Below are 144,179 nucleotides of genomic sequence, written 5' to 3' on the forward strand. Positions count from 1 at the left end.
GGAAGTAATCATCTTAAGAGCTGAACATGATTGTATAGCAGCAGTTGTCTAGAGCTCCTCAATTTGTTGACTATACGAATTAATCGCACAAACAATAATTAATATGAAGGCTCTCAACACAACCATTCTTACATCAGAGTCTCTAAACAGGTTTGATAAAGTCTTTCATGACAGTTTCTCACAGTTACTTGCAAGCTCCCTGTGGTCCTAATTAATTGGCTATAGAACAAAGAATACTGTATTTGATGCTCTGTCTCTTTCGCACACACTACCCGGCTGGTCAAGCTCAGTTTTGTCACTCCCTTCTTTAGTTCCTGTTCCATCAGAGAGAAGGAAGTTATGGCACCAGAGGCTGTCTCACAGCATGAAATTTGCACATTAGCAAAGAATAAAGGGCTAAAAAGCAGGAGGGATATTCAGCGAAGCTTTTTTATTCTTCTGCCGGGCATCTATTTTTAAAGGCGTTCATTGGAGTCCCTTGGGTCGTCTGCAAGTGGACTGCAGATGCTTTGGCATTAATGAGGCCAGAAAGTAGGATGGATCCTTCATGCAGTAGAGATCATGTTCCCACAGTTTATTTTGCCATGCAACCTAAGGCCGGGGTGCATTTTTGGACATTATTTGGGCTTCTGAAACAGTTTCTTGTCTTGTCTTGAGCACTAGTCGGACAGGATTAGTTTTCAAAACAACATTTGAGTAACAAATATTAAAAAAATTGTTCACATGAAAGTGGATATTCTGTAATTTTTTACTCACCCTAATGTCACGCTTAACCCATATGTCTTCTGTGGAATACAAATGGAAAAATTGTAGAAAAAAAATATATTTTTGCAATAAATAGTGAATAGTATCTCTGGGCTGTGAAGCTCCATAAAGTTCATTATTTAATTAATAGAGTCTGTGTATATATATATGTACCGGGTTGGGAGGGTTAATTTTTAAATGTATTCACCTACAGAAGGTTAGTAACGTAATCTAAATACTTTGGATTACTTTTTAGGCACTGGTAGATTATTTCACTTGGTTTGACTATTAAAAACTCTGCCAGTACAGTGAGACAAAATACACATGTTAAAAATACATTCTCTGAAAAACCTAAATATCTAATGCAATGTTGTTTCTAAAACAAAATAATTAAAATTCATCTTGTTTTAAGGATTTTTAGATATATTTACAAGAAAACAATACAAAAATTATTATCAAGAATACAATTTTTGCCCTAATATCAAAGGTTGTACTAGAAAAAAGAAATTATGATCCAACTTGAATTTTCTTGATAAAAAATATGATCCTGCCTGGTAACGTGCATGTAAAATATCTAGAAATAGCATTTTAGCTTAGCGTAAAGCTGACAATTTACACAAGGTTTATTTCTATTTCTTCTGCTCCAATGAATGTAAACACATCATAAAAAAGTTTCACGGCTGTTCAAGTGCACTTTGGATCACATCATTAAATTAAACAAATGACAATAAAATGCAAAGTAACCTCTTCAGTAATCAAAATACATTTTGAATGTAATTTTAATTACCAGTTATTTAAACTGTAATAGTAATGGAATACTCTTACTTATATTTTGTATTTTAAATACATAATCCTGTTACATGTATTCTGTTACTCCCCAACCCTGTATATATATAAATGGACTGCACTTATATAGTGGATTTTTAACCTTTAATGCTGTGTCTCATTCACCCATTCACACACACATTGACACACCAATGACAGCAGAGCTGCCATGTAAGGCGCTAGCTTGCCATTGGGAGCAACTTGGAGTTCAGTGTCTTGCCAAGGACACTTTGGCATGTGGAGTCGTGTGGGCCGGGAATTGAACTACTAACCCTGCGATTAGTGGACAACCCGCTCTACCACCTGAGCCACAGCCGCCCGTGTGTGTGTGTGTGTGTGTGTGTGTGTGTGTGTGTGTGTGTGTGTGTGTGTGTGTGTGTGTGTGTGTGTGTGTGTGTGTGTGTGTGTGTGTGTGTGTGTGTGTGTGTGTGTGTGTGTGTGTGTGTGTGTGTGTGTGTGTGTGTGTGTGTGTGTGTGTGTGTGTGTTTTTTTACTTTTATACATACATTATATATGGTGTATATTGGGTTTGATTCAGTTTGTACACTATCTTGTCAATTGTGCATGTCAATGAGAATGTTGGCTTAAAATACCCAGTAAATACTGTCTATTATAACTGAAGTGTTAGCTAAAATATACAGTATATCATACAGTCTGACATATTAGACAGTTGATGTTGCACAATATTTTACCCAACATCTCATTGGGGTAATTTGGAAAATCTGACAAGTAAAAACCATAAATGACAGAAAAAGATGCAGTCAATTTATAATTTTCATGAATAAAAGGACAAATTAATATATTTTTTTAAGTGCTGGCGTGTTTTCATGCATATAGAAATGCCACAATCTATCTATAAACATAATAAAAGATTGATAGTGCCTTCTTCTGATAAGTACCTTTGGTCAATGTCAAGCAAAATTTCCTGGATGATTCAATATTTGGCCTGAAGTCTATGTTGTGATTGTAAAAAGGCTTGTAATTCATGTTACACTAAATAAGCTCATTCTGTCTTGGCACTTAATGGTTAGAACTAATGAGGTCATCATAAGCCACGCCTTCCTCCTCGTCACACTCCTCCCCTGCCCAATTCAGGCCGGTGCGACACTGATTTTCAATTGGCGTAGAACTCAGCATTTGATATCTTGTCTGAGTGTCTTGTCTTGTTATTCCAAGCATAATTCTGTAACAGCAGGTGGCATAGCTATTCAGACTTGCTCCTAGCCATTTGATGAAGATCCAGCTCTCGCTGCCTAGAATATGTTTTAAGTAGATTGAGATTGTTCTTGAGCAAAAAATTTCCTTAATTTTCTAGAAGGCGACCCATGGTTGGCCCTTTCGTACTCTGATGTCGGAATTGAAGCGACCATTGATCCTAAATACTTAAAGTTGTTGACCCAGGTGATTTGTTCTCCATCTAGGTCAATATACTCAGGCTAACATGTTCCTGGTTGGTGTAGGCTTCGGTCTTCTTGATGTTGATTATGAGTTCGACTTCTCTTGCTAGTTTCGCAATAGTTTCGAGATTCAATGCTGCCTGGGCTCTTTCAAGAATGCCTTCTATGAAAGCAATGTCATCTGCCAAATTAAGGTCAAAAATAGATGTGACTGGATTCCTGTACGATTGTCTGGGTTTGGTGATAAAGCCGCAGATGTAATTAGTTGTGTGCTGTTATTCAGCTCTTTTGAGTATGAGTACATCACGATGATAAATAGGAAGGGAGCAAAATAACCTTGTTGAACCCCAGTTGTTATGTCAAATTCCTCTGCTAATTCCTTCCTAATTTCTTACCTTCAACCCTTTGTAGAGGGTTTGTATTGACTTTGTTGTACACTTTGGCTGCCATCAATGTGAGACTTATATACCGGTAGTTAGTCATTTGGGATAAGACACCTTTTTTTGGTAGTGGGACAATCAAGGCTGTTGTGAATTGTCTCGGGGCCATGTCCGCTTCATATACGAAATTACAAATACTTGTGAGCGTTCAGTGTTACAGCAGTGAGGCAGTGGTGGCTCAGTGGTTGAGGCTCAGGGTTACTGACCAGAAGGTTGGGGGTTCAAGCCCCAGCACCATTCTAATTAAGAGGACTTTGTTGTACACTTTGGCTGCCATAAATGTGAGACTTATATACTGTTGGGCCCTTGAGCAAGGCACTTAACTCTAGGTTGCTCAGGGGATTGTCCCTGTAATAAGTGCACTGTAAGTTGCTTTGGATAAAAACGTCTGCCAAATGCATAAATGTAAAATGTACAGCATAGTCACATCCTGATGAGTTCATTGATTGTGAAAGGACTGGAGTTGATATTGAGATCCTTTCCATTGGGTTGAATTGTTATGTCCTGTTCCTTGCATGGTGAGCTGGCTTTGACATTTAGGAGAGTGTCAAGTATTTATGCCACTCGCTGAGCAGCTCATTGAGTGAGTTGATGGTAGTTCCATCCATTTTTTCATCTTATCTTTCACTGTTTCTTATCAACTATTTTGGTTGCTGCTTCTTTGAATGTTGTCTTTGGTGAGTTCTAGATCGAACCAGTTTCTTATTACGATATGGGACTTGTCTTGGAGTTCCTTGTTATGCTGGAGTCGACTCCATTCATATATGTTTCGCTTGTCCTTGGGTTTTTGTACGGCTCTTAGTTTTATCTTGATTTTCACAAAGTTGGCTCTGTTTATGTTGTCTTTGTTTCTGTTGCTGGAATACTGTCATGTCCAGATTCTAGATTTATGATGTGGGAATCTAGCCTGGCAAGGCCACATATCTGCTGCTTTGCATAGTTCAAATAGCCGTTTGCAGTTTTCTATGCTTTTGGCATGAAAGGTGTGCTTACCGACTACTTTTGGGTTTGCTCGGCTACTATCCTCCCTTTTCAGTTCTTGCTTTGAAGTCGCCTGCTGCGATCAAAAGGTTATGTGGTGGTACGTCATTGATACACTTAAAAAAATTGGTGTAGAATACGTTCACCTCATTTGTCAGCATACGTGTTTGCTTTGGTCTTACAAGTTCAAAGTCCAATGCTCTATAAGGTGATTTACCACAGAAGCCAAACACATTGGAGTAAGTGTGTAAATGTAAGTAGGTCTTGAATATAAGGGTTCAGAATTATTATTTTTAAATTATGTATTCCAGAAAGTGTTTCTATATCATGACATTATAGTGTGTGTGTGTAATAGAGCAAAATATAAAGTTTATAGTCCTAATCACTCAACTTACTAGTGATTTGTGTGAAAGTGAATAAAACACACAGTTGTTGTAGGACCTATAGTGTTAAACCTGTGTGAGACGTAGAAGTTGGCACTTTTTGAGTTATAGTAGCATTAATTCTATTAGATTAGATTGCATAAATCCATCTTGACTGAGAAATAAGCAATTTAGTCATTAAATATTAACTTGGTTATCTCTGAAGCTGTTTTTGCTGTAAATCACTAAACTGGTTTAGCCTCATGTCCCAGGTTTTACATTGGACATCAAGTGTAGTGTTTTAGTCATAAAGTGTTTAAATAACATCTCACAAATAACTTTGTCACAAAAAATGGTGTGGCTGCCCTTTCATTATTCACGAAAGAACTCATGTGGAGAAAAAAATAAACAATCATTTGGATGCTTTGACAAACTTTTAATGCACCAAGAAGCTATTGTATGAATTACAGAAAAATGAATGTCACACTGAATGTGAGATAGGAGACAAAGTCATTATTCAGACATTCTGACAGCAGGAAACAGGGCTCCCTACAGGACCAGTGAGCTTTGAAAGCCACAACGAGCTCAGCAGAGCAAGTAATAGTTGGACATTTCAGTTTTGGTCCCTTAAGCACCTTGCTAGCCTTTCAGATTGGGAGTGCAACTAAAAAAATCAAGTGTGTCAATGGGGAGACAGGGAAATTGTGTGTAGAAATGGGCTTGATATGCAATTGCAGCTTATGTTTAACCTCACCTCACAGTCCTGTCGTGTCTCATTGTGAAAAGCATCTTCTGTAATGTTCCGGCTGTCTTAGTACAGGATTTTACCCTCTGACAATTTTTTTTTTCAATCTAAACACCGTTACGAAAGCCATCCTGACATTTCCAGCTGCAGATGCTCATCTTTTGTTTTATTGCTCTCGGTCCGTCTAATTTTCTATAGCTTGTGTGTGTCAAGTGTTCATTTAGTAAACACAGGTTGCCACTCCTGCTTTTAGGCAATTCTGAGGCACACCTGAGCTCTTTTGTGCAAGTAACTCGACTCAGTATCCAGTGTTTTGTGAATGTCAGTTTAAAGGAAATGGGTTCCTTACATTGTCCAGTGAACTTGAAGATCTTTTGATCTTTTAGATATATATCACACTAATACAACTACACATTCAATGAATTTTTGAGGACAAGAATTGGCTACAGCATTTTTACATCAATGGGATGCAGTGTTTTGGATAAAACCTACTTTGTGGGAGCTTCCTGTCAATATTAGCACAGTGGGGCAGCTAACACATGCTACAGTCACTCCCTACAGTTACTGTGTTGGGTCACAACATGATCAGGGATAATCTCATCAGCATAATCATTGACGAAATTATCACTGTTTAAATAATTGTAAGTAGTTTATACATAATTATAATTTTTTTTTTAATAAAAAACAAATTACATTTGGCACATGTTTGGTATGTTATAGCTTGATATATTGTTTTGTCAATATACACATTATCGTCAACAAGTTTATTTATTTATTTATTTTTGCAGAATTTATCATTTTTACATTTACTCTTTTGATTTATATTACATTTATCGTTTACATTATTAAAATGAATTAATTTGACATGATGAAATATTTACAAAGTTTAAAAGACATTCATCAAAAGCCAAATCAATGTAGGTTCTCAGAGCAAGTGTCAAAATGTTTCCTAACAAGTACAGAAAGAGGTACTGTAGCAAAAACAGATTCTGAGGCCTGAAACTGCAAGTGTGTGAATGCAATCTTTTCTGAATATGCAAGCTCGATTTTTCACATTATATCATACTGAACTGTGTCAGACCACAACTGATATCTATAGTAGACACACATTGATATTGGCTTGACAAAGCCTGGCCTCACTATTTAAAGTTTAATTAGTTCTAATATATATTATTATTATTATTATTATTATTATTCAAAAGCACGATAATTAGATTTGAACCTCTTTGAACATTCTACCAATGTAAGTTTAAGGGATTTCTAGCCACTTTAAACATCCATTTCGTAAAGGTCACAAGTCCAAACAGTTAGAAAAGACATAGCACACTAAGTCAGAACAGACTGAAGGTCTGTGCCAATTTTGATACAGCTTGAAAGCTCTATGGGGGCTTAGAGTTAGAAATGTAAGTCTTGGTTTGGGGATTTTGGAAAAACCCAAAACCAGCTTTGTGGAATATCAGTATATTGCATTTGTCAAACATAATGGAACATAAGAATGCATGAATACTAAAACTGAAGCAGACATTATCATTATCTTCTTCTATACTCAGTTTTCTTTTTTCAACTTTTTTCAAGTCAACTGCTGGTATTGCGGAGCATCAATGTTGAAGAGAATAGTGCTGAGAGAGATGCTTATAGTCAACTTCTATTTAGCTTGGCAGGTGGCACAAGAAAGTTCACAGTCCCAAGCCGTCACTATGAATTTTCTGATGTCAAAGGCAGCAGACCTGTAAAAAATCAATTCAACCATCCAAAAAATCAGCACTGATAAAAGAGCTATATAATATTATGAAATGTGCGATTAAATGTTGCTTGTGAATAGCATTGATTCAATGGCTATTTTTGAATGGCCATCAATGAAGAAAGATGCTTTTTGTCTGCATAATAGTGTAGTTACAGCTACCAGCAGGGGCTAACTGGGATAAACTAACCAGTCAAACTTTGACCTCTAGGTCAAACTTTGACCTTGATTTCTAGCTTACGGCACTAGCCATCTTGCCAGTCAAAATGCATTATTCATTAATGTTCTTACAAATGTGTTACATCCAATCTCCAATTATGGCATCATGTGGGCCTTTATGGGAGGATTAATAAGTATTGACATTGTGTAGTAGATGAGTTCCAGTGATGTTTGGGGATCTGACGCTATGGCCTTTATTGGAGACCTGAAAGAAAGCAATAAAGCAATCCACATGTTACAAAGAAAAAAAGCAATAGAGGATGGAGACACAGCAATAATGTATTGTCCCTCTAGCAAGTTCATTTCTAAAATCTATCAGAAGTGTAATAATTAAAGAAGCCTCTGTCCCTTACACACAAGCAATCATAGCTGAAGCAAAATGTCTGTCAAAGTGAGCAATTAACTTACAGTGATGTATTGCTGAAGAGATAGAGGGAAAAAGATTTGTTTATTCAGCACCAGACCCAGCTTTCATTCTAAAATGGCTGGTCTCCCAAGCTGGTGTTTAACTGGTTAAACTAGTCTGCCAGTTGGTCTTCCCGCTAGAAAGTCTGCCAAATCTATCAAAACCAGCTAAACAAACTAGCCTAACATGTTGTCTAGGCTGAAAGACACTAGCTAAGCAACTTAGGTAGTTTGAGCTTGTAAAGTGGGTTAAGGGAAAGGAGGCGAGAACCGGCTTGACAATATAAATTATAGTTTTAATAATAAACCGAACAAAAAACACACAAACAAAAACACAGAGCAGCTTTATGTCATTCTCTCTCTCTCTCAAACCATCGCCACTGCCCGCCCTTATCCCTCACGTGCCCCCATCAGGCTGATTGGGGGACCGGGCATGCGTTGTTCCAGCCCGGACCCACCCTTCTCTGCTCTATAATCCTCCCGGCATTGCCTCAGGCCAAACAATAATAAAAGTGAAGGTAAGATAAATAAACAAAGGGTAATTCTTCCAGGCGAGATCTCATGTAAATAATGGAGAATATATAATTATTTCTCAGATTTATTATTTTTATGGACAAAAAGTGCTATTGGATGTTATACAATGAACCCTTGTCATGGACAATTGACCCAAGTGTGGTGAATTGAATTCATCTGGCGATCGCGATTTCATAATAAAGGTACAAAGTCCCGTTTGATATTGCATGTTTTAATTTCTACTCCTGGGACAAATAAACAAATTGCTGTTTCTGGAGGATTGCTATCATGCAACAGAGATCAGATACCAATGTTGAACCCTTAGACCTTTGAAAAGATGTATAATTTATTAACATTAATTACATTTATAGATGGTAAATTTTAGATATTAAATGTAAGCAGAGTGGCGGCACTCCCGAGTGTGAACAAATGCGTATCAACAGGTTACTATATCCTTCACCAAAGCCTTATGAAAGGGTCCTTGGTGAAATGAATAACTTATTTTGTTTGGTAAAACATTTCGAGTGATGTTCCCTGAGCACCTCCAAGGGCGCATTAATGCCGATCCATAAAACGCAGCGTTATCTTACGCCCGTTTCACACATACTCCGTGTGCAGTGCGTATGCGGTACGTATGCAGTGCGTATACGGCACGGGCTATAGTGCTTTCACATATGTTGCGTTTGCAGTGCGCTACTGATCCGCAGTTTCTGTGTGCCACAAAATCAAAAATGTGTAAGGAATTTTGATTTTAAACCCAAACGTTAAATTTGAGATTGTTTAAGACGTTGAAACCGTATGAAAATTCATTTTAATCATTGTGATTCTTTGTTTTACATGTAGTACGAGTTGAAGAAAAGCTATCGCGCTATATCTGTTGCTAAGAAGGAGAAGAATGAGACGCATTTGCGTTCACTCTGTCTTTTTTTAGGGTAAAAAATCATATAGGATGGCATTTTGCAACTTTTGGGACTATAATCATTCTTTTTTGTTTTTCTTGACCCTGTAATTTAGTAACTGTAGAACGCATTAACTGAAATTATGCGTATATGATGAAATGATTACAGTTTCTTGTCAATCTATGTCTATTTTAATGTGAACAATGCGCTGCCACTTTAATTCAGTGCGGTGCAGCACAGCAAAAATAGACTCGGTGCGTAAATGATCGCTGCACTGCTGTATACGCACCGCAACTGCATCCGCGTGCAGTGTAAAAGCTCTAACCTGTTAACATGGGTACGGAAAAAAAATACGCACCGCATACACGCCGCATACGCACTGCAAACGGAGTATGTGTGAAACGGGCGTTACTCTATACGTACTTCCAGAGTTCTCATCACTCTGGTGGCGCGCCTCTGACACCTAGCGGTTGAATTGCCAGCGTAAAGGTGCGTACACACTGCCAGCGACTTTATCGCTGCAGGTCGCCAGTGGCTGGCGGTGAAGTCGCTAGTGGGTGTTCCCACTACTGGTTGCCTAGTAACGTTTATAAATGACATTCACGGATGTCATTCCATTGCTGTTGACAGCGAATCTCTTATCTTGCCACTAAAAACAAACATTTTGGAGGGAAAAGACTAAATATAAATGGAATCAGTACATAAAATGCTTTAAATCAAAGATGAATGAGAAACCAGGCGTGCTGTTTGCCAGAGCGGCTGTTTATCTGCGGCGAAAATGCAAATGCCGTTCTGTCTGGGTCCATAAAATCCCCGCGATCTCAGATACACATTTCCACGCAGTATTTTTCTTAAAAATGTCCTTGTACGTGGGAAGAGACATATCATAGAGCACTGGAAAATTTCTAACAGCAAGAATTAGCCTTTCATCCCTCTTTCCATTACTGCAGGAGCTGAGAGAGATAGAGAGAGAAGGATCACGTGAGCTCTCCCGTCGTCTCTCCTATTGGCTGTCGCTTCCGTTAGTCGCTCCAAAGTTGAACTTTTCTCAACTTTGTCGCGTCGCTGGACACGCCCACATCTAGCGCCAACGGTCGCGACAGCTCGTGTCGCCGGAAGTCGCTGTGCTCGCATTGAAAATGAATGATATTGAGTCGCTGTCAGTGTGTACGCACCTTAAGGCATATCGCGGAATGATCAAGTCATACAGCGAGTAATTCCTATCTCACAGCATATTTACATTTTATTATTCAGGCATCATTAAAGTGCATAAATCATTCACTCATCGTTGTTCAGACCACGTTTCAATCTATGGGAATCTTCAAGCACTTGGGGCTTTATCCATGATCCAAATTTCAGAGTCTCAGAGTCTAACAGTCATGTCAGCCCAACTACATTACTTTTAAGTATCAAAGCATTTCGATATGAGCTGTTCCCTTTTAATGCGCATGGTCAGGGACGTTACATTTTAGTAGCAGGTAAGTAGGTCTGTCAATCACTGGATAAAACCTGTGCCGAGTCAAGCTCATTAATATAATCTTGTTACTGTTCAAGGAGACCTATTATGCCCATTTTTACAAAATGTAATAAGTCCCTGGTGTCTCCAGAATTGTCTGTGAAGTTTCAACTAAAATTACCCCATGGATCATTTACTATACCATGTTATAAATATCTCTTTAGGGTGAAAAAATAAATAAAAAATTGCATTTCTCTTTAAATGCATTGTCTTTCCGGAAGGGGGCTGTGCCTTTACAGCTCCCGCTTCAGACACTACAGCAGCAACAAATCAGAACCAATATGATTGACAGCATAAATACTGGAGTTCAGCCATATATGTATGAATATATATGTATATCCGGTCTCCTTGAATGCAGTCAGAGACAAGGGTAACTTAAGCGCATTAGCCTTAGAATCAGCTATCAAGCACATTCAGAAAGGAGATTTGCAAATATTCACAAAATATAAAGTGCGATACTTGCATCTTCAGGACGTACAGCTGGGACACGACTGTTGGTACTGATCCATGCTTGAGAATTAAATTTTTTGAAGATCCCGATTTGTATTGACACACATTCACAAAGCAGTCCAGTGTAAAATGATTCGCACAAACATACACACATTTTTGTATGTTTTGGGGCACATTTCCTTCAAAAACAAAACTGTCCACTGCGTCTTCAGCTGTTCTGATGCCGGGAGTACATAAAGACTCTTATGTTCAATTTAACAGCCAACAACAAAACTCTTATGAAGCTGAGACATTATTCTTCTCACCGTATTTGCTCCAGCTCCAGGATGAAGAGAGAGGAAGAAAAAAAAAAAAAAACTGGCCACGTCTCTCGAATTTCTAGGCATCACGCTCTATTCTCTAAACACGCAAGCTTCCCTGCCTAAAGAAACACGACAGGATCAGGTCTATTTGCATGTTGTTCTCTGGTCAGTTTGGGTCTCATAACGCAATCTCCAATCCCTATCAGGCTACCTCAATTTTGCCACGCTTATCATTCCTCAAGGCCACTCCTTCGTTTCCCGCCTCCTCACACTAGCTCATTCCGCAGACAACCTCACCTACCTATCAATTGATCATGGCTGCCGCGAATCTCCGGATTACATGTCCCTATTCACGGACGTGGCTCCCTCCATAGGATTCAGGGGTTACTTTCTAGGATCATGGTTCACAGGGAAATGGCCAGAATTATACTTTTTTCAATATAGCTTCCTACGCTCCATCCGCTCTCTTTAAAATTAATCCCATTGATGGATAATTTTGTCATTTAATGTATTTAATAATTTTTTCTTGATCTGCAATCCCCATCTCGATGCGGCTCAGCTGAGGGAAGAAAGAAATGACACAGAGACCCAAGCAATCAAATCCTTCCACGTTTATTCGTACAGCACTTCATTATATGGTCCAGCAAAACAACATTCCACTATACCCACATTAACTATATGTATAGTGGATAACATATCCACTATACATTTTTGAGTACAGAAATAGGAATTACATTCCCAGAACAGCTGCAGCTGCGTTTTGTGATGACACAGCAAGCTACATCAACAACAGAAGCTTAAAAGAGGCCTTTATTATTCCACACCCATCGTCACGGCCAGCATCATATGGGTTCCCTTCAGACACGTAAACACATTGTAGTTATGCGACAATTCCGCAGTCGTCACTATAATCAATAAAGGCTAGTCAACCTCGAACCATCATGTCCCTTATGAGACGCCTGACATGGCAGAGCATTTCCTGCAACTTCATTATCCCAGCCAGACACATTCCTGGGTTTTTCAATGTAATCTCTGTCTCCCTCCCTTGTTTTGCAGGAGTTCCACAGACCAGCTTCTACTGGCACCCTTCGAGGTATACTATATAATGGTAATTCCCAGCCAATCACATGTAAGCCATTGCTTTATAAGTCTGCTCACAATCTATCACATTGCTGTTTCAGTGTGCTAACGCAGCAACCTCCACCACCCCACCACCACCAGTTGAGACCCATCCTGCATGGGGGAAGGTTCCTCACACCTGCCTCCTATCTCCGACAGGATATGACGGTTCCGAGTACTACAACTTCGGACCGCCAGATGGGGCCTACACCAAAGAGAGACATTACTTTTCTGTTTTATATTCATCAAATAAATGTCATCTTCAATTTCACTCAAGTCTGCGAGTCTTCCTGATTGAAATATTCAGCAAAGCGGAAGCTGACCTATTCGCCTCCATCGGCCTGTGACTCATGAATATATCTATTTAGTGTCATATAACTCTGGGAGTGTAATGTCACATAGTGTGGCATGATGGGATATTGTTCCCCATAGTGCTTACAGCAATGTCGAGAGAACTGAATAGAAAGGGAACGTTTACGGTTACACATGTTAACTTGGTTCCCTGAGATAAAGGGAATGAGAAATTGTAAAAGCTGGCTGCACAACTACTTCAGAGTCTTTTAATACGAGTGACTCACTGTTGTCCCTCAGTCAGAAAATTCTGAAGAAATGGTGACTGAGCACGCGGTTATATAGGCTTACTGTGCACCTAAAAGGCCAGGGCTCAGACACTATTGCCAATCAAAAGATTGGTCTGATTGTATAAGGGTTTCAACAAGGTCATGTAAGGACACTTCCCCTTAGTGTGTATAGCAATGCCTCGTTCCATTAATCTCAGGTAACTGAGGTTACATGTGTAACAGGAGACATTTTAAAGCACTTTACCATTGCCTCCGAAAACAAGTGAAAACAGGAGTGCTTTTTAGTTTTGAGGATAAAGCATCTGTGGTCTTTTATAATGGCAATGAGAGGTGAAAAGCGCTATGTGTTGGTGAGGGATCAAAGGCTAGGCTGGGCTTTGTGGTGGTTTGGAGTGGATGCACTATTGGTTCATGACTGCAGGAGCTGCACTTTGGAGTATGCATACTTCAGTCAATAGCACTTTACGAGTGAAAGCAAATCGATGAGCCAGAGAGGTAATGTAATACGTGGTCCTTTCCTGAGAAGATGGACATACGCCTAAAAGGGGGAAAGAGGGCTGTCTGTATACAGGATGATATGTATGTGTATGGGGGAGGAGGTGGAGGTACATTTACTGGAATGGCGTATATGGATTATATTCAAGGTTTGAATTTGAGAGCACTGCATTCAATACCAAAGTATAAGATTATCAAAAATAATTTGGGGATGTACACAAATATGCTGTATGTAGAAGCCCAAAGAGCAAGAGTCTTTTTTCAATCAAAGTTGCTAAAAGCTTCAAAGTCAACATGAATGGGCAATCGCAATACATTGGATATATTGGATTGTCTGGAAGTGGTCTCTATATGGCAGGTGGCTTGAGGCGATGGGTTTGAAAACTAAAAAGACTTTGTGACATCAGCGAAAAAGGTAAAGCAGTTTTAAAGATGGAGCAAGTCATTTTATATATTATAGGGTGCCAAAAAGTAATAATTATAAAAAATCTGAATATGTAGTTATAAATCTAGATATTTCATTTTTAATCCAAATATACAATTATAAATACTGAATGCATATTTGTAAATCTGAATATGTAATTGTAAATAATAATGTGCAGGAATAACAAATGTATATCCAATTATTATTCTGTATATGTGTCCTATGGCAGCCCATATAACCATGTGGGAAAGTTATACATTTTGCACACAGGGAGGACAGTCTGAAGTGATACCATAGCAAATTTCAAACCCTCTAGTGCCACCATCAGTTCAAACTCTCACTCATGTTTATGCTAACAACTTTTGAACCATAAGTCCTAGAGACAAAATACTTTTTCCTCTGATTCCTCCATACAATGGTTTCAATTTCCACCTGACTAGATTTTCCGCCATTTAGAATTGTCAGAAAAAAATATTTTTTAGAACTCTTCCTAGGCGTGAAAATTGCATGAATTGCATGAAAATTGGCATGGGCCATCTTGAGACACTCAGGATCCAAAGTTATTAAAATAATTTTGATAGACCAAAGCATTATTGAATGGCACTTCAACAAATTCTGTGTTGGTATGTGTCATAGCCATCATGCCCTGAGGTAACCTGCAGCATTTCAGCACAGTGCCCCCATGGGTCAGGAGATATAAAAAAGAATATATATATTTTTTTTTTTTGCTTATAACGTTTGTCCTAAAATACCAAAACTGGACTCTTTGGATTCTGTGGGGCATACCGTGTCGAATGATACCAATTTTGCCTATTTTCGGCAATTTTGAATTTTGTTGTAAAATGCTGTATTTTAAAAACGCATTGGCATATCATTACGAAACTCTGTATGTGTCATCTGCATGATGCCCTGAAGGTGCTCAACAAGTTTCAGGACAGCACCAGCTATTGGTAAAAAAATATAAAAATATATAAAAATTCTAATAACTAATAACATTTCTCATGGTCAGCCATTATTAATTTAATTGAAAATCTACTACCTACGCTCCTTTTTTTTTGTTTTTGTGAGCTTGCAGTCTAAACTAAATATACCAACACCAAAAAAATATATATTAATTTACCACCAAATAATACCAAAAAACACTTCTTTCTTGTTGTCATTTTCACTCATTCTACTAAATTTCCCCAAATTAAAAAAATTACTCTATAGCATCTTACAGGTTGATTCACTCTGATAAATCATTCAACTGAATTAATGGAATCACTCTGGGCTGTGTTAACCAAAAGCATTGTTAGCCCAAGTTGCACTAATCTATGATCAACTTACACTAACAATGCTTTTGGGAAACACAGCCCAGAACACTTAAAAAATTAACATCTGACTCACAGAGCTCCATTTCTTTACTCTCAGTCATCTCTGACTTAAAAATAATAAATGTTCAGTATACTATCCCATTAACCTCTGGGGTCTGAGGGTGTTTTGGGCCCTGGAGAAGTTCTGACATGCCTTGACATTTGTTCTTTTTCAGTTGCTTAAAAAAATATTAATGGCTAATGTCTGATAACACTGTATTCAGCACAAACTGTGCTACAATAATATGTGAGCAACATGTATGTACATGTTTGTATTTCTGAGAAAATAGCGTTTATGCTTCCTTAAACTTAACAGTGATAAATCTGAATTCCTCCTCGTAGCCACCAAATCCACCATTTCCAAAATCAATAGTTTCACACTACCCATTGATAATTCCTTGGTCTACCCCTCCCCTCAGGTCAAGAGTCTGGGCGTAATCCTCGATTCATCCCTATCATTTCAGTCACACATAAATAATGTTAGCCGGTCTGCATACTTCCACCTACGTAACATTAACCGCCTCCGACCCTCACTTACCACTCACACTGCCTCCATCCTTATCCACAGCCTCATCACCTCCCGCCTTGATTACTGCAACTCCCTTCTTTTTGGTCTCCCCCAAAAATCTCTTCATAAACTTCAACTTCTCCAGAACTCAGCAGCTCGTGTCATCACCAGAACCCCCTCTTTTCATCATATAACCCCTGTCCTTCAGCAGCTCCATTGGCTCCCGGTTCAATTCAGAATACAATTTAAAATCCTTCTGCATACTTTCAAAGCTATCCATAACCTTGCTCCTCCGTATCTATCTGCTCTCCTTCACATCGCCACCTCCTCCCGCTCCCTCAGATCTTCCTCCTCTATTCACCTCACTGTACCCCCTGCTCGACTTGTCACTATGGGGAGCAGAGCCTTTAGCTGCTCTGCTCCCCAGCTCTGGAACTCACTACCACCTGACCTCCGCAGTATCGACTCTCTCCCCCTGTTCAAAACCAGACTCAAAACCCACCTGTTCCAGCTTGCTTATTTGTAAATGCACTGTTCTTGTCCTTTTTTTTATAATTTAATCATTGTTTGTTTATACTTTTATGTTCCTTGTTCCTGTTTTATTATCTGTAAAGCGACCTTGAGTGTTTAGAAAGGCGCTGTTAAATAAAATGTATTATTATTATTATTATTATTATGCGTGGTATCTTAAAAAATATAATATAGCAATTTAACTTTTGTAAGACACTTTTAGTGTTAGAAAGGTCATATGCGAGGAGGCATGTATTATCATGAATATTGATTTGATTCACACCTGAGGAGAGAAAAACCCCTCCCTGGGGCCTATGATTCCTCATATCAATGAGGAATGTGACAGAAAGTGAAGACATGTGAGGAGACTTAATGATCAAAATCAAGTTTTAAGTTAAAAGAAGTAATCTGACTATACATTTTCTTTGCATAAAGACTTAACTTAAATTTTAGACCTACACAACCATTTAAAAGTTTTAGAAGAAGTCTCTTCTGCTCACCATGGCTGAATTTATTTGATCTAAAATACAGTAAAAACAGTGATATTGTGAACTCTTTTTATGATTTAAAGAACATTTTCTATTTTTATATATTGTCAAATGTAATTTGTGATCAAAGCTGAATTTTCAGCATCATTACTTCAGTCTTCAGTGTCACGTGATCCTTCAGAAATCATTATAATATGCTGATTTTCTAATATGGGCACGTTTAAAGTGCATTTTACTCATTTACACCTGAACAGATATTTGCAAGTACATGCTTTGTTGATGATAATGAGGCAGCATAAACACTAGTTAAAATATAATCTTAACATTCATATTATTTTAATAACAAATTACATATAATATTTATATCATACAGCATACAATTTAAATGCCTACTTCAGCCGAAACAACATTTAAATGTAACTAAAACTTGCTTATTAGGAGTCATATTTCAAATGTCAATACTCTGAATCCTGACTGGCAAGTCTGGAAACAGTGCCACTAATACAATATGTACATGTTTATATAAATTAGTATGTCAACTAATGTAAGTAAAACTAAATGACGAAATTGTATCCTCGGCTGGATCAAGTCACTCTTCAAAATGCAAACGTTCATCAGAGTTCCGCTCTTCTTCTGAGGAAAATGTTAACTCTTCGTCACTATCCAGGAGTTTCCTCACCTGTGTATCGTGCCATCTTCCAAACGTGCAGAGAAGTGGATGTACTTGATGCTTTTTAAGGCACAATCAGGGGCGTTTAACATTTGCATTGATCGCCTCAGCACATAACCGTATGAATAGCAGATAATTAGCAATACAATATGGATAATTAGCTGAGCCAGGAGAAATTGTACATAGCTTTGTTTCATACTATAATTAATTGCTGAGAATTGATTAATAATATATTTTATACTTATTACTGTTTAGCCCCCTATACTATTTAAAATGACTTGCTCCATCATAAAAACAGCTTTACCTTTCTGCTTAATACATTATATATATATATATATATATATATATATATATATATAAAAAATAATAAATACAAATAATAATAATAAAATATATATATATATATATATTTATTTTTATTATTATTTTTCCCTAATTTCTAAATGCATATTCTGATTTATTCTCTATATGCTCTTTTACAATTATATGTCAACATTTATAAAAATATACAGTGAGGAAAATAAGTATTTGAACACCCTGCTATTTTGCAAGTTCTCCCACTTAGAAATCATGGAGGGGTCTGAAATTGTCATCGTAGGTGCATGTCCACTGTGAGAGACATAATCTAAAAAAAAAAATCCAGAAATCACAATGTATGATTTTTTAACTATTTATTTGTATGATACAGCTGCAAATAAGTATTTGAACACCTGAGAAAATCAATGTTAATATTTGGTACAGTAGCCTTTGTTTGCAATTACAGAGGTCAAACGTTTCCTGTAGTTTTTCACCAGGTTTGCACACACTGCAGGAGGGATTTTGGCCCACTCCTCCACACAGATCTTCTCTAGATCAGTCAGGTTTCTGGGCTGTCGCTGAGAAACACGGAGTTTGAGCTCCCTCCAAAGATTCTCTATTGGGTTTAGGTCTGGAGACTGGCTAGGCCACGCCAGAACCTTGATATGCTTCTTACAGAGCCACTCCTTGGTTATCCTGGCTGTGTGCTTCGGGTCATTGTCATGTTGGAAGACCCCTCCTCGACCCATCTTCAATGCTCTAACTGAGGGAAGGAGGTTGTTCCCCAAAATCTCGCAATACATGGCCCCGGTCATCCTCTCCTTAATACAGTGCAGTCACCCTGTCCCATGTGCAGAAAAACACCCCCAAAGCATGATGCTACCACCCCCATGCTTCACAGTAGGGATGGTGTTCTTGGGATGGTACTCATCATTCTTCTTCCTCCAAACACGGTTAGTGGAATTATGACCAAAAAGTTCTATTTTGGTCTCATCTGACCACATGACTTTCTCCCATGACTCCTCTGGATCATCCAAATGGTCATTGGCAAAATTAAGACGGGCCTTGACATGTGCTGGTTTAAGCAGGGGAACCTTCCGTGCCATGCATGATTTCAAACCATGACGTCTTGGTGTATTACCAACAGTAACCTTGGAAACGGTGGTCCCAGCTCTTTTCAGGTCATTGACCAGCTCCTCCCGTGTAGTTCTGGGCTGATTTCTCACCTTTCTTAGGATCATTGAGACCCCACGAGGTGAGATCTTGCATGGAGCCCCAGTCCGAGGGAGATTGACAGTCATGTTTAGCTTCTTCCATTTTCTAATGATTGCTCCAACAGTGGACCTTTTTTCACCAAGCTGCTTGGCAATTTCCCCATAGCCCTTTCCAGCCTTGTGGAGGTGTACAATTTTGTCTCCAGTGTCTTTGGACAGCTCTTTGGTCTTGGCCATGTTAGTAGTTGGATTCTTACTGATTGTATGGGGTGGACAGGTGTCTTTATGCAGCTAACAACCTCAAACAGGTGCATCTAATTTAGGATAATAAATGGAGTGGAGGTGGACATTTTAAAGGCAGACTAACAGGTCTTTGAGGGTCAGAATTCTAGCTGATAGACAGGTGTTCAAATACTTATTTGCAGCTGTATCATACAAATAAATAGTTAAAAAATCATACATTGTGATTTCTGGATTTTTTTTTTAGATTATGTCTCTCACAGTGGACATGCACCTACGATGACAATTTCAGACCCCTCCATGATTTCTAAGTGGGAGAACTTGCAAAATAGCAGGGTGTTCAAATACTTATTTTCCTCACTGTATATGTTATATGTTATAATTTTATATAATTATATGCTGTTTGGCCCTCCACAATACATATGTATCAGTCGCAATAAGGCCCGAAACATGCTCTAAACAAGCTTGATTTTGTGCAACATTGCATTCTAAAATGTGTTTGACTGCAGTTCATGCATTGTATATTACTTTAAATGTATATTTATTTCAATATACAATTAAAGCACTGTAATATACAGTGGGAGCTGCGTTCTTGCAATGTACTGGCCAAGCTTTCACATCTGCATTTACTTACATGTAAAATATGTCTTTGGCTTAAGACCAGAAAAGTGTAAAAAGTAAATGGTCAATTTTTATTAATTTTGACTGTAAAGTTCTCTCAAATATGTGTGACTGTCAAAATGCGCTCAGATAAAAGCCGGGTACCATCCCATTACTGTCTATTACTCAATATTACATCATTAATGTACTGCTGTGAGCATTTCGCATCACTGAATCAGAACCCATAACAGTTTGGCACGTACCACCTCGACTAACTGAAGGTGATTAATGAACGTTTTAATTTACATTGTTCCTGTCAGCCCTAACAAAACATTTGCACTACATGCACTGAAAATGGCAGCAGTGACCCTTTACTAAAAAGCTCTATGTATATTACAGAAGGACACTCAAAGGTCGGCCTGAAAGAAATTGATTTCATCCCTGAGAAGCACTGGAATGGAAAGGACCTAGTGGAGAAAGAAGGGCCCTTCAGAAGCAACATCACAGAAAGTCTGCACAGCAAAAGTGCCAGACTGCTTGTAGATTCAATTAACTGCACTGAATTAAAGTTTGCCTTTTTGTTACTACCGAAGCTACTTGTATTGCCCCTGGAACCTTGGTAGTTTTTAATTAGATTTTTTTCCCTTCTTAAGGCCTCTTATTGCGAACCGCATTCTGATGGATTTTGGACAGAAGAGGCTGATGGGTGTTTCATCAAGAGCACTCAAAACACCAAACTGTCTATCAAAACCAAAGACTGCCAGGCCATTCAGAAATATGATGTATCAAAAACCTGGAGAAGACCATCCAATACTGAACACTTTCATGTATTTTAAACTAGATTTTTAAATTTTTTGAAGAAAATGTGAGTGGTGCTTGCCTGTACAAGACAGATGTTTTGTATGATTGCTAAGGCATAGTTAGGTGGTTGCTAAGGTGTTCTGGGTAGTTACTTTAAAGGAATATTTCGACCAAAAATGATAGTTCTCTTATCATTTACTTAGTCTTATGCCGATTCATCATACATTTTGGTGGAGATATGAGTTTGTTTGTTTTTTTGTCAATACAATGCAAGTCAGTGGTGTCTTTTCAAGCTCTAAAAATGAAATAAAGGCTGCATGAAAGTAATCTATACAACTCGAGTGGTTTAATCCATGTCTTCTGCAGCCATCTGATCAGTTTTGCCTCACAGCAAAAATGTCCCGTATTCGAGTCCCGGCTCAAATGTGCCTTTCTGTGTGGAGTTTGCATGTTTTCTCTGTGTTTGTGTGGGTTTCCACCCCAACAAGTCCAAAAAACATGCAGGTTAACTGCATTAAGACTCTAAATAGCCCCATAGGTGTGAGTGAGACTCCTTCAGCCACTGGGGGTTGCGTCAGGAAGGACAACTGGTGTAAAACCTGTGCCAAATTGAATATGCATATCACGGATGGTCCACTGTAGTGAAAGCCAAAAGAAGAAGCAGATTGTGAGCTCTAGTCAAAAGATACCAGAAGTTCTATGGTCTATTTTGATAGTAAACTCCCTGGTGTACCCACCATCTGAAGACCTTTGGTGCTCTGATGGCTCTTCAGTACGATAAGAAGGAACAAAGCTGTATGTGTTAAGTTGTTGGAAAAAGCGATATGCCAAGCGATAATCCTACGAGAGTGTGTGGAACATCGGAACCCCACCACCAAATATACTGAATTTTGTTGATGGGTGACTGTCAATCCAAAGAACACAGATATAGTTGTCTTTGCTCCAAAATGCATATAGACTGTGTATAATATAGTTGTCCCATTAGCTACATATCCACAAATGTGACACACTCAATCATTTTAACTGGAAGAAGTGTTTTGGAGAAACTCGACTTTGGTCTCAGCCTTGAAATTATGTCAATTTTATCGTGAAATAGATTGCGGCAGCTGCACATTCAAACGGAGCGGCACAATGCTCGCTCTACAACATAGCATGAAAAAACATGGATAAATATCAGAGGTTGATATTCTCGTGCTTTTCCGTAAGCCCTGGAGCACTCAATCGTGTGCCCAGTCTGTTCATTCATGTTTCATTTGCTAGTCTTTCACCCCAAATCATATGCTCAATTCACACTTTGTCCATTGCCTCAACGAAACCAAATTCAATATATATATAAATCATAATAAATACAAACAAATAAATAAAACTAAATAAATCCTTGTTTTCTTTTTACCACTTATGGTTTTCTCTTCTCCCTGACACTTTGCCATAGTCGTTGCTTTTGTTTGGCTAGCTAGCCTGTTGTTCTGATCGTTGCTCAATGCTGTACATAGAACAAGCAATTTTGCCACATCTTTGAAAAAACCCTGCATCCTTACCTACTCCAGTGAGATGTGCACCTTAAAAAACAGAGTATACCTTGTCTTTTGCTGGATGACAATCAGTCAGGTTTCAAAAGTGGACACTCCACTGAGACTGCCCTGCTATGTGTCACTGAGTCTCTAAGACAGGCGAAAGCTGAATCCAGATCATCCGTTCTGATTCTGCTGGACCTTTCTGTAGCCTTTGACACAGTCAACCATCAGATTCTGCTCTCCACTCTCTCCTCACTGGGTATTACTGGAACTGTGCTTGACTGGTTTAATTCCTATCTCACATGTAGATGCTTCAAGGTAGCCTGGAGAGGTGAGGTATCAAGCCACATCAACTAATTACTGGGGTAACTCAGGGATCAGTGCTTGGGCCACTTCTCTTCTCTATATACACAACATCACTGGGACCCATCATTTAGGTACATGGTTTCTCATACCACTGTTCTCACACACAACTCTACTTGTCTTTCCAGCCCAAGGACACAACCGTGACTGCTCGAATCTCTGCCTGGCTGTCAGACATCTCGGCCTGGATGAAGGAACACCACCTGCAACTCAATCCAGCCAAAACTGAACTACTGGTCTTTCCAGCCAACCCTGCTTTTGAACACAACATCACCATGCAGCTGGGTTCGACTTCAAAAACGATCAGAAATCTAGGGGTAACCATTAATAACAAACTATATTTCATGGACCACATCTCAAAGACTGCAAGATCATGTAGATTTACACGCTATAACATCAGGAAGATAAGACCCTTCTTATCGGAACATGCCACACAACTGCTTGTTCAATCACTTGTCATAACTAGACTGGACTACTGTAACGCTCTCATTGCAGGCCTTCCTGCATGTGCTATTAGACCTCTCCAAATGATCCAGAATGCAGCAGCACGTCTGGTCTTTAATGAACCAATGAGAGCACATGTTACACCACTCCTTGTCTCTCTCCACTGGCTACCGGTTCATGCACGTTTTAAATTTAAGGCTCTGATGCTGGCACTGGGTCTGCTCCAGCATACCTCAAATAATTTCTGCAGAGCCCACTAGAAGCCTGCATTTGGCTAAGGAACATCTCCTTGTTGTGCCAACACAAAGAGGCACCAAAACATTTTCTCTGACTTTCAGCTTCATCATACCAAGTTGGTGGAATGACCTTCCCAACTCCATCCGTGAAGCAGATTCACTCTCTGTCTTCAAAAAACGACTTAAAACGCATCTTTTCCAAGAGCACTTAACAAGTCACTAACAAAAACAAAAAATTTGCACAAAATTTGTATATGTTTTGAATACTATTCTGATGCTAATGAATCTTTGTAATATGGCACTTTTGTACCACTGACTCCTTAAGATGATTCACTTACATTTTCCTCTTTTGTAAGACGCTTTGGATAAAAGCATCTGCCAAATGAATAAATGTAAATGTAAAATGTCTTTCATACGTCTCATAAAGAATTACATATTGTTAAAATACAAAAAAATGGCCCTATTTGACAGTGCTTTATTACTAAAATAATTGTAAATTTTTCACACATACAATTATTTTCTTGATGTAACCCTCAAAATAGAGAGAGCTTGGCAACCCCCCATGAAGCTTTGGTGACCCCTATTGGGGATTGCAACCCCCAGGTTGGGGACCTCTGGTCTGGGCAATGGCTGAAACATTTAATTAAGAGGATAAGAAAAATGCAGCTGGAATCCAATTAAAAAGTTTCACACATTCAGACAGTAGCTGTTCGCTGATGCAACAGCAATTTTCTAGAGTTGTGTATGCTTTCAGCTGACAAAATAATTATTAAAATAACACCAATACTGTTGACTGCAAGGTAGAATTAATTCCTTGCTGTGAGGGCAACTCAATTGATCAGCATTAGGAAATACATCGAGATGAGTTGTGTCATGTCTACAGAATGGTTGGACTCATTCTGTTTTCCTATGTAAGTGGTAGAAGTTTCACTTAAAAAGATCTGCACTACACAGAAAGAAAGGTATTAAAGACAAACTGATTACAAGTTTATCAGCTAATCTATGAAAGATAAATGCACTTTATAAATAACCACCAAGAGATGATCAATGATGTGCTCTTCAAAGAACGTATTAAAACACAGCGGAAATGCTAGGTTTTATCACTGTTCTTCAAGGTAGAAAGATTGTATGTTGGCCAAACCAATTTGAGAACAAATCATATCGACTAGCTTAAGACAATCCGGTGGAAACTTTTTTTAATGAGCAGAACACATTAAACGTTTGCTTTATGTGAAGGTGCTTTCAAAACTGAAAATAGCATAGATGCAATGTCAAAGGATAATTGAATTTAACGTGAAGGAAGAAAGAAAACCATTTAAAACGGTAGCAACTTGTTTAAGATTATGTCTCGCTCAATCTATTTTAAATTCTAGTGTTTCTTTCAAACCGGTTCGCTTTCATCAAAACAAGCTCATTTCAAGTTTCTCTTGAAATGTTCAGTCGCCGTTGGTCTTTTTTAGTGCAAACACAAAATTTGCGCAAGTTCTGTATATGTAGGAGTGGTGGGGCTGAAAAGAGGGAGAGATCAAATGGAATTAGGTTTTGATGCTCTCTGGTGGTTGAACTTAAATATTCCAGGGTCTTGTTAGAAGCAATGCGGAATGATCTGTATTCTAGAAAAAGATACAAAGTCAGAGTGCAAACACTGCAGCTCAGAGTTAAATGGAGATTATATGCACTGTTGGGGTTCAAATTATACGTGTTGTCTACTCTAGGCCTCATTCGTGATTTTGTGCCAGATGATTTAGACACTTAAATTAAAATGAACACTTAAAGGAATATTCTGGGTAAAGAATACAAGGTAGGATCAATCCACAGCATTTGTGACATATTATTGATTACCATAAAGGTGTACATCGACTTGCCCTTACTTTTCTTTAAAAAAAAAAATATTAATTTTTAAATCTGGGTTGCAGTAAGGGACATAAAATGGAAGTGAATGGGGACAATCCGTTATTGTTAATATACTAACGGTTTCAAAAGAATAGCCACAATACATAATAATTTGCATGTTAACATGAGTTTAGTTAGATGACATCGCTTACTAACCTTTTCTGTGTAGTTATATCCAATTTTACAACTTTGTTGCCATGACGAGGTAATGCTGTAAACCCTAAAACGACCATAACACTGTGATTTAAACAACTTTACAGTTCAAATAATAAACAAGGTTTCACGAAAGATTAATATAATTGCTTTTATGAAATTGCAAGCTTCATATAAGCTTCTGCCTTTGCTTTTTTTTTTCAGGAAAGACAGAAAAATGTAAATACATTTCTGTGGTAATCAGCATTATGATACAAATGCTGTCGATTGAGCTTAACTTGTATTAAACCTGGAATATTCTTTTAAATGTATAATATACTGTATATTGGACAGTCAATACTTCATCTCCTACAATAATTCTCATTGACTTGTATGAAGCAAATAGAGAAACATTTCCTTTTTGTGTCTCTTTAATTGCATCCGCTGAGTGCACACCTGAGTACTTCTGGCAGAAACATTCACTACATTTGAGTTCTAATGTGGGATTTTGACAACACTGGACCGTGTAGTTTTTAGATGAATGTTGTATTAGCATGTACTGCGTTACGCTAGAATGCAAATATGATTGTATAACGCACTGTGTATCCGTTTGTCTGTGGTTCACAGTTTTCCTTAGTCATATTTCATCCCCTCAAAACAAAAAGATAAAGTAAAAAAGCAGAATCCTCTCTTGGCCAGATCAGCGGGGAGCTCCGTCTGTGCAAAGACAAATATCAAAAGCCAAACAAAACTCGTTTATTTGCAAAAGCCTCTGTATTATTTTAGCTTTACCCCTAGAGTGAAACGATAGAAGGAAAACAGAGAGTAAGTGAGATTTGTAGCTTATCAATGCTTTGTGTTGAACGGTGCTATCACCTGCATCTTTTGGATTCAGACAAGGCCTTAAAATTCAATGGAAATTTCACTCAGTTTTCCCCAAGCTCAGCAATGTGTTAAGATCAGCTGCCCTGCTGGGAAAAATAGATGTATTTGTCTCATGAAGGTTACAGTAGGAAGTGACTCGAGTTGTGTCAAAGTGATTACTTCCAGCCAAATTACAGCCGTGCTGATATTCAGAACAACAGCACATTTGCTTGAGTGATAATGCTTAATTTGTTGTCTGATTTTCCTGATATCACAGTCAGTCTGATATGTCATCTTCTGACTCAACCGATGGCATGAGTTGGTGGCGGGATTATCTCTTTAACCAGTGTTTGGGTAAATTGGGTATAAAAGCTTACACAGAAATTATACCTTTAAAAATAAGGTTTCTATTATGTACATTTAGTGAAAAACAGTGTAAACAGTGTAAACATGCCTTGAATATTTTAATAATAGTTCTACTGTATAATTTTTAAACATTACTTACATTACACATTTGAATAACTGGCTACAATTGGACAATTGTTTGGTTAAAATGCTGGTTACTCTGATTGAAAGAAATAAAAAAAAATAAGCCATTTTTAGAGAAATATGCCCGTAGCGGGCTAAAGCACATAACTGGTAATCAGAAGGTTGCTGGTTTGATCCCCACAGCCACCACCATTGTGTCCTTGAGCAAGGCACTTAACTCCAGGTTGCTCCTGTAAGTCACTTTGGATAAAATACATATATAAATATCTTATTTAGTTCATTTGTAGGCACTAGCCTACAGTCTATGCCCAGGGAATCTGCAGGTTCAAAGAATGAAATTTAAGACTTTTAAAGGCCAAAAAAATGTAAGACTACTTTCACAATAAAAAAGAAAACCCACTGTGGCAGTCGGCCTTTATCTATCTTTGAGGCTTGATTAGCCTGATAAGGGACCGGGTGTGGATAATCATGACCCGGCCCCGCCCTCCACCCTGCCACACCCACATTAATTCATTAGCTACTTGACTGTCTCAGGACATGTTTATATATATATATATATATATGTATTATTTTTTTTCAATGTTTAGTACACAGAACGTTCCAAAAACATTTTAAACTGCAGTGCAGCCCTTTGAAGAGACTGTACGTCTATCCCGCACAGCCTTGTTGTCATTGTCATTAAAAAGTGACAAATCATGTGCTGAATAACATTTAGATTTTTTTGTCTTGGCAGATATATTTAACAAATACATTAACAGGTTGTTAAAGGGCAGTTCATTTAAAAATGTTATTTCTGTCATCACTGCTCACTCTTAACTCTGAATGAGTTTTTATCTGCCATGGAACAAAAGAGGAGATGCTAAGTAAAACATTTAGTCTCAGTCACCATTCACTGTCACTGTTTTTCATTCAATGTAAGTGAATGGTGACTGAAACTCCCTAATATCTCCTTTATATCCTTTGATATCCACTTAAATAAGAAAGTCATACAGGTTTGCAACAGCATGAAGGTAAGTAAGTGATGACAATTTTCCTTTTTGAGTGAAATATCTCAAATAAAACTCATCGGTTACCTTAAACATATCCGTTTAAAGTTGACAAGATGTATTGACATTTTTAACAGATTAAATTATGAAAGAGAAGGAGAGGGAGAGACGCTGTGCTGCTGCTGCTTCCCCCTGAATTGGTCTGAATAACTCGCAGCATCATGCAGGCTGCTCTGTCTTGTCTGTCCGTGCGCTGTCAGTGTCCTCTTTGCTCCGCAACGTTTTTACTGTGTGAGAAAAGGGACATGTGGCATGAGAGCGTGAGAACAATATCAATTCCGTTGGCAGCCCTAGATCTAGAGAGATGGAGATGAGAGATACAGTGGATACGGAAAGTATTCAGACCCCCTTAAATTTTTCACTCTGTTATATTGCAGCCATTTGCTCAAATCATTTAATTTCATTTTTTTTCCTCATTATTGTACATACAGCACCCCATATTGACAGAAAAACACAGAATTGTTGACATTTTTGCACAAGTATTAAAAAAGAAAAACTGAAATATCACATGGTCCTAAGTATTCAGACCCTTTGCTGTGACACTCATATATTTAACTCAGGTGCTGTCCATTTCTTCTGATCATCCTTGAGATGGTTCTACACCTTCAGTTGAGAATCAACAGCTGTGTTTGATTATACTGATTGGACTTGATTAGGAAAGCCACACACCTGTCTATATAAGACCTTACAGCTCACAGTGCAAATGAGAATCATGAGGTCAAAGGAACTGCCTGAAGAGCTCAGAGACAGAATTGTGGCAAGGCACAGATCTGGCCAAGGTTACAAAAAAAGAATTCTGCTGCCCTTAAGGTTCAAAAGAGCACAGTGGCCTCCATAATCCTTAAATGGAAGATGTTTGGGACGACCAGAACCCTTCCTAGAGCTGGCCGTCCGGCCAAACTGAGCTATCGGGGGAGAAGAGCCTTGGTGAAAGAGGAAAAGAAGAACCCAAAGATCACTGTGGCTGAGCTCCAGAGATGCAGTCGGGAGATGGGAGAAAGTTGTAGTATCAACCATCACTGCAGCCATCCACCAGTCAGGGCTTTATGGCAGAGTGGCCCGACGGAAGCCTCTCCTCAGTGCAAGACACATGAAAGCCCACCTGAAGGACTCCAAGATGGTGATAAATAAGATTCTCTGGTCTGATGAGACCAAGATAGAACTTTTTGGCCTTAATTCTAAGCGGTATGTGTGGAGAAAACCAGGCACTGCTCATCACCTGTCCAATACAGTCTCAACAGTGAAGCATGGTGGTGGCAGCATCATGCTGTGGGGGTGTTTTTCAGCTGCAGGGACAGGACGACTGGTTGCAATCGAGGGAAAGATGAATGCGGCCAAGAACAGGGATATCCTGGATGAAAACCTTCTCCAGAGTGCTCTGGACCTCAGACTGGGCCGAAGGTTCACCTTCCAACAAGACAATGACCCCAAGCACACCGCTAAAATAACGAAGGAGTGGCTTCACAACAACTCCGTGACTGTTCTTGAATGGCCCAGCCAGAGCCCTGACTTAAACCATTTTGAGCATCTCTGGAGAGACCTGAAAATGGCTGTCCACCAACGTTTACCATCCAACCTGACAGAACTGGAGAGGATCTGTAAGGAGGAATGGCAGAGGATCCCCAAATCCAGATGTGAAAAACTTATTGCATCTTTCCCAAAAAGAAAGTATTAGACTGTATTAGATCAAAAGGGTGCTTCTACTAAATACTGAACAAAGGGTCTGAATACTTAGGACCATGTGATATTTCAGTTTTTCTTTTTTAATAAATGTGCAAAAATGTCAACAATTCTGTGTTTTTCTGTCAATATGGGGTGCTGTGTGTACAATAATGAGGAAAAAAAATGAAATTAAATGATTATAGCAAATGGCTGCAATATAACAAAGAGTGAAAAATTTAAGGGGGTCTGAATACTTTCCGTACCCACTGTATATGTATACAGAAGCTTTTAGATTAGCAATCTAGAGTTTCAAAGTGGCTTCCTCAACATTGGATAAGCGTGGGCGAATTTGATAGCTAATTTGATTAGACATGTTTAAAGCATCAACTGGGCTGTTGAGAAGGTTAAAAGACCAACAATGTGTTTGATCCACATAATTATCCGGGAAGATAAAAAAGATTCATCCTGGATGGATTGATGGTCATCAATCACATGTTTCAGTCTCTCCAAATTCAATAACTCGCCTCATCATGTCATGAAAATCTCATTATCTGCCACTAAACAATATCTCTAAATATCGATTTCTTTGATTGCTGTCTTCTGTCTTTCTCTCACCTCCTGTCTTGCTTTCTCATTTGTTCTCTGGTTCTTTGTGAGCTGTTGGGTCACAACATAACATAACATGTTAATGTTGATGAAGGAGGAACAGGCAAAGCACTTCACCTCAAGGTTCACATCGACAGAATAAGATGGAGACTCATTCTTCAATGCTGATAGAAACAAAGTGAAGTCATTTGTATTATGTGCGGGCCCAGGGTGTCAAAGTGTAGCTGGTTAGCTTTAGCAGTTAGCCTGAGCTAGTAGATGCCGTGATTACACTATTATGTGGGCAAAGAGCATGTTTCTTCATAGCTCTGTTTCTCTCTTAGTAGATCAAATGTTCCCAGCTGTTATTGCGGTCGTGCTTTGATCCGTATATTTTATTAAGGATGGATAATATCTTTGGAGAGAGACTATATTCCCCGGATCACTGCTGTCATGGTTTGACCTCTTTGGACCAAAGCAGGAATAAGAAAATTCCAGATAAAAGAATGAAGAAGCACTGTTGTCAAAATCTGTTGTAGAACAAAAAATTAACTTCCTTACAATTGACATTGTAAAAACAATTATAATAATAAAAACACGGCAACTACGCCAAACATAATTAATTTTATTTCTTTAAGAAAAGTTTTGAAATGTATTTTTTTAAACCTGTGTAGTTGCCCTCAGTCCAGCAAGTTGAGTGAGACAACACCAGTCAGGGCCTGCAGGAAGTTCTCATTTATTGCCATGAAGCTGTTGTGATTGTCGTCATTGAGTCTCTTGGGACTGTCATTTCTAGAGCATGGCTGCTAATTAGCGACTTCACAAACTCTGAATGTCTGTACACAGGGTCTCCGCGGGTCTTTAAAAAGTCTTAAATTTACTTTTTAAAATTTAAGGCCATAAAAAGTCTTAAGTATCTTAAATAAATTACAAGAAGTCTTAAATTTCGTTTGCTGAGGTCTTACATTTTGGTGCATGAATAGAGAAGATGCTCAAAATCATCTCTCTCTCTCTCTCGTGCATCCGTCATTTAGTAGCTGACACTTGAGTTTAGTGTGAGCGCATGCATGGAAGTGCATTTTTATTGAACTTACAAAGTTACACATGTATAAACCTTCATAAACCCGTTAATCCGAAATGCAAATCATGTTATTTTGCGTCTCTAACACTGTCGCTCCTGCTTATAATCGACAAAGTGGTCAACGTTACAATTTGCAAGCATGCAAGGTTGGAGCGCTCTTTTTGACGCCTTCCTTATTTTACACTACCTTTGACAATAATTGTAAAGCTAACAGAACTACTCAGCTGCAGAGTTACACCTGTTATACTGTATGTATATATATATATAGAACTGATCATTTTTCATGTGATTTAAGTTTAGTGAACTTTGATGCAAATTCAAAACTTTACTCTTCCAGATTATAGAGTGCAGCTTAAAAAAGAGGCTGCTTGACAAGTAGTATTTTGCGGGTTTCACTCTCACTTAACATCCACTCATGCCTGCTTCATCTGTGAAATTTCACTGTGCAAAGATAAATGTGGCCCTGCCCTTTAGTTATTTACTCCCCAACACCACGCACATTGCTCATGCCTGCACTCCTCTTTCCAATTGGCCACGGGGAGATGCCCTGTTTGGTCCAGGAGGCCTGGCTGGTAAAGAAGAAGGTGTAGCAGCAATCGATCTTGATTATGTATTGTAGATGGAGGCTGTTTCTACACATGAGAATCTCAAGAATGAGAGATTGAAAGGGGTTTATTGTCAATTACTGAGAGTGCTGAAAAAGGAAGGAATTCTGTGGTCCTTTGAGGTTTATTAGGGCATTCTGAAGATCCTAAAAAAAGAAAAGAAAATCTAATCCATCTAAATTCTTACCTTTAACACAGACTGACATAATCTTCTTAATCACAAGATAATAATTTATTCTATAGATGTACCTGCAGTCAGAAAGAAAGAAAGAAAGAATGAAGCCTGTGCTGGCCAACCACCTGTTGGGCCATTCAAGTCCCACAGCAGGATAAAGTACATTGATTCCTACTAAATGCAGCATTTTAACTCACTTAATCTCAAAGGCTTGGTGACTAGTGAGGGTACAGAGGTTAAAGCGCACACTTGACAATCCATGAGCTCAAATTGACTGCAAGGTGACTTGTTCATGCATTCCATTCTTTAAACATTTCTTAGAGTCATTACCCTACACTTACCCCACAATAGAGATAGAGATCTTTATAGTGTCCATTCAGGACAAAATTAGAGCTGTTAGAACATTAAGAAGCCTGCTTTATTGAAGCTTGTGTGCCCCGTTTCCCACCGAGAGAACCATTTTGATTCAAATCTGTTCTGAGTAACACCACAGCACATGGATTAAAGACCTTGGTGACCCTCTGCGGCTTCCACATCCCTTTGAGACAAATCAATACATCACTAAAATTGATTCCGCCACTAATGTGTTTAACCAGCACAACCCCTCCCATCTGCATTGGCACAGTCCAAGTTACTGTGTTGGCAGCAGTCAAGTGAGGGATTTGGGGAATAGAGGGTTAATGAGATGCAATTTACTTGGCAAAAGATACATCAATCTTACTAATTAAGGTCAGGTCAGGTAATATTAGGCTTTTTATTTAGCAGGTATGTGTGTTGATGTTTAAGCAAAGTGCATTTTCATATACTTATATTTCTTTGTGTACATAAATAGATTGTTTCATGCTTTAAACAGTCAATGGCTAATTGTTTTCCCACATTCCAACAACTTTTGACCAATGAACTTCCAAGTGTTTTCAGTCATTTGTGACACATTATGTTATAGAAATTGCTGACAAAGAGCAATTTCTTGCCAATTAAATATTTCAGAGCAGAGAATAGAGAACAACTAGGGGCAGCTGGTGGTAGAGTGGTAGAGCAGGTTGTCCATTAATCGCAGGGTTGGTGGTTCGATAGCCGGCCCACATGACTCCACATGCCGGAGTGTCCTTGGGCAAGACACTGAACCCCAAGTTGCTCCCAATGGCAGGCTAGCACCTTGCATGGCAGCTCGGCTGTCATTGGTGTGTGAATGTGTGTGTGAATGGGTGACTGAGATGCAGTGTAAAGCGCTTTGAATACTGTTAAGGTTAAAAAGGCGCTATATAAGTGCAGACCATTTACCATTCTATAACTAGAAAATGAATATTCGCTAAAGAAATTTCCATGAGTTTTTACATACTGTATTACTTTCCATGATATTTAAAACATTTTTATTGAATTGTATTTCAAAGTGGATTCCCCCAGTTGAAGAGGCAGTAGTGGCCCATCTGAGCCCAATGGGTAGCCTGGTGTCCGCTGAGCGCCATCTCAAGCTTAATTTGTCAGAGATGCGGGACAAGGACAAAGCCATGCTGTTAGATGCCGCGGTCTCTCAATAGGGCCTGTTCGGTGATGACACTAGCGCTTTCGCCGAAAGGTTTCAGGTGGTGCAGAAGCAATCGCAGGCCTATAAGCACCTCCTGCCAAGGGGGGTTGGGGATCCATAGCACCTCCGATTTGCTCATGCTGCTCCTCGGGTCAACGCTGTTTGTCAACCCTGAAAATTCAGTGCACCCACTGCACCGCCACCATGGAAATGGCCCTGAGACAGAGCCCCCATTTTAGGTCCCATCACCCCTGGCATAAGTGCAAGATCGTGTTCCTGAGACACACTCCAGCCTAACATGAGCAGCGTTCCTGATGTTTCTGGCATGAAGAGCCCACAGACGTATTCTTTCCAGCCGCCAAGAGGACCCAGAATGTCCAGCCGAGTCCCCTCAAAGCTTCAGTCTTTCTTCGGGGCGGTTCCTGGGACCGACAACATAAATAATACATTTATGCAAGCCTGATGCAATTGCTCGGGGCACAAACATATTCATACATTTTCACAAACATATTCATACACAAAAAACTTTTCCAATTGATGCATCAGTACAATACACACTTTGCGACCGCTCCCCGAGGGCAAGCGGCACGCAACCAAACACAGAGAGGCTCTTGTGCAATCTAGCCCGTTACACGGAAGCTTATACACGGTCATCCCAAAATAACCTGCAGTTAGTGGTAATTTTCACTACCCATTTGGTTTGTCACTTATTTATACTTATTCACACATGGTAGTAATTTAATTCATCTCGCGATGACTGCTCTACCTGATCCGGTTAGCATCATTGTCATGTATATCCATCCATTCAGCATTCTACTTCTTTCTTATTGTGATGCAAAGAGGAGACTCTGTTGGTGCTTTTTGCTACCCTATTGGCTAGTAGGCATCGTTACGTGTGTGAATCAGTAGCACAGCGTGATGGTATACATTCCCCATAGCGTCAGCTATGATGCAGAATTCATGACTGAATTAATATGAAATGATAAGGTTACGACTGTAACCATGGTTACCTGAAATTAGGGAATCAATGCTGCATAAGTTGGCCACGCTACTGAATCTTTGATACAAGGCTCGAGTATTGCTTGCACTCTTTAGTCGAATATTCTGAAGATATAGCGCTATGCACTGCCTCTATATACCCCCGCTACGCGCACAAGAGAGGCAGAGCAAAGAACTGTCTGTCAATTAAAATTGGCAAGATTTTAAAGAGTTTCAGAGATTGGCTACACCTGTGGGGATAACCCATCAGCGTCAGCTATGATGCAGCATTCATTCCCTCATCTCAGAGAACCATGGTTACAGTCGTAATCTTATTGTTTTTACAGCATAAATAGATTCCTCAGTAACATCCCCACTGTTCTAATTTAATCAGAGTTTGCTGAAGGCAAACGAGGTGAAAGTATAAGAAATTTGGTGGCTTATTCAGGCAAAAACAAACAATTTTACCTATTTACTTGTGCATTGCTCCTAGTCAAGATACGAGATTCAGTGTACATAAATAACATGTTTAATCTGGTTGTAACTTCTCCAAAGTTCCTCTTAAAATTATGTTCATTTCTCTTGCTAGCCCTTTTGAAGGACACCAATGCATGTTTTGTCCCCTTCTTGCTATTTCCTTATGCTTATTTCTCTGCTTTTAAAAGTGGGTTGTTTTTCACTACTGCTTATAGTAGTTAATCTGTAATTATACAGATCTGATTAGCTTTAACAAGCACAGCCTAAATAATTAAGAATAAAATGACCCTGTTCTGGCTGTAGCTGGTTGAGTTTTGGTGGATGTTTTAGTGTGAATGAGACCACTTAGTTTATGTCAAATACAATTTTTGTCAGGTTCTATCAACTTCCAAAATCATCAATAATGTCCGTATGTCTTTGTAATGTGTCGTCATCAATCTTTTTTTTTCATAATTCATCTGATGAACGGATGAACTGAACGATCAACATGCAGCTCCTCACATTCAGCCTAACAGCAGATCATTATTAACGAACGAGATGACTGATTCAATCAATTAATTCGCAAAAGAGATGTATCGTCCTGACTCAAATGACCAACTCGACTGGTTCAGTGGGTCAAACAATGATATGCTCCTTTACAGCACACACTTGAATGCTATTGGCTCACGCTAAAGTAAGTCTTTAAGAGGAGGAGTGGTGGTGGTGTATTGGGCTAAAGCACAGAACTGGTAATCAGAGGGTTGCTGGTTCGATCCCCACGGCAAAGACCATTGTGTCCTTGAGCAAGGCACTTAACTCCAGGTTGCTCCGGGGGGATTGTCCCTGTAATAAATGCGCTGTAAGTCGCTTTGGATAAAAGCGTCTGCCAAATGCATAAATGTAAATGTAAATGTAGGACAAAGCAACACAAATGGAATATGCATGTCTACAAATGTGCAAAGACACTTTATAAATAGAGTTTAAAAACCATACATGTTTTCACCACAAATGGCAGGTCTTATGTTTCCTATAGTTTGTCAAATTCTGAGTTTGACTTTTATCAATGCATAGAAAAAGTTCAAGAAAAGCCTAATGATATCTTACACTGTGAACCAAAGCACAACATTTCCATTCGTAATTCATGTCATTTTAATTGTATAGTCCTCCTTTACGAACGAGATTTCATTTTGTTTGCGAACGAGTGTACCAGTTCATTCAGTTCGTTCATTAACAAAACGTCTTATCTCATTTAGACTCAAACAACAGTGAAGGCCGTATTCATTCAGCTTGTGAAACCATTGATATGCTCCTTCACAGACCGTACTCAAATGTTATTGGTTCTCGCTATAATCAGTCTTTACAGGCATGAAAAGCCACCAAAGGAGTCTCGTACTTCAAACGAGAGCTCATTGTTTTGAAAGGGAGAAACGTCACTGTAACGAGAAATATGAGTCAATTTATGGAGGTGAATGAGAATGATTTGTTCACTTAAAAGAGATTTTTTTTTTTTTGGCATATTGTGACCCAGAAAGGGAACAAAGACCCTTTCAATTGTTCCAGATGCTGGCACCCAGTAAATTGCATTATTTAATTTATTAAAATCAATTAGTTATTAATTTTATATGGTTAGTTGTATATTTAAAATATTTGGAGATATATATATATTTACATTTGCATTTATTCATTTAGCGGATCCTTTTATCCAAAACAAATTTCAAATACAATCATAACAAGCAATTTGTCTAACAAATGTCAACAAGAAGGTATTTTAGTATTGGAGCTAGCTAGTTTATTATTATTCCTATAATTAGGTTAAATGGTAAGTGCCATTAGTGTGGATTGCTTAAGTGCTCATGGAAGAGATATTAAATACATAGAAGGATATGAAGGATACATTTATTTTAAAGATATTATATTTTAAAGGCAACTGTATACCATGCTTGTTGTGATTGCTATGCTGATTGTATTAAGACTTATAAATGCTTCCTTTGCATCTTTGTTTGTGACGATAACAGAAAAGGATTTAAAAGATTAAAGTCTAAGCTTTCTATTTACATAATTATTATGATTCTACTCCAAACCATTATCCAGATCTAATAATATTTTGAAATTTTTTTTGTGCATAAAACTTTAAATGTGTCTCTGAGACAGAGTGACTCAAAATGATGGAGCAGGTCACATATTTTAACTTTTTGAGTAATTGTCTTATTGTTCTACATCTAGATAGGTCATGTGGTGTACTCTTTCTAAAATACTCTTGGTGTGTGTTTGCCCTGGGTCAAAGCTTATATGAGTGTTAAAACCTTGAACGTTATTTCCCGCAATACAATGGGGTGTAAAGTAAGACTGCAGTAAAAAAAGAGAAAACAGAGGTGTTTTAAAAATGTAATAGCATCTATCCCTCAAAACAGGCACTTTCCTAACAGAGACGGGCTTGTAGAGGCAGAGTTTGAATCAATGGACTGGGTCATGGACATCTCTTATGTCTGCTCTGAGAAAACAGAGCCGGTGAACAGTGAGAACTATAAAAGGCATTTTTTTTCTGAGAACTCAAAACCACGGTTGCAAGAACTAGCTGTCCAGGGAGCACAATGACCAACTTAATTCTCACTTTGACCAGTTATGATGGCAGTTGCTTGAAAGACAGTCAACTTTGATCACTCCAAACTACCAAATATGTTATTATTGTGACTGTCATCTTTTTTATGGTACTTTTATATTTTCTAAAGTGCCCCAGAGATACAGCACAATAGGGTTCCAGAAGTAAAAATTGCATTTAATTGCCATTCTAAAAACTGATATTTTTTGTTATAATGAACAAGACAGACCTACTGTAATTCTCCCAGGTAAATGTTTGTATTGTTTTTGAATAAAAAATATTGTCAAGGTTACTGTCATAACCTTCGTTCCATGATGGAGGGAACGAGACATTGTGATTTTAATTTTGCTTAGCAAGTAAATTGATCTTGTTTTAAGAATGTTTAGTTCCCCTTCTGTCACTCACTTGACGTTGTGTCGATGTAGTGACACTAGGGGTCCCTCTTGAAAGCCCCAAACACCTCACATTCTTTGAGAAAAGGCCAATGAGAATTGCTGAGTGGAATTTGCATGCCACTCCTCCGGACATACAGGTATAAAAGGAGCTGGAATGCCTACTCCATTCAGTTTTTGTGCTGAGGAGCCGAGACAAGGTCTGGCCATTTCAGCGGCTAGTACATTGTTGTGGCAAGAGGGACACAATGTCTCATTCCCTCTACAAACACAGCAACCGGGGCAGAGAGAGCTCTGACCAAGGGAGATGCAGGTACGCCAACAGAGAGACCATACCGCAGAATATACATCACAGGGGATACCGGAGTAATCAGCACCTGTGGAGCACTTATCCTACTACAGGGCATATTAGACCCCAAAGTGGGGCTGGCTGCGAACTCCGCCAAGATCGTGAACCATAGAGCTAGGGAGGAAGGACATCCAGGTTCCACAACTTCGTGAATTCTACTGGGGGTAAAAGCACTTGTTTTCGCCTAAGGGGAGGGAAAAGAGATATACGCAAGTGATACACCTGGCCAGCTGTTCCGTATTACCAAACTTAACCTGTTCGTACCTGAAAGAACATGGGATGAAACCGGCTCAACCCGGACATTGTAAAATCTCACCAAGGTATTGCGTGTTGCCCAGCCCGCTGCCCTGCAGATGTCTGCTACAGAGGTGCCATTGGCCAGTGCCCATGAGGATGTCACACTCCTTGTAGAGTGTGCTTAAACCCACAACGGGGCCTCTGTTTAGAGACAGTGTACCCTTTCCGCTGTCCACCAAAGCAGACAAAGTGCTGCTCAGAGTGTCAAAAGCTCTGCGTGTGATCCAAGTAGGTGCACAAAGCACGCACCAGACACAGCAACGACAGGGCTGGGTCTGCCTCTTCCCGGGATGAGGGGCACTAAGGGGATGATCGTGTCTGACGTGCCTGGGGGTGGGGCCTCACGGCGGGGTGGGGGTGGGTTTGGCGACATAACGTCGAGGAACATTGCTTTGACCCGAGGCGGCTGTGCTGAGGGGGAGCGCAAAGCACTTACCTTGCTCTGCGAAACCAGCACAGGGCGGGTTAGCGACTGAGGAGGAGGGCCTCTTGGGGCATACTCGAGTCTCGTCACAACCGGCGGGCCGTAGGTGTGGTCCAGCCAGTCGCACGAAGGCGAGAACGCCGCGTTTGCAGGGCCCTGGCTGCGGCTGCTCGGTGGACACCGTGGACACCGATTACGTGCCCCAAGGAGTGAGGAAATTGCTCTTTTTTTGACAATTTGGGTACCGCAGCCCATTCGGCAAACTAAAAGGAAAAGGAAACAAAAGATTTACCTCCTGGAATGGAGTGGTCTGGATTCCAGCTCCTTAGCAGACATATCGCTCCATGGGTCATCCGTCTCAGCCTTCCGGGTCCTCGTGCCTGCCCAGGAGATGGGGGTCAGCTTCCTGCGGGGGGCTTTACACTGAGGCCATGAACTGGTCCTGAGCTTTCACTGCCGCAGGGGGATACCCTCGGTGATCAGACGGGGTGTGGGATCTTGAGCCACGCAAAAATAGATGTTTTGAAGAATATTTATGCTGCTTTTTTTGCACACAATGCGGTGATTCTTCTAATTTTCAGAACTTTCTGAATTGCCCATGGAGAAAATAAATGAGAGGCATAGAGGAGACCGGGGCTAGTTGTCACACAGGTTTATTTTTGAAAGTCAATTTCTGTTCAGACACATGCTTGAATAAATAGAGAAAAAAAGATTGAACACTTTCACCATTGTTGGAAAAAAGATACAGCTCTTTTGACCTATGACCTTTTGTGAAAAACTTAGCATGTTTACACACTATATGGGGTACGTTATCACAGTGGAACCTGCCAAATCTACACCTTCTTTTAACAGGCTTTTTAGCTACATGTAAAAATTAAAATAATTATGAGACACAAAGTGATTCATGAGACAACAACAACAAAAAAAGAACATTTTATGTTGTCCAAATAACATTGTAATTTGTTGTAATTGTAATAATTATTGTACATTTTACAAATTGATGAGATTTAAAACATGTGACAACATGCCCGACCTGATTTTCATAAACCTTTGTTAAAAAACTGCCTTCATAATATAGTAGACCACTGCCTCAATGAATGCTAGTTAGGTTTGACCAAGAGATATAACAGAAATATGATATACTTTGCATAACATTTACTTTTGAGAGTATACTTGACCAAAAATGATTCCAATTTAAGATTTTAAACTAGGTGTTTGAAACCAACATACAAAACCTCAGCTAATGAAAACAAACATTGGACTTTTGACTATAAATCTCATTGTTACAGATATAAAGCCCTTATGACAACCAGCCCAGGTCTGCTTTAAAGTGGGCTTCTGCTGTTTATACCCCACAGAATATGATTAAACTGAACTGAAACAAATAAGAGAGTACTGGCTCTCTTCTTCTAGCCTAATGCCCCTCTAAATTAGGCTTCCTCTTTCTCTGTTTCTTGCTCCAGAGGGACCACTTATGTTGGTGCTAATAGCTGTCTGTCTACACTTCATGGTCCTGACTTCACTCCCTCCTGAAAGGGAAATCCCTCTGCTTTCCAAACCTTCATTTGCCTCTTGCACCCTGTGGCGTAGTGAAGTCCACAACTCTTTCATCTTCTGTCATCCTTCAGAACTCCCACCAACCCTGTCATGCCATAAGCAGCTAATTAAAAGTGTTAAAACAGTACTTGGATACTAGTCATTTAGCAGAGACTGTTCTCAAGTGGCTGAAGTGACTTGAAGTACACTTACCTCAGGGATAGTTCCCCTTGAACAGCTAGGGATAAAGTGTCCGTCTCTGGGTCACAGTGATAATTACAGGACTTCTTTAGTATATGGCCTGCACGTTCATTTGTGTTACGAGTTCAGATCTTTATTTCACAGTCTGTTTATATCTGAAAACGGTAAACTAGACTGGATTTTTACATTTGTATTTTTAGCATTAGTAGTAGTGATGCTTGTGTTAGCAACCACAACTAATGAAAAGCTTCACCAAAATGAGGTTCTATGAAAAAAACGGACACAAACAGTCTCTAGTGAGTCTCTTTGCAATTAGAACTCAGAAACTAAAAGAAGAGTACAACACAAGTGATACATCTTAAGGAGACATTCACACATTCAGGTAAATTACAGTAAAATTGTTGGATTGTCTTACTGGTCAATGTACCACATTTGCTTTTCACTTACGCAATGGTTTCTATTCTGTTATTTTTGTTCATTTCTTTGGCATTTTTTACCAGAGTCCCTGTTCATTTCCGGCACTATTGGCATTGTATCTTTCTAAGGTATTTAAAAGTTTGTTTTAGACATTTAATAGTAAACAAGATATCTCCACATATACCTTTTGTCAATCTACATTGTTTTCATGTTTGAAAGTTAAAACATAAACCCTCATACCTGAATGAACAGCTCCTTACAGAATAAAATGAAATATGCAGAAATAACAGTATTACCGTTCTTGAATAGTGACAGGGCAGAAAGTCTTGAAGTATCTAGGGAAGGAGGATACTGGCGGCAGTTTATGCAAGCTGCTGTGCTCATTATGCTGTGCCCTGCAGGCTTCCGTCGTGCCGCGCACAGCACTTTTTAGTTTATAAACAGAATTTCTTCCCCAAAATTCTGAAATATTATGTAATTTTTTGGTACTTTGTAATTGTGGTGAAAAAGTACTGTAGCCAAGTTGAATATTTTGTTTTTAATTAACTCAAGTATAAGAACAATTATTTATTTATACTTAAAAAGTAGAGACATTTGAAAAATGTGCTCAGGTACTGTAATGAGAGTAGTTGTAATTTGTTAATTTCCACCTCTGTCTATTGCTATTTGCACTGTAGTCTCTATAGTTTTTTTTTTCGGGGGAAATATGTCCCAGGCATTTCTTAATTTTTTGAGATTCATCCACACACACACACACACACACGCTTGTTCTTGGTTGTACTGACATGAAATCAGCATGAGCTGCAGAGTGACGTTTCTAAAGAATCTTTGCATTTGAGATATATCGGCAAAAAAGTGTTTAGTGTGTCAGCATTTACAGTATAGACCGATCTGAAAGTGTTGATGGAAGAGACATTTTATGCTCCTGTACATACAGACATTTCCTCCATATTCTGCAGCCGTCATAATCATGTTACAGCACCACACAGCACACAACGCTACAAAAGCAAAGCAACATTCATCCTCCAGCAGAGAATTGTCTGTCTAATCATGCTCACACACACACACACACACACACACACACACAGAGAGAGAGAGAGAGAGAGAGAGTATATATATATATATATATATATATATATATATATATATATATATATATATATATACACATACATACATACATACATACACACAGGTCTGGAAAAAAGAGACCACTGCAAAATTATCTTCATGAAACATAAACATTATATAAAAACAGCAGATGCTCCTGACTGAATCGAATGTAATACGATGCAAAACTCTTTATATAATCTTAGAGGAAATGCAATACTATCTTAGATATCTTTTTCGTCATCTTGTTTTATGGTCTCTGTTTACAAAGCAGACCAACAGCTGTTGTGGAGTCTCTGGACCTGAAACTTAGTTACATTTTTGGAGAAGTGAACATCAGGCTGCGGATTATGTTCAACCCAGAATATAAATGGACCTTTAGCTCACTAGGTATTCAAATGTAGCTACAGTAGAAAGAAAGAGAGAGAGAGACAGATGTGAGGCGAAGGAGATGTGTAAGGTTTCCTGCTCTCTCTATCTCGTTACTAAATTGCTGAATATCTTTTAAAAACTAAAAACCATAATGCACAGACGGGGGGGGGGGGGGCACTGTTGTATGTTCTGTCAGTGTTGGGCCAGCATGTGTGTAAGTGTGTATGGGGCGAGAGGTGGGCCGGCCACGAAACTGGGATGAACAGGCTGCAAAATGGAGCCACAATATGCCGAAGGGGGCCACGAGATGCACCTTCCGCCGGCCACATGCCCTTCAAGTCAAACAGATGGGGACACTCAGGAGCAAAGGTATGTGCTATCTTCTATCTACTTGAATGGGGAAAGACTGAAATCTGAAAATGGTTGGTCAAGATTATGATTAATGACCATATTTCAAATCTGCATTAAAGGGATAGTTCACCCAAAAAATGAAAATTATCTAATTATTTACTCACTCTCATGATATCCCAGGTCTGTATGACTTTCTTTCTTCAGCAGAACACATTTGAAGAAAAATAGGAAAATATCTCAGCTCAGTCGGTCCTTAAAATGCAAGTGGATGGTGATCAGATTTTTGAAGCTCCAAATATCAATATCGGCCATTAAAAACCCATATCGGTCCACCACTAGCAAAAACGTCATCACTACGACTCTAGCGGTTAAACGAATGTCTTCTAAAGCAAAACTATCACTTTTAGTGTGAAAAAGATAAATATTTAAATATTTTTAAACTATAATCCAACGTTTCTGAGAGGGTTGAGTTCAAGCAGTCTCTCGTGTGACGTATCCGCACTGCCATGATACAGAGGTAATCTCACATTTCCACTTGGTTGAGACATACAATGTACCATTCTGAGTTAAGAAACAGATAAATAAAGATTCAAACCCAACCAAGCTACTGTACAGCATTCCTCCTCCTCACTTGTAAACAGTGCTGCTCTTTTGGCTGTGACGCACATGCCTCAGTTCTTACATGTTTCAAAGGTCAATGCGATTATGTCACATGCACATATCGCTGCAGAATGGAAGCATGATTTAGAGTTAAAAACTGTACTTAAACATTTATCTTTTTTTACAGCAAAAGCAATCGTATCACTTTAGAAGACATTCATTTAACTGCTGGAGTCTTATCGATTATGTTTATGCTGTCTGTCTGTGAATTTTGTAGCTTCAAAAATCTGATCACAATTGACTTGCATTTTAAGGACCTTCTGAGCTGAGATATTTTTCTCTTTTTCTTCAAATGTGTTCTGCTGAAGAAAGAAAGTCATACAGACCTGGGATCTCATGAGGGTGAGTAAATAATGAGAGAATTTTTATTTTTGGGTGAACTGTCCCTTTAAAATCTGACAACACCGCTATCATAAATTGTGCGTCTTTAGCTCAAATCACTCTAAAAGATGTATATATTTTAGGCTGGTTCAGCTAATGTGCATGCACATTCTCAAGTTAATTGACATGTTTGTATCTAAAAGGTGATCTTTTACCCATAAGGCGGGACTACTTTTTCTACACATGTCATATTGGGAGTTACAGGGCGACTGTGGCTCAGGTGGTAGAGCGGGTCGGCTGCTAATCGCAGCGTTGGCGGTTCGATTCCTGGCCTACATGACTCCACATGCCGAAGAGTCCTTGGGCAAGACACTGAACCCCAAGTTGCTCCCAATGGCTGGCTAGCGCCTTGCTTTGCAGCTCTGCCACCATTGGTGTATGAGTGTGAGTGTGAATGGGAGATTGGGACACAGTGTAAAGTGCTTTTATAACCTCTAAAGTTAAAAAAAGCACTATATAAGTGCAGACCATTTACAATTTATCCCATTTATTTTAAATATACAGTAAGTGCTCAATCTTGGGGCTAAACAGTCTCTGTCAATGTTTTTCTTTCAAGTATTATACAGTATGATGCAATTTTATGGATTCGAGAACAAATATTTGGTTATTACTCAACAACAGCGAGCAATTGTTTTATAAATTCATGGTTTTATATAAGTATACATATTTTTTTTTTGCATGAGGCATTAATAAACCTTGAAAATTAGTGACACATTTGAGTATAATGCATAGACAAAAATGAAAGAAAAATGTATTGTTTAAAAAATAAATCTTGAAAAAAATGATATGCTCTGAGATATTATTGAAAGATATTCCTGCACCAGTAAAGGCTGTTAATGTATATAAATGGATTGCAGTTGTTTTAAAGTCCTTCTTAGCATCTAGATCTCCAAAGTTATTAAATAAATATTCCGGGTTCAATAAAAGTTAACCTCAGAGTTAAACTCAATCGACAGCATTTGTGTACATAATGTTGATTATCACAAAAATGTAATTCAACTTTTGATTTCTTTTAAAAAAGCAAAAATTTGGCTTCCAGTGAAGCACTTACAATGGAAGTGTTTGAGGCCAATTTGCAAACAAATACTGTTTCAAAAGTATAGCCACAAGTAGTAAACAATAGGCATGTTAAAATCTATTTTAGTGTGATAAAATCACTAACTTTTTCTGTGTAAAGTCATTTCCAATTTTACAACATTATTGCCATAAAAACAAAACACTGTAAACCCTAAACCGGCAATTTAAACCACTTTACAGCTCTAAAAATGTAATTTATGTAAGTGCTTTTACAAAAAATTAAAAGCTTTACATTTATGCCTTTAAATTTCCATTTTAAGTGCCTGACTGTAACTCGATTTTTGCTTTTTTTTTAAAGAAAAGGAGGGTCGAGTCGAAATAATTTTCTGTGGTAATCAACATTATGCCACAAATGCTGTCAACTGAGCTAAACCCCAATATTCCTTTAATTTAATCTTAAACTATCTTAAACTATGTGGACTATATATTTTTAATCAAAATAACTGATGCCATTGCAGTGCAGATTAGTCCTTCTGGCTCTTGTGTCAGTCCTCACCCTGGTCAAACGGTGTAATACTCATATTTCTGAACTCTTCCTCCAGGCACGCCAGAGCCAGACAATCCTCCTCATGCTCATCAATGTTCACAGGTTCAGGCTGCTCCACCGTCTGGATCTCACTGATCTCCTGGGCAGCATAAGATAGTGGCCGGCAAAACGACCTAGGACGATGACTACCGGCACTCAGAATGCGAGAGGGGCTCGGGGAACTTCTGCTTAAAGTGCCTAGAAAAGAATGATAAAAGGATGAGAGATGGGCAAGAATACAAGCTGATGTGTCTAAGAGAAAGACGATATTTTTGCATGTTGCTATGCAGTTGCTAAGGTGTTCTGAGTGGTTGTTAGCAAGTTACCATATGATTGCTAGAACGTTTTGACTTTTTGCCAGCATGTTGCTCTGTGGTTACCAAGGTGTTTTTAGTATGTTGTTATGTGGTTGCTATATTGTTCTGCGTGGTTGCAAGCATTGCAATAAGGTTGCTAAGGTTTTCTGAGTGGTTGTTAGCACGTTGCTATGTGGTTGTTATGCTGTTCTAAGTGGTTGTTAATATGTTGATATGTGGTTTCTATGTTGCTCAGGATTGTTGCAAGGGCAAATGGTAAAACCAAATTTTAACACTATGGCACTTTGTAAAACTTTGTGATAGCAATAGTGATGTTTGCTTAGCACTAATAACTGTGACTACTGAGAAAAAACAGAGCTGGAGGGGGAGAGAAAGAGAGAGATGTTGAAACAATTGACAGTAAAGCAAACACCGAAATACAGCACTGGGATGGGGCAGCTTAAGTTAGCAGGGTCAGAATTATTTGCTGTCACACGCTGGCCTAGTCAACTTCAATCAAACTGAGCTCTAAAAGCCCCTGATCCTGAACACACCACCACATAACAATAATACACTCACACACTTCTTTCTCTTCACAATCTTTTGTTTGTTTTGTTCTTTCCTATATTATTACCTCGCAACTTTGTGTTTTTTTGCACATTGATCTGATTGATATGCAACGGATGCTAGCGGTTATAATGTACTGAACTCTAACAGGAATGTTACACGTTTAGCAAGTGTTTAGTAACTTAACTGTTGTTAGTTGCTTTTGTTAGGAGCTTGTGGTGTAGCTAACTACCTTTTGTAAAGTAGCAGCACTATTTCAGTGCATGTAGTATCTGGTTAGGCCATAGATTTGGGAGTGGCTCACAACCGAAACACCACAAGTGTTTAGCAGAGGTGAAATAGCAGCAGCGCTCACATATTAGCTTATATCACTTCTCAAGGTTTGGGCTCAGGAGCCAACGGCTTTCCGTATCCCCCCGAGACACACTGTTCAATCTAGCATGTCTAACATGAAACAACTCCATGAGATATAGAGAGAAGGAATGGGAGAGAAAGAAGAGGAGGAAAGAGAGGATGGAGGGATATCTGACGATTTAAATTGCACCAATTGAAATCAGGACTGTCATGCTGTTAAACAGATTATTTTTCCTTCATCTGCAGACCTGCAAGTGATGACCGGAGAGACGTGAATAAGAGATGTTGAGAGGTAGAGAAAGAGAGTGAGACCGATAAAGCAAGCGAGCTAGCTGAGCTGATCCGAGCTGAGCTGAGAGATTGAGAAGCGTGCTGTTGGCCGCACTCCTGCACGCAGCAACACACAGTAATCTCTTTATGAAACCTCTACTGGTGCAGAACACTCGGGAATCAATTTGGCTTTAATTACGGGCCCAAGCCAGTAAATCACACCACTGCCCAAAGTTAGCATGACTGTGCTACGTGTTGTTGATGTTTTCTTGGACGTAACACAGTGACCAGTGGTTGGTGGAGACTCTTTTAAATGTAAATAATTGTTTAGTCATTCCAAAGATATGATATCGGAAGGTTAGCAGGGACAATTTAGACACAGACTCATCCTTATAAATATGGATTAAGGAATAGTTTCTTTGAAATGTACACAGTAGGAAAGGTAGGAGGACAGTGTACGATTTTATTTTATTGAAATAAAGCCGGGAATCGAACCAAAAAATGAAAATTCTCTCATCATTTTCTCACCCTCATGCCATCCCAGATGTGTTCTTTCTTCAGCAGAACACAAACAAAGATTTTAGAAGAATATTTCTGCTCTGTTGATCCATACAACACAAGTGAATGCGAATGGTGATCAGAACTCATGGGGACTGCCATTTTAGAATCACATGACCAGCTGAATACTACTCACTTAATCTCAGTTACCGTCTTGTTATTGGACACCTCTTGGATTAAATTAATCGTGGTTGATTGATTTAGAATGATGCTGCATCCACACCACTAGGTGTCAGTGTTGGTCCAAGATGACACAAACAAAAAGTTACTCCATGCACCTTTACGTAAACATTATTTCAGGTTCTTATGTAGCCTAATTATTCAAGGAAACAGTCCAAAATAAATTTAAGAACAAAGAAACTAATTACAAGCATGAGAGCAAATAAAAACATTTGATCAATATACAAATGAAGGAAACAGTGCTTTAAGTTTTTAAAAGCAGTATGAAGTGGGCATTCAGAAATTGAAAAAAAGGAATGAAATGAACTTAATTTTCTGGTCTATACTGTATGATTATAATACATTACAACTTTTTAAAGCTACTAAAGTTATCCAGCACTCTATACTCCTTTCCTTCTGGCCTCTTAACAAGATCAACTAGTGTTTGTCTTGCGAACTGGCATAGAGTAACAGATCGATCTTTGTTCAAATGAAAATTATGATTAATTGAATAATAATTTTTTTTTTTTTTTACAGAGCCCTAAACTCTCTCAGCATTTTTTTAAAATTTGTAATTAAAGAATGTCTACTGTTGTACAAAGCATACAAATTATATTGATTACTTGATAAGCACAGCCTCTGTGATGACACTGTACCATAGCATGCTGTGACCGCAGGAGGGGTGCTACTACTAATTGGTTGACTGTGCACCACCGCGGTGACCAGCTCTTCATCTGCATGATGGTAAAGACTGCTGCTCGGTCTCCAGAATTGCTCACCTACAGCTACAAAGACAATAAAACAAAAGCAAAGAGAGATGTACAGTGAGCACTCCACACAATGGAAAAGCACTATCAGAGCTAACAACTGTTTACAAGAAGGACCATGAGTTATTCTACTTTACATTTCCAAACATTCAGACAGAAAGAGTAAAACCTCTAACAACTTCCCAGTAGGCTAATAATAACAGACTTTAGATCACAGCTACTTAACTTCATAAGAAAAGAGGGCCACATTCAAGCTGCAACAGATGTTAAATTCTAAATATATCTGGAGTTATATATCAAATATATATGAGCACATTTAGGTCCAGTTTCATTTCATTTCTCTAGGTCCATAGCATGCAAGTGAATGGGTGCTAAAAGTTTGACACAAATACAGTATAAAAGGAATCCATATGACTCCAGTGTTTTAATCCATGTCTTCAGAAGTGATATTATAGGTGTTGGTGAGAAACAGATCAATATTTAAGTAATTTTGCCAGAAAATCACCAAAAACACAAGAAGAAGAATGTGAAAGTGAAAAGCAGGGAAGATAATTTATAGTAACAAAGGACTTACACAATTATATTGTGTTATACTCATTCTCACCCACACCTATTATATTGCTTCTGAATATATGGATTTAATCACTGGATTCATGTGGATTACTTTGTGATTTTTGGAGCTTCAATATCTTGGCACACATTCACTTGCATTGTGTGGACCAAAAGAGCTGAAGAAATTCTTCTAAAAAATCTTCATCTGCGTTCAGCTGATGAAAGAAAGTCATACACATCTGGCATGCATGAGGGTGAGTAAATGATGAGAGAATTAACATTTTTGGTTGAACTAATCCTTTAAACAGTAACATTTCTTAACGAAAATAATGAACTAAACTCAAAACTGTTTTGGCAACATTATGAAAGCTGAAATAATGTGTGACTTCAGATTGTAAGTAACTATGCATGTATCTCTGAGCCACCAAACACCCTGCGCTCAACATGCAGTGACTTTCCATTTCTTAAGCTGTCAATCATGAACGTCACAATTACAAATTGTGCACTCAACCAATCACCATATAGAGAAGCTGGACTTTCAAGGAGGGACAAAAATACATACAGCAGGCTGAAAGCCCAACACGAATAGCCCTCATAAGCACGGCGTCCGGCGGGATTCTAAATTCTATGTTCAGTGCCTCGTGTCCAACAAACATATTTTTCCACCATTGGAAACTATTGGTACATGTATCTGCCATAGACTCAAATCTGCTCTATTGGCCTTGCGTTTACAGATTTCTATTGACATATTAGAGGGAAAAAAGTAACACTTTACAATAAGGTTCCATTTGTTAACATTAGTTAATACATTAGGTATCATGTAATAACAATTAACAATAGATTTGTTACACAATTTATTCATCTTCATTAATGTTAGTTAATAAAAATACAATTGTTCATTGTTAGTTCATGTTAGTTCATAGTGCAGTAACTAATGTTAACTAATACATTTGCATATACTAATATAAAAATGTATTAGTATATGTTGGAATTAACATTAAGATTAATAAATGCTTAATAATTATTGTTAAGTGTTAGTTTATGTTAACTAGTGTTGTTCCTATATTGATAGTGCTAAAATAATGCATTATTCTTAATTTTACCTTAAATACACTCATTTCAAAAGTTGGCACAGTCAAGCGTTTACTGTTGTATAGCCTCACCTTTTCTTCTAATTACAATTAAGCGTTTGTGCACTGAAAACACATAATAGCAGAATTCACCCCATTCATCCATTATGCAGGTTTCAGCTATGCAGTTGTACTTCATTGCCGGAATGTGCGCTTCATAATGCACCACAAATTCTCAATTGGAGAAAGATTAGGACTGCAGGCAGGCCAATCTAGCACCCACACTCTCTGCTTACACAGCCATGCACTAATCCGGGCACTATGTGGTTTGGCAATGGACAAACAAAGGTAATAAGCATGAATCAGGTAAAGATACTCCCAATAGTAAAAAGTCATTCAAGCAGATGCTTTTCTAGAAAGACTTACACTTATTACAGGTAACCCCACCCCCCAGAGCAACCAGCTGGCTCTTGGGGTTCAAACAAGCAACCTATTGGTTTCCAGGCCTGAGCTTCTGCCAGAACACCACACTGGCCCAACACACACCCAATAGCCTGAAATCAAGGCATGCAAGCAGTCTCACATGCAGACAGTGACTGTTTGAAGGTTAAACGTGTGGCTTCCATCTGCATCTTCACCGCCCGCTGTAATTAAGCCTTTTTCTGGTTGAATAGCTGCTGTCAGTGCACGTCAGAGATTACAGATACAGAGACAGGCCTATAAAAAACAAATCAACTGTGATGTGCAGATGAAAAAAAAGTGGAAAAAGGAAGAACTTTCCAGGAAATTGATTGAGAGACGTGGCAGCTAATAAAACAGAGGCGTCATCAAGGCATCAGTTTTCATTAACCTTGACACCCGATGTACCAAACAGACCCTTGATGTTTTATGGTATATTATTTAACAAGCATCTTTCCTGTATTTAGAATCCACATATTCAAATAAAGGCTTTAAACAGCACTGTTTAAAGAGAAATATTGGTGTTTACTCTCAGGTTAATGGCCTCTCCAAGGTAGCACATTAAAACTGAAGAGCTATAGGATCATGCCAGAAAATAAATGAATGTATAAGGGACATTATTTGCACTCATCCGTGAGCTAGTAGCTCTCTTCAATGGCAAATCCATCAAAGCATGGAATAATTTGTTATTTAAATAGCATGCGCTGCACAAATGCTCTGTTAAAAGAGCTGTCTGTAGTTTTCATTAATGCGTGATTATATATTTGTGTTGGAAGAGCTTAAGGACGGCATTCAACATGTCTTGCCTGAAAAACTCAAGCATAATGGATGTGTTATTGCATACAATGGATGTTATAACTGACGGTAGGTATGAATCGTATTGCTTCAGAAGACATGGATTAAACTACTTGAGTAGTATGGTGCCTTTATGCTGCCTCGATGTCCTTTTTGAGGCTAGAATGTTTGGACCCCACTGACTTGCATCGTATGGATATTTTCATATCATATCTCCATCAAAATATATTGTTTGTGTTCCGCAGAGGAAAGAAAATCATACGACTATGAAACGGCATAAAGGTAATGTTAAGAGAATTACCATTTTTGGGTGAACTATTCCTTGAAGCTGTTTTGTGAGGAGCAACAATTTTACCAGGCACTTACAATAGAGTATAACTTGTGGCAAACCTATAGGCCACCCAATCTAATCTTTCACCCTAATCCTCAGCAATCAGAGATACATTAGACAGTATGGCTTTGTTTTGCAAGAACAGGATCCTCATTTTGTTCATGTACAGACCTAGAGAAAACTCTGTGTGGTTTTGTCCTTCTCTAGGTGTCTGAGCTAGAGTTAAGCTGGACTTCAGGGGTTCAGGCTTCAGTCCTAGAGTGAGGAACCCCTCCAGACCCTGGTCATGACCCAGATGGATGTGCTGTCGCTGGGCTACAGAACAGAGGACCTGCAGGGGGGGAAGAAAAACAGTAAGAAAGACCATCACTCGAGTCTTTGCATGAATTCATAAAACAAATACTGGGGAAAAAAAAGGAATTTATACAGACAATGACCCGAATATGCCTCTTTTGTGATGAACATGTTTTCAATTTCCATATTAAAAAAAATATATATTATTAATATTTTTTGTGGAGCTCAGGTAAAATAAAATGTCAAGGTGGATGAACCATTCTAAGATTATAATAAGGAATAAAACTCTAACTAAAAGGCTCAAATTCTTGAAAAGAAGTGTGTCATTTTTTATTTTAAAAAATATTTTATAAACTGGGATACGATATTGTCATATCCCAGTTTAATATGCAGTCAGATAAAAGTAACCCATTCATTGGTAGAGTACACCGAAAAGTGGAACAATTTTGTTTTAAAATATTATTCATGTTTTTTAGTTTTTTTTCTCCCCAATTTGGAATGCCCAATTTCCAATGCACTCTAGTCCTCGTGGTGGCGTAGTGATGCAATCCGGGTGGCATAGGACGAATCTCAGCTGCCTTTGTGTCCGAGACAGTCAATCCGCACATCTTATCATGTGGCTTGTTGAGCATGTTACCGCGGAGACCTAGTGTGTGTGGAGGCTTCATGCTATTCTGTGTGGCATCCACGCGCCCCACCGAGAGTGGCAACAACATTATAGCGAACACGAGGAGGTTAACCCAACGTGACTTCACCCACCCTAGCAACCGGGCCAATTGGTTGCTTAGGAAGCCTGACTGGAAAAAAATATTATTAACTCTTTCCCCGCCAAACACGGAATTTTCCGGGTATCCGTGTTTTAGGTGGTATACGGTAAGGAAGACCCGCACGCATGTTTTGAAAGAGTACGCAACTCTTTGATCAAAGAAACAGACTGTGATCGTCTCAAACGTGAAGTGGAACACCATACTAATACTAAAGCACTTGTTTGATAAAAATGCCTTTTTCTCAGCTTTTTGTCCGAAATGTTGTTTTTGACAAGACCTACCTCTGTTCAAGTGGCAATAAAAAAAGAACAAATGAAGATAAAATAAAATCGTTTGTTTTGCCTAAAAGCAGAGGCTCAGATCTTTATTTTTATATATAGCATCTTCATATATTCATGGAAGAAAATATTCTGCGGGCCATTAAAGTTTAGGGAAAATCGTCAAAAACCCTGGCGGTGGCTGGCAACTTTTTTTAAAAACGCTGGCGGGGAAAGAGTTAAATGTTTAAAAAAAAAAAAATATTAATAAATATGCAGAAAGCCATTCTGTTGTTGAAAACCATAAAACAGGAAATTACGCCACAGAAAGGACCCCTGCAGATTATCAATATTTCATTTCTTAGAACTTTACATATGCATTTTTAAATATTTTACATTTTCTTTAAATTACCTCGGACAGTATTGATTACAAGTACTGATGAGCACTGGTGCCGTTTCTCTTATGCATGTTAAATTATTGAGGCCAAATGTAAAACGTCATATTTGTACGTGGCATATGCTTTTTTTTTTTTTAAGAAATTACATATTTTTAACCCTGAGAGCAAATGAGAAACAATTATGGTTTGATTATCTCCCGGCTGGTTTGGAAATGGACAATGAGGCAAGGAATGAGAAAAAAAATGAAAAAATCTGCAAGTAGTAATAAATGACACAATTTTCTGAAAGCCAGACAAAAGAGTTGAGATAAGGCTCATCTCTGATAAAACATTTAATTTCAGGTATTTAAGATAGTTAATTTTCTTCTTTCTGTAACACCATTAAACTCTGATAGTCCATTTGTGACTGACCGAAAGCTCGGTTTCCACCTGCCCCTCATGAGCTGTGTGCTGAGGGCAGTCTGTGCTTTTTTCTTGCTATTAGCACACAGCGTGATATCTGCAGTTAAATTAGATACGAGTAATATCTAATTGATCAGGTCTTTAGTGTCCAAGAGTTTCCCACAAGGCTATTCAATTTGAACCCCAGAATTAGCTTTTTTCTAGTTCTCTCACTCAGTTCTATTCGTCTACGGAGAGGTCGGGAATTCATTAATTTCTCTCAACATAACAATGGTTGCATTTCCTGCTGGCAACAAACGTGCTAAAATGGCCACCAAAGCAACTATAATGACTCAAAATGACAATGTCTAAACTGTGTTGGGGTAATATGAACTGTAATCAGATTACTTTTTGGAAGTAAAGCCGAATGCACACTGAACGATTTTTATGGTCCTTTATGATTGTTGATTGTCAGACTGTATGATATGATCCCAATGAGATCTTGGATTAAAGCCATTGCACACTATGCAACATTTTATCAGACTGTATGATACTCATCATACATGTTTCTTATCTGGCGTTCGTAGCAGCTGTCACTGGCAGAACTTCATCAGAGGCAAAGATTAATCGCAAAGGCAATTAATCCACCATCAGTGAACAGACCGCATTATGCGTTCCAAGACTGTTAATTTTCCCCATATCAAGATTTTTAATGATCCACAACATTTTTCTGAGATGGCAAAATCGTGGCCTAAATCATCAAGTATGAACCAGGCTTAACTAAATTATTGCTTTAAACTTTGAATTTACACTCGACTGTGTGAATCTCACAAAACCTGTGAAGAACATGTCCATATCCATTTTTAATCCAAACTTAAAAGACAAGAATTTTGGATATATATTTCTTAAAGAAGTTTTAAGGAGAAATATTTTTAGAATCACTTTTTTTTTTTCAATTTTGAAAATGTTAATGTGCAAATAAGAGCTATAGCTATTGGTAGTCTCTAAGACTATGAGTGAAGATCTACTTATTTTGGATTATCCCTAACACAAAAATAGCACGACTTCAAAAGGATCGGAATATGGCGCACAAATTGTTTGGACTACTTTGATGGTACTTTTTGTTTTGGTTATTTTTGAATGTTGACAGTCTCTGGTAACTATATACTTTCCTTTTATGGAAACAAACAGCTCAGAAATTCTTCAAAACATCTTATTTGTGATCCATCGAGTATGTGGGTGATTCTCATGAAGCCGGTCAAAAATACTCATGTCATACTCATCTTTAACCCCAAATCAATAAAAACAAAAATTATATTTTCATAAAGAAAATGAAGCCTTTAATTAGAACCATTAAGATGTTTGTATGACATCAAAATACTTGGGATATGGTGCATCTTACAGCTTCATTCTCAAAATGTAAGATCTAAATTCCTATTTGTATCTAAATTCTTATGATTTTGGAGTAAAATAGGACCAGGGCATTTTCTTGACAGGTTTCGTGAGAATCACCCATATATATATGTACTGTATATACACTGAATAAATACATTGCTTGTACACTTTTACTGCATGCAGACAATGTACTACATATACACAGTATATAGTATATTATATATAGGATTTCTGGGGCCGAATGTACAAAAATCTTTTTAAGAAAATTATTAAGAAAGTTTTTAGGATAAGTTTTAAGAAGTTCATAAGAAGGTATCTAGCTATAAATGTTGAAGGTGTAACAAAAAAGATTAGAACATTCTGTCATTTCTGTCTTTTCAGAAATGCATTTTGAAGTATAGTATATTTTCTGAAGTATATTTTTCTTAAGAATGTATAGTGACTTCAGTCCATGCACTCCACGGGTCTCTGATCACCTGAGAAGCTTCTGTAAACAGGCCCAGTTCTGTGTGCTCGTGTTCTGATTTTGAGCAGCTTGGGAAAGTGAAGTGAAGTTCTGCAGAAGGGGTCATGGTGGGACAGGGAGAGGAAGATGTGCTCTTCTTTTCTTCTGAATCTGTGATATATCTCAGTTCTTCATCAGAGGAGTCTTCCTCACTGGGCAGCAGGCAGAAAATATCTTCACCTGCCATCTCCTCTTCTGAATCTGAGTGGTGACAAACACAGAGAGAGCAAAAGAGAAGAGAACATGAGGACAGGAGAGAAAACTTTGAGGCAGAGAGGAGACGGAGTCTACCAGCAGAGGTTTGGCTGTGAGGATGCAAACATGCGCCTCATCTAACAGCTCACAGCGAGCCGCTTGGACATGTCTAGCAGCGCTGCTCTGTTCCCCCGTCACTCCCCTGCTTCCTCTCTGCTGCCTGTTGCATTAATAATGCTTATACTACACGGCTTGAAGTTTCCATCATTCTACTAGTCAGCAAATACTGCAGAAACAACCGCTGAGTGAATGAAGGGTCCACACTTGGGTTTTCTTATATATTCTTACAAGTGTTTGAGAGGCATGCATCTGAGTGCATGTAAATTTCATCAGTACTACTATTTGATGTAGATGTGCAGGATCCCAAGGGATGACTGATATTGGGTTCTTATCATTTTTAGGGTGTTTCTCAATTTATAATGACATCCTAGTCTGTTCAAATCCAATTATAAAACAAATCATTCTAAAATCTGATTGGATAAACACACACACACCTGTATGTGCACATCAAATTATCCTATATATGTTGCAGTGCACAAAAACTAAAATAAAAAATCCTTAAATACACCTAATAAGATAAACAAGTTTTCAGTAACTGATTTCGACAGTAGAAATGAGTAGTTTGGTGTGATCTTTTATTATTATTTCTTTATTTCTAAAAAAAAAAAAAAGAAACATTGAAAAAATTTTGTCTTAGATTATTATTATTATTTGAAATTTTGTCCACCAAATAAAAGTCAGGTGGTGTATCCAGCATGTAGTCATTCTTTTGTCATGTGAAGAAAATCAAAATCGACATTTTTATGAAAAGGCATATTTTGTTAAGGTCAAATGAAGAAACCATAGGAAAAAAATTTTTATTAAAAAATGTACGATATATGTATTTTTTATTATTATTTTACTTATGTTTAAATATGATTGAAAACCTTTTTGAAATGACTGAATACGTTGCTTAAACTCATGTTTTCAAGGCGCAAGAAAAGCATTTTACTACCTTACTTCATTCGACATTTGTAAGTCATTCAGTCTAATTGTCATTCTTGACCAATTCGATTTTCAAAGAGCTATAAAATATGTAATTAACCTCACAGTGCAAGTTGCGAAATAACTATCTGAAAAATGTATGTAGCAGAAAAATATCTGCTTCAAATGCTTTTAAATATTTGCTTAAATTGCCAACCAATACATACAGAAAACTGATTTCATATCTTGCAAACTATCTTTTACAGGGTAGTTGAGAATTGAGAAAATTTCATGGAAACTTGCTATTAGATCTCTCTATCAATACTCACACAACTTAGTCAGATTGTCAAATTTTCAGATGAAACACTAACCTGACATGCTCAGCTGTAGAGAAAGGGTTGTCGTTTTGGGTGACCTCCGTGAGCCCTTTAACCATTTGGAGGATGGTGCTGAATTGTATCCATCATTATGAAATGATTTAATTCCCTGGGCCATAGGGGACCTTATGGAGTCATGAACAGGCCTGGTAAGTAAACTTCTATCTGAGCTTGATCCAGACAGTGATGGTTCTCTAGGTGATGATCTTGATGATGGAACTGCGGTCCATGGTTGAGGTAATTTCAGTTCCAATTGAGGTTTTAGATTACCATGTCTACTGTTCACTGGGGAGGAGGACAACTGAGACCTTGGGGATGGAGAACATGGAGGTTTTGGACTTTGTTTAGGGACAAGTAATGTTGGAGATTGACATTGTGAAGACCTGGGAGATGGTAGACTGCAAGGAGAGAGGACAAAAGAGGAATCAAAGTCTTGGAGGACTGGATTCAACTTGGCTGTAGGAGATGTTGTTGGCAGAAGGTTCTTTGAGGATTTGTCCTGATGTGCTGCAGAAGATCTTGTCCTTGGTTTTGGAGATTCACAGAGAGGGGTGGACAGCATTATCTTAGAGGAATATTCCACTTTCTGTTCTCCCCTTGGTGAATTTAATAGAAATGTTTCTGAGCTCGCTGATGTAGCTGACAGGTTCTGTGAAATCTGAAGCCTCGTTTGAAGTGGAGAAGTTTCTGGTCTTGGCAAAGGTGATGAAAATTGGTCAGTCTCTTGTGAAGGTGGCCAGATCTCAGTGACAGAATTATGTTCACAGCATGATCCTCTGGTCAGCTCAGACAAGGATGGTGCGGAAGTAACATCTCGACATCCAAATTTTCCATCTCCATTTTCCTTCTCTGTCCTTTTTGGATGAAATAAATCATGCATATCTAACACACCAACTATATTAATACTGCTCCTGTTAACAGCCTTATAATGAGTCTTGTTGTGGCTGATAAAAATTGTAATTTCAACATAACACTATATTGATTTGAGAGAAAAAAAAGCCACTTCAATTTGAATAGATTTTAAGATGGCATTCCTACTGTGAACTTTGTGTTGCTTCTTGTGTCTTACGTTTTGTTTTCATTTTCTGGCTCAGCTGCGAAGGATCTGTGCATTGCAACTTCTCCAACCATCTTGAAAAATTACAGTCACAAAAAAGTATCACAAGACCCAAAACTAAAAACCAACAACATAAAAATTTGGCACAGGAGAAATGAAGGATAACATAGAATTCTAAAACCGTAAGCAAACACAGGATTTAGGAGTCCTTCACTGGCCGCAGTCCAGAAGTACATTACAAAGACTGGGGTAATGGGCTTCACAATTACCTCATCTAACTCAACGATGCTTAGATATGATTCTGCTGGGCTGTCCACTCTCCCAGCATCCTCAGCGGGAGTGATTGTGAAGAGTGAAGTGAAGTACTTGCGAAACTCCATCTGCTCAGCTGCAAATCAGAGACACCGATGAATGAGTCACATTATCTGAGAGGCAGCAAAACAGATTTATGTTCTGAGTGAAATACTGAAACATATCAGCCCAATGATCAGCACTGCCTTACTGATGTGAATGTGTCTCTTTACTCATCTACATGTTTGAAGATAAGGCAGTGCAGAAATTCAAACAATTATGGTTAAATTATTTAAAATCAAAACAGTGACAGATCTCCAACAAATAACACATGGTTGTTCATGAAGTTTCATATAATAATTTAAGATGAATATATAGTAAGCATATACAGTTGAAGTCAGAAGTTTACATACACTTCGGATGAAGTCATTCAAACTCATTTTTTAACACAGATTTAATATTAGCAAACTGTAGTTTTGGCAAGTCATTTAGGACATCTACTTTGTGCATTACACTAGTCATTTTCCAACAATTGTTTACAGACAGATTGTTTTGCTTTTAATTGACTAAATCACAATTCCAGTGGGTCAGAAGTTTACATACCATAAGTTAACTGTGCCTTTAAGCATCTTGGAAAATTCCAGAAATTTGTGTCAAGCTTTTAGACAATTAGCTTCTGATAGGAGGTGTACTGAATTGGAGGTGTACCTGTGGATGTATTTTAAGGCTACCTTCAAACTCAGTGCATCATTGCTTGACATCATGGGAAAGTCAAAAGAAATCAGCCAAAAAGTGTGGACCTCCACAAGTCATGTTCATTCTTGGGACCAATTTCCAAATGCCTAAAGGTACCACATTCATCTGTACACACAATAGTATGCAAGTATGAACACTATGGGACCACACAGCCATCATACAGCTCAGGAAGGAGACATATTCTTTCTCCTAGAGATGAACGTAGTTTGGTGCGAAAAGTGCAAATCAATCACAGAACAACAGCAAAGGACCTTGTGCTGGAGGAAACAGGTAGACAAGTATCTATATCCACAGTAAAAAAAAGTCCTATATTTACATAACCTGCACCAAAACAGCCATAAAATGCCAGACTACAGTTTGCAAGTGCACATGGGACAAAGATCTTACTCTTTGGAAAAATATCCTCTGGTCTGATGAAAAAATTGCCATAATGACCATTGTTGTGTTTGGAGGAAAAAGGGTGAGGCTTGCAAGCCGAAGAACACAATCCCAACTGTGAAGCATAGGGGTGACAGCATCATGTTGTGGGGGTGCTTTGCAGAAGGACTGGTACACTTCACAAAATAGATGATATCATGAGGAAGGAACATTATGTGGATATACTGAAGCAACATCTCAAGACATCAGCCAGGAAGTTAAAGCTCAGACGCAAATGGGTCTTCCAAATGGACAATGACCCCAAGCATACCTCCAAAGTTGTGGCAAAATGGCTTAAGGACAACAGAGTCAAGGTACTAGAGTGGCCATCACAAAGCCCTGACCTCAATCTGATAGAAGATTTGTGGGCAGAACTGAAAAAGCATGTGCGAGAAAAGAGGCCTACAAACCTGTCTCAGTTACACCAGTTCTGTCTGGAGGAATGAGCCAAAATTCCAGCAACTTATTGTGAGAAGCTTGTGGAAGGCTACCCAAAATGTTTTACCCAAGTTAACAACAAAGTACTAACCATACTAACAAAGTGTATGTAAACTTCTGACCCACTGGGAATGTGATGAAAGAAATAAAAGCTGAAAGAAATAATTCTACTATTATTTTACATTTTACATTCATAAAATAAAGTTTTGATCCTAACTGACCAAAGACAGGGAATGTTTTCTATGATTCAATCTCAGGAGTTTAAATGTATTTTGCTAAGGTGTATGTAAACTTCTGACTTCAAATGTACATCTTACCTGCAAAATATACCATAAGGAAATTAGAAATTTAGAAAATACAGTGACCCCAAAAATTATTTGGATACTTAAGTCACTTAGAAATGAATGAATGTCATAGCAGTAAATAACAAAATATTAAAACAATTGGCCCCTTCAACCAAAAGATGTTAGACCTTTCTCAAAAATGTATTCACTTGTCAAAATCATCTTATTGTTTACTTGTATTTTTAAGTGTGGCTGAAGTTTCCAAATACATTTTGGAGTCATTTTAACTTTGACATATTTTAATTTTCACCCTGTGAATTTTTTTTTTAAAGAAAAATCACAATCAAACCCTTGACTTTCTTAAAAAATATCCCTGGTCTTTTTGTGCACGATTCATTAGTGCATGATATACTAAAGAATAAATATGATGCCTCAATTATATAATATAATAATACCAAGGTCTAATTTTTCATGATCCAATAAAATTCCAATAGATGAAATAAATGGTAACACTTTACAGTACAATTAGGTTCTATCATGAACTAACAATGAACAATTATTTTTTAAATCTTGGTTAATGTTCATTTATAAAAATACAATTGCGCATTGTGGTTCATAATGCAATAACTGACGTAACATATACTAACATGTGATTTAACTGGTCCCACTTTATATTAGGCGTCCTTAGCTACTATGTACTTAAGCATATGATAGATTGTACCTATATGAACAAAGGAGTTGTCACATAACAGAAGTTAATTGCATCAAGAATGCCAAGACAAAATGTTAACTTTGAGAAAAACACAGAACAACTAAGTTGTAGAACCCAAATCAGATGAACACTCAAAAAGACGACTTTCAATTTGTCAATTTCAAAGTAGACAGAGTCAGAGTTCAGGTGCTGATAGTCTGGGTAACACAAGTTTGGGTGGGGACAGATGAAGAGAGACAGGCTGTTCCAGAATGTCTAAAGGTGGTCAGTACTTCGAAAGCTGTGCTCAACAGCTCTTCTCTCAATCAGCTGTCAGGGGGGCTCCGTTAGGCGATCATCCCCCCAGCTCAGTGAGAGCTGTGTGATTACCCGTCAGGGACGCAGTGATGAATCAGAGCCGCCGGCTGGGAGACAAGAGCTGCTCTCAGTTCTGACTCACATAACTCATTCCTACAACTTTTTGAGGTGAGTGCACATGTGTGAGTCTTTGTGAGTCACACCAGCTGGCATGTACAGTCAATGGAATTCAAAAGTCTTTTTCAGTCCATATTGAAAATGTGGGATATAAAATCTTCAAAATTCAAACCTGGAATTAGACAGCTTTAGGGATTTGAAAAATCCATATTTACCCTATTGATTTTGTTTCTTAAATAATTAGATACATCCACCTATGTGCTTTTAATGAACTGTGATACTGTGTTTGGGAGTTTCTTCAACTTTGGGGACTTTTAAACTACCGGTCAAAACTTCTGAAACACTTGACTTAAATGTTTCTTACAATCTTAAAAATCTTTTTGATCTGAAGGCGTATGTTAAATGTTTGAAATTAGTTTTGTAGACAAAAATACAATTGTGCCACCATATTCATTTATTTCATTATATTGATTAATTTAATAATTTTATCAGTTCGTTTTTGAAATTGATGACTTGGACCAAATAATAAAGTGCCCAATATAGATGGGAACTCCTTCAATGCTATTTAAAAAGCATCTCAGGGTGATTCCTCAAGAAGTTGGTTGAGAAAATGTCAAGAGTTCTGCAAATTCTAGACAAAGGCGGACTACTTTAAAGATGCTAAAATATAACATAGTATTGATTTATTTTGGATTTTGTTTAGTCAGAACATAATTCCCATAGTTCCATTTATGTTATTCCATAGTTTTGATGACTTTACTATAATTCTAAAATGTGAAAAAAAAAAAAATTATAATAAAGAATGAGTGTTTCAAAACATCTGACCGGTAATGTGTGTGTCATGTGGGTTGATTTTGTATTGATCTTTAATTTTAGCCTTGTCCCAGACCCAGAATTTGACTATTAAACTATGAAAATACATCATAAAAAAGTTTTCAACAATGATAATCTAAACAAAGAGAGAAATTAACATACATGAATTAAATGTTTATCGTGTGAAAATAATTTTTATTATTTTTTTAATGTTGTTTTTAAATTGTTGCATCATTTTTTACACCACGCCAAACAATGTTGCCCCAATAAAGTTTTTTTTTATTTTTTATAAGTCAACAATGGTGTCATTAAGAGATGAAATATGAGACAAGTGATGTTTAAAGAGGACAATGGAAATTCAAGGTGAATATCAACCTTTTTGTTTGTCTTGTCCAATTAAGCTGTAATTTTGCCAAATTACAAAACAAAAGTGTGAACATATGTTCAAATGTATAATATTTAGGATACATAAAATGTTAGCAATGAAATCAGGGCTCACTTGTCAGTTTTTGGCTCAGTTCGTCCATCTCTGTGGGTGGAGATGTGGATGGCTCTAGTCGGCGGTAGACAAAAGACTGAGACAGAAATTCTTCAATTTGGCCTCTGATGGAAAGAAAAAAAAAAAGAGGTTGTTTCCTGTAAATCACACACAGAAACAGCTTTCCTGCTCAAATGACAAATGTACAATTTGTCTCCATTCTGATATGTAATACCAAATGTTTACAAATCAGTCAATTCCAAATGAGTAAAACCAAGTCCCTACATTGCTTCCCTGTTTCTTCCACATTTATCTATTTTTTATTTATTTATTTTTCAAATATCCTGTTTAACCTACATAGGCAGCAACTCCACACACCAAAACAAATGGCGCTCCTCATGCAAAATGCAAGAATTTTTAATTACTTTCCACTCTTAAGTAATCTACAAACAGAGAAAAATGAAACGTTTATCCAGTCAGAATTTTTTCCTTGATGCTTACAAGCAAAGTGTGACAACTGTTTCACAAATCGCCTGCCCGAATCCGAAGCAGTGCGTGAGTTTGAGCTCCACCCATCAGGCCTTCAGAATATCTTCTGAATCCCTCAACAGTGCAAATGAATGAGCAACTAAAGTCAGATTGTCAGATTCATTAGCCAATTAGATTGATTTATTTGTTCTTGGTGGGAGTGATCTTTAGGATATGTCCCGGTCGAGGCCTTCTAGCTGGCCTTGAGTGACACAATCATGCTTTAAGTGATGTACGCAATTGAAAGCGAGTTGGCTGTCGGCAGCATAGGGTGTCTTATTCATTGTGAAACTGTGTTTTCTTAATGGCATGAATAATACTGAAAGCCTAGACTTATAATGCACGGCCCACCACTGCATTTGTCAATATATGAAGAGAAAGTAACATCATTTCAAGTCAATACAAAACAAAAGAGGGTGAATAGACTGTATGGCCCAGACCACTTCCTGTGTGAAAGGAAATCCCAGCTCAGCCAGATTCCCCTGACCCACAGGTTTAGTCCTCTAAACCGTTTCCCTCTCTTTACCAATGAATTACCATGCAAGCGCATTAGCAGAAAAGCTGTCTGTCCTCTGCACTCTCTACCCAAAAACAAACCCTTTTTCATAATACTCGTTTCCCTCCCTGAAGCCAACACTTGCTGCCTCAGCAGGCAAACCCTTTTCATCATTGTGTGTTTGTGTTTGTGAGCATATGAAAGGATTAGACACCCCATAACACACTCCATTCCTCCCGAGTATGAGCTGAAGCCCTGGGCCTCACGTCTACCCTCCTCCCACAAACACACACGCGCACTCTCTAAAATCCAGCTTCCTGTTCTGTGATTTTCCACACACCCATTTCAAAAGAAGGCAATTTGAAGGAATCACAATTAGACCATTTCTGAATAGCCGACCTAAATACCATCGCTGTCATGGATACCATAACATTCATAAAGCCTGAGATGCTGTTCAAAGCACTTTACAGTTTTTTCACAGCTTTTGTCAAGGCTTTTTCATTTCCTAGGCGAGCAGTGCAATTTTACCAAGCTGAACAACTGTATCAGTGTCTCGGTTCCGAAATCAAATGAGCTGCCTTGTTGTCTGCTACCTACATAGACAGTTTGCCTTCTTAGGCAGCATCCTAAGTGAAAGTAAACCTCATAAGTTTGGAATGCTTTACATAGGCAGCAACTCCACACACCAATGTAAACAGCACTCCAAAAGCAAAAGGCAAGGGAGACATGATTCACAATTGATTTCAATAGAGTTTAGCATTAGCATGTTGCTAAGATAAGAATGTGCTACTCTAATAATCATAACAAATACATAACGTCCAAATATTGGGTAAAATATTCTATTTTCAATTAGATTGTGTTATATTTAGAAATACTTTTCTGTACTAAATGAGTTACATTTATTAAATCAACTTTCTTGTGGTTTAGTCCAAAATATCTAAAAAGGAAGAAGCAGCCTTTATTTTGGTCTTTACATCAGGAGAGCACCTATGATGTTTTATAGAGCCAGAATGTCTTTAAAGGGATAGTTCACCCAAAAATGTAAATGCTCTCATCATTTACTCACCCTCAAGAAATCCCTGATATGTATAACTTTCTTTGTAGTGCTTAACACAAACTAAGATTTTTAGAAGAATATCTCAGCTCTGTAGACCAAAATATAACTCGTTCTTCCATGTACATCCTGCCATTACAGTCTCAAGGCACAAAGTTCTGGCCACCATTCACTTGCATTGTATGGACCTACAGAGCTGAGATATTCTTCTAAAAAGCTTCAATTGTGTTCTGCAGGAGAAATAAAGTCATATAATACCCTATCTTAGATGGCAAGAGGGTGAGTAAATGAGAGATTTGTCATTTTTGGGTGAATTAACCCTTTAAGGAACATTTTTCATAGTTAAAAACAATGACTTGGAACTGATTAGCTAAATAAGATTCCAGCTAATCTGCTGAGGCACAATTTAAAGGTGAGGCTTTTGTAATTAGCAACCATAAGTCATTAATTGCTCTTTGTTGGTCTTTAATTGTGGCCTGGGAAGGTAAACAACACTCTAAAATGCTCTAATTCAATGTGTCTTTGGTTATAAAGTGTGAAGTGTCAAGTGTTAACCTGCGGTGTTTTTTCAAAAGGAGTTTCTCCATGTAGCTTAGCATGTCCTCCTTGAACTCCACATGAATGTGATGCTGGGATCTTCTCTCTGTCTGAGTACCCATTACAGATGCTAAAAAAAAAAGATAGAAAAACTGAATCTTGTAGATGTTTATATATATATATATATATATATATATATATATATATATATATATATATATATAATATAAAAAGCAGGAATGGATTATAACTTTTTGCTGAACTTTACCAGACATTTACATTTTTTTTCCTTCTTTCAAATATGCACAGTATAATTTTGTTTACAAAAGCAACTTGGAGCATTAATAATGTGCAGTCAAAGATGTGCATCTATTGGCAATTTTACAATTGCTTTGAATGGCTATTCCAGTCATATTTTCGAGTCTGAGATATCCATTTTATAATAATGAACATTGTGCCATGGTGAGCAAGAGACAGACACAGTGGGTGTGCCATCAAGCCTCGGAGAGGCATTTATTAAACATAATAATAAACATAAAATGTCCAAAAATGAGGAAAATAGTGTCCAAGGGGGAAAATGTCCAAAATAAAGGGGAATCTGGCATCCTCACGGTGAAAGGGGCGTGTGTATGAAGGGGTGGTGTCCACAGGAATTGTCCAGGACATGGGAGGGGTCCGACAGCCACTCGCGCTCCCCTCCGTGGCTTCTATGGGGGCCTGTCTTCCCAAGGGCCTCGGCGAGTGTAAGGTGAAGGTGGCCCAGCGTCTGTGCCCATCGTTCACGATGCAAGTGGTGCTCTCCGGCGACTCATCTAATCCACGGCGAAGTTTCCAAGGGAGCGTGTCCAGCACGCATCTAACTCAGCCATACCCTCCCCGCTCTGGTCCTGGAACCTGCAAATACGCCAGTGTGCACACATGGAGAATAGAAGATGGCTCCCTGAGAAGAACTCTAACCGCAATACTCTTACTCGCAATACTGGGAGTACTGTGGCTCAGGTGGTAGAGTGGGTAGAGCGGGTTGTCCACTAATTGCAGGGCTGGTGGTTCGATTCCCGGCCCACATGACTCCACATGCAAGACACCAAGAACCCCAAGTTGCTCCCAATGGCAGGCTAGTGCCTTGCATGGCAGCTCTGCTGTCATTGGTTTGTGAATGGCTGAATGAGACGCAGTGTAAATGCTTTAAACACCGCTAAGGTTAAAAAGGCACTATATAAGTGCAGACCATTTACCATTTTTAATACTCTTCAGAATCAAGCAGATTTAAACAAACTACTACAGAATTCAAATTTAACACAGAAGCTTAAGACTAAATGAAAAAAATAAAGCTGTTTCAGAATTCAAGCACTCCTATTGACGTAATTCGATATTTGTTGTGAGTGTTCTTTCTGTGTATTGTGAGAGTGTAATAGACTTCAGCACGTTTGAAACTCCCTTAACACAGCAGTCATTATCACAGTACATGCACAAGCCATGTAGCACCACAGTTGATAAAACTCCTGCAAGCCATGTCCAATTACAGACAGAAAGAGAGAGACAAAGACCCTGTCTCAGATGTTTCAGAAGAAAGAAATGTTTCATACAGGTTTGAAACAACATGAGGGTGAGTAAATGATGACAGAATTTGTATGAATGAATTAATGAATGAACGTTCCATTTATATAGCTTTTTCTGACACTCAAAGCGCTTTACACAGTGAACAGGGGACTCTTCTAAGGTGACCTTTACATTTAATTAAAGTACAAAAAGGTCTAGTCTTCAATTTTCTGCCCCAGTAAAGGTTTGAACAATCGTAACTTACACTATTTGCATAATACCTACTATATCATTTAGCATACTATGGGCAACAAAGCAACAGACTTCTTTCATGAGACTGGAGAGCGAGTTGCGTGTAAATTTCACGTCAGCTCAATTACCAACAAAGCCTTACTTTGAATCCATACATTATGTGCTTTATTAATTTCCCTAATAGATTGAATTCCTGTTTCTGCAAATCATTTCTCAAACTCATAGCGTCGTATGTTGTCAAATCACTTTTTATGCGAATAGCACCTGGAAACACACACGCAGTCACTGAGCACATGTTTTTCATGCATGTATGTAGTTACCTGGCAACCAATCATCGAGTCTGTCATGCTCGCAGTGTGTGTTTTGTCAGTCAACGCTACATGTGAGTATACATTTATTGCATGCCTGTGTGTGTGAAAATAAGAGCGAAAGCTATAATGAAACTGACAGTCTGTAACTCAGTAACCTTACTTTAACACATCCACACACACTCTGCAAACGTGTGTGTTATGGGTTTGGAACAACATGACGGGGAGTAAATAATGACCCAATTTTTATTTGCACGTTTGTAGGATTACTTTTAGTTACTTCCTATCACTGGTTACCTGGTCGAGCTGTTATTGGTCTTCTGTCTCTCCACTCTTGCAACGCCTCTTGAAATGACCTAGCTGACTCTTCTTCATCATAAAATCCTCTCAGCAGAGAGCTCTCCTCTTTCTCGGCACCCTCCTCAACACCGTCATTCACAAACAACACCTGAGGCGATGACACAGAGAACAGAATGAGGGTGACAGAAAGAGTGAGAGAAAGAGACTAAATTAAGTGTAGCACATGGCCAAGTTTCAAGATTCCAGTTGAGTGAAGGTTCATGCAATCTTAAGTTTTCTATACTTCCTTCCTCCCAGAAAAACTCAAAACAAAACTGTATCTACCTCAGAGACAGTATAAGGAAGAGACCGGACACTTGTTGAATAATGAATGGAGAGAGAAAAATCGCTCAACATAGCAACCGATAGGAAAAGAAATGTACTCTCCTTCATGTGAACACAAAATAAATGATACTGTAAAATATCCAAGCCAATCTTTTCCCTTATGGGGACTAAGGCTGCTATACTCCATAACTGACAAAAATATCACCATAAAAGCACTGTACACTGCACAAAATAACTAATAATACAATAAACAAACAATAATAATAATGTTCATAATTTATTTTTCTTGTTTTCTAGTCAAATATCATCTTTAAAACAATTTTACTTATGCTTTAGGGAAAAAAGGAGGGAAACTATGTTATATTTCAGCATTTTCAAAGTAGTCACCCTTTGCCTAGAAAATGTACTCTTGACATTTTCTCAACCAACTTCTTGAGATTTCACCCTGGATGAAACCTCAAGAAGGTTTATATGTATATATATATATATATGTATATATATATATATATATATATATATATATATGTATATGTATATGTATATGTATATGTATATGTGTGTATATATATATATATATATATATATTTATAGAATATATGTATAGTGTATAAATATGTTTTTGCATTTTATGACTCTTGCGCTATATTCTGAAGTCTTCTGAAGCCGTATGATTGTTTTGTGTGAGGGCAGTCTGAAATTTAAGCCATTATTTCCTGGAAATCTCTCTCAAATCTCATCCAGAACAAATATAGTGTGTCAACACTGCAAGTTTTATGTCAATGACAAGACACACGAGCACAAGCACATAAACAAATGAGATTTGAAAACTATGACAAAGAGGAAAATGATCAACTCTCTCTCTGTTCCTCACACAAAGCTATCATATGGCTTCAGAAGACTTCAAAAATAGTGCACAAGTCATATGGACTACTTTTATGGTACTTTATAATTATACTTAATAATGACAGATATTTTGGATGAACTAAAGAAAATGCCTTACACCCTGTTTACACCGGGCGTGTCCGTTGACGCAACACAACACAACAGCTTGAGGCTGTCTACACTGGACACTTTGACACGAATGTTCTAAACCGTTTCAATTTGTGTGGTTGCGCCAGCGTGTGCAGTGCAAAATGGAACGCCACACCCGTTTATTGTCAGCACAACGGACGCTTGCAGTGTAGAGAGCATCACTGATTATAATTGCTTTTGACGTAACGTGATGCTCGCGTCAGGTGTAGACAGGGTGTTGGCTGAAACAACCTGCAAATTACACACTTTTATCTGGGCCTGAGCTAAAGAAGCAATAGTAACACTTTATTATAGGGATCGGAAATTAGACAGTAAATGATGACTAATAACTGCTCTTGTACATGACTAATTATGGACTTGCATTAATTAGGCCATTTTTGGCTGAATTCTTATTCTTGCCTCACAGCCCCTTTAGTTTATTATTTTCCTATCAATAAAATTATTAGGTAAAAACAGAAGATACCAACAGCTAGTATTGTGCATATTACATCCTTTGTAGGTTCTAAGTAAACTGTGAGTGCCCAGCTTATATGTGTAAAATAAATATGAAAAACATAGAGACAGTAGTTATTCTAGATGTTTATTCTTTATATATGGATCAGTAATAGGAACAAATGATTCATTCGAACAGGTGTCACGAACCCCGCTCCCTCGCTCCGCCCCCTTGAGCTTGTACGCTCTTTTTCCTCCCTCGGGCTTCCACGCCCGTTTTGCTCGTTCGAGCTTGCACGCTCGTTTTTGCTCCTACGAGCTCACATGCTCGTAGACTATCTCCCCGGGCACACATGCACTCCGCGAGTGTACTCGCTCGCTTCCCGCTCTCATCCAGAACATTATGACCACCTGCACTCGTCCCAATCACCACGTCATTGTTTACACCTGCACTCGCGTCATCTGCACTCCTGTTCATTGTTTACACCTGCACTCGTCACTATATATTCCACACGCATTCGTTTCTCCAGTGTTGGTTATTGTATTTAGTTTCCCGTGTCTTTGCCCCCCGCTAGTCTCGTCTAGTTTTGACCTCCTCTCGTTTACCCCTTAGCTTGCCAGCTCCCCTTGTTCCCCTGTCTTTTGCTCCCTCTAGTCCCGTCTCGCTGATTCTGATTACCCCGGCTTTGACCCTACGCTTTCCACGACCTCTCTCTTTGGATTTGCCCCTTTGATATTCTCCGATTCCCCGGCTTCGACCTCACACCCCCTTGACTACTCTTCACTGGATTTGCCCTTGTTTTGTACTTTTGCCTGCTTTTTATTTAATAAAGCAGTTTTTCCCCGACATTGTGACTGTCTCAACTTGTGTTCGCTACAGAATAACCAACCCCACCGAAGACAGTCACAATGTATCCCGCGGATGTACGCAGCTCACTAGAGCGGATTTTTTCTGCACGCTCTGCTGAAGGATCTACTGTTGGGAGACATCACCGAGCGCTCACGGCGCAGGGGCCACAGGTACGTGCGATTTCTGACTTATTTCACCCTGTTTCACCTGTGTCTGCCCCTGAGCCCGTTGATGCTCCCAACGCATCCCTGAGCGCCGTAAGCCTTCAATCCCCTGAGAGGTTTGACGGCTCTTCGGGCGCTTGCCAAGGGTTGTTTATGCAGGGCAGCGGTTGTGGAACTCATAACCTTGCCCTTAACATTGTGGAGCCAGCGGCCCGACTCTTGGCTTTGCGCCAGGGGAGCCAAACCTTAGAAGCTTATGTTGTGGATTTTTGTGCCCTGGCTAACCAGGTGAATTTTGATGAGGTGGCTCTAAAAGACATTTTTCAACATGGACTGAATGAGCCAGCCTCATCATTCATGCCTGGTGATCGCTGCTCCCTTAACCTGGCTCAGTTTATTGACCTTGCCCTACTGTACGCTGGTTCCTCGTTTACTGTGGGGGAGGCAGAAACTGAACCAGCGTTCCATACCACGGCCCCCGTCTGGAAGCCTACCACGGCCCCCGTCTTGAAGCCTACCACGGCCCCCGTCTTGAAGCCTGTCACGGCCCCCGTCTTGAAGCCTGTCACGGCCCCCGTCCCGAGGCCTGTCACGGCCCCAGCCTCGAAGCCTGGCACGGCCAGCGAGTCAACGCCCATGCCTGCCATGGCCAACAAGCCAGCGCCCACGACCCACGAGCCAGCGCCCATGCCCGCCACGGCCAGAGAGCCAGCGCCCATGCCCGCCACAGCCAACGAGCCAGCGCCCATGCCCGCCACGGCCGGCGAGCCAGCGCCCATGCCCGCCACGGTCGGCGAGCCAGCGCCTGTAGCCTTGACCGTCCCCATGGCCACGTCCCCTGTTGGCCGAGGACGCAAGAGAAGGAAGAGGGCCCCTTCTCCCCAGTCTCGTCTTGTGCTCAAGACCGCAGAGGTTCCCTCAGAGTCTTCCACAGCTCTGCTGGGTTCTGCTCCGCCCCCAGGGTCTTCCACGGCTCTGCCGGGTTCTGCTCCGCCCCAGGGTCTTCCACGGCTCTGCCGGGTTCTGCTCCGCCCCCAGGGTCTTCCACGGCTCTGCCGGGTTCTGCTCCGCCCCCAAGGTCTTCCACGGCTCTGCCGGGTTCTGCTCCGCCCCCAGAGTCTTCCACGGCTCTGCCGGGTTCTGCTCCGCCCCCAGAGTCTTCCACGGCTCTGCCAGCCTCTGCTCGCCCCTCAGAGCCCTCGCGGCCTCCGCCTCACGAGCCTCCCAAGGCTCCTCCTCTCAAGCCTCCTAGGGCTTCTCCTCACAAGTCTTTCATGGCTCCACCCCTCAAGCCTCTCACGGCTTCGCCTCTCGAGGCTCTCAGGGCTCCTCCCCCTCTCAAGCCTCTCAGGGCTTCCCCTCTCGAGTCTCTCAAGGCTCCTCCTCCCCTCAAGCCTCCCAGGGCTTCTCCTCATGAGACTTTCATGGCTCCACCCCTCAAGCCTCTCACGGCTTTGCCTCTCGAGTCTCTCAGGGCTCCTCCCCCTCTCAAGCCTCTCAGGCTTCCCTCTCAGGGCTCCTCCCCCTCTCAAGCCTCTCAGGGCTCCGTCCCTCGAGTCTTTCATGGCTCCACCCCTCAAGCCTCTCACGGCTTCGCCTCTCGAGTCTCTCAGGGCTCCTCCCCCTCTCAAGCCTCTCAGGGCTTCCCCTCTCGAGTCTCTCAGGGCTTCTCCTCTCGAGTCTTTCAGGGCTCCACCCCCTTCCAAGCCTCTCAGGGCTTCGTCTCTCGAGTCTTCCATGGCTCCCCCCCTCGAGCCTCTCGAGCCTTCCAGGGCCCCACCTCTAGAGCCTCTCGAGTCTTCCACAACCTTTTTCCCCGAGCCTCTCACGGCTCTACTCCCAGAGACTCCAGAGCTTCCTACGGCTCCGCCACCCGAGCTTCCTAGAGCTCCGCCCCTCGAGCCTGCTACGGCTCTACCCCCCGAGACTACATAGCCTGCCAGGTCGTCGCCTCGGGGACCTCCCATGGTGCCACCTCCCTTGGCTCCACCTCCAGAGCCTTCCAGGCCTACCTCGCTAGAGCCTCCCACGGCGCCACCGTCATCGGCTCCACCTCCTGAGCCTTCCAGGCCTTCGCCCCTAAAGCCTCCTTCGGCTCCACCTCCAGAGCCTTCCAGGCCTACCTCGCTGGAGCCGCCCACGGCGCCACCGTCATTGGCTCCGCCTCCTGAGCCTTCCAGGCCTTCGCCCCTAAAGCCTCCTTCGGCTCCACCTCCAGAGCCTTCCAGGCCTCCGCCTCTAGAGCCTCCTGCGGCACCACCTCCCTCTGCCCTGTCTCTTGGGCTCCCCATGGCACCGCCTCCTCAGCCTCTCAGTACCCCGCCTGCCGAGTCTCTCACGGCTCCGTCTTCCAAGGCTCCGTCTCCCAAGTCCTCCACGGCTCCGCCTTTCACGGCTCCTCCCTGGCCCCCTGACCCTGTCCGGTGGCCCCCTGACACTCTCCCTGTCCTGTGGCCTCTTCCCTGGCCTCCTGACCCTGTTCCTGTCCGGTGGTCACCTTCCAGACCCCGGACCCAGTCCCTGTCCTCCAGTCGCCTTCCAGACCCCTGACCCAGTCTCTGCCCTATGGCTGCCCCCTAGATCTCCCGACTACCCGCCTGTCCACTATGTTCCCCCTGACCTTACCTTGAACTGCCCATGGACTGTCTCACTTCCCTTTGTCTGTCCCCCGATCATCCTGCACCGCCTCCCGCGGCCGTCAGGAGCCGTCCTATTCAGAGGGGGGAGTACTGTCACGAACCCCGCTCCCTCGCTCCGCCCCCTTGAGCTCGTACGCTCTTTTTCCTCCCTCGGGCTTCCACGCCCGTTTTGCTCGTTCGAGCTTGCTTTTGCTCCCTCTAGTCCCGTCTCGCTGATTCTGATTACCCCGGCTTTGACCCTACGCTTTCCACGACCTCTCTCTTTGGATTTGCCCCTTTGATATTCTCCGATTCCCCAGCTTCGACCTCACGCCCCCCTTGACTACTCTTCACTGGATTTGCCCTTGTTTTGTACTTTTGCCTGCTTTTTATTTAATAAAGCAGTTTTTCCCCGACATTGTGACTGTCTCAACTTGTGTTCGCTACAACAGGTTGCATTTTAAATAATCTTTTACTATATTGCTTAATCATTTATAAAAATTAAACCTCTAGAATAGCAAGCTCATTTGAATACCTATGTTGAAATAACACATTCTACATGTCATGTCTTGTCCTGTCATATCGTATGTTTTGCTCTTGTTCTTTCCTTCTACTCTCATGCCATCTATTGGCCCTCTTTTGTTACTTCTCTCCTTTTCCCTCGCTCCCCAGCTGTCTCTCGTCTCCCCCTAATTCTTCGTCTAATTCTTCCCCACCTGATTCCGTTTTCCCCGCTGATTAGCGCTCTACTTCTTTCCCTGCTTTCTCTGCCTTCATTGTCTGAGTCTCACTAGAGAACGCTACACGCTGTTTCTGTCTACCGTCAGAATTGTCGCTGTCCAGTCCTGTCCTGTATTTGTTCCCGCTCCTCTGCACCCCTCTCTCCGTTAACCACCTGGATTTGTGTTCTATTCAGTTCAGCCCTCGCTGCTAGAGGTCTGGTGCCTACGCTCTCCCTCTATCCCTGCCAACCCCAGGGGAATCCACAGCCTGTCGGCGTCACACTGCAAGCCCCGGCAGCCGCCTAGGGAGGCCCGCTAAGGAGCGCTGAGGACTGCTCCCTTCATTCTTCGTCAGCGCTGTGGATTGTTTATGTTAACCTTTTCAGCCTCTCAAGGAGAAGACTTTGTGTTTTGTAGTGATCTAATTTTGAACTTCATTAAAGACTGCTTTCTGTTATATCGCTTTTGGGTCCTCACTTACCTCACAACAGAAGACTCAGACCAGAAATGGACCCAGCGATCCCGAATCCTCTTCTGCCGGCTGTCGAGCTCCAAGGGGCGATGTTAGGCAGACACGAGGGGAGTTATCTGCTGCCCGACATGCTATTGAGGCCCTGGCTGCTCAGGTCGCTGACCTCACCGGTCAACTCCAGACTCTTCGCCTCGACTCTTCGGCCGCTTCCAAGTCTTCCGGACCCCTGAGCCCAGGATCAACAACCCGCCCTGCTACGCTGGTGAGCCCACGGAGTGCCAGCGCTTTTCTAACCCAATGCGATGTTGTCTTCTCTCTCCAGCCCACCACCTACTCCCTGAGCAGGGCCCGCGTCGCATATGTGCTTTCTCTCCTCTCCGGACGGGCTCGTGAGTGGGGCACGCGACCATCTGGGAGGCGGAGGCTGACTGTATTAACCACTATCAGGACTTCAGGAGGGAGATGATCCGGGTTTTTGATCGTTCCGTGTTCGGCGAGGAGGCCTCCCGAGTCCTGTCGTCACTACGTCAGGGTAAGCGGTCCATCACTGATTATTCCATCGAGTTCGGACTCTGCCGCCTCTTGCGACTGGAGCGAGCCTGCCTTGCTCGCCCGCTTTCTGGAGGGTCTCTGCGCGGAGGTCAAGGGCGAGATCCTCTCCCGTGAGGTTCCCACACGAGTGGATTCCGCGATTGAACTTCGCCATCCGCGATCGAGAAGAGAATCGACCTTCACCGCCGGACCCGTAAGGCTGATGCTGCTTCTCTCTCAGCCCCTTTCTTCACTGCTCTACCATCCTCCTCCTTGGCCGCGCCGTCTGAGCCCATGCAGTTAGGGGATATCCGCATCTCGGCTACAGAGAAGGAGCGAAGAATTAACCATCACCTCTGTCTTTACTGCGGTGCTGCTACGCACCTCGTCACTTCCTGTCCGGTAAAAGCCAGAGTTCACCAGTGATCGGTGAGCGCAACTACCCTGGCCTCTCCTTCAAGGTCCTGTTCCACATTCCCTGTCCATCTCCGTTGGACCGGCTCTTCCGCTTCCTGCAAGGCTCTGATTGACTCTGGGGCAGAGGGCTGTTTTATGGACGAGACTTGGGCTCGAGAGCACAGCATTCCCCTTTCTGATTTAAGGGAGCCCTCGGCCCTGTTCAGCTCTGGACGGTAGTCCCCTCCCGGGATTCAGCGTGAGACGCTACCCTTAACCCTCACTGTCTCTGGTAATCACAGCGAGACCATTTCCTTTTTATTTTTCAGTCACCATTTGCTCCTATTGTCTTAGGCCACCCTTGGCTAGTTCAACATAACCCCTCCATTAATTGGTCTAAGAACACCATCCTCTCTTGGAATGTCTCGTGTTATGTGAAGTGTTTAGCGTCTGCTATTCCCCCATCTCCTCTGTCTCTCTCTCTCAGGAGGAGCCTGGTGATCTGACTGGTGTGCCGGAGGACTATCACGATTTGCGAGCGGTGTTCTGTCGTTCCCGAGCCGCTTCCCTCCCTCCGCACAGCGCATATGATTGTAAGATCGAGCTCCTCCCAGGAGCCACTCCCCCGCGGTAGACTTTACTCTCTATCGGTTCCCGACGCCAAGCCCTTGAGGATTATTTATCCGCCTCGCTCGGCGCCGGTACCATAGTTCCCTCCTCGTCTCCCGCCGGGCGGGTTTTTTGTTAAGAAGAAGGACGGCTCTCTTCGGCCATGCATTGATTATCGAGGGCTGAATGACATTACTGTTAAGAATCGTTACCCGCTCCCTCTGATGTCTTCAGCCTTCGAGATCTTGCAGGGAGCCAGATATTTTACTAAATTGGATCTGCGTAACGCTTACCATCTCGTGCGCATTAGGGAGGGGACGAGTGGAAGACCGCATTTAACACCCGTTAGGGCATTTTGAATATCGGGTCCTTCCGTTCGGCCTTGTCAACGCCCCAGCTGTCTTTCAGGCGCTCATCAACGACGTCCTAAGAGACATGCTGAACATTTTTGTTTTCGTTTATCTCGACGATATTTTGATTTTTTCACCGTCGCTCCAGATTCATGTCCTGCATGTTCGCCGCGTACTTCAACGTTTATTGGAGAATTGCCTCTACGTTAAGGCTGAGAAGTGCACCTTTCAAGCCCCTTCAGTAGTTTTTCTTGGCTCTGTTATTTCTGCCGTGGGTATTGAGATGGATTCCGCCAAGGTCCAGGCCGTGCTCGACTGGCCCACTCCTGAATCACGCGTCGAGCTGCAGCATTTTCTCGGTTTTGCCAATTTTTACCGACGCTTTATCCGTAATTTCAGTCAGGTGGCTTCCCCCCTGACCGCCCTCACGTCCGTCAAGACGCACTTTAATTGGTCCGTCTCGGCCCAGAGGGCTTTTGACCTCCTTAAGAGCCGTTTTACGTCCGCGCCCATCCTTCTTACCCGGATTTGTCTAGACAGTTCATCGTCGAGGTAGACGCGTCCGAAGTAGGCGTGGGAGCCATTCTCTCCCAGCGTTCCGCTGCTGACAACAAGGTCCACCCTTGCGCGTTCTTTTCCCATCGCCTGTCCCCGTCCGAACGTAATTACGATGTGGGGAACCGTGAGTTGCTCGCCATCCGCCACGCTTTAGGCGAACGGCGACAATGGTTGGAGGGGGTGACTGTTCCTTTTATCGTTTGGACGGACCATAGAAATTTAGAGTACATTCGTTCCGCTAAACGTCTTAACGCGCGCCAGGCTCGCTGGGCTCTATTTTTCACTCGATTCGAGTTTGTTATCTCCTACCGTCCGGGCTCTAAAAACATCAAGCCTGATGCCCTGTCGCGCCTCTTTCCTTCCTCGGTCCCTACGGACTCTAAGGAGATCCTCCCTAAGGGTTGCGTCATCGAGCGGCGGTATGGGGAATCGAAAGACGGGTTAAGCGGAGCTTGGTAACACATCTTCTCCGCGTAACTGTCCTAAGCATCTCCTTTTTGTTCCTACCTCCACTCGCCTAGCCGTTCTTCAGTGGGCCCACTTCGGCCAAGTTGGCAGGCCACCCCGGCGTCCGGGGCACGCTTCGCGTCCATTCAGCCAGCGCTTTTGGTGGCCCACTCGAGAGCGTGATACTGCGGCGTTTCATAGCAGCTTGCCCCATCTGCGCTCAGACTAAGTCCGGTAACTCCCCCGGCGGTCTCCTTAGACCACTTCCCATCCCCTCGCGACCATGGTCCCATATCAGCCCTAGACTTCATCACTGGCCTTCCTTCGTCGGCTGGTAAGACTGTTATTCTCACAGTTATTGATCGTTTCTCCAAGGCGGCCCATTTCATTCCCCTCGCTAAACTCCCTCCGCCAAGGAGACGGCACAAATTGTTGTCGAGAATGTCTTTCGCATTCACGGTCTCCCGTCCGACATCGTCTCAGACAGGGGTCCGCAGTTCACGTCTCTATTTTGGAGAGAGTTTTGTCAGCTTGATTGGGGCGTCCGTCAGTCTCTCGTCCGGCTTCCACCCTCAGTCTAACGGTCAAGCCGAGCGGGCCAATCAGACTGTTGGGCGCATTCTGCGCAGCCTCTCCTTCCGCAACCCAGCGTCCTGGGCTGAGCACCTCCCTGGGCCGAATACGCCCATAACTCCCTTCCGTCGTCCGCTACCGGTCTGTCCCCTTTCAGTGTTGCCTTGGTTATCAACCTCCGCTGTTCACGTCGCAACTTCGCCGACTCCAGCGTTCCCTCCGCTCAAGCTTTAGTCCAACGTTGCGAACGCACTTGGCGGAGTGTTAGTTCGACCCTGCGCCGTTTTAGAACCCAGACAGTTAAAGCTGCTAATAAGCGTAGATCCAAGAGTCCCAGATACTGCCGCGGTCAAAGGGTGTGGCTCTCCACCCTCAACCTTCCCTTAGGTCCGCCCCTCGTAAACTGACCCCACGCTTCATCGGTCCGTTCCGTATTTCTCAGGTCATTAATCCCGTTCGTGATGCGACTTCTTCTCCCCGCTATCTTCGCCGTGTTCACCCGGTTTTCCACGTCTCCTGTGTCAAGCCCGCTGCCCGCGCTCCCACTCGTCCCTCTTCCCCCGTTCACGTTGAGGGCTCCCATCTACAGGGTCCGCAAGATTCTAGACATGCGTCCCGGGGCCGTGGTCATCAGTTTCTGGTCGATTGGGAGGGATACGGTCCCGAGGAGAAGTTGGGTTCCCTCTCGGGGCGTTCTGGACCGTTCAGCTGATTGATGATTTCCTCCGGAACCGCCAGGTTTCCTCCTCGAAGCGCCAGGAGACGCTCGCTGAGGGAGTACTGTCATGTCTTGTCCTGTCATATCGTATGTTTTGCTCTTGTTCTTTCCTTCTACTCTCATGCCATCTATTGGCCCTCTTTTGTTACTTCTCTCCTTTTCCCTCGCTCCCCAGCTGTCTCTCGTCTCCCCTAATTCTTCGTCTAATTCTTCCCCACCTGATTCCGTTTTCCCGCTGATTAGCGCTCTACTTCTTTCCCTGCTTTCTCTGCCTTCATTGTCTGAGTCTCACTAGAGAACGCTACACGCTGTTTCTGTCTACCGTCAGAATTGTCGCTGTCCAGTCCTGTCCTGTATTTGTTCCCGCTCCTCTGCACCCCTCTCTCCGTTAACCACCTGGATTTGTGTTCTATTCAGTTAGCCCCTCGCTGCTAGAGGTCTGGTGCCTACGCTCTCCCTCTATCCCTGCCAACCCCAGGGGAATCCACAGCCTGTCGGCGTCACACTGCAAGCCCGGCAGCCGCCCTAAGGGAGGCCCGCTAAGGAGCGCTGAGGACTGCTCCCTTCATTCTTCGATCCGCTGCTTGGATTGTTTATGTTAACCATTTCGCCTCTCAAGGAGAAGACTTTGTGTTTTGTAGTGATCTAATTTTGAACTTCATTAAAGACTGCTTTCTGTTATATCGCTTTTGGGTCCTCACTTACCTCACAACACTACATTTATTTTACACCTTTAAGCTGCACATTCAGACAGTGTAGTGAGCGCCTATAATGGATGTAATTTGGAAAATACTAGCTATTAATGTCTTATGTTTTTAGATAACAAATTCATTTTTATAGCAACTAAGATGGCCACCAAATGGACTGGCATCTTTAAAAATGACTTTGATCTACCACTCTACATGACAGTGACTCACCTGTGTGTGGTCTGTTAGGTTATCAGACATGGGCAATATGTTCTTGGCCGCTGGTCTCTGCTCCATGGCTTCTCTTTCATCAGTGGATTTGTGGGCAGCACCTTGAGTTGGTTGGCTCTCCTCGCCTGTTACCTGCTGCTGGAGGCGATCCAACACATCCCGAGTGCTGACAGGGGTCTGGAGCTCTGCCTGGTTACAGCACAAAAACCATAGATTTCAATCACACCGTTCCATTAAAGGTGCACACATTTACTGTATCCTGTTAATAATATGGCTAATTGAATAATTCCATAGAAGGAACGCACACACAATGGGTCAAGCATTTATACTAAACTGTAAAGTAATGCTATGGGTTCAAAACCTGTTAAGCTCTATGGAGAGCATTTCTTACCACAGAAAATAATTGTATTTGTCAGTTTGTAAAAACAAGCTAAATTCGTGCTTACAGTAATACAGTAACAATGGAAGTCTATGGGGCAAGGGAATGCACTGGAATAAACATTACACTTTATTTATGAACACTGTTTTGAAAGTATAGCTAGCTGACTTAAACATTATATTCTGTATGTTAACATGAGACTAGAGTGATAAAACTGCTCGCAAACCTTGTCTGTGCAAAGTTATATACAAGCTTTCAACTCCTAATAGTCAGTATGCCAAAACAGTAATTCCACCATTAAAAAAATATAAATTAATATTTTTGTACAGAAGAATTATTATAAGCACTTTTGCTGCACATTTCTGCTTTAAACCCTCCGTAATGCCCCATAATCCTCTATTGTAACTGCATACCTGTAAACTACTGTAGATTTGCACCATTTACTGGTACAAATTTAGTTAATTTCTGTTAAATTGAAAGGTACTAGAGGTACAATGTACAAGATCTGGTTTTGTACAGAAGCTAAAATGTTAGCATTAAGCTAACCCTACTATAAAAATAAATTAAATACAAAATTTGTGGTAATCGACAACATATCATTGATACTCTCCATAGAGCTTGAATTGTTTTGAACAAGAGAGATTAATTCAAATATCAGCCAGAAAACACTCAATCGCATTCACACCAGGTAATTGCTCTTTTCATTACTGATTGCTACAAACATCATCAAAGAGAAAATGAATAATGGCCCTGAAGAAACGCTTGATTATATCACGTAATTCACCTAATAACCGGTAGCTAGTCAACTAATTCCTCTTTATGACATCATGTCCTTAAGATAACATTGTTGTTTGCCATTACGGTGGAAACGACCGCTGAAAAATGACGAGATGCTCTTGATATCTGCTCTCTCTTACCACACCAGATAAGACCTGGACTATCTTTGTTAATACATTTTTATTACATGCTCCAACTAGATCCATCATTAATGCAATGAATTAGTTTATCGATGCTTATTGACAGTTAATGTTTGAATCAACAGGAAACTGTTAAAGGGGAAAGTAGTTGTGGGCATTTTTAAAACAGAAACAAAAGCAAGTGAATCAAATGCAGGAAGGACAAAAAAGAAGACAAAGTAAGATTCCAAAGAACAAACTCGAGGACAATAACATAAATATTTGTTCCCTTTATCCCCCCATGGAGACAAATTAAACAGGATTAGGAAGCACAGATCTGCATCAGAACTGAGTGTTTTTCTAATGCGATTCTTGTTTCCCTGCCAAGGCTGCATCTTCCCTTTAAGCAGAGTGCAAAGTTGTGTCTATTTTTATTTTTTTTCTTCTTCTTCTTCTTTCACTGATCCAAGCCCTTGTTAGCAACCTCCATAGGTAGTATTTTAAGGCATTAAAGGAATATTCCGGGTTTAATACATGTTAAGCTCAATGTGGCATAATGTTGAGTACCACAAAAATGTATTTAGACTCGTCTCTACTTTTAATTAAAAAAATTACAAAATATCTGGGTTACAGTGAGGCACTTACAATGGAAGTGAATGGGGCCAATTTTTGAAGGGTTGAAAAGTTTGTAAAAACTTACAAATAAGCATTAATTCTTCAGTTAAAACACATGTATTATTTGAGCTGTATAGTTGTTTAAATAATAATTTTTACAGTCATTTTTGGATTTCAGGGTTTGTTGACATTACATCGTCTTGGCAACAAAGTTGTAAAATGGATCATGACTTTACAAAGACAAGGTTAGAAAGTATTTTTATCACACTAAAATCATGTTAACACACATATTTTTTTACGTCTTGTGGCTTTACTTTTGAAACAGTGAGTGTTTTAATGTTTAGGGATTAGCCCCATTGACTTCCATTGTTAGTGCCTCACTAGAACCCAGATTTATACTTGGAATGCTTGAAAAGCTTGAAAAGGTGCTGTTAGCGATACCTTTAACTTGTATTGATCCAGGAATATTCCTTTAAGGCAGACATGTTTATTTTAAATACGCTTAATCAATACTGATAATGTATCTAAAAAATAGTTTCATACACTTAAAAACGAACTATTTTCTCAAATATTTTTGTGTGCTATATACTGTGTATACTTTATATATACTTCTGATTATTACAGTATTGCGTCATCAGCAATATGTTAACTAGTGTTAACTAACACTGGAAATTCTAACACATCTTAGTGAGCCGGTACATTTGAATGGTTCAATGAAGAGTCATCACTAAGACGTTTTCGTGAATCTCCCCACATGTATTTTTACATTTAAGTGTGGTAGTATTCTTTAATAGGTTATACATCACCCTGAAGGTTTTTTTCTTTCCTTTTTCAATAATGACTGGCTGACATTTAATAAGTAATTAAAAGGACATAAAATATTGATTTGAGTTGCAATGAAATTACATTATATTGTGAGAAGAAAGAGAGAGCGGAGTCTCCAGAAACGGCTGCACTGAACCTCTGCTTCAAGCCTATTTATTTATTTTTTTATTTTATTTTTTTTAATTATATATTGCAAAACTTACCATCTGACTGTTCATTATCCTGCTTATTACATGTGTACTTGCCAAAAAATTAAAAGGAAATGTTGATTTGAGTTGAAATTTAGTAAAAATCGCAGAGCGATACAAGAATTTGTGCCTGTCTGCGCTATTTTTTCCTATTTTATTTTTTTTATTTAAACATTGACAAACTTTGGCTGATGTGCCGGTCCTCGCTTTTGTTTTAACCATCTCGCGCGGAAGTGCCGCTTTTTTTTTTTTTTTTAACCATCTCGCGCGGAAGTGCCACTTTTTTGTAACATCACTTCGATGATACGTTCAGCATGTGCAGCTCCTTAGCAGGCCGCTGCCTATTTAGGCACTAGGCAGAGAGGCAGCTCACTAGGTTTTAGATCAGGGCTAACAGAGGCTGGTTTTTTTATTTCTCCTCCATCTGGGCTTGTTTGCTTGTGTTTGTGTAACTATTTTAATGTTTGCCAGAATGCAGCAATGCTGAGCATCACACAGGGCTGAGAAGGAAGCTTTGTGTTGCACATGTATTGCATACAGTGCATAGTGCCTCGTAGCTGGATAAAAACATGAGGACAGATTACATAAGCTTACATAGGTCTCCCACAAGGTCATCTTTTCCAAGGATAAAGCAACCTCCACACCTTGCCAGCATACATGTAGTGTGCATTAACTGGAGAGCCCTTACACACTCCGGTCCACATTATCACATACACACATACTCATGTACAAACATATTTATACACATAAGTGGAGTGATGCTGACCATATAGGGTCATGGTGAGGTGTATGTTTTCTGTATGCCCTGGGGTTGGAGCAGAGCTTGCAATGACGGTCATAGCTGATTTCTCCCAGTGGTTTCAACACAGTCTGACTGACCCTGAGGTTGAAGTTACGACGGACCAGTACAACTAAGCACCAGAGACCTATGCACAAATGTGGACTGGACTGTTTGGGAGATATTTTATTGTCTTTTCTAGGATAAAATGTACCAATTGCAGCTATAGGATTCATACTATTTTCAACCTGGTTGAAACAGAAACACATTCCTCTTCGTACATTTTTGCTAAATTAGTTTTATGTGGCTCGTTGTATGTATCGCGGCAGTTGTATCGCGGAATAAGTTTTATTCTCTTTCGCACAAATTACAAGCAAAACAGCAAATTATCAGTTCATAAAAACATACTCTTCGCTCTTTTCCTAGTACAATGCTATCTATGACATCCAAATCACTTTTACTATATAGCGCATGACTTGTAACCAACATAACCAACTACATTTACAAGCTTGTTCAAGTGTGAATAAATCACACGGTAGCTCAACTGATAGTACATTGCACCTGCGATGCAAAGGATCTGGGTACTGAAGAGAGTGTGCGCGAGTCAACACTTGAGCCGAAAGTGTCATAGAAGCATCACAAAATGCTTCAGCATTTGCGTTTTTCACCTCACATTTGCTTTTATGACATTATCGGCTAGGTTTATGTGTCAGATTTAGGGCAGTGAGGTTGGTTAAGTTGATTTAAAACTTTATAGAGCGTTAACCTTAAAAAAACAGACCTGTTTGGGCGAAAATGTAAAAATCCCTTAAGTGTAAAAGTGACTGAATGAGCATACATCTGTGTAGAAGGAGAAAAAATGCTTATTTGTGGTACTTGCTAAGGCAAGTGCCGTCATTGGTGTATGAGTGTGAGTGTGAATGGGTGAATGGGACACAGTATGCTTTGGTAACAACTTAGGTTAAAGAGGCGCTAAATAATTGCAGACCATTACATTACATATTACCATTGCTCATACTTAGGGAAAGGAATTTGAACAAATTAGTTATACCACAAATCATGCAGATGAAAAATCCAATAGACTTACATTGAAGGAGGAACTCGAGTTATATTGATGTTAAAATACTTTCTTCCATCCTAAGTTTCTAAGTTAAATGTGCAGAGGCGACTATTCGTGGCATGCTATTCGCAGTACAATTTCACTGAAAAGTGTGCTCTGTATGTTTGAGTATCCCAACTGGTCTCAATATAACAACTTTGGCTCATCCAGTGGCATGAGTTTGAAACAGGAATGACAGGTGGTGGATTATGTTTGCAAATCCTTTTGGTAAAGCTAGTGGAACAGAAATAACACACTTAACCTTTAAAGGAATAGTTCACCCAAAAATGAAAATTCTCTTTTCATTTTCTTACCCTTATGCCATCCCAGATGCATGTGACTTTCTTCCTTCTGATGAACACAAATTAAAATATTTGAAAAATTTCTCAATTCTTTTGGTCCATACAAAGTGAACGGGTGCCAAAATGTCAGCATAAAAGTAATCTTTAAGACTCCAGTGGTTAAATTATTGTCTCCAGAAGTATTTGATAGGTGTGGGTGAGAAACAGATCACTTTCACATTCATCTTCTTGTGTTTTTGGTGATTTATATTCTTCATGCATACCACCCCCAACTGGGCAGCGAGAAGAATTTCAAGCAAAAAAAAACATTGATCTGTTTCTCATCCACACCTATCATATCACTTCAGAAAATATAGATTTAAACACTGGAGTGCTATGAATTACTTTTATGATGCCTTTATGTGCTTTGTGGTGCATTCAAATTTTGGCACCCATTGCACTATAACGCACTGCATTGTATGTACCTACAGAGCTGAGATATTCTTCTAAAAAATTATAATTTGTGTTCTGCAGAAGAAAGAAACTCATACACATCTGGGATGACATGAGATGTGAGTGAGTAACTGATTAGAGAGTTTTAATTTTTGGGTGAACTATCCCTTTAAGAAAATTCTTAGTAAAGTCTATAGGAGAAATATCAGAGAGGGGATTTTTTTTTTCAAATTAAAGGGAGATTAAACCCCACATAAACATTGTGCCATTTAATCATCCTTATGTTGTTTCAAATGAGTATGACGTTCTTTCTTTCATGGAACACAAAATGACATAGAAGGCCAAACGTTAACCATTGAATTCCACTGTATGACAATTCATGCTGGTCTAAGTTGGTCTTTTCAGTAGGGAAGACCAAAGAAAATCTGTGGAGTATGCGTCGGACTATAACGCTCCCTACAGCCCCCTTTCCTCCATCACCGATGGTCTGAACCAGCAAGATGACGGATGTATTGACCAGTTGATAAAGGCTTCAATCAAACACCTCACCATGTAGCCGCTCAAGTCTTCAAAACAAACTCTAGTTGATGCGGCGAGCATGTGGGTGTGAACACATCTGCTGTCCTCAGGATGTGTGAGAGTGTGTTTTTGTGTGGCAGCTCTCTAACCCAGGAACAGGTGTGTGTTATCAAAGTTGGTTTAAAGTGAGCAGATTGCCCACTAATGGTGACCAGACACTTTGTGTCCTGAGAAACGGAATTGAGGAAGTCAGAATCTGTTTGGTAGCATGTGGCAACGGTTCCACTCTGTTGCTGCTGCAGGCATCCGTAGGTGTGTGTGTGTGTGTGTGTGTGTGTGTGTGTGTGTGTGTGTGTGTGTGTGTGTGTGGTTATGTAGGTTAGCGTGGGATGGACGAGGGATGTCAGAACACCTCCTCACCTGTACAGGGATCATGCGATGGCGCTTTAGTGCCCCCTTCTGGTGGAATCTGACGAAGCAGCCAACGCAGTAGTCCTCTCCACATTCCGAACACATCTGAAAAAGATAGTGGGGAGCAAAAGTCTGAGTGAAATGCAAGTGAACATTTTTCAATTTTGCCTTTTTCTAATTGAATACAGTTTTGTGTCATTAAATGTTCTTCTATCCTCAGAACAATTTCAATAGAAAGTTAAAATTGAACAAATGTGCAAAGATGGTATTTCACACTTCTGCTTTAATGATAACATGTCCTCAGGCAGACATGAACTTTCACAAAGTCACGAATGCACTTGTTTAATTACTGGCACTACATTGTAATATTTCTTTGTTTTACATTTTTCAAACTCCTAAAACTTTTAGTTTATTTCCAGTTTTAAATAAAACTTTTGGACACCACTGTTAAAGAAATGTTCCGGGTTCAATACAAGTTAAGCTCAATCGACACAATTTGTGGCATAAGGTCTAATTTCTCTTGACTCGTCCCTCCAAAAAACAAAAATCAACATTTTGACACAAATGCTGTTGCGCTCAACTTGTATTGAACCTGGAATATTCCTTTAAAAACAATTATATGAACTCAGAAAACTTACAGCAACATTACAAACTTTAATATCATCTATAAATATTTAAATATCTTGCACATTGTACATCCTTTAAACTCAACACTATACACATTAAAGTTGAGAGATAGGATTGCCGCTATCTTTAGAGAGCTCATTATTTTGTTACCGATTGCAAATGAGTTCAGAGGGTGATAGGAGTGCCTGTTTGATGGACAGACGGGTAGAAAGACAGATGACATAAGTGCAGGAATATAAAGAATGGTCGTAATGATCAAACAGAACCAAAGAGCCACTTGTAAATGAATCCACCCTTCAATGGTGTTTTGATTTGCTAAGTCTGAACTATAGGGCTCGGCAGACTATACCATGCCCAATGTCTACATGCCTTCTCCCTCTGTGTGATGATACAGAACTTTGACTTGAGAAATGTATGGTGGATACTTGGAAGAGTTTGAGTTTCTCAGGACAGAGAATACTAGCTTACTCTATTATTATTTATGTAATATAGTATGTATAGTGTGAACAGAAGCCCATGGGAATTATCTGAATGCATAGAATATCCTAATGACCTTGTATATTTGCCAAAATGTGCAGTATCAAAATGTGCAATAGCAATTACAGCACAAATATGAATGAACCAGAAGAAACATTAGGCATGATTTAAAGGGATAGTTCACCCAAAAATGAAAATGCTCTGATTATTTACTCACCCTCATGATATCCCAGGTGTGTATGACTTTCTTTATTCAGCAGAACACATTTGAAGAAAATTGAAAATATCTCAGCTCAATAGATCCTTAAAATGCAAGTGGACAGTGATCTGATATTTGAAGCTCCAAAAATTACAGATAGTCAGCATAAACGTCATCTGTATGACTCCAGCAGTTAATTTAACGTCTTTTAAAATGATACTATCACTTTTGGTGTGAAAAAAGTATTTTTTAACTATAATCCACTAGAACATGCTTACTATTTTTACACAAAATAGTTGTATGCCACTTACAAAATAAAGAATGCAAATAATGAGGTCATATGACAAACGTAATATGGTCAAAGTGCAACATTTTTATCGTTGCTGTGGAGCGGAGGGGGGCCTCTTTATTAGAGGTATGCGCTGGCTGTAAGTGCCAGTCTGTACCTAAGAGCGGGACACGACCAACCAGTATCATAAAATGTTAAGCCCGAACACACATCCGAATTCGCTAACTTATAATTGCTTCAGAAAAAAGCAGGATAACAGTCAAAGATATCCATCAAGTGCATGTTTATATCGGGAAAATAAAACTGAAAACAGAACAGACGCACACAAAATCACGTTTGTTGTGAACAGCCCCCAGCATCTCCTTTCTTAAGTTGAACAAAAAAATGAAAAAATATGTTTTTACACAGACATTGGATGAAAATGCAAAATAATAAAAAAAAAATTGAGATGCACAGCAAAAATCATTTTCTTAATCCAAATAATTTTCTTGTTTTCCAGCAAACATATTTAACATCATTAAAAGATGAATTAGCTTGAGACACAGAATTCCAAATGATATAGAGATATTTATTTATATAAACTCTTTTTATATAAACTTTTTTATATTATTAAAAAAAAAATGTCCTTATTGTAAGTATAAACCTCATTAAATTGAGTTAGATTTATGCTTAAAACAAGACAAATGGTGAGCGGCAACGGCATGAGGCCGTGTATTTAGGATGCGTTGAAGCAAACATTCTAAACTGTTTATTTGTCTTGTTTGCAGGAGTTGCACCAGCGCGTAAATTGGAAAATGGATCAGGCTTCTACATTTACATTTACATTTATTCATTTGGCAGACGCTTTTATCCAAAGCGACTTACAAAAGAGGAAGAACATCAGCGAATCATCTTAGGGAGACAGTGGTACAAAAAGTGCCATATTACAAAGTTTCACTATCATCATAATAGTATACAAAACAGATTTAAGTGCAACAAGAAATGTAAATTATTTTTTTTTTATTTATTTTTTTTAGTGACCGGTTAAGTGCTTTTGGAAAAGATGTGTTTTTAGCCGTTTTTTGAAGATAGAGAGTGAGTTAGCTTCCCGGTTGGCTTCTAGTGAAGACAGCATCATTGATAATGATAAAGATATACTTTTGATGCGATGTGATGCTCGCATAACTGGATTACATGATTCTGATTGCAGACAATGGCTGTCGCACGGCTATGAAGTAGTTCCATGTCTCGGCCACATAACGGTTCCATATCATTTTGACGTTTTCGAACTGGCAACAGAGGCTTGGGCTGTATCAAAACAAGATGCTGAATCTGTGGTGGAAGAAAGTAGTTCCACTCACAAAGGTCTTGAGATAAAACACTGAACAATGTCTTAAGGTGTGATAACTGTGGGATTAGCAGAATAACTGACTCCATCCTGTTGCATTATTCTTCAATTACAATTACAATTCAATGGTGCATCATCAGTTATTCCTGTGTAAACATGCACAACCCATAATGAAGTTGTGTACTACAATGTAATCTATTAATGTTTAAAATGAAACAGTTCCTCCTATTCTGTGAATATTGCACAGTAGTCAATAAGCAGTAAAATAGTTGTCCATTCTGAACATAGTCAGAGCTTTAAGTGCAAAATTTGTTCCAGTAGGAAGCTCCAATGTTCCTCTAGGGTTGTGTGCATGTGTGCATGCGTGTGTGTGTGTGTGTGTGTGTGTGCATGTGTGCGTGTGTGTAGCTTTATTTATACTTGTGACTGACACATTGTTTAAAATGTCCTCACTAATATAGTGAAACTGGTAGAAAACCCACTAGTGAGGACATTTAGGCGGTCCTTACTAGTAAAAAAAAAAAGGCTCATAAATCAGCCAAATCATGTTTAGCTTTAAATCTACTGATGCACAGGTTTCTGTTAGGGTTAGGTTTAGGCGATATAATATATCTTTAGCCTGCTATAAAATCAATGGAAGTCTATGAGACGTCCTCACTAATATAGTGAAACAAACCTGTGTGTGTATGTGTGTGTGCATGCGGAGGGAACCCTAAGGAGCTCTTGGCTGTGTGTGTGTGTGTGTGTGTGTGTGTGTGTGTGTGTGTGTGTGTGTGTGTGTGTGTGTGTGTGTGTGTGTGTGTGTGTGTGTGTGTGTGTGTGTGTGTGTGCATGCGGAGGGAACCCTAAGGAGCTCTTGGCTCTACACATCCATAAATTCACAGAAACAGACACACACACACACACACACAAGATTTACTTGAACACACTTTCCTTGACAGCCAAATGCCAGTGTGCAAATTCTTAAGGTACATTTACTCTCAAGACTGTCTGTCTCAAGATAACTGAGAGATAGCCCTTCAAACACACATACACACTCTAGGAGTGCATGAAACCCCCAAATCTCCCATGGGTGACAGGGTCTCCTTTAATACAGCCACACAAACACACACACACAGTGAATAAAGAGAGGGGTAAATACAGTGCTGCCCTGTGGTTCAACAGCTGTGCCCATTACCAACTCCTTTAATGATGACATAAAAAAGGTATAATTTCAATATGCCACTGTTTAAATAAATTACACCAGCACAGTGTCAAACAGCAGCGCAGCTCCAAGGCGGCATTCTCCCCAAGCTGCTTTTTAAAGAGGGCTTCCAGGCTACAGACCTGCAGTTCACCCCTCCCCTGCTGAGAAATACTGCTGGTGCGCAGGTATGCATGTGTGCTACTGTATTTTCATGCAGTGCAATGTACTGCTGCCAGTCATGACTCCAGAATAAGGGGGATATTTATGGGGATTTAAGAAAGCATTAACAGTTTATTTTACTTATTGATGGTAGAATGGTAAATGGTCTGCACTTATATAGCGCCTTTTTAACCTTAGCGGTATTCAAAGCGCTTTACACTGCATCTCATTCACCCATTCACAAACACATTCACACACCAATGACGGCAGAGCTGCCATGCAAGGCACTAGCCTGCCATTGGAAGCAACTTGGGGTTCAGTGTCTTGCCGAATGACACTTCGGCATGTGGAGTCGTGTGGTCCGGGAATCGAACTGCCAACCCTATGATTAGTGGACAATCCGCTCTACCACCTGAGCCACAGACGCCCAAGCTTGACTTTTTTTAATAATCAGAATCGTACATCAAATCATATAGACATGTTCTGAAGTCTCACAGAGCCAAACGTTTGGCTACCGGCATAAAGTCCAATCCACTTATTATGGACAAGAACTGCCTACTTATACAGGAAGAGACCTTCTGACTGATGAATAAAGCGACCATCCATTGTCGTTTTTAAACTTGACTTTTAAAAGTGTGCAACAGTGCCCTCTCACATTTTCAACGGTCTTTGTACTGGAAGTATTATTCCCATTCCTTTTTGCCATTGGGATTTCATAAAATCCTTCATAAAAGAGTTCTAAGTGATGAACCAAACCAACCAGCTCTGAGGTGAATCACAACATTACAAACTTTGATTTGAAGCAAAAACGTATTTGAAAAACAGACAAGCAGACAAAAGGAAAAGGCTGTGTACTAAACACCTTTCATGAGGGAATGAGCTACAATTTCAAGAAGCACTGTGAATGACGTAATTAAAGTAAAAGAATCAAGGATGCTTTATAGGATGGAATGGATGAGGACTCACCAGTCCGGCCAGTTGAACTTCACATTGCCCACACACTTTACCCTTCAGTCTGATCTTCCTGTTAGTGCCCTGTGCCTTGTTATCTGGTTCCACCACCACCGGCTTCTGAACAACTGCATTTATATACAAATAAATAAACATATTTCAAAACACTACTTAGAGCATTCTACAAAGGCAGCGACTTTTTCAACCGTCAGTTATGTGCATCACGTAAAACGCAAATATGATTGTCTTATCTGTGAAGGATACATGCAATGATGCCTAAGAATTTGGCAAAAACAAGATATGGTTGAATGCGTTTTTGCACTTAAAAAAGGTTGATGCACCGCAACGAATATAACAGAATGCAGGTGTCTCGTGATGCGTTTTCAAAAGTTGATGTTCTTTTTAACCTGACACCGCATCTAAAAACCGCTGCCCTCCTTTGCGAGATGCTGAAAAAAAAAACAGCGAGAGGCATGGCAACGATGAATATTTTTAACCTAGTAAAAGTTTAGATTTCAATTAAACTGAAAAACTGCACAGATGGATGAAAATATTTTGGTGTAAACAGCCCCTTATAAAGCCTATTGTTAGGAACAAACCTGTTTGTAGCGCACCTTTGATACTTTAAAATGCTGCCTAGGTAGGCAGCTTACTAAGTTTTGGACTGCTACTGAAGAATTTCCTGCATGCAGTAAGGCAAAAACATGGTAACTATTCTGTCAAAATTGAGATATAACCAAAACCGGGTCTCTAAGACTATGATCTGTCCTGTCCCAGACAGGTTTTGTTCAACTATGCTCAGCTAGAGAAAACAAGTGTGACTTTCATAATCCACATTCGGCTGGACAACCAAAAAACTTTTAAGCAATTTTTCCTAGTTTCAATGGTGGCAGTTACTGTAATTCTGCTTTGTAGGACAATTTACTATAGCGTTCAAACATACATTTGTGCTAAAAAAAATGCTTAAAAAAGACTCGAGCAAAACACATCTGAGATTCCAGTCCACCCACCTGGCACCGGCTCATCCTTCAACACTCTAATCTTCATCTTGCCTGGAGAGAGCTGCTCAAAACAACATATTTCAAAAACCACATTATCACCAAAAACCACTGGGGAATCACTATTGCACTTTATTTTAGATGCTGTTTCCAAGGTTTTGGAAGTAGTCGGCCTGATTAAGACTGGATATCTTATACAGATAGACAGGAAGTGACAAAGACTTTATTACTGAGCCAGAAAGAAAAGATGATGTCTGATAAAATATTAGAGTGACTTACTTTGCGAGGTGCATTCTCCTTGTTCATCTTGGCACTCTGAAATCCAGGGGTGAGACCCATAGATAGTGCAGAACGCCAATGAGAGGCACCCGATTTCCTGTGTGGAAACGTCAGAGAAAGCTGATGTTAAGCACAGAACTGGAACAGGTTGTGAAAGTTAGTATTTACTAAAGAAATAATGTTTTTTACTATTGTTCATACAAAGGGTTAGGAATTTAAACAAATCCCTAACCTTAAGTATTAAACCCAAAGCATGTTACTCATCTCGCACTGTTGTGCTACAGACATGAAGGATACCTCCAATTGTGCAGTTTATTGAGTGAAGGTGTGCAATTAGTTTTCTAAGTGATCAGACCTACAGAAGATAAAACAAACTTGACAGATAATGTTTTTAGAGACAAACTTTGATGTTGGTTTGGCAAAGCTTTGTTAAAAATTGTTGTTACAAGTTTTTACAAGCATTCAAATCAGACAGACTGATAAAAATTCAACAAGACTACATTAGACCACAACAGATTGCATTAGACCTCATCAGACCACATCAGACCACAAATGATTGCATTAGACCTCATTAAACCCCCTACAGACCACAACAGACCACTTCAGACACTATCAAAAAACATTAGATCTCATTAAATGCATCAGACCCACAATAAACCACATCAGACTCCAATTAGAACCCCTAGAGACCACATCAGACGCCATTAGACTCATCAGACCTCCAACAAACAACATCAGACCCCATTAGACCTCATTAGATGCCCAATAAACTACATCAGATGAAATCAGACCTCATTAGACCACATCAGAAACCCTGGAGACCACATCATACAACTTAAGACCACATCAGACCCCATTAGACCTTCAAGAAACAACTTTAAACCATATCAGACCCCATTAGACTAAATCAGACCCCATTTGATCTTGTCAGACCATTTCTGACCACAGTGGACCACATCAGAACCCCTGAAGACCACATCAAACCTCTTCAGACAATATTAGACCCCATCAGAAACCATCAGACTTGTCAGACCACCAAGAACCACATCAGATGACTTCAGACCACATTAGACTGCATCAGACCCCATTAGACCTAATCAGACCTCAAAGAAACCACTTTAGACCACATTAGACCACGTTTTAACTGCTAGAGGCCACATCAGACCAGTTCAGACCACATAAAACCACTTCTGATCTCATTAGACCTCATCAGACCTCCAGGAAACCACTTCACTTAATAATAATAAGTTGAAATAGTAAACCAGTATGTTTGCTTAAATCAACATACAAATTCCATAGGCCAACAGTACGTTGAAGGAGGGACCCAAGCCATATAAAAGGGTAAGAATATCACTTGAGGGTGGGCTTGTTCAGGCCAGTAAGTAGCCACCTAGCAACCACTCATAACACCCTAGCAACCAACCAGAATACCCAAAAGAAAATGTAAAAAATCTAGTTTTGAATGTTAACATAACAACAGAATGTAAACAATAAATTAAAAAGGGAAAAGCACTGACTGATAACTGTTAATTAAGCTCATATAAAACAGTGGAATACATTGAATACGTTTGCCCTACATAATTCATACCCATAAACAGATAGAGGTCGTCTGTTTTCTGATTTGTTGTTTTGGTTGCCACATCAAATCAACAGTCTAAATAATTCAAGATTGCGGGGGAGGCCATTTGTTTAGGATGGGCTGTTGTGTTGGTACAGCCGCGAGCCCAAGCATGTTCAAAGGATGGATATGCATGTTATGACTGTCTGCATAAGTGTAGAATATAATTTAGCAAAAAGCAGTAACTGCTCTTGAAGTGTCTCTTACACTTACAATGGTGCCACTCCAGGGTTGTGAAACAGTTTCTATGGGGCAGCATTTTGAAAAATTCATTTCCGAGATGACACTGTTTTCATAGTCAATCGTATATATCTTTATACTGTACTTGGAGACAAGTCATGTGACTTTCAAGACTATTATGGCAGGTTAGCACTCATGTGAACTCTCTACTAATTACTAATTTCGCATTCAGTGACGCTTTTATCCAAAGTGACTTATAGTACACTAATTATGTGGGTGTCCCCCTGGAACCAATTTCAGGCTAAGTGCCTTCATCAAGGGCACAATGGTGATAATTCTCTGAACTTTGAACCTTTCAGTTAGCAACCAAAATCCACTCGGCTACACCACCCTCAACTATAGTTTATACAGTTGCCCTTTTAACCTGTTCACTCTAGTGTTATTATTGTTAACAAAAACTTGAATGAAAAATAATGAAAAACATTTTTGTTAAATGAAATAAAAATAAAAACATATTTATTGGGGGAAAAATAGAAAGTCAACAAAAATACTTTTTCATAACTTTAAAACTAACTAAAATAAACCTTTAAATTTAAAAAAAAAGATAATATTCTGTGCATTTTGTTAATATTGCTAAACTGCGATATTCAACACACGGTGTTAATCTCATTAAATTAATTACATACAAATACGTTTGAGGTGTTGTTTGATGCTGTTAACAAAGATGGGATCATGAGGATAATAAAACTATTTTAATTCAAACATTGTTAAAGAAAATATGATGAGAAATAAACAACATCGCAAGACATTGCCAATGCACTGACAATGTCTTAGGTAAAAAAAAAATTGTTGAATAAAACCTATTTTGTTCATATCATCATAGAATTGTGAGGATTTATCCCACCTAACTGCGTTATGGGATGTACAGTAAGTGCAGATCCCGGTAAATGGGAGCACATATATACATATATATATATATATATATATATATATATATATATATATATATATATATATAAATGTGCTAAATGTGTATCTTGTGAAAGTTAAGAAGTCTCTAAAAAAGTTTTTTAATTAATTCTTCCCTAAGATAAAGAATCCACAACAATGTTACTAAGGATCTAACACTCTAATATACTCATTAAATTACATTGTATCAGAAATGTATATAATGTCTTTACAAGGTCTTTTATGTAAGATGATATGTTCAGTCACGTGCATAACCACCAGTGACACTCTGCCAGCACGGTGCGGCAGTTGTCACAGTGATGCTAGCAGCCCTAGGGTCTACAGGGGTTTTCTCTGTTTTAATGCAGAATGAATGAACTGGAGCAAACATGCAGACCAATACGCATACATTCAGAAATGGGAAAATGCACATACAATTTATATCAGCCGCCCAAAGACTCTGTAAGTCAGAAACAGAATTTGGAAGGTTCGACATGAACAGAGGACACTTCCTCTGCATGATGTCCACTCTCATTAAGGGCTGTTAATGTGCTGGCCTTTATCAATGTGATGAGATGGGCATTTGGGAAGGGGATTAACCTTGCTCCAGCCTGCCTGCCTGCCTGTCAGCAGGCTGTGGAAACTCACAAGCAATGTGGCTGTTGTGCTAATTTCTGAATCAGGCACACACACTGAATGCCAACCAACAAGACAAACACTTATCTCCTGTCAAGCTCACTGAGATCCAGCTCTTCTGGTACTCGTACCCAATGTGAGACCACAATGGGACAGGTGAGAAGTACATTACTGCAAACTTAACCTTGTGTTACATCAAATGTTTGAATAATGGGCTGTTCACACCAAAGCGTTCCACACTGTTTTCCAGTTGTTTTCCTTTGTAAACATGTGCTACATATACATCTTTCACCGTTGTGCTATTTCTTACTATACATTTCAGCGTTTCGTGCAAGAGGGCCCCTTTTTAGATGCAGTGTCAAATTAAAAAGAACTTCACATCTAGGCAGCTTTGGAACAGAACTAACATACAGTATGCTCGTTTTTCAGCAGGAAAAGACAACCACAAAATATGAAAAGTACCGGCACGTTTACAAGTAGTCCACTTTGCGAACACAGACACTCGACTGAGCAAAGGGCCCGATTCTATCAGGTCTCATCAGCTTGTTTGAATTCACCTGTGGCCCTTTAGTGCTCTGACTACGCTGTGATAAACAAAGAACAGAGGAAGATTACATCAAACATTCCCAGCACAGCACCCGCAACACAACTTCTGCTTTGATAATTGACCACCGATAAGAGCTAATCTAAAACAGTTTTATTTAAAAACTTCCGTATGAAGGCAACCATAATTTAGATATGGTACTGCTAACATCCCTTAATATGAAAGTACCAGAACACAATAAAAGGAATGAGGGCTCAGATCTCACAGATATGTGACCGGCTGCGTTCTGCTGCGTTCATCTGATTATCGCTACAGGCTTCCGTGTGTTATTGATATATGAGGGTTTAATTGATGGTTTCAATCCCTATAATGAACTCAGAGGAACATCTTTGTTTTTATTGCCTCCGGTTCGCTTTCCGCCTCACTGATGTTTACACACATCAGTCATGGGGAATATACCTGAAGCTTAAAGCTAAAATATAGCTTGCCAAACTAAAAACTACTCTTTTAAAAGCAAAAAGTAGCTAAGCTACAGGCAAACTTCTCTTTTGAAAAATTAGTTAGCAACAAGCTACTAACAAATAGTAGCTAACAACATTGAAGCTAGTTAAAATGTAGGGGGATATTCACTAAGAATAAATAAAAGTGCCGGTTATTTGCGCTGTTTGCGCTGGTTTAGCACATGATTCACTGAAGGAATTATGCTGGTCAAGCAACAGCACAAACGCACCCACAAAATTGCAGCTAAATTCAATTTGTATGTACATACAATTCTGAGCGCTAAACAGTTGAGGATGCAGCAGACCACCATTATCTGACACACTGAACAGCATCACTGACTACTGTGATACAGACACCTGAATTATTTCTTTAACATGCTGAAAGTGCGCTTGACAACACCGCATATCTGGATTTGAATGGCAGGTTATAACGTTATTCTACATCATTTTATCTTTATTTGATGAATTTCTGCTGATATGATCGAGAAAAACATCTAATGTACGCTAACATCTCTATTTCTGTAAACAAAATTAATTTTACCCCCTGCTTTTATCTGCCGGTAATAGCAAGATCTAAATTATGACTGGTAATTTTTGGGAATCAAGTGCAATCTAAGCCTAATTTACATAGAAAGGAGGCTGTGGCGGAGGAGGGGGCCGGGTCGATTCCAAACACCCAGCCCCTAATCACGCTAATCAAGCTTCAGAGAGGGATAAAAGCTGACTGGAAGATGCAGTGCGTCAGAGAGAGAGATTTACGGACAGCTGTCTGACACCTGTGTGTGTGTATGTCTTTTTGTTAAAGTTTCTTATTAAAATATTATTAATATTCCAAGCCAGTTCTCATCTTATCCTTTCCATTAATCCCTTACATTGGTGCCGAAATCCGGGAAGGAGGAGGGATGCGCCGTAGTAGAGTCCTCACCACTACCATCCACCCCAATGGAGCAGAGTGAAACCTCAGTTGGTTGAGAAATTTCAAGAGTGCATATCTGCAAATTCTAGGCAAAGGGGGACTACTTTGAAGATGCTAAAATATAACACAGTTTTGATTTAATTTTGATTTTGATAAGTCCCAACATAATTCCCATAGTTCCATTTATGTTATTCCATAGTTTTGATGACTTTACTATTATTCTAAAATGTGAAAAAGTGTAAAGTTAATATAAACTCCTCAACATAATTATGACCGATTACGTGTTTGCATCTATTTGGGAGTGTGTGGGAATATGATGTATTCCCTATATCTACCCCATTGCCTTGGTGTTTCCCTCTCTTGTTATAAGTTATAAGTTTGCAAATTGTGATGCATTCCCCCTAAATCTGCCGCCACTATAAATTCATAAAGTGGACCTAGACAGGTCACATTTTAGCATTATTAATGACGTTCTAGAGGAAAGGGGCTTGGCTGAGAGAGGAGAGGAGAGGAGAGGAGAGGAGAGGAGAGGAGAGAGGAGAGAGAGAGAGTCGTCACATTAATAACTACTGATGTTATTTTTTTCCCTATTCTTTTATTTTGACAGATAACTAATTTCCTGTCTTCCTCATTTTGGCATAGGCTCCCACTTAATCTTAATTTGTTTGGGAGAAATGGGAAGACAAGCATGGCGGAGCGGGGAGAGTAGAGCCGCTGGAGCTGAGATGACTCAATTTCCTTCGTCTCGATGGCTATGCTGATTCCATCACAGCTGATCGCTCTGAAGTCACACTGCCCAGATTACCTCCAGAGCAGATCAGGAGCCACGTACTCAATGTGACGGGCAGATTTGTAAAGCTATTTACCCTTCTTACCGCTTCCTATTTTGGTACTTTGGTTACATATACAGTACTGTGCAAAGGCTTTAGGCACTTGTGAAAAACGTTCAAAGTGAGGATTTCAAAAACAATTATGACATACATAGTTTTCATTAATCAATTAACGTCATACAAAGTCCAGTAAACAGAAAAAAGCTAAATCAAAATTTGGTGTGAACACTTTTACCTTCAAAACAGCACCAATTCTCCTACTTACACATGGACACAGTTTTTTTGGTTGTTGGCAGATAGTATGTTACAAGCTTCTTGGAGAATTCACCACAGTTCTTTTATTTATTTCGGCTGTCTCAATTACTTCTTTCTCTTTGTGTAATCACAGACTGACCCTATGTTCAGTGGGGGGGCTCTGTGAGGGTCATGCCATCTGTTGCAGGGCTCCCTGTTCTTCTATTCTATTCTATTATTTTTGCAAAAGGAATGTTTGGGAGTATAAAATGTATATTTCCTATTGACACACTAATGTAGCAGATATAAATAACCATCTTAAGACAAATATTTTTATGAAACATCTAATGTGCCTAAGACTTTTGAAAAGTGCTGTACATGCAGATGCACATATGCATGCCATTTTCATCATCTCTTATACTAAGTGTCATTAAGATCACTATCCATTTATATCATAATAATATTCTGGGTTAAATAGCCTGTAATTTAAGATCATACCATGAACAGCAAAAAAGTAAAACCAATTACTTTCGCTTGGTATATGAGAATACCAGGAAGACATCATAACTAGTAAACTTCATTGATATCAAACCTGATGCCAGCCACCAAATGTAATTTAATTTTGTTCTGTTCTGCACACAAAAGTATCGTTCAGCTTCCCAATACTTGGAAAATAGAACACAAGTCATATGGACCACTTTTATGGTGCTTATAATGTGTTTTATTAATTTGTTTGCCCTTTTTTGAGCTTTAAATGTATCCTCATTGTACAAAGGTGTCTGGGTTTATTCCTGGCAGGCAGCAGATGCCCTAAACACCCCCATCCCTAATCCTAACCATATACCAGGAACAACTCGAGACACCTAAGTGCTGCTGCTTCAAACTGAAGATGTTTGTTTATCTGCTGTTTTGCTACTTTTAGTCTGTGTTTTTATCCATCTCATACTACATACTGTATATCACTTATGTTTGTTGTTATATTGTTTAGTTTGCTTGTTATGTTTACATGTTGAAAGCGCTATATAATGTAAACATGTTATTATTATTGTCATTATTAGTGGTATTAACATGTACTGTCAAGATGGTAGTGCCCATGAGGGGGCAACCTGCTTAATGTAAAATAAAACAGCTTTTATTGGGTTACTGATAAGGCTTGATATTAACTCCCACCCACCCACCAAATGCGGGTAGAAATCGACAGTTGCGGGTAAATCCGTCACCCTTACTAGACAATTTTTTTCAGACTCCAGGTCATCATTGCTCGTACTGGTCTCTTTACTGGGTATAGCTTTATTTCCTTACAAATAATATTATTCTCTCATTATTCACTAACCTTTATCTTGATCCAAAACCATAGGACTTTCTTTCATGACTGGAAAATAGATTCATGTATTTTTCCATTTATGAAAAAAGTGATAATAGTTTATAAATTTATAAATATGGATATTTTTCTTACAAAAACGCATCGCTTAGCGACAGAAGGCCTTTATTAACCGCCTGGAGCTGTATGGATTACTTTTTTGATGGATGGATGTGCCTTTTTGGGTTTCAAAATCTAAGGTACCATTCACTCCCATTATAAAGCTTGGAAGAGCCAGGATATTTTTTATATATTTCTGATTGTGTTTGGCTGAAAGAAGAAAGTCATATACACCTAGGATGGCTTGAGGGTGAGTACATTATGGGATCATTTTAATTTTTAAAGGTGTAACTTTAGCTCAGTAACTTTAGAATAGAATAGAAATGGGGAGGGTGTTCAAATATGGGCTTCCATGGACAAATTTTCCTCCTATTCTAACAGGCCATGTTTGTCTTCAGATATTTCAGATGACTTAAATCATTGGGCATGTGTCCTGCTGAACTCATATCAGTTTTTTGTGGGGCAGGGAATTTGGGCAAGTGAAAATGATGAGTGGCTAATGACTTTGGAATACCACTAGCCACAGTGGCTGGTGGACCAAAAAGTTAATGTTACTGTTACTTACATGACTAGAGCCTAATCTGAGTGTACAGAATTTTTGTAACATATTTCTAAAAACATACATGCTATTAATGTCTTTGTACATTTTTGCTAATTAAAAACGTTTTACAAAGAGTGTGTTTAAGAATGTAAAAATGATCACCCATTTATTAGTGATCTGTTCCTTCAAGTTGTAATTAACCCTGAATATTCCTTTAAAGTCAAGCTTGATTGACAGAATTTGTGGCATAATGTTGATTACCACAAAAAATATATATATATATAAATAAATAAACTCGTGAATCGTTCATTTTAAAAAGCAAAAAGAAGCAAAAATGGGAGTTACAGTGAGGCGTTTACAATGAAGTGAACGGGGCCAATCCATAAATGCTAAAATACACACCGCTTTAAAAATATACATTGTATTTAAAAGTTGTTTGTTTGTTTTTTTAAACCTTTTTCAAGGAACATTTCCTCTTTTTTTCTCAACCCGCTCTGTTTCAGTCATAGTTTGGCTCACTAATTTATTCATCTACTTAGTCATTCATTGATTTAACAAGCTCTCTCACCTCCCCTCCCTGTCTTACTCACTCTCGCTCCTCTTTCTCCTGGCACATGCGCTCTCTGAGCTCCTCCAGTCGGTTCTCCATGTCCTTGGTCTGCTGATCCAGCTGCACCGTTTCCATACGCAGTTCCCGGATATTCCTTTGAAAACATACACTTAATGTCACATACAAGAACCAGGTAATTAAACCATGATATCAATTATTTATGTTAGCTACAGCAGGGGTTTTCAAACTGGGGCCCGGGGACCCCCAAGGGGGCCAACAAGGGGTGCAAAGGGGTCCGTGGAAAATTTCAGTAATACACTATATTTACCAAATTTGATATAATTGCCATTTCAGTTTAATCTTAATATTTTTCTTCAGGTTTATACTTTTAACATTACTCATTATGTAGAAAAAAGATGTCACATACTACAAAGTAGGCTAAATATTTTCCAGAATATGGATGCAATGAAATTAAACATTTTGGCCGATACCATAAATATTTTAATAAAAAACTACAGTCGAAAAACAATATTTTGCCACTTAGTCAACTTATTTTGTCATCGAACCACTTCTAAAACATATTTGCTCTTCTGTTTTTGCAGTTCTAAATGATAAACTTTTTACATATTATGATAAAATATTACTTTTTCGAATTGTGTTCATTTTATTTAGTATTTCTTTAAACTAAAAATGTAATACAACTGGTAGGCCTAGCTCAGCAAGTAAAGATGCTGACTACCACCCCTGGAGTCGCAAGTTTGAATCTAGGGTGTGCTGAGTGACTCCAGCCAGATCTCCTAAGCAACTAATTTGGGCCGGTTGCTAGGGTGGGTAGGTCACGTTGGGTTAACCTCCTCATGGTTGCTATAATGTGGTTCTCGCTCTCGGTGGGGCACGTGGTGAGTTGTGTGTGGATGCCACGGAGAGTAGCATGAAGCCTCCACACCCGCCAGGTCTCCGCGGTAATGCGCTCATCAAGCCATGTGATAAGATGCACGGATTGACGGTCTAAGATAAAGGCAAATGAGATTCGTCCTCCGCCACCTGGACTGTGGCGAGTCACTACACCATCACGAGGACTTAAAAGAGTGCATTAGGAATTTGGGCATTCCAAACTGGGTAGAAAAGGGGAGAAAATAAAAAATGAAATAATACAACTAAATACATTTATGTAGTTAATTATAAATAAACCATTTGTTTTTCTCATCATGAGCTCATCATAACAACTTTTATATATTTTCAGATAGGGTCCCTCGCAACGTGATTTTAATATTTGGTGGTCTTTGGCATCAAAAGGTTTGAAAACCCCTGAGCTAGAGTACAAAATCCCTATTGATATACTACCATACACTCTTTATTTTAAAAGGTTTAGAATAATGGTAAAGTCATCAAAACTATGAAATAACACAAATGGAAGTATGTGAATAATGAATAGACAGAAGAAGAAAAAACAATCTATCTATTATTAATTTGGTCTAACTAATCCATTTAATAATATACTAATCACAGTTTTAGTTCTGAAAAGAAATGTAGGTGCATCACTCACAAAATAAAATTTTGGAGCTTGTCCATTTGCAAGTGCAATGTCTAACATGTTAATAATGTGATATGAAACTCAAGGGAACAGTCTGTGCAAACCTGACATTTAACTTCATTGACTTGGGCTTGCTGGGAAGAACCACAAAGTTGTTTAAATTCATGGTGATCTCTGATCGGACTGTAAGCTTCAGGGGATGTAATTTCCACTGCAGAGACTTGAGAAAATAGAGTTTTTGCATTCACATAGTGCATTGCAATAAAGAACAGTACATTAATGCATATGACCCGAAGCAAACACTCACAAAAGAGTACTGTGGCAGTCCCCTGGTCTTAGATGATTGATTGGTAAGAATGATTACTATATACGCTCACCTAAAGGATTATTAGGAACACCTGTTCAATTTCTCATTAATGCAATTATCTAATCAACCAATCACATGGCAGTTGCTTCAATGCATTTAAGGGTGTGGTCCTGGTCAAGACAATCTCCTGAACTCCAAACTGAATGTCAGAATGGGAAAGAAAGGTGATTTAAGCAATTTTGAGCATGGCATGGTTGTTGGTGCAAGACGGGCCGGTCTGAGTATTTCACAATCTGCTCAGTTACTGGGATTTTCACGCACAACCATTTCTAGGGTTTACAAAGAATGGTGTGAAAAGAGAAAAACATCCAGTATGCGGCAGTCCTGTGGGCGAAAATGCCTTGTTGATGCTAGAGGTCAGAGGAGAATGGGCCGACTGATTCAAGCTGATAGAAGAGCAACTTTGCCTGAAATAACCACTCGTTACAACCGAGGTATGCAGCAAAGCATTTGTGAAGCCACAACACGCACAACCTTGAGGCGGATGGGCTACAACAGCAGAAGACCCCACCGGGTACCACTCATCTCCACTACAAATAGGAAAAAGAGGATACAATTTGCAAGAGCTCACCAAAATTGGACAGTTGAAGACTGGAAAAATGTTGCCTGGTCTGATGAGTCTCGATTTCTGTTGAGACATTCAGATGGTAGAGTCAGAATTTGGCGTAAACAGAATGAGAACATGGATCCATCATGCCTTGTTACCACTGTGCAGGCTGGTGGTGGTGGTGTAATGGTGTGGGGGATGTTTTCTTGGCACACTTTAGGCCCCTTAGTGCCAATTGGGCATCGTTTAAATGCCACGGCCTACCTGAGCATTGTTTCTGACCATGTCCATCCCTTTATGGCCACCATGTACCCATCCTCTGATGGCAACTTCCAGCAGGATAATGCACCATGTCACAAAGCTCGAATCATTTCAAATTGGTTTCTTGAACATGACAATGAGTTCACTGTACTAAAATGGCCCCCACAGTCACCAGATCTCAACCCAATAGAGCATCTTTGGGATGTGGTGGAACGGGAGCTTCGTGCCCTGGATGTGCATCCCACAAATCTCCATCAACTGCAAGATGCTATCCTATCAATATGGGCCAACATTTCTAAAGAATGCTTTCAGCACCTTGTTGAATCAATGCCACGTAGAATTAAGGCAGTTCTGAAGGCGAAAGGGGGTCAAACACAGTATTAGTATGGTGTTCCTAATAATCCTTTAGGTGAGTGTACATATGCCATGGTACTTCATTATGTCTTTACAATGGCGCATGTTCATAAAACATGTTACAATAGCACCTGTCCAAAAACACGTTATTACCATGGTAAAATAGCAATAATATAGTTAGTACTAAAATAGTACGTTGTGGTAGATTTTTGTTAGTTAGAGAGACCTGATAAGACAAGGAAAGCTAACGCATATATTCTCTGTTTTGTTGTTTGCTCGTTTGGGCTCGAGATTTATTCAAAACACACCTTGAAAGCTGTTAAATTGGTTGTTTTGAAAATCAGCAAATGTGTCAAAATGTCTGAGCTAAAACATAATTAACCCAAATTGCTTTTATCAAAACGTCAGATGTTTAAAATCACGCAATTGTTACTTACTTTGACACGTTGCTCTTATGGAAAGTGCCGCTTGTGAAACTGTGTACGTCTGTCGCTATAGAAACGCGCGTTCTCGTGCACGCGCAGAACCATTTATTACACGTACAAACTGAGAAATAATTTGTATATATACATATATACATCTTATATATATATATATATATATATATATATATATATATATATATATATATATATATATATATATATTAAACTAAAGGTTCAATACAAGTTAAGCTCTGTCGACATCATTTGAGGCATAATATTGATTATCACAAAAAAAAATGTATTTCGACTCGTCCCTCCTTTTCTTAATAAACAATTTGATTTTAGTGTGATAAGATTGCTTACTAACCTGCTAATTTTACAACTTCGTTGCCATGACGATGCAATGTCAACAAACCCTAATGCCCAAAATGACTAAAAGTGTGATTTTACACCTTTACAGGGAGTTTTAACAGAAGAATTAATGTAAGTGCTTTTATAAAATTATAAGCTTCTCATTTCTGTCTTTACGTAAACCCTCCAAAAATTGGCCCTATTGACTTCCGTTGTAAGTGCCTCTCAGTAACCTCAGTTTTTGCTTTTTTCGAGTCAAAAATATATTTTTGTGGTAATCACCATTATGCCACAAGTGCTGTCGATTGCATTCACTCCCCGAATTAAAATAATGAATCACAAATTAAATCATTAAGAAATAATTTATGCAGAAATTCACATTGCATAATGCATTGCATAAATGCTGTAAATGTTTTGTTAATTGCTAGTTTATGATACCTAATGTTTTAACTAATGTTAACAATATAACCTTATTGTGAAGTGTTACCATTATAATTCATATTATTGCATGTTATATTAATATTATTATATTATGATTATTAGTGGTATTACTTGTAAAAATGTACAATGGGGTTCTAAACACAAACAATGAATGAACTACGTTTTTTTCTACTTTATATTATTGTTTGTTCAAGTTAGACCATAATAACTAAAATTAGTGTACATTTGAAGTCAGAAGTTTACATACACTTAGGTTGAAGTCATTAAAACTCTTTTTTTTTTTTTAAACACTCCACAGAATTAATATTAGCAAACTATAGTTTTTGGCAAGTGGTTTAGCACATCTAATTTGTGCATGACATGAGTCAATTTTAAAGACAGATTGTTTCACTTTTAATTGACTATATCATAATTCCAGTGGGTCAGACATTTACATACAACTGTGCCTTTAAGCAGCTTGGAAAATTTTGTCAAGCCTAATTTAGCTTCAGATGGGCTAATTGGCCAATTGGTGTCAATTGAAGGTGTACCTGTGGATGTATTTTAAGGCCTACCTTCAAACTCAGTGCCTCTCTGCTTGACATCATGGGAAAATCAAAAGAAATCAGCTAAGACCTCAGAAAAAGCAATTGTGGACCTTCACAAGTCTGGTTGATCCTTGGCAGCAACTTCCAAAAGCCTGAAGGTACCACATTCATCTGTATAAACTATAGTACACAAGTATAAACAACATGGGACCACGCAGCCATCATACCACTCAATCCCAGAACAACAGCAAAGGACTTTGTGAAGATGCTGGAGGAAACCGGTAGACAAGTGTCTATATCCACAGTAAAACGAGTCCTATATCGACATAACCTGAAAGGCTGCTCAACAAGAAAGAAGCCACTGCTCCAAAACTGCCATAAAGAAAATGTGCACATTTGTCAAAGATCTTACTTTTTGGATAAATATCCTCTGGTATAATGCAACAAAACTTTAACTGTTTGGGTATAATGACCATTGTTATGTTTGGAGGACAAAGGGTGAGGCTTGCAAGCCGAAGAACAATATCCCAACCATCAAGCATGTGGTGGCAGCATCATGTTGTGGGGGTTCATTAATGCAGGAGGGACTGGTGCACTTCACAAAATAGATGGCATCATGAGGAAGGAACATTATGTGTGTAGCCGGGTGGTATTTGAACTTATAAGAAAGAAAGCGAGTACTTCCCCTTTTAGAAAAGCGGTCCCTGTTGATGACGTGTTAATAGCGCGATACAGAGAAAGACAGCTAAAGCAGTGCATGAGAGACTAGTTCAGTTGTGTGTCGAGTGATTATCATCCTTGATTTAATCGATGTTCTAGGTGAGTAAAGATAATAATCATCATTTGATCTGGTGTAATAGGCTGTGTTCGTTTTATCCTGTGTGTATAATGTGTATTTTGTGGTTAGAGTTCGAGATGACTGGATATATTTGATCGATGCACGTGACCAGCATTACGAAGTCTTTATAAAAGAGTTCCGTAAGTTGTTGATGTAGTGTGTATGTGCTAAACAAATGTGGATGAGGAGCATTATCATGTGTATGTTATCTTAGATTTTCGTGAAATGGAGCTTGAATGCCCATGATGAAAATGATGACATGTGGTTTTGTGTTTGTGTAGGGTGCCACTACCGTGTTTGTCTGCTTTCAAAGTGTATTGTTTCACCCCGAAAGTGTGCCCTAACATGTGTAATAATTTGTAATTCAAGAAATTGACACTTTATAAGGCTTTACTGGTATTTCTGTAAAGATATTGTCTTGTTAACTATTCAGTTGAGTTCCTACACTGAATAGTGTAATCTAGTATTTGAGGTTGAGTGATACTAAATTATCACCTGTTATTTGTTTAACCATTCAGTTCAGAGCATTGAAGGTCTTAAAGGAAATTTAAACAATTGACTGAATTAATAGAAAATAATAAAGCCTATCTAAAACGTGGTTCAGTGTCAATATATTTACTTTGTTAACTGGCAACAAAATTTGGTACCAGGAGTGGGGTCCTTTTATAAATCGATTTGCCAGTGTCAGTTAAGTGTTAGTGGCACACGGGTGAGCAAACACGGTAGTGGTGAAGAGAAGCATCTTGCATAGGAGGAGCCAGCGATCACCGGACGGAGTGTTCGACGCAGAATAGTGGTGTCGTGGGAATTGGCCAGGTCGTGACGGAGCAGACGGAGTGGTGACGTGCGTTTCCCTTGGATTTCTGAAGTAGGCACGGACGGTCCCTTTTAGTTACCATGCTCAAGACTTTGACTGTCAACATGTCTGACCATTCAGATGGTGACGAGGACGACATTCGCCTAAGGTTAAGAGAACTGAGTCAAAAGCACGATGAAGCAATGGCCACACTTGAGTCTTTGAAGGGTGGGCTTAATAAGACTTATGTGTATGTGCCTCGAGAACGTCACATCAGCCCATTCACAGGGGACATTGAAAAAGATGGGAGAACAGTAGATGAGTTTGTAGATGAGGTTGGGCGTGCTTTAAGAGCCAGAAACTTGACACCAAATGATGAGTGTGATTTTGTTATGTCGTTGCTGCGAGGTGCTGCATTAGAAGAGGTTCGACTGCGATGCGATGTAGACACAGATGCAGCCACTGATATGCTTACTTACCTTAGAGAGGCTTTCACTGATAGGCGTAGCAGTGCCCAGCTCCTCCAGGACTTTTATAGTCGTAAGCAGAAAGAGGGGGAGGATGTTCGTGATTTCTCTCATGCACTCGCTCAAGCTCTCAGTCAGATTACTAAGCGTGCACCAGAGGCCGTGGGAGATGAAAACACGATGTTAAGAGACCAGTTTGTAGAGGGCATCCGAGACCCCGCACTTAGACGGGAACTGCGACGGTATGTAAGAGACAAGCCTGGGTCTTCTATGGTGGAAGTGAGGGAGGAAGCTTATCTATGGGGTTGGGAGGAGCAGTCTGGGAGGGTTCGGACCACTAAAAGTCGAAGTGGTACTTATGGCTCCTACCGTGACACTGTGCAGAAGTGAAAGCCATGGGCCATAACCCAGTCACTTTATCCAAAGTAATGGATGTAGTCACTGAACAGGGCAGGCAGATCCTTGAGCTTACACAGGCCGTTAATAGTTTGATGACACAGCAACAAGGGGCTGGGGTCCTGCGGCATAACCCACGAACCCAGTTACGATTCACTGAGGATGGTAAGCCCATATGCCTGAAATGTCAACAAACCGGACATATTGCGAGAAATTGTCCCCAGAAACAAAACTCTAAGAAACCTGCATCCCGTTCCATGGAGTCGGGAAATGTGACGCCCGGGTTGCTGTGAGTCAAGCAATCCGGAGCCAACCTGTAGACTCAAGTCAAGAAGAACTGTTGAAGCGGGCAGTGGGGACATGTCCTTAAGTAGATATTAAGGTTCTGGGCGTAGAAGTATCCTGTCTCCTGGACACAGGCAGCCAAGTGAGTACGATATCTGAAAGTTTCTTTCGACAGCATTTGGGGGGTGATGATGAAGACATGCTTTCGACTGCTGGATGGCTCAAGCTTACTGCCGCAAATGGGCTGGACATCCCGTACTTAGGATATCTCGAGTTAGAGGTAGAGACGATGGGCAGGAAAATTCCAAATTGCGGTTTCTTAGTAGTAAAGGATCCTCCGCTCTCCTCAAAAGTTGTTTCCTGTATTGTGGGGATGAACATCATTAGTCAGTGCCGGCAGATAGTGCAGTCTGAATTCGAGGCTCCATTGGAAGGGGGCTAGAGACTGATTGGAGGAACGTGTTCCAGCAAGCACAGACCTGTGATGTTCCTAAGAGTCGGGTGGCCCGTTTAGCAGGGAGAAGTATGGTGCATGTGCCAGCGGGCTCTATATCGACAGTAATGGCAAAAGGTTGGTCGGTGAGTGCGAAAGGTGAAAGCGAGTGGCTGTTAGAGCCAGCACATTTAGCGTTGCCAGGAGGTGTGCTGGTTATGCCGACTGTGTTAAGCTCACGCCATTACGAGGGCTCAGTCCAAGTTATTAACCTGTCTGGTGAAGATGTGTGGTTGCACCCTAGGACTCGCATTGGAGTTTTGTCGAAAGTGAATTTGGTGGATAATGACCCAGGACATGAGGTAACATTCCAACGGATTTCTGCGAATGCAGAAGAGATCTCCATGGGGGCTAAATCACGATCAAGACAAGAGCAGTGGTCTAAAATGATATCCCAGCTGGACATTGGAGGTACGGTGGAGCAGCAAGCTGAGTTGAAAGCATTACTCGCCGAATATGCCGATGTGTTTGCCATAGGGGATGAGGAGCTCAGATTTACAGACAGAGTACAACATGAGATTAACCTGGTGGATGATGTACCGATCAACCTGCCATATCGCAGAGTTCCGCCAAACCAGTACAAAGAGGTCAGGGAACACATAGCGCAGCTATTAAGAAAGGGTGTTATCCAGGAGAGTTCAAGCGCCTATGCATCTCCAGTGGTGCTGGTGAGAAAGACCGACGGTAGTATTAGGTTGTGCGTGGACTACCGCAAGCTAAATCTGAAAACCAAACGGGACGCTTTCCCACTGCCACAAGTGGATGAGAGTTTCGATGTGTTACGAGGTGCCCAGTTTTTCTCAAGCATCGACCTGGCCAGTGGTTATCACCAGGTGGCTGTTGCAGAAAAGGATCGGCCTAAGACAGCCTTTACCACACCATTTGGGCTGTATGAACATCTGAGAATGCCGATGGGGGTGTGCAATGGGCCCGCCACTTTCCAAAGATTAATGCAAACCACCATGAGTGATCTAATTTTTCAGATTATGCTCGTATATTTGGACGACATCTTGGTGTTCTCAAAAACGTTTCCCGAGCATTTGGAGAGGTTGCGGACTGTGTTGTTAAGGCTGCAGGAGACCGGACTTAAAGTCAAAGTAGGGAAATGTCACTTCCTACAGTCTACAGTGATGTTTTTGGGACATCAGATATCCCCTGAGGGTATAGCCACTGACCCTAACAAGATCTCTGCTGTGAAGCAGTGGGCGGTACCTACTACTCTGAAAGCTCTGAGGTCATTCCTCGGTTTCTGCGGGTACTACAGGAGATTTGTCCCTGGCTTCTCAAAAATCGTAGGGCCGCTGCATGATTTAGTCAACCAGTGTCTAAACGAGGGACCTCCGGCAAAAGTTAATCCAATGGTTGGAGTCCTGAGTGTCAGGCATCCTTTGATGTTTTGAAGGAGAAACTAACTAGTGCGCCCGTGCTCGGATTTGCTGATTTCTCTGCCCCATTTATCCTTGAGACTGACGCAAGCAATCAGGGCTTAGGAGCCGTTCTTCTACAGCAGCAAGAGGGAAAGAAAAGAGTGATCTCTTATGCGAGCCGAAGATTGCGGAATGCTGAAAGGAATGACAAAAATTATAGCAGCATGAAGTTGGAGCTGCTGAGTCTCAAGTGGGCAGTAACTGACAAATTCAGGGGCTACTTGCTGGGTTCGAAATTTACCGCGATCACGGATAATAATCCACTATGTCACCTAAACACTGCCAAATTAGGAGCCCTAGAACAAAGATGGGTGGCACAGTTAGCTGCATTTGACTTTGATGTCCAATACCTACCTGGTCGGTGTAATCAAGCCGCGGATGCATTGTCTAGGCAGCCCTTGGCAGGGGAGCCCGTGGTAGACAAGGAAGATGCCGAGTATGATGACTGTGTGACTATTTGTAGCCTGGCACAACATGGGACTGCTCTGAACGTTGAATTGATTCAAGCTGGAATAGAGAGGTACGAGGTCCGTCAAATGCGCGCCGTGGAAACGCGTGTGCTGGCGAGCACTGAGGAAAAGGGGAGTACTGCTATTTGGCCTGGTTATTCTAAAGAGCAGTTGGCCACGTTTCAGACTCAAGATCCAGTGCTGAAGGAGTTCAGGATCTTTTAGGACCAGAAACGTAAACCTGCAGGCTTGGAATTTAAAACCCTATCAAAATCCGTATGATCATTACTGAAGCAGTGGAGCCGACTAAGGGAAAAGGTGGGATTGTTGTACCGTGTTGTGGAGGATGTGTGTCATGGAGAGTGCTTCCAACTGGTAGTCCCCACCTGCTTGAAAACCCAGGTGCTTGAGGCCGTGCATGCTGGTATGGGGCATCAGGGAATTGAAAGGACACTGCAACTGCTGAGGCCAAGATGTTACTGGGTGGGAATGTATGGGGATGTTGAGCAGTGGATAAAGAACTGTCAGCGCTGTGTTCTCACTAAAATGCCTCAGCCTAAAGTACACCCACCCATGAAATCATTCCTTGCTAGCCGACCTTTAGAGGTGGTGGCCGTAGATTTCACTTTATTGGAGCCAGCCACTGATGGAAGGGAGAACGTCTTAGTTGTCACTGATGTGTTCACGAAGTTCGCGCAAGCTTTCGTAACGTGGGACCAGAAAGCTGACACCACAGCTAAAGTTCTCCTGAGGGAGTGGTTCATGAAATTCGGAGTCCCAGAACGGCTACATGCAGACCAGGGGCGCAATTTTGAAAGCGAGGTAATCGCAGAATTGTGCAAGCTGTATGGGGTTAAGAAAAGCCGTACCACTCCCTATCATCCGACTGGAAACGCCCAGTGCGAGCGTTTTAATCGCACTCTACATGAGCTGCTGCGAACACTTCCTCCTGAGACCAAAAGACGGTGGCCTGAACATCTAGCCGAGCTGGTCTATGCGTATAATGTTACCCCGCATTCGACAACAGGGTATTCTCCTTTCTATCTGTTGTTCGGTGTGGAGCCTCATTTGCCTGTGGATGCACATGTGGGACGAGAATCAGGGGCAAAACCTACTCATGACTGGTTAGTGGTGCATCAGAGACGGCTGAAGGAGGCTCATGAACGTGCCAAGGTCTATGCTGAGAAAAAAGCAGCAGAGCGAATTAAGCATTCTCAGGATAAAGTGTATTGTCCATTCATTGAGGTTGGCCAGATCGTATACCTGAGGAATCGACCCCTGGGAAGGAATAAAATCCAGGACGCTTGGCATTCGACCCAATATCGGGTGATAGAGATTCAAGGGACCACTCATACGGTGGAGCCTGTGGAGGGAGGGCCCATCAAAAGAGTGAATCGGGTGGATCTCAGACCTTGTGTGCATGTCTCTAATCCAGTGGCCCGCAAGGGGAATGTTGAGCCTAATGTGGAAGTGGATGAGGCTTCAACAGGGTATGTGGATGATGAGAGTTTAGAGGAGGGTGTAGTGCTCTTGTACTGGCCCAAATGTACTGGCCCAAGTGTGGTTGAAAGTCTGGTACGGACTGAAACTGAAGCTGAAAATGAGATGAAAGCTCCAGAGGTTTCTTCATGTGATCCCGAGGTTCCGGCTGGAATAGAACTTGGGGAAGGGTTTCAGGAGGAAGATGGGGTTTCTAGTTTGCCCACACTTCGAAGGAGTACCAGATCTAATGTGGGTCAACATTCAAATCTACACCATGAGCCTAGATCAGCCCTAAATCATAATGCTGTTTCTCAAATGATAGCTAATCTGGGTACCATATTCTTCCGAGAAGCAGTTAAAGAGCTGAGACAGTCTTACGCTGTCACCGAGGGCGTTGACATGTCAGCAGGGGAGAATGTAGCCGGGTGGTATTTGAACTTATAAGAAAGAAAGCGAGTACTTCCCCTTTTAGAAAAGCGGTCCCTGTTGATGACGTGTTAATAGCGCGATACAGAGAAAGACAGCTAAAGCAGTGCATGAGAGACTAGTTCAGTTGTGTGTCGAGTGATTATCATCCTTGATTTAATCGATGTTCTAGGTGAGTAAAGATAATAATCATCATTTGATCTGGTGTAATAGGCTGTGTTCGTTTTATCCTGTGTGTATAATGTGTATTTTGTGGTTAGAGTTCGAGATGACCGGATATATTTGATCGATGCACGTGACCAGCATTTCGAAGTCTTTATAAAAGAGTTCGGTAAGTTGTTGATGTAGTGTGTATGTGCTAAACAAATATGGATGAGGAGCATTATCATGTGTATGTTATCTTAGATCTTCGTGAAATGGAGCTTGAATGCCCATGATGAAAATGATGACATGTGGTTTTGTGTTTGTGTAGGGTGCCACTACCGTGTTTGTCTGCTTTCAAAGTGTATTGTTTCACCCCGAAAGTGTGCCCTAACGTGTAATAATTAGTAATTCAAGAAATTGACACTTTATAAGGCTTTACTGGTATTTCTGTAAAGATATTGTCTTGTTAACTATTCAGTTGAATTCCTACACTGAATAGTGTAATCTAGTATTTGAGGTTGAGTGATACTAAATTATCACCTGTTATTTGTTTAACCATTCAGTTCAGAGCATTGAAGGTCTTAAAGGAAATTTAAAAAATTGACTGAATTAATAGAAAATAATAAAGCCTATCTAAAACGTGGTTCAGTGTCAATATATTTACTTTGTTAACTGGCAACAAAATGTGGATATACTGAAGCAGCATCTCAAGACATCAGCCAGGAAGTTAAAGCTCAGTCGCAAATGGGTCTTGCAAATGGAAAATGTCACCAAGCACACCTCCAAAGTTGTGGCACAATGCTTAAGGATAACAAAGTAAAGGTATTGGAGTGGCCATCACAAAGCCCTGACCTCACGCTGATTGATCATTTTTGGGCAGAACTGTAAAAGCATGTGCGAGCAAGGTGGCCTGCAAATCTTATTCAGTTACACCAGTTCCGTCTGGAGGAATGAGCCAAAATTCCAGCAAATTATTGTGAGACGCTTGTGGAAAGCTCCCCAAAAGTTTGACCCAAGTTAAACAATTTAAAGGCAATGCTACCAAATACTAACAAAGTGTAAGTAAACTTCTGACCCACTGAGAATGTGATGAAAAATATAAAAGCTGAAATAAATCATTCTCTCTACTATTATTCTGACATTTCACATCCTTAAAATAAAGTAGTGATCCTAACTGACAATGATTAAATAATAATAACAGAAATACAATGGCAAAGCATGACAAAATACATATGTATTTATTATTGTCCTTTTATATGAATCAACACTTGCCTTCCCAATAACACCTAAATGTCTGTTTCAGGAAGGTGAGTTAGTACAAGGACTGACTAAAATCCAAAGCACAGGTGAGCGTGTGCGCTTACATTGTGTGAGGGGTAACATTGCTAAAAAGTTTCTTAAGGTGAAAAAAAACTGCAGAGTTTTACTGTTTTCTTTGTGCTTATGAAGTCCTGACGTAAATCAAGCGTCCTGTGGCTTCCTGACAGAGAGGAGGGAGACCTCTATGGCTCCTGTAATTATGGACAGCTTGATTTCCCTAATTAAAATCATTTCAGCACTAAAATCAAATTTCATGTGGATGTTTTGATTGCAGTCTTAAGAACCCTCATTAAAGCTTCATCACCGTATGTCTCAATTAGCCCACAAAAATAAATCTGCTGGTTTGTTTCAATAAGAGTCCTGCCTGTGTCAGCCATTTCATACATTAACTTTTCTTCATTTGTATGTCTCCTCATATTCATCTTTGAATATGCATGTATTCAATTAAATTTGTTAAATGGTAACACTAAATGGTAATACCATGTTACTGGTATATAAATGCTACCATTCATGGTAAAGCCTACACTGTACGTGAATGGTGACCGTATTTATGGACTATTGTATTTACACTATTAGTATTTTTGATTGACAGAATTATCATTTTGGTGTGAACTAACCCTTTATTTAAATAAAATGATTTCCAGAAAAGCCACATAAAGATACTTAGGTCATCTCTAAATGTTTATTAAAAATCCTTTTAATTTTAAGGATGTTTGATCATGCCCTGATTGAATGTCTTGCCCTTGCAGTTTTATGCAGTGTGTGTGGAAGTTATCTGTGTCCCTCATTTGCGAGAAACTCTCAATTCCACCACAGTCCTCATTTATATTCAGTTAGAATACAAGCTTTCAGATCTGCTATTGCAAAGGTACTCTTCCAGATCTGGTCTTGCTGCTCTGTTCCTCTTCCCCTCCCGTTCCTCTATATAGAGACGAAAGCAGAGGCAGGGCTAGCGTTCCCTTCCTCTCACCCGGCAACGCAGATGAAGGCTGCTTATAGATTTAGCTTTCCCTTATCTGCCACTCACCTTCCTGTATGCGACTGATCCATGCATGAGGACCAAAAGATTGGGACCCATGAATGGATCCTATCCTATACGTGATACTTTATCTTCTACTGTTTAAAAAAATAAACTCTTAATGGGTGAACTTGTTAAATAATTGCTTGAGAACTCGAAACATTTGGGATTGTGTAAACCCTTTAAATGCACTTGTAAAACTGCTTCGAAACAGCATGTGATGTATTGTGAAACCCGCTACAAAAATGAATTGAACTGAATCATGTCCAGGTGACATTTCACCACAAAATTAAAAGAAAAACAAATGAGAAATTTAGCATAAAGTAAAAACCACTATGATTTTAGTTATTGTGGCATTGTTTTCATGACAATTCTGTACCTTTTTCCCTCAAATTTGTATTATCCCATTATTGCCAATGGTAATCATTTTTGTTACTGTAATGCAGTTTTTGTTTTTTTCTTCCTCTATTTCATCTAATGTCCTAGACAATTGTCTATTGTCCAAGAAAGTTGCCCCTCCTATTTTCCTTTGGGTCAAATTTAAGCTAAAATTAAATTAACAAATGATCTGGGTCCTTTTATACCTGCAAAAAATTATTTGTATTCATTAACATTAGTTAACATGAACTTTCATTGAATAATACTTTTAAAGCACTAATTAATCTTGGTTTAAGTTAATTTCAACATATACTAATGCATTTTTAAATTAAAAGTTGTATATGTTAATCAAGCCATAATAAAATCACAGCAGTGCTGATTTAGTGCCATATTGCACGACTGCGAGTTTGATATTGCTTATATACAACAGTTCAATGAACAAGTACATTTTTAAAAATTAGAAAAAAACTGAGTATGATCATAAAAACGCATTTGGGCATGGAACTACTTTAGTTCGCGACCGATCAGTGTCAAAACAAATGATGCATCCAAGCCTTTGTTAGTAATTCAAATATGTCACTTCAGAAATAGTATCAAGGCTTGTGCGGTTTCAAACAAGTTATTGGATAAACAAGGATGTATGTGATCACCTGTTACCACTCCCAAGCAGAGATGCTGTCAGCTTTCTGGAGATCAGCTTTCTCAGTGTAAAAATAGCATCCAAGCGGGGGTATTTCTCCCTGTTTCGTTGTAGCCGGTGCACAATAGTCAATCACTATAGAAACAGCAATGTCCTCTGCCATTTTAAACCCATGGTGTAATTAATCACTCTGTTGTTTCTCTCAGCTCTGATGTGCCATAATGCTGAAGTTGTTCGTTTAAAGCCATTTAAAGCTATTTCCTAGCTTTAGTAATAGTAATACAAGCAATCACAAAGTGCTGTTGTATGTAAACGGCTGATGCTGATTCACTTCACATCACCTAACTGGCTCATATACACACAAAAATTATCTTTAGCCACCACCTAGTGGCTAACATATATAGACAAATTATAGCTCTTAACAGATCTGCACTGCTCTTATACTTTAGTTTAGAATGGCATGAACACAAGTGGAGTGATACACACACAGTGAAGCGTCCGAGTGCTGATGGTGTCAGACCATCAGTGCTTATGGAACATCTCTCATCCAATCAGATTCGAGGACCGGAACTAACTGTTGTCATTAGTTAATATGTTATGAACTAATCAGATGCACAGCTAGCTGTCTCATCTAACATGAACTAACAAATGTATCTTTACAAATGAACATTAGCCAAGATTAATAAATGCAGTCAAATATTTTGTGCATTGTTAGTTCATTACACCAAATGCATGTACTAATGTTAACAAATAGAACCTTACTGTAAAGTGTTACCATTTATGTATTATTTAAATCAGCATAATCTACACAAAATTTATTTTTGGCTATTTCTAAGAAATATTAAAGTTATTATATTTATTTTACTTTGGTTAACGATTATTCAATTCAGTTTAATAGATTTTTGAAGTGCGTATTTTTTTGGTAAACAGTTTCGATTATATTGACAGCACAACAAAATATTATCATGATGTAGAAAAAGGACCTAAGTAAACTAAAACAAATAAAATTCTACTTATACAATCAAAATATATAATTGCTTTTTCTTATTACGCTAATATGATTTTATTTATTTATTACATTTTTTTTGCATTACTGTAAGTGACATTGGGGCAGGGGTAAATTTACTTAACTGTTATGAAAAGAATGTCACAAAGCAATAAAATCTTAATGATTTTTAAATAGGCTTAATATTAAAAAAGCAAAAAATAAATAAATAAATACTTAGTTAATTCTTTCTTCAAATCTATCCCACGCCACAACTTTGGCTCCAGCCACCAGCAAGACAGCCAGACTACAGACAGCATACCAATGAGCCGGACATCACTATCAGCAAGATGGAGAGAGAGCGATTAAAAGCACAGAGATCATGTGGTGTAACAGTGACAGATGAGTGGTAAAGTGTAGCGCATGTGTTGAAATGTCACGGCTATTTAATCCATTATGGTGCTCGATCGCAACGGCTGATTCAAATGTCATTTGTTAACTCTGGCTTTGATACGGGACGACTGGGTTTAAAATATTGTGAAATCCTCTGAGCTGTGACCACAGGGCGTTTAACAATTTAAATTCATTAGTCTGACTTGGCAGCAATGCACCATAGTAATAATTCAACCCATTTCTCAAAATGTACGCTCATTTCTTCCTGTAAATGTTAAGTCTTCTCAAAAAGGCAATTCTTTCTCTCGTTTTTAAAAAGGGTATGAGGTTGTACCAGTTTGATGCTGTAAAAAACAATAGGAAATGGCTTCAAAGCACGGCATTTTAAAGATGGTCATGATAAATAATTATGGTTTTTAAGAAAGCATTCATCATTTAGTTTATGGCCAGTCTTTCTATTAGAGGAATGAAAACAATAAAAACAATTGCTTAAACTTCCTGTTCTGGAAGGTCAATTTGTTTATTTATTTTTTCAAATTAATAATAATTTTTAGTCAAAAAAATGTTCTGCCACTCCCAAGCAGAGATGCTGTCAGCTTTCTGAAGATCATACTTTTTTTAGCGGAAAATACTTTTGACTTCCTCCACTTGCCATGTGAGCACAAAAAACTGGACTTGATTCGATAAGTCTAAGGTCATTGAGGTCTTGAGGTCGTAAAATAAAAAATGGGACACCTTTTCTGTTTGCAGGCAAAACTAACCGACCATAGGACATGAATGGGAAAGTCTAATAATCAGAGCAATGTTGTTGTTGTTTTTTTATGACAAATACAATAAATAAATCTGCCACAATACAGAAAAACACACAAATAAATTGAGGTGTGAGATTCTAATACATGCAGAGTGCAAAACACACACGCAAACACACACACACACATATATATATATATATATATATATATATATATATATATATATATATATATATTGTGAAACAAAACCTGCAGCCACAATGCAGAACACACACACACACACACACATACACATAAATGAGCGGGTAAGTCCATAAAACACCCAGAATGCAGCAGACACGTGGAAGAGCATGGCGCCATGGTCATGGGTTTGATTTACAGAGAACACATGTATTAATAACACAAAGTACCTTTAATGTACTGTAAGTTACTTTGGATAAAAACATCTGCCAAATGTATATGTTAAGATGGCTTGCTAAACTTTGATTTGTGACTTAAGCTGGTTTAGCTGATCAGCCAACTGGTCACCCAGCCTGAGCAGTTGGCAAGTGCCCAAAACCCCCCTAAAACCATTAAACTAGACCAGATCAACAAGCTGAGAGAACAGATACGATCAGCAAACAACCATAGGCTGATTTGAAGCTGCTATATCAGCGTGACCTCAAAACCTAGTAAGATGTCTACCAAGACATCATTTAATCATAAGTGCACTTCAAACCGGATGGCTGTTCTAAAAGATAACTGTCTGAGCAATATTGGGAAAGCATCTTTACAAGATACTCATAATTTCAAAATTGGTAAACAAGCTAAAGTCAAGATGCTCTAAAACAGCTACTAATAGAAAGTAGCCAACTAAATTGAAGCTATTAAATGAAAACATTTTTGGATATATAACAATTTGATGACATTATTGATTCAATAATATCACTCGATAGTTATATACAGTGCAGTTTTAATTAAGGTGACATTCGCTAATGAAAATGAACCATGGTTTTACTATAATAAATATTGTTTTACCATGATATTTGCAGTAAAACCATAGTATCTACAAAATTAATCTTGGTTACTTTAGTCATGTTAATACAATTGTTCTATAGTAAAATAATAGTTAATGTCTATAATGGTTAAACATATAGGGTGACAACATTAAACTGATCATAAATGTATACCTAAATGTGAATAAACTAGAAAACAGTATAGATAAACAGTAGCAATAAACAATATTTGAAAAAAAAAAAAAAAAAAGGCTGCAGGAATAATTTAATTAAAATAGTTAATTTACATGAACAGACTCACTAAAATGAATGAAAGTTCCCAGTGTTAAATTTAAAGGTACAGTACGTGTTTTTTCATGAAATGACACACTGAAACCACCAAGAATACTTCTCAGATATCTCTGAATTAGGTGACAAGAAAAAACACAACAGCCATAAAGAACATCCCAAACCACACATTTCTCAACTACTCAAAGTTATTTTGTAGTGTAGGCCTAGTAGTCCGAGTAGTATGTTAACACTGAAAAGGCAACAAAAAGAAGTCTTCCATGAGTACCTGGATGATGCAATTCTTCATCCGTCAAAACGGTGTGGTTATGTTGGACACTTCATGCACTAAGTGCTCACATCTTGCTGTACATAGAGAAAGGGGCGGAGTTCCCTGGCTGCACTGCTAGTCTGACAAAAAAATTGTAAATAATGGAGAATGTAGCAACTAGTGAAACTTCTGTGAAGACTGCACCTTATAAATGTAAGTTAAATGCTTTACCATCATCCCTCACAGAGTGAATATGGAAGTTAATGAGATCAAATAATGTAGTGTTGAATTGAGGTTGGCTAACTTGCTAAAGCTAGCAGCAATTCATCAAACATGTTTGAAATGTCATTTCATTCAGCTGTTAAACGGTGAATGCCTCCATGTAGTAAAACCTGTTAAGTGCTCCATTTGGGACAATACAACACTTTTATAATTCTTAGTGTATTTTATAAGTGCATAGTGTGGCGTGTCTACACAGCTGTAGTCCTGGTAAACAGTGGGGGAAAAGAAATCCGTGCCACAGTCAGATTGTTTGTTTAGCCAATCAGAAGAGTTTCTGGCTGTCAATGCATATTCACAGCACAGGCCATGCTCGTATAAATGCCGGTACAGTGTCCTGACCCTTCCCCTGCCATCTGCTCCAACGCAATGACCTCTAGTGTGATTTTGAGTGTGCGTGTGATTTTCGAGTGCTGTATTTTGTCTGGTGGAAGGTCCAGAACAGCTCAAATCACTTACAGAACCTTAAAGGAATTGTTTACATGAACTGTCTGAAAGAACCGAGTTGCTGAAATTGTTTGGTTTCCCCAGAACTTCGTGAGAGAGCCAGGACGGTTTAGGTGAGTGTGTTCGATTACTCCCTCGGCTCCATTGCTGCGTTTACAATCCAATATGACAAATGCTGCATTTTGTGATGCTACGGCGCTACACATTGGAAAATGTAGCTCATTGGAAAAAAATAGCCCCTATGTGTGAGTGCAACCTGTATGTATTTTTATGGCTATTAGAGTATTGCACAATTAGCTTCGAAACAAGCCAACGTCAAACTCTACTGAAGCCTATGGTGCACAGGGTAGCTGCTTATGTGCTTTTTGAAAATTGAGAAAATCATACAGACCTTGTAATAAATGCTTTTCCGCCAACACGATGGATCAGTTTGACAAGCTAGTTTCTCTCAGTCAGCTTTTTCTCACCCCCCACATGACTCTACCACGCCACCAGCAAGGAGGTCACCAGGCCTCAGAAGTCTGAGGGCCAAAGGTCAGATTGTCAGATGCGTCAGTCCTTTAGCAGTCAGAGATTAACGTGATATAAGGGCAAGTAAGCATGTAGAGTTCTCCTCTTCACTTCAGGGAAGAAAACGGGAAGAATGACCTTTTCACTTGCAAAGCAGACACTCTTTTTGACAGCAGCATTTCCAAAACTCACCACTGTGTGAGAGAGAGAGGCTGAGCTGTATGGGGTTACAGAGATAAGCAGGCAGGGTTGGGAGGGTTACTTTTGAAATGTATTCCACTACAGATTACAGAATACATCCTGTAAAATGTAATTTGTAACATATTATGTTAGATTACTCAAGGTCAGTAATGTAATCTAAACACTTTGGATTAATTCTTCAGCACTGGTAGATTTTTTAAATTTTCTTGATTAAAAAATATGATCGTGTCTGGTAACATGTGCATGTAAAATGGCTAGAAATAGCATTTAATTCAGCTTAGCATAAATCTGACAAATTACACAAGGTTTATGTCTATTTCTTCTGCTCCAAACTTACTTCAAACGTTCTTCTCTGTTGCTCGTATGAATGTAACACATCATAAGAAAGTGTTTCACCGCTGTTCAAATGCACTTTGGATCGCATCATTTATATGTCTACATTTTTTCCATCTGAAAGGACTGAATATTAAATTAAACAAATGACAATAAAATGCAAAGTAATCTCTTCAGTAATCAAATTACTTTTTGAATGTAACTGTATTCTAATTACCAATGATTTAAATAGTAACTGTAGTGGAATACAGTTACTTATATTTTGTATTTTAAATACGTAATCCTGTTACATGTGTTCCATTACAAGGGACTTGACTATAGACCATTTCAAAGCCTGTTCGTTGGTGATGTCACTGTTCCGTGAACATTTTCTGCTTGTCATTTAGCAGAGACAGGCCACTTCAATTAAAATGAATGGAAGAAATTGAAACGGCCAGTGGCAGCCAACGGTCAACAGAAAAATATACAGCCTCATCACCGCTCCCTTTAAACACAGACCGCGTCTCTACCTGCAGGTGTCTTCGTGGCTCCAGGAAGGGAGTGGTGAGGGTCCGGTGCGAGTTAGATGTGCCGCCGGACCCGAATCCCTGGCGCAAATTAGATGCAACACCAGGGATTGGAGCTATCCTCACAGCCCGGCTGCTCAAGTGAAGCCGGCGCCACATGCGCCTCCGACCAATAAAACGTTACTGCTTATTTGAAATATGTTCTTTTATCATGACCTTGACTAACCATTTTGGAGATTTCGGTCTTTCCCCATTCAAGAAGATAGTAGCTGCACTGTCATGATGCTTTTTACATCGAAAAATAGTCTATATCAGAGTGAGAGATTATGTTGAGAAATATGAAGTTGATGGAAATCAGACAAGCGTGAAAGTTCCTTTGATCAGGGCCTGGCACCCAGCAACCTGTTGGGCTCCTCAAAGCCACAGGACAGAGACAAACCAGCCAGTTGTGCAGAAAGGCTGGAATTTTGATGAAACTGTCACTAGCTCAGATCCACGGATATCGAGGATCTTCTCTACTCACTTAATCAATACAAAAACAGATCAAATGGACAAAACGAAATAAACAATCTACTCTAATTACTTTCTTAAAATAAGTTCCTGGTCTTGTTGCATAAGATTCACCAGTGAATGTTATTCCAAAGAATAAAAATATAATGTTTGATCAAAATGTAATAACATGTACCACCTCATTCTCCACCAGGACTTTCGTTTACAGCGGACATCACCTAGGTGGGCAGGCTACTTCATCAACTGGCAAATAACCATATAGGCATTGTTTTAGGCATCTCTTAAAGGTAAAGCAGCCTTTCTAAAACCTTGCCAGCAGTTAAAGCAGAGTTAATATAATAAAAGTTAATAATAGCAAATTATAGGAATGTTCCTGGTTCATTACAGTACAAGTTAAGCTCAATGGACAGCATTTGGGACATAATATTGATTACCACAGAATTTATTTAGACTTGCACCTCGTTTATTAAAAAAAGCTAAAAACATATATACAGTAGGCACTTATAATGGCTGTAAATGGGGCCAGGCTACTAATGCTAAAATACAAATTGTCTCAAAAGCATAGCTTCAAGATGCAAACATTATACGTGTCCACATTATTTTATTGCATTAAATTGATTACCAACCTACCGGTAAGTTGCATCTTTTATTACAGCTTTGTTGCCATTATGACATAATGTCGGTAAGCCCTGTAAGCAATTTTATGACATATTGTTTACATATTGTGGCAATACATTTGAAACATAATTTATTTTAATGCCTATGTACTGGCCCCATCACTTTCATTGTAAGTGGTTTACTGTAACCGGATTTTCTTCATATTTATCTTTAAATAAATGAGTTGAAATTATTTTCTGTGGTAAAAAACTTTATGCCACAAATGCTATCGATTATGGGACATTCCTTTAATTATGAAGTGTGTAATTTCAGCACCACTAGCACAAGAGAATTTTAAAGGGATAGTTCAACCAAAATGAAATTTCTCTCATTATTTACCAGGCGCCGTTAGACATGGGCATCGGGCTTCAGCCCCGGATCTCAAAAATTTAATTTATTGATAATTATGATTATTTTGTAATAATTTTGTATTTATTTAAAAAAATGTACCGGGTCTTTTAATCTATCCTTCAGAATCATGTATTAAAGACGATTAAAATGTGTTCAAGCAGATCAAAGTTACTATGGTTACAGAATGCTTGTATTTAGAGTGCGCACCAGAGGAGAGCCTGAAAGAGTCATCGGTTAACTTACAGCTTTGGGGCTTGACTGTCATTGTTGTTTGTGGCTTCTGGTGGTAGCTATTATGGACATTAGACACTTTTTAAAAAGTAAAATAAGGAGTCATGAACGATACGAGGGAGGCAAGAAGAGTTATCTACTGGCGCCGTTCCCTCATCATTAAGCTCAGGTCGGTGAAAGCTCTTAAGCAAACCCTGGTCTAACTTACTAGCCCTGTAAGTTACTCACTGTGGTATTAATGCAGAACATGTACTGTATATATAAAGTACGTGGGACCTTACTATTTCAGCCTATAGCTAATCCATTTTGTGAGCCATAATCCGTTTCTCGTGAGGAATGTAGATGAAGTAGCCTATACATCTGATTTGGCGATTGAAACACGATGTGTAAATTAACGTTATTCAGGGATGTAGTGGAGGCTAAACGCACATAAACGCCGTTTACGCACCTCCCAAAATTCGGAAATAGCGTTTACCCACCTCCAAAGTGGGTTTATCCACCTCTAAATTGCGTTTATCCACCTCTAAATAGATAGTTCCTAAGCCATTTTAAATTAAGCTTATGTCGCTTTTAGTTTCATATTGTTCATTAATAGTTTCATAGGTTGTTTAAACCTAAGACGAAGTCTTTCATAATGCGCTCCATGCGCGTGCATCGATATTGACTACTACCAGCTATATACAGCGTGCTGTCTTGTTGACCAATCAGCAGGAAGCAGCAGACTGCATCAAGATTCATCCGTCACTCACTAGCCCAAACGTCTAATGTAAAAATGGATATCCGGCAATTTTTTAAGCGCCGTCAAGACGGCAGTCCTCCACCTCCTGAGGCCAGCAAACAGCCTCGGCTACAATTTCAAAGTGAGTGAGCTCGGAAAACAGTACCAAACTTCATGTTTTTGAGGTTAATTTGGTTAGATTAATAGATAATTAGATTCATGTCACTGACTCAACAAGTCACCTCTACCTTTTCCCATTATCCAATGTTACATGTAAAATTCAGGATACATTATTAATTATTTAATATTCATGTATTATTTGTTTGTGTTTCTGTGAATAGCTGTTACAGTTCTACAAATAAAGCATTCTATCTTTTTACCTATCATTTAAAATGCTAAAAAAAAATGCACCTGAATGCAGGAAATGAAGTGTTTAATGGCCAACATTTCCTGGGGGAGGTCCCCCAGACCCCCCATTTATATTATTATTGCTTATTATTATGTGCCTATGAGTAGAAGAAGTAGTTACCAAAAGCGGGCGGGCGGGCGGGGGTGAGTGGGGGGGACTGGGCTACGCCCCCAATGTATCAAGATCCTAGCAACGCCCCTGTTATTTACTCACGCTCATGATATCCCGGATGTGTATGATTTTCATTCTTCACCAGAACACATTTGAAGAAAAAAATTTAAATATCTTCACTCAGTAGATCCTTAAAATGCAAGTGAACGGAGGTTTCTTTTTGAAGCTTATCACAGACAGTCGGCATTAACGTCATCCATATGACTCCAGCGGTTAAATTACATCTTCTAAAGTGATACGATCACTTTTTGTTAAAAAAAAAGTTAAATATAAGTACTTTATTACTTGGATCATTAATCCAACTTGAGAGCAAGCTTCATGAGAGGGTGGAGTCAAAGCGGTCTCTTGTGTGAGGTGTTAACGTTGCCATGGATACCGACGTACTCTCACGTTCTCCATACGGTTGCTACATCCAGGATAAGCACACAAACGCACCATTGTGAGAAAAAAACCAACCAAGCAACTGTACAGCGTTCCTCCTCTTCACCTGTAAACAGTCCTGCTCTTCCGCCAGTGACGCACGTGCCTCAGTTCTCACGTGTTTCAAATGCCAATGCGATTATGTCACACACGCATACCGCTGCAGACCGAAAGCATGATTTAGAGTTTTAAAAAAAGAAACTTAAATATTTCTCTTTTTCTCACCAAAAGTGATAATGTCGCTTTAGAAGACATGAATTTAACAGCTGGTGTCATATGAATGATGTTTATGCTGACTATCTGTTATTTTTGAAGATTCAAAAGAGAAATCTCCATTCACTTGCATTTTAAGGACCTACTGAGCTAAGATATTGGTCTATTATTCTTCAAATGTGTTCTGCTGAAGAAAGAAAGAAATTCATACACACCTGGGATAGCACGAGGATGATATATCACCCTGCAGCTCTTGCTTGGTTGCCCGCTGTAGCTAAGCAGGATTGAGCCTGGCCAGTACCTGGATGGGAGACTTCCTGGGGAAAACCAAGGTTGCTGCTGGAAGTGGTATTAGGGAGGCCAGCATGGGGCCCTCACCAGGGGCGTAGCACCAAATTTTGGGCCCTGGGTACAAACCATCTTGCTGGGCCCCCGTACCAAATATGTATGTATAGAAAACTGACTTCTAAGGGGCCCCCCCTGCCCTGGGTACTCTGTACCCCTCAGTCCGACGCCCTGGTGCTCACCCTGTGGTCTGTGTGGGTCCTAATGCCCCAGTATAGTGATGGGGACACTATACTGTAAAAAAAAAGCACCGTCTCGTATGAGACGTTAAACTGAGGTCCTGACTCTCTGTGGTCATTAAAAATCCCAGGGCACTTCTCGTAAAGAGTAGGGGTGTAACCCTGGTGTCCTAGCCAAATTCCCCCCCATTGGCCCCTATATATCATGGCCACCTAATAATATCCATCCCTGAATTGGCTACATCACTCTACCATCTCCTCTCTGCCAATAGCTAGCAGGTCATGTTTGTAAATGAGATAAATAAATAAAGGTTAAATAAAAAATATAATGAGAGAATTTTTATTTTTGGGTTAACTATCCCTTTAACAACAAAAAATGTAATCATGTTCAAAAAAAGGTTTTATGTGCTGAATACATTGAGATGCTAACTCCATTCAGATATGAAACGCTCACTTTTCACAATCAAATCAATTCCTAATAGATAAAATCAAGTCCCGCCCTACACTTTGTTTTCTCAAATATCCTATTGCACTTGGAAATATGTCACATAGCAGAAGTAAAATGGGCAAGAAATGGCATTTTTATGCTGAAAAGTTGGCGATGAGAAAGGAAACAGAGTGCATCTAATTAGCAAGAATCAACAGGATAATGAGGAGATGGGCAGTGACAGATGTAGAAGACTGTGTACTTACGTTCAAATATGCCAGTGTTACATCTTTAACGGTGCACTCTGTAATTTTCTCCCCATTAAAAGTTTAAAAAATTAAGAAATAAAGTGTCATTTTGAAACATATGCTTAAAATCATGACCAGCATGGGATGAGGACTCATATCATATCAGTAACCTTATTAAAGCTGTTTTATTCTACATGGGGCGGGGCGCCCTCATTGGGACTGCCGCTGTAGAATCACATGACCATCTGAAAACTACTCGCTTAATCTCAGTAACGTCTTGTTATTGGACACTTACTCTTGGATTAAATTAATCATGGCTGATTGTGAATAGTCAATTTCTACAATGACATCTATAACTGAAAACAGTTGATTTTGAATGACGCTGCATCCACACCACTAGGTGTCAGTGTTGGTCCAAGATGACAAAACAAAAAGTTAATGAGTGCACCTTTAAAGGAGAAGAGTTTTGCTTCCTGGGCAGTCGGACACACCCTTTCCCCCTAACTCCCTGGGACTTTAAGGACACAAGTCTGTAGTCTCTACTGTAGACAACGTCAGTTTCCATCCCATACAGCCTAATCGGTTTAGGGTGTGACCAAACCACTTTGTTATGGTGTTCATGAAAATTTATGACATGCCTGTTTCACCTCTGGCAAGTTTCAGGTGATGCTTGGCATGTGTGGAGGAAAATCACCCAACAGCCCTTGATAAATTGCTCTGTTATGGCCTTTTCCTTTTGAATCTTCTCTTACCGTTCTTATTAGAATCGATAAAAACAACACGGTTTCACCTTATTTAACCTTGCCCTTTCTACATTTTTCTAAACATTGAACCTGTTTTGTTTACATATGGAGCATTATGATTATTTTAAAGAAATAGTGAAGAACTGTATATGTCTGCTTCACTGAACCTCTCACCTAAACTGTTTTAATAACCACACTGCCATCTAGAGCTCATCGACTGAATGATCTGCCCACTGATTGCCTAGATGTCATAGAAATCACTTTTTTGAATGCCCAATATTTTGCCATATTTTAGCAGATGCCAGAGAGGATTCAAATATATCTTCTCATTAATGTCAAAAGAGATTACCATGTGTTTGATCTTGCATTTTTTGGGAGGATCCAGCAGGGTGGCTAATAACGCAGCCATTTTTTTGAAGACATACTGAAGATCAGTGTGATGACTTCTTTACAGTCAGGGCTGCTGTAGGGTGATAAAACAGTTTCCCAATGGGACCATCAGCATTTCCTACTAAATGCATACAATGACACACTTTCATGCCCACGAGTGATAGCTTCACAAGATAGCGATAGTCTTTAAGGTGGTGAGTCTTTAAAGGAATAGTTCACCCAATATTGAAATGTCTCATTTACTCACCCTCATGCAATCCCAGATGTGTGTATTATATCAAGTGTCCATTTAATTACTTTTTGGTAGGTAGCCAAGTAACAGGCACTTTGAGCTTCGCACAAGCATCTCTATTATTATAGCTCATTCAGTACTTATGGTTTGGGATTTAAACAAACCCCTAATCCTAAGCATAACATTTTGTCATGTAACTTGTCGTGTGCCATTCATATATGAACTATATCTTATATTAAGGCATATATATTTGATACAAATTCAATAATTAGCAATTGACAAATCAAAATGATGACATAGTAAGTCATAATGGTGAAATTAAAAGTAATAATAATAAGATTTTAAGTCATAATTGTTATATAGTAAATCAAAACTATGAAATAAAGGATCTAAATTATTAGTAATTATGACTTTAGTCAAATTATGCGATAGTAAATGAAAATGGTGGGACTGAAGTCATAATTATGAGATACTAATGTAATAATCCTGACTTTTTATCTCATAATTATGGTTTACTATCTCATCACTTTCATTTAAGTCAATCACTAATAACTTTTGACTTTCTATCTCGTAAATATGACTAAGCATTTCATAAATACGAGCATCTCAAAGCAGGTTTTTTATTTTTCCCTGTTGCAGAAACTGGCTTCATGAATGTTACACATATGCAAGAAAATGTAAAAATACTTCCCTTAAAATCACCAGAATCGAAAGATTTCAGTGTTGTTTTTGCAAAAACATTCTCCCAGGAGAGAATGCAAATAATAAGGGGTTTATCTTCTTGATTCTACTTTAATGCTACTTATCCTATGTCTACGAAAACCTTTCAGAGGGTGTTTATAATGTTATGCTGTTTGTGACCTCATGTTGAAGTTTTTGTATTAAGCAGGGATTAAAAAGTGAGCCACAATTATAATGAAATCAATTTAACCATTAACCCACACTGCTCCTTGCATTTATTTATTATTATTATTATTATTATTTTTAAAGCAAGCGATACAGCAAAAATATGTTTGTTGAGAGACTAGAATTGACTATTATAGCATGTCACTCTTGCAATCACTGCCACAGGCTGTAAGACCATCCATACCTCAGTGTCTTGCATCTTAACAGCATTTGATAGACCACTAAATGATACTGGTTTTCCAATAAGGTGATACTTGTGATAATAGATGGTTTGAAAGGTTATAAAGGGCCCCTTTAAAGAAAGCATGACACAGACACTGACTACTTTTCCCTGTAGCCTCCAAGCACTGTGATTATTATTCCAAATAAATGGCTTACATTATTTATAATATGTAATAAAACTTTGACGATACAATGCATCATTGTAATCTTCTTAGGATAATCTTTTAATTCCCTCATTATGAATTAGCGCAGAGTCTTACCTCAAGAGTGAGCCAGTGGAAACATTAGCTAAGCCCTGCTTTGATGTGTTACTGAGATTTAATTAGCTGACTAGACATGAGTCACCCCCTCATAAGACAAACAAACCCCAAAATGCTTTCTTTGTCTGCCTTGAAAAACACAACACTGCCAGCATCCTGCACAGAGTGACCTGTAGTTTCTATGTCCTCAGCAAAATAATAATAATAATAATAATAATTCTGCCTAGCTGTGTCCAAAACACCTCACTGTTATCAACTCTGTTGGTTACTTTCTCGTGAGAAAGATGTGGAGATATCACATTAACTTCTATTCAGTGGGTGATTTGTATGGCAGTGTAATGGCTGGTCATTTCTGTCACGCCAGCATACAGTATTCCATTTAAACTCACCCGGCGAGATATTCAGCTTAAACGATTTCAATTTCATGGTCGAACACATAAAAGGCCAAAAGATGAGCTGATTAACAAGAACAGGTCATCAATTATTATAGAAAGAAAGAAAGAAAGAAAGAAAGAAAGAAAGAAAGAAAGAAAGAATAATGCATGTACAAAGAGAACATTAGGGACGTCTCGAATAAGAATGGGAATCATGACGAATGCAATAATGTTTCTGATTTTTTGATTATGGTATGTAAAGGAACAGTTCACCTAAAAATGAAAATTCTCTCATAATTTACTCATCATCATGCCATCCCAGATGTGTGTGACTTTATTTCTTCAGCAGAACACAAAGGTTTTTAGAAGAATATATCAGCTCTGTAGGTCCATACAATGCAAGTGACCAGAACTTTGAAGCTCCAAAAAGTACATAAAGGCAGCAGTAAAGTAATCCATAAGACTCCAAGTTTAATCCATGTCTTCAGAAGTGATATAATAGGTGTGGTTGAGAAACAAAACATTTTAAATCCTTTGTTACTATAAATTTCCCACTTTGACCAGCCCTGACCAGTAGGTGGCGATATGCACGAAGACGGCAAACCTCCAAAAAAAAAAAGAAGAATGTGAATGTGGAGATTTATAGTAAATAAAATACTTAAATATTGCTCTGTTTCTCACCCACACCTATCATATCGCTTCTGAAGATATTAATTTAACCACTGGAGTTATATGGATAATTTTTCTGCTGCCTTTATATGCTTCTTGGAGCTTCAAATTTCTGTTCACCATTCACTTGCACTGTATGGACCTACTGAGCAGAGATATTGTTAAAAAAAATCTTTATTTGTGTTCTGCAGAAAGTAAGTCATATACATCTGGGATGGCATGAGAGTGAGTAAATGATGAGAGAATTTTCATTTTGGGGTGAACTATCCCTTTAAATTTCCATCACCTCAAAACCAGTATAACTTATTCCTTCTGCAAAACACAAAATGGTATTATTTAGCATGTAAACCGCATTAGTCATGATGATTAATCACGAGACACCCAAGAAACAATGCGGTTTGATGTTACTGACGTGTCACCATATTTGATTTTGGCTCTGTAGACAAGTTGAACATTGATTCAAATTGAGAATGAAAAACAACTTCAATTTCGTTCTGTTCATCATACAATAGTATGTAAAATAGTATGGCTTCAGAAGACTTGGAATATGACTCACGAGTCACATGGAACACCTTTATGATACTTTGGGGCATTTTTTAAGCTTTAAAGTGAGTCACTATCAACTGCTAGTGTGTTGAAATCAGCGATCATAGCATCTACTTTTGTCATATGGGTTTGTAAAGAAATGAAGGTGAGTAAATACTGACTTTAATTTGTGGATGAACTATACCTTTAAAAAAAGAAGAAAAAAGGGAATTATCTTGAAGCAACGAAGCCTAGCCATTTAAAATGAGTAGCGACTGAAATCACCCTATCCATGTGAAAGTGTATTATTCTGAAATCTCTGAGCGTCTGGGTGTCTCTCTATGCTGTGATTCTCCCGAGGCTAGGACCGCAGTGGGAACCAGGAGAGTGACGTTCCGTATGCATAACCCTTATCGTGCCCCTCTGCCCCGCACCCTCAGAAATTGGACAAGGAGAGATATTAAAGCTGAAGTTATATCTGTGAAAGTGGCCGGGGGTGTGGGGGGTTGCACTATCACACTGAATTCTGAATATTTGTCTGGCAGAGGAGGGAAAAGTCACAGTGCTCCTGAATGATTTAACACACTGAAATGACACAGAACCCACCGAGAAATATCCCTCTGCTAATGCATCTCTTTAACACTCCCATGTCGTCTGAAGAGGAAGTCTGCTTCATGCTGTCCGCTGGTATGTGAGATACAAATGGCGCTGTTTTGGCGGCACGAGGGGGACCTACACAATATTAGGCATGTGGTTTTAATGTTGTGGCTGAGCGGTGTATATATACATACAGTATATATATGCACATGTTCCTGTGGGTGGAAATTAATGTATGTTTTCATCTCTGTTCTCGAAGTACGTCATCACAGTGTGTGTGCTAATGTCTGGATCTGTCTTACAGAGAACATGAAAAAATGGTAAGCCACAAATGAAGGACCTTGAAGAAGGCTGCAACAGTGGCTCCTTATAAATGCACCAATGAGCACGCATGCACATTCACACACACACAATATCAATCAATCTCAGTTCAGGATTGTCGACATAATCATCTGTCACTGTCTTAATGGCCGTCTCCCTCATGTCAAAATGATGAAACTGCTCAGTAGACAAGGGATGCTGAGGAAAGTGTGTGTGTGTGTGTGTGTGTGTGTGTGTGTGTGTGTGTGTGTGTGTGTGTGTGAGCACTTTGCTCATTAACCTCAGTGAAGGTCTGACAGACAGCTGTTAAGATGAGCAGATCACTAATATATGTCAGAAAAAGAAGGGCTGGGGGGAAGAATGACAAGAGAGAAAGAGAGGAGCTGACGAAATCAGTTAGAGAGCGATTGAAAAAGCAAGACTTATTTGACACATGGCTCTATGATATTAGCTACATGCAAAGATCTAGATTAAGAAATTCAGGTCAGACACAAACGACTGACACCAAAGGTTGCTCTTTCATAACTCAGGAGTTATGTTTAATTTAAGTTTCTTTAATGTTTCCTAAAATTCTGAAGGGAAAATAAAAATACAAACCAGATTTTTACACCTGAGTCACTGATGCTTGCAAATGCAAAAGTGCTGCGACGATGCTTGTGAATGCTTTCTAGGGTGTTGTTAGGGTGTATGGCTAGTTTCATATTTACTGGCCCAACAAATCAATAAGTTTCTATGATATTCTGGTCTCTGTATGGCTCAGCTGTCTAAAATTCTAAAAGTTTTTTTTGCCCTTTTTATTTATCCATGATCTGAAAAAAATAAAATACAAATCTTATACGTTTTTTAGGATATAAAGCTAAACTATGTAACTTTTGGCCCTCTAGCGCTTTAAGCATAGAACTGCAAGTTACTTGTGGATGAACGTTTTTTTGGTAATTACGTCAGTCGGGCTTTGGCTCTGCTCTTCTGCGTGGATGACTCTGATGTTCGAGGTGTACTGTATTCAGATGATGAACCTATCAGAACAAATGTCACTAACGGCAACAAAAACTAGCCCCTCCCCTCAAATAATAAAATAACGAAAGGAAGACAGATATCTGATAATACTGTATGTCTTATTAGCTGTTAAGTAGCATAGGCCTACATTCTGCTATTGATATGACTTATTGAAAACAATCGTTTCAAAATAAATAAAGTTACAGAAGTTAGGCAACGATGACATGAGACCTAACGATTTCTAGTCATCAGAGTCAAATGGTGGAAACTATTACAACTTAGCTAACAGGCTAAAAGACATGGGTAGTAACTAGAATGGCATTGTTACCAGCATAACGTTTTCTTTCATTGTCCTACCTCGAAAATTAAATCAAGCACTGCATTACCATAATCCATAATAAAATGCCCCATTAGAGTGGCTAACGCTATCTAACAAACTAACGCGCTAAGAGAGCTAACTGGCTAACTTTTGGTCCAATAAAGTATCTTACCTGTCGAACAAGAAAAAGCCATCTCTGAGTCGGTTTTAAATCCTTTCAAATCTCTTGAATGATCTTGAGAATGATTTTGAATGATCTGTGGTAAATGGTTGCTCATGTGTTGTGGCTACAAGCTTTCAGCTTCAAACTACAACCACCTATCACCGTACACTTACACGCACTGTAGTAGCTCCAGACCATCTTTTCTTTATTTACGGACATGACGTAAGCATGCATGGATGACTGATGGATGTCATTTCCTGCCGAATCCGTCCCGACAGCTCTAAAATATAAATAATTATTATAGGCTTACCATTTGGTGAGTTACTGCTTCCAAGATCAATAGAAAATGTACAAAAACATGCTTAAAATAGCTTTTACTGCCTGCTTTCCATGGGTGGATGAGGCATATTGTATAACAAACCTAGTTTTCATAAAAACGAGGCATGTTTGTGCTAAAAACTAAAAGACAATTTACTTAATGTAATTTGCATTGTGCAAATTGCAGTGCACAGATAGCGCCTGCATGCTTAAACTGGATTGCAGTTAGTTAATATTCAGGTTTTTGTCATTGAAATCCCAACACGATTACACACGAACTCGACAAGTTTTTTTCAGAAAGTTCATGTACCCTGAAATCAACCCCATTCTGCCAAATTACTGACAAGTGCCATCCTCCATCACACATTTTTGCCTCAAATTAAACATGAATACATTTCCCTCTTGCGTAAGAGTTTGGAATGAGTGTGTTTTGATGCACTCTAGATTGGACATATAAGCCAAACTCAAAATCATTCAGAAGGCCTTGACTGTGAACAGCATGCAAGTAAGTAGGCCTGTGCGAGCATGAATGGGCAGTGCCAGTCTGACCACCCTGCGGTAATGAGAGTCAGGTAGAGGATGATCTGATCCAAGGAATCACATCATTATGAGCACATTCCCTTCCAGTCAGAGTGAGCAGTCAGTCACTCGGCTTAACAGATCCAACTCTAATGAGCCTGTCTCTTTGTTCTGCACCCAGGGCTGTGATGTACTGCTGGTTAAACACACACACACACACACACACACACACACACACACACACACACAATTACTGACAGAAAGACAAACACTCAAATAACTGTCTGTACACGAAGATATTCTCTGTGCGTTTTTATTTGTGAGAGATTGTGAGTTATAGCAGATTGTGCGTATGAAGAATACAGTGTGTTTCAGAAAGAGGAAGAGCGTGCAAGAGAGATAGAAAGCAACCTTGATTCTGGGGCAAATCTATATAGACAGAATGTGTTCTCATGTTTTTGTAAATACACTGTGGAGGTTTTCTCTTCACCAAAATTATGGATTTGCTGAGAGATTAAAAGATTTTCACACATAACATTTTTAACCCAGAGTCATTCTTAACCCTGGGTTCTCTTGTTCCATTTAGGGATGAGCAATAATAATTTATCTTTATTATTATTATTATTTTTATCTGATACTAAGTACTATAAAGGCCAATATTGCCGATAAGGTTGCCAACCATCCCAAAAAAATACGGGTTGTATTTAAAGATCAAATTATGCATTCTGCATCAAATTAATACGGGAAAAACGAGTTTTCCGGTATTTTTAATCCGGGCTAAAACAGACCCCAATCGCATGGAAAAACCTCTCAAGGGGCATCCCACGATGGAGAGGGTGTCCTGTTTTTTCAACTTTGAATGTGGCAGCCCTTAACGCCGATATCGATACCAATATGACCCATCTATTAAACTGATTCCGATTTCTGAGGATAAAATTAGTAAATTTGGCCTTTTTTATTGTAGACCTAAACTGCAAATTTCAGACATCAATTTTTGTTTATTAACAATTATACATTATACTGTAGTTCAGTATTTGTCACTTTGAATCTTAAAAAACACAATAGATTTCAGTGTAAATAAATACTGAAATAATAAGTTAAAAAACTAAGCCTGTTAAATCGATTACAATTTTTAATCCAATTAATTACATATCAATATTTGCTGCGAAAGGACCCCAAATAAAGATACTTAAATATAAATAATATATTATAATAAAAATTATTATAAAATGACTGACAGTGCCTCATACTGATGTGGCTAAAAAAAAAAAAAAAAAAGAAAACAACACACATTACTTGTACGTAAAGCTTGAATTGCTCTGATGGTAGGAAAATACGTACTTTTATAATGGAATTAACATACGGGTCAGGAGGCATGATTAATTAATGATTAATTCATTGTTTAATGCATAATTTCTTTATTTCATTAACCACACTAAATTAACGCATTAAATTGACAGCCCTAGTAAAAACCTTTAATGTTAATATTTCGATATGAGTATCGATCTATTCAACATAAGTACTGGAAGTTTCAATACCTTAGGATCGCTAAGGCAACTAATAGTTCCTTGTTTCACACTGTTCATACTTTGTACTTATTTGCATATTTTTTAGGTTAATAATATTTGCTCTGAAGCAAAACCCACTTAAAATTTGGTATGAATAATAAGAATATTGACTGCAGAATTACTTTCTTATGCAGAACACAGAACAACGCAATTTTCGCATCTCTAGCGCTTATGAAAGCACAATGGACGTCAAGACTTTCATTGCAAAATTATTTACATTTCCGGTTGTTTCTCACCAAAACCTATATCATCTGGCTTCAGAAGACTTGGAATATGATGTGTCACGGTAGCCAGCTGGTAGGTAGCTGTGCAGTGTGTAAACCTCACTCCCCTGACCTCAAGAGGCACACTAGTGACTGACGTTAGAGGCTGTAGCCTTTAGCCTTTAGCCTCCCATGCCAGAGACGCTGGTTTGAATCCTGCTCAGAGCAGGTCAAGTAGGGCCGGTTGCAGTGGTGCCGTGACCCGGATGGGAGTGAGGTTTAGGGGGGTGAGTGTAACTGTAGCCAGCTGGAAGGTAGCTGTGCAATGTGTAAACCTCACTCCCCTGGCCTCAAGAGGTGTACTAGCGACTGACACCAGAGGCTGTAGCCTTTAGCCTCATTGTTAGCATGCCCACCTCCCACACCGAAGACTCACCGCAGGAGTCATATGGACTACTTTTACGGTACTTTTGGGTCCTGTTTTGAGGTTTAAAGTGAGTCACGATCCACTGCCATTGTACTGAACAGACTGCACATGATATTCATTTAAAAATCTCCTTTTGTGTACTGCACAAGATCAAAAATCATACAGGTTTGAAAAGTCACAATGGTGAGTAAATTATGACAGAATTTTTATTTTTGGGAGAACAATTCTTTTAAATCAGAAGCATAGTGCTCTAGAGTTACTACCTTTGGGTTGCAAAGCCCTGAAATGTCCTATCTGCTCTCCAATAGGATATCTACGGAGTCCCTGATGTTCACACTGCTGAGAACCTTCTGTGGAACCTTTAGATGCTTCTGAAAAAATTGTAAATAAATGTCAATTCAGTAATTTCTTTCAACACTTTACTCATTTCTATGAAAAAAATCTCAGAATCAAGAATACCACTCTCCTTTGTCCAGTCTTTATTAACCTGAATTTGTTCGTGTTTCCCTCTTAAGCGTTGAGCGGTGGTTTTGTTCTTATTGCCAGTAAAGGCTGCCCCTTCATTCCAGAGCCTCTCATCTTCTTTTGCCGGCATTGAGACATGAAGAGACACAACTGACAACTCCTCACCATCTGTGCTCCCACACAAAAGCCACCTGAATGAGCTCTCTTCAGATTCCATTTACTCTCTGCCTGTTTATCTCCCCAATCGGTCGTCATCCTGGGAAACCCCACTCTTATCTGTGCAAAGAGACAGAGCAAAATATAAAAAAAAGAGCACTTTGAGAGAAAGATAGAGTGAAAGAAAAAGTAGTCTCAGATATTGTTAACTCAATACAGAAGTGGGGAAGACAGGCAGGAAAAATGCATCTCTTGGCGTCTCACTAATGGACTCTCTCCTTTTGTGTTTCACTATAATCATTCGATTTTGCTCAGGAGGACCAGGAGCTTGACAGTATACTCAAACTCCTCAAGAGCCCTACTGATGCTTTCCTCTGAAAATACAAATCACAGACTGAGGTATACCTTGGCAGGATGACTTCCAGGACCTTTTCACTTTCAGTTTGTGATGTTCAGTTGTGGAGGTGTTTCTTTGTTAAGTTTTTTTTTTAGGTTTTTCATATACACTTGAATGTGAATATTTCCTACTATATGGTATGCCAAAAGAAGCATGCCGTGTAGAGTATCCAAATCCTCAGGATTCAAAAACAATAGGGGAGAAATACCTTACATCTGACTATGTCGTATATTTGGGTTACATGACAAAGCCTACGTTCCCGGATGAGGTAAATACTTTATTACATTTACATTTATGCATTTGGCAGACACTTTTATCCAAAGTGATTTACAGTGCACTTATTACAGGGACAATCCCCCCGGAGCAACCTGGATTAAGTGTCTTGCTCAAGGACACAATGGTGGAGGCTGTGGGGATCGAACCAGTGACCTTTTGATTAACAGTTATGTGCTTTAGCCCACTATGCCACCACCACAACACTTATTAACTGTCCAGAAGAATGTTCTTCATCAAATGCTGTATGCACTGTAAAAGTAAGCAAATTTTAATGCAGCTAAATTTTCACCTCAGGCTGTCCATAATCCATTTACAGACCGCAAGAAAATTAGCAAGAGCTAGCTAAAATCACTGGATGTAGAAAGATAGTAACCCTCTTTCTTCCTTAACACAACCCCTTGGAGGCATAACATATGTTCCGATGCAAGAGTGAGCCATTGCCAGGGCTGGACTGGATTGGGAAGAGAAATCGGCCCGGGATTTTACATACAAAAGTTGAGCGGGGGGTTGTTCGCTGTCCTTTTCTGCATATCGCGGCGGCATTTTGTGGTCCGTTTTGCGTAACGTGGTGGCTCATTTTTGCTTATCCCGGCCCATTCGGCCAGTTTCGCAGATGACCCACCGGCCCGCTCGGTTCTCCCGATGGCCAGTCCGCCCCTGATCAGCCCGCCGGGAAAATACCCTGTATGCCAGATTACCAGTCATGCCCTGGCCATTGATGATATCACAAGGTGCAATACTTTGGCTGGACAGAAATTTTAAATGTAGAATCTACAAACAATTTTCCCCCACACCAGTCTATTATTGTGTTATCTTCACTTTTTGGTAAACCCACCCTTAAATGGAACATAAATTATTATCATAAACTGTGGTTGGTCACTTTTCATGTTGTTCAGATGATCTCTTCCAGTCTAAGTGGGCAGTTCTTGACCAGAATAAGCCGCAAATTGACCAGACTTTATGCTGATGATGTCAAAAATCTATGCGAGAACCCAGACAGGAACGTTTCGTCAACTTTTGTTGAACACCCTCAAAACAATTATTCTTAATGTAGAGCTGGCCTGGTAAAAATATAGATTTTCTGATAAACGCAATCATAATCTAAACAACCCTGATATTCATTCTCAGAACCCAAAGATCAATCTTTTACTTAAAGTTTACTCCAGTTGTGTTGATTATTATATCTGTTAAATAAAAAGCAATTGAACTGCACAGTTTGGGCCCTGTTGTTAATTTCTAAAAAGGTGTGTTTTCGCTGTGTTCAAAGTTAAAGGTTTTCCTGTAAAATAAGAATTGAAATGACAGCTTGTGAATCACCATAATCAGCCATACCATAATGCAACACAGTGCAAGATCAAAACTAGAGTCTATATGGGAGAAAGTGACATCACACACACACTTAGTAAGTTTTTTTTAAGCTTTTACTATACATAAAATGATAACTCCATTTACCAAACGCAGAGCAAATGCAGTTGTTTACTTGTAATTAAACTAATAAAAATAGGGTGAAATAATAAACTAATTCTATGACTAGCCTCTATTTTTTTTAAATCCCCTTTTCTCCAAATTTGGAATGTCCAATTTCCACTACTTAATGGGCACACGTCCAAAGCACCAACCCAACTCATTTCCGAGCAAAGCAGAGCAGGACAACTTATCTGTGATGGGTTTGTGAGCCCAGTTTTTAATTTCTTCTCTTTTGCTTTGACAGCCTTAAAAGTTCCAGCATCCAAAAACCTACTTTGCTCTCTGTTTCAAACAGATAACAACATCTTTGCTATTATTCTTGAAGGAAAAAGATGCAGTTACGTGTGAAGTTTTCCATTTGGTGGCATCCATATGTTAAATGGGTACAACTCCACCCAATCACGTATTAGAAAGTAATGCAGAGGCCTAAGTAACAAACTTCATTAATCATTTGCATACTGACTATTAATCATTCTAAAGTTACTGCAAACTTGCTTTAGTCCCAAATACAATTTATTGACCTAAGAGATTATTTAATAGTTAATACGTTTAATGCTCAATTCACATTAAATCCCCTTTTCTCCAAATTTGGAATGCCCAATTTCCACTACTTAGTAGGTCCTTGTTGTGGCGTGGTTACTCCCCTCTATCCGGGTGGCGGATGTCTCAATTGCCTTTGCTTCTAAATAATAATTAATAATAATAATAATAATAATAAATTAACATAAACCAACATTAAAAGCTGCAAAACCTTATTGTAAAGTGCACTATTCCTTTAATGACAAAATATGTGGCAAGCAGTTTCTCCTCTCTTTTTAAAGTTAACTGTAAGGGGGTTACGATGGGCAAGTAGGAGTTGAGAACCGGCTTGTCAATATAAATCATAATTTAATTAAACTCAAAACCAAAACACACAAACATAAACACACACATGACGGACATGCCCGTAATTCTCTCTCTCTCGAACCGTCGTCACCGGCCGCCTTTATCCCTCGCGTGCCTCATCAGGCCGATTGGGGACCGGGCGCGCGATATTACGACCCGGCCCCGCCCCCCTCCGCTCCACAATCCTCCCGGCGTTATCTCAGGCCGGGGTGCCACCGGCATGACGTACATCCCCCTCTATCCTTGGGGCGGGGTGTATCTTGCGTCCTGTGTGGTCATCCCCGCCTTCCTCACCCTGGGAGGAGACAGGAGGGGAAACAACAACAAAAAACTAAATAGGCGAGGGAAAAGGCCAACACGGTGTGACAGAGATAGAGAGCGGAGAGAGAGAAAAAGCTCACTCACCGGTTCTCTGATGTACCGTCACGTGGTCCTCGAACACTCCTCCACACTCAGGCAGACGACAGCTGCTCCAACCCCGGGCTAACCGGAGTCAAACCTTCGACCCCCAGCGGGCAGAACGCCCCTCCGCTTTTCTGGCAGCAAATGGGGACACTCCTCCGCCCCTGGCAGCGGCCCTACCGCTCCAGGGGGTAGGGGAGTTTCTTCCCTCCTCCCCTCGTAGACGGCGGTCTCCCTCGACCCCTCCGCGTCTCTGGGGACGGCAGGGCACTCCTCCACCCCGGCAGCGGCTCCCTCGCTCCAGGCGGTCGGGGTATCCAGTCCCCACTTGTCCCGCGGACGGCGGCCGTTCCCCGCATCTGGGCGGTCAGGCTACTCCGTCACCCAGCAGATGGCAGCGGTGCTCCCCTGGGTGTACGGCAGTGTCGAGGACTCTGCAACGGGCATCCGTCCTCCTTCCCGGGTTTCGGCACCAATGTAAGGGGGTTACGATGGGCAATAGGAGGCGAGTACTGGCTTGTCAATATAAATCATAATTTAATTCAACTCAAAACAAAAACACACAAACATAAACACGGACATGCCCATAATTCTCTCTCTGTCTCGAACTATCGTCACCGGCCGCCTTTATCCCTCACGCGCCTCATCAGACCGATTGGGGACCGGGCGCACGATATTCCGACCCGGCCCCGCCCCCCTCCGCTCCACATTTACAAGCCTATTTATCGTGCTATCTAAACTATGCACTATATAATTAGCATTTAGCATTACCTTTTCATATCGCATGTCTATTAGAACAAATCTAAGACCCATTTTTGGTAGCAACCCACCAGTTGAGAACCACTGTCCTACAGTTTGTGTGCAAAGCTGTGTAGATAATGTAATATCATTCTCACCTTGTGCAATTATATGTGAGTATAGGATCCTTCTTTTCTATATGCGCTATGTGTGTGAGTTTGTTTGTGTGCATTAAGGAGCTTTTCTGCATGCAGTGTATTCTACATACATTTCAGTCCTCTCAGCTTTGCAGCTCTGATTTGAACAGAAATTATATTAAGGTATTTTTTTCACTTCCTCATACCAGATAAAATTGCTTAATATCAAACAACAATAACAGCTGCATATTACCTGAGTGTGGTGGGAGGAGGGACAGAATGTGGGCATTAAAACACCATCTTTGAAGTCTCATTCCTTTTTTGACAGTGTAGATCGTTAGGCTGCAGATCTTCCTTACTCTTATTAATCTTTTAGGACATTACATTTTATTCACGTTATTTCCAGAGATTAAGCAATTCTGTAAGCTGTGTCGAGGGAGAATAAATAAGTTCAGATATATTTCCCCATAAAATCATAATTGGAGTTTTGAGGCTTTCAGTCCATGTCTGTTAATGCCAATTCTATTGCACTATTAAAAGTTAAATAAAATGCTATTTAGTACCTCCAGCCTCTAGTGATGGAGTGCAACAGTTCATTATAAAATCCTTCATAAAGGTTTCATATTATCATGCAACCTTGTTTTAACCATGGTATCATGTCCAAAACACATGGTAATACCATGGTATTTTGTTTGTGTAGAACCAACAGAACACCTTCAGTCTGTTGCGGTAAATAAATAACAAATAAAAAAGCTCCCAACTTCAGTTTTAGTGCACAAAAAACAAATAACAGTGCTCTCTTGTAAAGAGCACCAGGATAAACTCCACTGCTGGTTTATCCATATAACTCAATTTGAAATGCTAATACTCGCACAAGCTTGCGGGCACAAGACTAAGACATTCGCTTTCAGGCAATTAATGCTTTTTTGATTTTGCTGCAAGCTGTATGCAGCACATATATTATATACTGTGGATAAAATTAATTGAAAATTTGGGCCTCAAATAATTTGTGCAGGCTGAATTTGAATTTCAGATGAGAAGTAGCGTATTTTCCCCCTCATGCATATGATTCTTCAGGCAGTGTGAAGAACCTCCTTGCAGAGGAGTGATTCACGGATGATAATGAGTTGCACAACATTTATCCAGCATGCAATTCACAGATCATTTCAGCAGATATGTTAAAGTGAAACAGCAGCACCAAGCAGTCCATTCTAACACATGCAAAACGGGGCCAAACGCCACCGAGTGAGAAAAGCATGCTTAATGAGACTGAGAAACCTCTCCAAATATCTCATCTTGAAAGAGACAGAGTAGGAAAAAACACTCAGAGAGAACAGGTCGAATGGCAACATATTATGGGAATAAATGAAGTGGTCATGCTAGATTTTCAGCATGGAAATTTATTTTGGACCCGACAATGAAAACAGGCAACTGGATACGATTCTTTTAAAAAATAATCAACAAATATAATACATCAAATAATTCATACTAAGGTAGCCATTTAGAATCTCTTTTCAACTGAAGTTTGAATTCTTTACACTAAAAATGCTTAAACCCTTTTATACCATGGTCTGTTCGAATACTTGATTCTGATTGGATGGAATGTGTGCGTTAAAACCGTTTAATGCACAGGAAATTCCAGTCAGTTTTAATCACCGTTCTATATTAATGCACCTTCTCTACTGAAAGTTAACCATTGTTATTCTTCCAGTTAAAATTTGCACTGTAAAAA

At 39.7% G+C, this 144,179-nt stretch overlaps 1 protein-coding gene across 2 annotated transcripts; it reads right to left on the reverse strand.

The window, feature by feature from the left end:
- Nucleotides 1-45,320: 45,320 nt before the first annotated feature.
- Nucleotides 45,321-105,132, reverse strand: LOC127622687 (uncharacterized). Of its 2 annotated transcripts, XM_052096715.1 has the most exons (18): nt 105,089-105,132; nt 103,227-103,342; nt 101,629-101,742; nt 92,684-92,768; nt 92,405-92,459; nt 91,410-91,522; nt 86,189-86,284; nt 79,736-79,924; nt 68,020-68,170; nt 65,642-65,753; nt 63,030-63,133; nt 58,675-58,793; nt 58,418-58,479; nt 57,343-58,202; nt 55,725-55,954; nt 51,928-52,087; nt 48,439-48,567; nt 45,321-45,776 (listed from the first exon to the last, which is right to left on the reverse strand). In XM_052096715.1, the coding sequence occupies exons 2-18, from the start codon at nt 103,286-103,288 to the stop codon at nt 45,538-45,540; spliced, it is 2,880 nt and encodes a 959-aa protein (XP_051952675.1). In that variant the 5' UTR covers nt 103,289-103,342; nt 105,089-105,132; the 3' UTR covers nt 45,321-45,537. The 2 variants fall into 2 exon arrangements, with proteins under 2 accessions (XP_051952675.1, XP_051952676.1); XM_052096716.1 differs by lacking the exons at nt 103,227-103,342; nt 105,089-105,132 and having other exon boundaries at nt 92,405-92,456; nt 92,672-92,768; nt 101,607-101,706.
- Between the last annotated feature and the right edge of the window lie 39,047 nt (nt 105,133-144,179).

Source organism: Xyrauchen texanus, chromosome 29, assembly GCF_025860055.1.
Source record: "Xyrauchen texanus isolate HMW12.3.18 chromosome 29, RBS_HiC_50CHRs, whole genome shotgun sequence".
In the NCBI taxonomy this organism is placed as follows: Eukaryota; Metazoa; Chordata; class Actinopteri; order Cypriniformes; family Catostomidae; genus Xyrauchen; species Xyrauchen texanus.

Excerpts from the sequence above, each read along its gene's own strand:
- LOC127622687 (XM_052096715.1), bottom strand. The coding sequence starts at position 103,288 with ATGAATTTAAACAACTTTGTGGTTCTTCCCAGCAAGCCCAAGTCAATG. Across the intron at positions 101,743-103,226 it reads TCAATGAAGTTAAATGTCAG|GAATATCCGGGAACTGCGTA; the intron begins GTTTGCACAGAC and ends ATGTTTTCAAAG. Across the intron at positions 58,203-58,417 it reads CCAGAAAATGAAAACAAAAC|GACAGAGAAGGAAAATGGAG; the intron begins GTAAGACACAAG and ends TCATCCAAAAAG.